Source organism: Scyliorhinus canicula, chromosome 12, assembly GCF_902713615.1.
Source record: "Scyliorhinus canicula chromosome 12, sScyCan1.1, whole genome shotgun sequence".
Classification (NCBI taxonomy): Eukaryota; Metazoa; Chordata; class Chondrichthyes; order Carcharhiniformes; family Scyliorhinidae; genus Scyliorhinus; species Scyliorhinus canicula.
Genome location: NC_052157.1, coordinates 79,051,416 through 79,195,594, shown reverse-complemented (window position 1 = coordinate 79,195,594; position 144,179 = coordinate 79,051,416). Strand labels below are relative to the sequence as shown.

Below are 144,179 nucleotides of genomic sequence, written 5' to 3'. Positions count from 1 at the left end.
GTCTGTGCGGAGTCTGCACATCCTCCCCGTATGTGCGTGGGTTTCCTCCGGGTACTTCGGTTTCCTCCCACAGTCCAAAGATGTGCAGGTTAGGTGGATTGGCCATGATAAATTGCCCTTTGTGTCCAAAATTGCCCTTCGTGTTGGGTGGGGTTACTGGGATATGGTGATAGGGTGGAGGTGCTGCCCTTGAGTAGGGTGCTCTTTCCAAGAGCCGGTGAAGAGTCGATGGGCAGAATTGCCTCCTTCTGCACTGTAAATTCTATGATCTACATCATTTTGCCATCATTTTCTGGAATGACACCTTACGTTCCATCTCTACAGTCTGCATGGTATCCACCTCCATCTCCACATTTTCGATCCTCCCATCCTTGCCATTCTTCCTTTTTGGCCGTCATCTCTAGCCACCATCGCCCTTACCTTGTGCGTGGCGTCCCAGCATGCTCTGCTCCTGGCCAGGCGTGAGAAGCAAGCTGATTTCATTCACCAACCAATTAGCACGTCTAGTTACCCAATGCTCTATATCCGCCAATTAATACTATTTCTATTTCAAACTGGTCCCTCAATATACGGATCCGATTGGGCATGGTGGCGCAGTAGTTCGCGTTGCTGCCTAATAGCGCCGAGCTCCCAGGTTTGATGCCGGATCTGGGTCACTGCCCGTGTGAAGTTTCCTCAATTTCCCCGTGTTTGTGTGGGTTTCGCCCCTACAACCGAATAATGTTCAGGGTAGCTGGATTGGCTTCTACAAGTTCTCCCGAATTGGAAAAAATGAATTGCTACGCTAAATGTATTTAAAAAAAATATGTGGATCCGACTACCCGATGCGTGATTTCTCTATCATTGGGTGGTAAATATAATAATGTACTCACCCATATGGGAGTCATGATTTATGATTTATATACATAATTTATATGTATTACTGATGTCTTACTCACGTTACCCCTTTCACCGTGCCTGCTTGGGAAGATGGATTGGCCACGCCACATTGCCAATTGTTGGAAAGAAAATTAATATTCCAAGGTAAAATAAATACACCTGGCAGAGGAATCTCCAAAAGCACCTGTAATGACGCTCAGATGGGGAGAATTTGCAAGAGCCGGTCCCAAGAGAGCCACATCCCGCCATCTTGAATAAATCAGCAGGTCGGGAGGCACACAGGGACACGAACATGCCGAACTGAAAATATAATTTTCGTTTCTCCACTTGATAGGACCTTGATTTTTTTGCCCCTTGGTGCACTCTTTTCCCTCCTTTACTATCTCTGAGGAATTATTGGAATGGAAGATGGATCAATTACCAAGGCCTGATAATCTTCATCCCAGAGTACTGAATAAAGTGGTGTGAGAACTAATTGTAATTTTCCAAAATTATTTATCCTCTGGAATGGTTAATAGAAATTGGAGGGTAGTTAAGACAACGCTGCTCTTCAACAATGGAGGTGGAGGGAAAATAGCGAACGATAGTGCAGGAGACACTAGGAGACACATCCGGAGTGAGACTCATACAGAGTGGGAGATTTAAACTTGGTAATTTGGTGCAGTGAGGTAATTCGGTGCAGAGTGTGTGGAGGTGCTTTTTAACCCTGGTAAGTAGTTTCTCTTTTTCTTTTCATTGTCTAATTTATTTATTTTTATTTTGAAATTCTAGTTGTTTAAGTTTACCAAAGGTTTAAGACATGGCAGGAGATCCCAGACCCGTGTCATGCTCCTCGTATGCGATGTGGGAGCTAAGGGACACGTCCACTGTCCCTGGCTCCTTCACGTGCAAGAAGTGTGTTCAGTTGCAGCTCTTGTTAGACCGCTTGACGGCTCTGGAGCTGCGGATGGACTCACTTTGCAGCATCCGCGATGCTGAGGAGGTCGTGGATAGCACGTTTAGCGAGTTGGTCACACCGCAGGTGAAGGTTACTGAGGGAGATAGAAAATGGGTGACCAAAAGAAAGAGCAAGAGTAGGAAGGCAGTGCAGGTGTCCCCTGCGGTCATCTCCCTGCAAAACAGATATACCGCTTTGGATACTGTTGAGGGAGATGGCTCACCAGGGGAAGGCAGCAGCAGCCAGGTTCATGGCACCATGGCTGGCTCTGCTGCACAGCAGGGAAGGAAGAAAAATGGCAGGGCTATAGTGATAGGGGACTCGATCGTAAGGGGAATAGACAGGCGGTTCTGTGGACGCAATCGAGACTCCAGGATGGTATGTTGCCTCCCTGGTGCAAGGGTCAAGGATGTCTCGGAGCGGCTGCAGGACATTCTGGGGGGGGGGGGGGGTGAACAGCCAGCTGTCGTGGTGCACATAGGCACCAACGATATAGGTAAAACACGGGATGAGGTCCTACAAGCGGAATTCAGGGAGTTAGGAGTTAAACTAAAAAGTAGGACCTCAAAGGTAGTAATCTCAGGATTGCTACCAGTGCCACGAGCTAGTCAGAGTAGGAATGTCAGGATAGATAGGATGAATGCGTGGCTCGAGAGATGGTGCAAGAGGGAGGGATTCAAATTCCTGGGGCATTGGGACGTGTTCTGGGGGAGGTGGGACCAGTACAAACCGGACGGTCTGCACTTGGGCAGGACTCGAACCGATGTCCTAGAGCTGTTTTCTAGAGCTGTTGGGGAGGGTTGAAACTAATGTGGCAGGGGGATGGGAACCAATGCTGGAAGTTGGAAGGTAGTAAAACAGGGACAGAAACAAAAGGAAGTAAGGGGAAAAGTGCAAGGCAGAGAAGACATAGTCAGAAATCCATAAGGGCGACAGTACAAGGTACAGTGACTGAGGGGAGCACAGTGAATAAGCCCAGTAATAACAAAAGGAATAAAACTGGAGATGTTAAGATTCAAAACAGAGGTACAAAAAACCAACATAAGTGTACTTTACCCGAATGCTCGTAGTATTCGGAATAAAGTAAATGAGTTGGTGGCACAAATCATCGTAAATGACTATGATTTAGTGGCCATTACTGAAACATGGTTAAAGGATGGTCACGACTGGGAGTTAAATATCCGAGGGTATCAAACTATTCGGAAGGACACAGTGGATGGTAAGGGAGGTGGTGTTGCTCTGTTATTTAAGGATGACATCCGGGCAATAGTAAGGGATGACATCGGTGCTATGGAGGATAAGGTTGAATCCATTTGGGTGGAAATCAGGAATAGTAAGGCGAAAAAGTCACTGATAGGAGTAGTCTGTCGGCCACCAAATAGTAACGAGATGGTGGGGCAGGCAATAAACAAAGAAATAACTGATGCATGTAGAAATGGTACAGCAGTTATCATGGGGGATTTTAATCTACATTTCGATTGGTTTAACCAGGTCGGTCAAGGCAACCGTGAGGAGGAGTTTATAGAATGTATCCGCGATAGTTTCCTAGAACAGTATGTAACAGAACCTACGAGGGAACAAGGGGCCCTAGATCTTGTCCTGTGTAATGAGACAGGATTGATTCACGATCTCATAGTTAGGGATCCTCTCGGAAGGAGCGATCACAATATGGTGGAATTTAAAATACAGATGGAGGGTGAGAAAGTAAAATCAAATACTAGTGTTTTGTGTTTAAACAAAGGAGATTACAAGGGGATGAGAGAAGAACTAGCTAAGGTAGACTGGGAGCTAAGACTTTATGGAGGAACAGTTGAGGAACAGTGGAGAACCTTCCAAGCGATTTTTCACAGTGCTCAGCAAAGGTTTATACCAACAAAAAGGAAGGACGGAAGAAAGAGGGAAAATCGACCGTGGATATCTAAGGAAATAAGGGAGAGTATCAAATTGAAGGAAAAAGCATATAAAGTGGCAAAGATTGCTGTGAGATTAGAGGACTGGGAAATCTTTAGGGGGCAACAGAAAGCTACTAAAAAAGCTATAAAGAAGAGTAAGATAGAGTATGAGAGTAAACTTGCTCAGACTATAAAAACAAACAGTAAAAGTTTTTACAAATATATAAGACAAAAAATAGTGGCTAAGGTAAATATTGGTCCTTTAGAGGATGAGAAGGGAGTTTTAATAATGGGAAATGAGGAAATGGCTGAGGAACTGAACAGGTTTTTTGGGTCGGTCTTCACAGTGGAAGACACAAATAACATGCCAGCGACTGATAGAAATGAGGCTATGACAGGTGAGGACCTTGAGAGGATTGTTATCACTAAGGAGGGAGTGATGGGCAAGCTAATGGGTCTAAAGGTAGACAAGTCTCCTGGTCCTGATGGAATGCATCCCAGAGTGCTAAAAGAGATGGCTAGGGAAATTGCAGATGCACTAGTGATAATTTACCGAAATTCACTAGACTCTGGGGTGGTCCCGGTGGATTGGAAATTAGCAAACGTGAAGCCACTGTTTAAAAAAGGAGGTAGGCAGAAAGCAGGAAATTATAGGCCAGTGAGTTTAACTTGGGTAATAGGGAAGATGCTGGAATCTATCATCAAGGAAGAAATTGCGAGGCATCTGGATAGAAATTGTCCCATTGGGCAGACGCAGCATGGGTTCGTTAAAGGCAGGTCATGCCTAACTAATGTAGTGGAATATTTTGAGGACATTACCAGTGCAGTAAATAACGGGGAGACGATGGATGTGGTATATCTGGATTTCCAGAAAGCCTTTGACAAGGTGCCACACAAAAGGTTGCTGCAAAAGATAAAGATGCATGGCATTAAGGGTAAAGTAGTAGCATGGATAGAGGATTGGTTAATTAATAGAAAGCAAAGAGTTGGGATAAATGGGTGTTTCTCCGGTTGGCAATCAGTAGCTAGTGTTGTCCCTCAGGGATCCGTGTTGGGCCCACAATTGTTCACAATTTACATTGATGATTTGGAGTTGGGGACCAAGGGCAATGTGTCCAAGTTTGCAGATGACACTAAGATGAGTGGTAAAGCGAAAAGTGCAGAGGATACTGGAAGTCTGCAGAGGGATTTGAATAGGTTAAGTGAATGGGCTCGGGTCTGGCAGATGGAATACAATGTTGACAAATGTGAGGTTATCCATTTTGGTAGGAATAACAGCAAACGGGATTATTATTTAAACGATAAAATATTAAAGAATGCCGCTGTTCAGAGAGACTTGGGTGTGCTAGTGCATGAGTCACAGAAGGTTGGTTTACAAGTGCAACAGGTGATTAAGAAGGCAAATGGAATGTTGTCCTTCATTGCTAGAGGGATGGAGTTTAACACTAGGAGGTTATGTTGCAATTGTATAAGGTGTTAGTGCGGCCACACCTGGAGTATTGTGTTCAGTTTTGGTCTCCTTACTTGAGCAAGGACGTACTGGCGCTGGAGGGTGTGCAGAGGAGATTCACTAGGTTAATTCCAGAGCTGAAGGGGTTGGATTATGAGGATAGGTTGAGTAGACTGGGACTGTACTCGTTGGAATTTAGAAGGATGAGGGGGGATCTTATAGAAACATTTAAAATTATGAAGGGAATAGATAGGATAGATGCGGGCAGGTTGTTTCCACTGGCGGGTGACAGCAGAACTAGGGGGCATAGCCTCAAAATAAGGGGAAGTAGATTTAGGACTGAGTTTAGGAGGAACTTCTTCACCCAAAGGGTTGTGAATCTATGGAATTCCTTGCCCAGTGAAGCAGTTGAGGCTCCTTCATTACATGTTTTTAAGGTAAAGTTAGATAGTTTTTTGAAGAATAAAGGGATTAAGGGTTATGGTATTCGGGCCGGAAAGTGGAGCTCAGTCCACAAAAGATGAGCCATGATCTAATTGAATGGCGGAGCAGGCTCTAGGGTCCAGATGGCCTACTCCTGCTCCCAGTTCTTATGTTCTTATGTTCTTATGTAAGCCTGATGTCGGCAGTAGCAAAGTTCCTCGATCCATTATGAAGCATTTTAGGAGCAGCACGGTGGCGCTGTGAATAGCACTGCTGTGTCAAGGTACTGAGGTACCAGGTTCCATCGCGGCTCTGGCACCCTGTCCACGTCGAGTTTGCACATTCTCCCCGTGCTTGCGTGGGTTTTGCCCCCACAACCCAAATACGTGCGGGCCAGGAGGATTTACCACGTTAACTTGCCCCTGATTTGGAAAAAATGAAATCGGAATCGGCATTCCTGTCTGAGTTTGCCCATGTGTCGGACATGCGAGAAAAGGATATTACAATAAAATGTTTTCTTAATTTGAATCAGATGGCTTATTGAACGAAAAATAATTAGACCATAAGACCATAAGACATAGGAGCGGAAGTAAGGCCATTCGGCCCATCGAGTCCACTCCACCATTCAATCATGGTTGATTTCAACTCCATTTACCCGCTCTCTCCCCATAGCCCTTAATTCCTCGAGAAATCAAGAATTTATCAATTTCTGTCTTAAAGACACTCAACGTCCCGGCCTCCACCGCCATCTGTGGCAATGAATTCCACAGACCTACCACTCTCTGGCTGAAGAAATTTCTCCTCATCTCTGTTCTAAAGTGACTCCTTTTTATTCTAAGGCTGTGCCCCCGCGTCCTAGTCTCCCCTGCTAATGGAAACAACTTCCCTACGTCCATCCTATCCAAGCCATTCATTATCTTGTAAGTTTCTATTAGATCTCCCCTCAACCTCCTAAACTCCAGTGAATATAATTCCACGATCCTCAGACGTTCATCGTATGTTGGGCCTACCTTTCCTGGGATGATCCGTGTGAATCTCCGCTGGATCCGCTCCAGTGCCAGTATGTCCATCCTGAGGTGTGGGGCCCAAAATTGCTCACAGTATTCTAAATGGGGCCTAACTAGTGCTTTATAAAGCCTCAGAAGTACATCCCTGCTTTTATATTCCAAGCCTCTTGAGATAAATGACAACATTACATTTGCTTTCTTAATTACGGACTCCACCTGCAAGTTTACCTTTAGAGAATCCTGGACTAGGACTCCCAAGTCCCTTTGCACTTTAGCATTATGAATTTTGTCACCGTTTAGAAAATAGTCCATGCCTCTATTCTTTTTCCCAAAGTGCAAGACCTCGCACTTGCCCACGTTGAATTTCATCAGCCACTTCTTGGACCATTCTCCTAAACTGTCTAAATCTTTCTGCAGCCTCCCCACCTCCTCAATACTACCTGCCCCTCCACCTATCTTTGTATCATAGGCAAACTTGGCCAGAATACCCCCAGTCCCGTCATCTAGATCGTTAATATATAAAGAGAACAGCTGTGGCCCCAACACTGAACCCTGCGGGACACCACTTGTCACCGGTTGCCATTCCGAAAAAGAACCTTTTATCCCAACTCTCTGTCTGACAGCCAATCGTCAATCCATGTTAGTACCTTGCCTCGAATACCATGGGCCCTTATTTTACTCAGCAGTCTCCCGTGAGGCACCTTGTCAAAGGCCTTTTGGAAGTCAAGATAGATAACATCCATTGGCTCTCCTTGGTCTAACCTATTTGTTATCTCTTCAAACAACTCTAACAGGTTTGTCAGGCACGACCTCCCCTTACTAAATCCATGCTGACTTGTCCTAATCCGACCCTGCACTTCCGAGAATTTAGAAATCTCATCCGTAACGATGGATTCTAGAATTTTGCCAACAACCGAGGTTAGGCTAATTGGCCTATAATTGTCCATCTTTTTTCGTGTTCCCTTCTTGAACAGGGGGGTTACAACAGCGATTTTCCAATCCTCTGGGACTTTCCCTGATTCCAGTGACTTTTGAAAGATCATAACTAACGCCTCCACTATTTCTTCAGCTATCTCCTTTAGAACTCTAGGATGTAGCCCATCTGGGCCCGGAGATTTATCAATTTTCAGACCTTTTAGTTTCTCTAGCACTTTCTCCTTTGTGATGGCAACCATATTCAACTCTGCCCCCTGACTTTCCTGAATTGTTGGGATATTACTCATGTCTTCTACTGTGAAGACTGACGCAAAGTACTTATTAAGTTCCTCAGCTATTTCCTTGTCTCCCATCACTAGATTACCAGCGTCATTTTGGAGCGGCCCAATGTCTACTTTTGCCTCCCGTTTGTTTTTAATGTATTTAAAGAAACTTTTACTATCATTCCCAATGTTACTGGCTAGCCTAACTTCATATTTGATACTCTCCTTCCTTATTTCTCTCTTTGTTATCCTCTGTTTGTTTTTGTAGCCTTCCCAATCTTCTGACTTCCCACTACTCTTTGCCACATTATAGGCTCTCTCTTTTGCCTTTATGCATTCCCTGACTTCCTTTGTCAGCCATGGCTGCCTAATCCTCCCTCTGATAACATTTCTTTTCTTTGGGATGAACCTCTGCACTGTGTCCTCAATTACTCCCAGAAACTCCTGCCATTGCTGTTCTACTGTCTTTTCCACTAGCCTCTGCTTCCAGTCGATTTTCGTCAGTTCCTCCCTCATGCGCCTGTAATTACCTTTATTTAACTGTAAAACCTTTACATCTAATTCTACCTTCCTTCTTTCAAATTGCAGACTGAATTCTACCATATTAAGATCACTGCTTCCTAAGTGTTCCCTTACTTTAAGATCTTTTATCAATTCTGGCTCATTACATAACACTAAGTCCAGAATAGCCTGTTCCCTCGTGGGCTCCATCACAAGCTGTTCCAAACAGCCACCCTGTAAACATTCAATAAATTCCCTTTCTTTGGGTCCACTGGCAACATTATTTACCCAGTCCACCTGCATATTGAAGTCCCCCATGACAACTGTGACCTTGCCTTTCTGACATCCCCTTTCTATTTCGTGGTGCATTGTGTGCCCCTGGTCCTGACTGTACATAACTCCCATTATGGTTTTTTTGCCTTTGTGGTTCCTCAACTCTACCCTCACAGACTCCACATCGTCTGACCCTATGTCGTTTAGTGCTATTGATTTAATTTAATTTCTAATTAACAAGGCAACCCCGCCCCCTCTACCCACCTCTCTGTCTTTTCGATAGGTTGTAAATCCCTGGATGTTTAACTGCCAGTCCTGAACCCCCTGCAACCACGTCTCTGTGATGCCTACCACATCATACCTGCCAGTCACAATCTGGGCCAGAAGCTCATCTACCTTGTTCCGTTCACTGCGGGCATTTAAATATAGCACCTTTAATTCCCTATTGACTGTCCCTTTTTGTTTTCTTAGAGTGGTGGACCTTGGTTTACTGAGCCTTTCCATACACTGTGTCATATTTTGTGAGATGGGGACTATCGTAACTTCTCCTGAGCTCTGTCTTTTCGTGATTTTGTGTAATCCTAAGCAGCTACGCTTCCCACTGATTCCTTCACCTCTTGGTTCCCTGACTTTCCCTCCCCCCCCCCCCCATCTCTAGTTTAAAGTCCTATTGACCACCCTATTTACTCTTTTCGCCAGAGCACTGGTCCCAGCTCGGTTCAGGTGGAGACCATCCCAACGGTATAGGTCCCCCCTGTCCCAAAACTGATGCCAGTGTCCCATGAAAAGGAACCCCTCTTTCCCACACCACTCTTTCAGCCACGTGTTAACTTCCCTTATTCTTGCCTCCCTATGCCAATTTGCACGTGGCTCGGGCACTAATCCGGAGATTATGACCCTTGAGGACCTGTTTTTAATTTGAATCCTAGCTCTTTATAATCTCTAAACAGGTCCTCTTTCCTAGACTTGCTTATGTTGTTGGTACCGACATGGACCACAACAACTGGATCCTCCCCCTCCCTCTCCAATATCCTTTCAAGCCGGTCAGAGATGTCCCGCACCCTAGCACCGGGCAGGCAACATACCATGCGGGTCCCTCTATCCTGCTCACAAAGGATACTATCTATCCCTCTGATAATAGAATCCCCTACAACTACAACTTGTCTATTTACTTCCTCCCCTTGAATGGCCTGCTGAACCATGGTGCCTTGGTTAGCTGACTCATCCTTCCTGCAGCCCTGTTCGCCATCCATACAGGGAGCAAGTGCCTCGTACCTGTTGGACAGGGTCAAGGGCTGAGGCTCCTGAGTTCCTGACTGCTGGTTCCCTTTACCTGCCTGACTTGCAGTCACACCCTGCTGTCCCTGGCCTCTGGCAGGATTTAAACTATTTACTCTGACAGGTGTGACTGCCTCCTGAAACAAAGTGTCTTGGTAAGCCTCCCCCTCCCGGATGTGCCTCAGTGTGTGAAGCTCAGACTCCAGCTCATCAACTCTGAGCCGGAGTTCTTCGAGCAGCCAACACTTACTGCAGATGTGGTCGCTGCAGCTCGCAATGGGATCTGCCAGCTCCCACATCAAGCAGCTTAAGCACATCACCTGACCAGCCATCTCTAATTAATTAATTTGTTTAATTTAAGTTTACGAGTTTTAAATTTGGGGCAGATTGGTTATCAACCAATCAGATCACAGCTTCCCTCTGACGTCACTTTTGAAAAAAAAAGTGGAAAACAGGAAGTTACCGTTCGGTCTGTATACTCACCCAGAGACTGCTCATCCTCCTCTGAACGGCTCCCGAAACTAGGCCTCGATCCCCGCGTTAAAGTGAGTTTTTATACTCACCCAGAGACTGCTCCTCCTCCTCTGAACGGCTCCCGAAACTAGGCCTCGATCCCCGGGTTAAAGTGAGTTTTTATACTCACCCAGAGACTGCTCCTCCTCCTCTGAACGGCTCCCGAAACTAGGCCTCGATCCCCGTGTTAATGTGAGTTTTTATACTCACCCAGAGACTGCTCCTGCTCCTCTGGACGGCTCCCGAAACTAGGCTGTGCTGTACTGTTCTATGTTTATGTCTCGGCTAATTGACGATATTCAGGAGGGCACTGCGATCAATGGTTTGGCAAAGTTGATCGCTGTTGCCTCCGAGTCGAGAAAATGCGAGATCCAGTTGCTATTTAATAGCTAAGAAAGGTAAATTCACGGACTGCATTTCAGCCCACATTGGACCACGTAAATGCCAGGGCACGAGAGTCAACTCGCCAACCATTGGGATGTAAGCTTGTTCTTCCTCAATATGAAAACCTCTGGCGGCGAACTGGAGACCTGTTCTATGAATACATTTCGCTGTGTCAAGCGAGGAAATTCTGCCTCACACAGCTTCGGTGCAGAGAGGGAAACTGTTGTCATGGGCTCGTACCATGATAGAGCCGAGTACTCAATTAGAGAATTTGTTAATTTAATTAAGATTTAACCAGTAGCCCTGTTCTAATTTAGATTCATGGCCATAGGATTATACAGCACAGGAAAAGCCATTCAACCCATCGCCTCTGCGCCGATCGAAAAAGGACCGATCTCTTCTAATCCCATTTCAGTCTCATGTCCATTCCCTCGCATGCCTTTGAATCCCAATTGCACATCTAAATAATTCTAAATGTAGGCTTTTAAAATTAATTTATAGAACACAGTTATTCTTTTCCAATTAATGGGCAACTTAGTGTGGCTATTCATCAATCCTCCACGTTGCTTTTGCTTGTTGGGATGTGACCCACACATCAAGCGGATAACATGAAAACTCGATGCGGAGAGTGATATGGGACCGGAACAAAACACGGATCAACCGCGCCTTGGGCACCAGTACTATGAGCTGTGCCATACACTTCTTAAATGATATCAGCATAAGGCCATAAGACATAAGAGCAGAATTTGGCCACTCGGCGCAGCAAGCCTGCTCCACCATTCAATCATTGCTGATATTTTTCTCATCCCCATTCAACTACTTCTCCCCGTGACTCCAGATTCCCATACTAATCAAGACCCTATGTTTCTGCATCTGAAAGACACTCCATCGTTTACTGCACCAAAATGTTCCACAGATTCACAGCCATCTGGTTGAAGAAATTCATCCTAATCTCTGAGGCTGTGCTCTCTGGTTCTAGTTTTTCCGAGTCCTAGAAACACCCTCTTCACGTCCACTTTATCTAGACCTCGCAGTATCCTGTTAGTCTTAATAAGATCCCCCTCATCTTTCTAAACTCCAACGCGTACAGACCTAGAGTCCTTAACCATTCATCAGACAACACACTCCATATTACAGAAATCATTCTTATGGACCTCCTCTCGACCATTCCAATGCCAGCACATCCTTCCGTAGACATGCGCCCAAAACTGCCCACAATACTCCTAATGGGGTCTGACTAGAGCTTTATACAGCCTCAAAAAGACATGCCTGCTCTTGTACTCTAGCCCTTTCGAATTTCTTTACCATTTCTTCATGCAGCGTGTTCGAAACCGACGCCAATCTCTGTATGATAACGTTTTATTCTCACATACTTCTAACCGTCTTGCCCATTACCTTAGAACTATGCTCCCGGTTACTTATCCATCCACTAAGGGAAAACGTGTCTTTCTGCCAGCTTTATCTGTGCCTATCATAATTTTCTACATCTCACTCTTACCCCCCATAATATTCTGTGATCCGAGGAACAATATCCAAGTCTATCCAATCTCTCTTCAAATCTAACACACTCCAGCCAACACAACATACTGGTGCATCTTCTCTACACCCTTTTCATTGCTATCACAACCATCAATAATGTGGGTTCTAGAACGACACATGATACTCTCGCTTCAGCTCAGCCACCGTCTGTTACAGTTCCACCACAACTTTTCTTCAGTTAATTTAATAATAGTAAGTGTACCAAATATCGGCTTAACCAAGCAATCCACCTGCTCTGCTCCTAAAGTGGCCGGTACCAATGCATACCATGGTCGCACTGATCCTTCATGGTTCCCAGGGTCCCAGCGTTTATTCCGTGTCCACATGCCTTGTTTTTCATTCCCAAATGTGTCAGATCATATTTATCATGATATAATTCCATGTGCCACTGGTAATCCCACCTGGCCGTGTGTATATTCTTGTTATCGAAGGCTATTCTTCTTTCTATTTGCCGGCCCATCCATTTTCCGATCATCAGCAAACTAACTGATCAACCCTCCTCCATTCACATCGTAATTGTTGACAGAAACCACAACCAGCAAAGATCCAATATTTTTCCCTGGGACAATCCATTGGACATACGTTTACAATCAGAAACCCAACCGTCGACTGTCAGAATCTGCCTCCTGCCCCACAGACAATAATGGAAACAATTCTCCAAATTTCCTTGGATCCTGTCGGCCATCAGTCTCCCGTGTTGGATTGGAATTGTTTATTGTCACGTTTAAAGAGGCACATTGAAATATATTTTTCTCCCTGCAGCTTAACAAATCATTAAGTACATGGGAATACATAATTTGGCATCACATTGTTTACAATGTAACTATATAAGCACCTGCATCGGATGAAGCATACAGTGTGCAGTGTTAATGATGTCAGTCTATAATAGGACCATTTCGGAGTCTGGTTACCGCGGGGAAGAAGCTGTTTTTAAGTCTGCTCGTGCGTGTTCTCAAACTTCTGTATCTCCTGCCCCACCCGATGGAAAAAGTTGGGAAAGTGAGTAAGCTGGTGGGTGGGGTCCACGATTTCCCCAGGTAGCGGGAGGTGAAAATTGATTAATTTCCTGTGTTTCCGGTTCCTGTGATGGACTGGGCTTGTCTAAAGCATTGCTGAAGTCCAAGTAGGTTACGAAAAAAAATTCATTTCCCTGATCCAAACATCTCGACACCACTTTGATATATTGAATAAATTCGGTCAGTCATTAGTCTCCATGAGCAAAACAATCACAACACCTTCCTCTGCAAATGCAGATTAATTCTGTCTCAAAGAATTGCTTCCAAAAGTTTTCGAATCACTGTGGTTAGACTGAATTACCTGCAGCCTCCTGGTTTATGTCTTCATGCCTTCTTTTTATAATGGGACCACATTGGCTATCCCCCAGTCCTCCGATATTTCTACTGTGGGGGACAAAGATTTGGATGTCATTGCCTGCTCTTCTGCGATTCCCTCGCTTTCCTCGCCAACAGTCTGAGTTACATTTCCAAAGCTTCCACATCCTTCCTAAAATGAGCTAACCAGAACTGCACACAGTAATCTAAATGTGGCCTTCCCAAGGTTTTGTACAGCTGCATCATCACCTCACGGCTATTTTAAGCCGCTCAGTCAGACAACTGAGAACGCACTCTATATCTATGTTAATGTCTTTAATTTTACTAGATTCCAAATCCCTGATATATTTATCCACGCCATCTCTCTCACAAGTGAACATATTCACCATGTATTCATACCTAATAATGCCTGCATCCCCCGCCTCCAGCAACACATTACCACGGTATTTAATGGGCGCCTCTGTTTTCCTCGTCTTGCTTTTACCTTTAACGTACTTGTAAAACAACTTTGTAATGTCCTTTATTTTACCTGCCAGTATCATTCCATGACTCCATTCTGATTTCCTAATTTTATTAACTTCTCTGTTAATAAACAGAGAAGTTAATAAAATTAGGAATCAGAATGGAGTCATGAAATGATACTGGCAGGTAAAATAAAGGACATTACAAAGTTGTTTTACAAGTACGTTAAAGGTAAAAGCAAGACGAGGAAAACAGAGGCGCCCATTAAATACCGTTTAATATAGATTTATACACCTCCAGGGCTTGTGTGGTTTTGAGCTCCCGATATGTTCATTAAATGTTCATCGGCAGAGGGATTGCATTTAAGAGCCGTGAGATGATGATGCAGCTGTACAAAACCTTGGAAAGACCACATTTGGATTACTGTGTGCAGTTCTGGTCAACTCATTTCAGGAAGGATGTGGAAGCTTTGGAAAAGGTGCACAGGAGATTTACTAGGATATTGCTTGGAATGGAGAGTAGGTCTTCCGAGGAAAGGTTGAGGCTGCTAGGCATTTTCTCATTAGAACGGAAAAGGATGAGGGGCGACTAGATAGAGATTTATAAGATGATCTGGGGAATAGATAGAGTCGACAGTCAGATACTTTCCCCCCCGGGTGAAACAAACCATTGCAAGGGAATATAAATTTAAGGTGAATGGTGGGAGATATAAGGGGGTGTCAGAGGTAGGCTCTTTACCCAGAGAATAGTGGGGCCATGAAATGCACTGCCAGTGGAAAGGTTGAGTCGGAAACATTAAGGACCTTCAAGCGGCTATTGGATAGGTACATGGATTATGGTAGGATAACGGAGTGTAGATTAATTTGTTCTTAAGGGCAGCACGGTAACATTGTGGATAGCACACTTGCTACACAGCTCCGGGGTCCCAGGTTCGATTTCGGCTTGGGTCCCTGGCTGTGTGGAGTCTGCACATCCTCCCCGTGTGTGCGTGGGTTTCCTCCGGCTGCTCCGGGTTCCATCCACAGTCCAAAGATGTGCAGGTTGGGTGAATTGCCCATGATAAATTGCCCTTCGTGTCCAAAATTATATGATAATCTATGATTAATCGAGGACAAAAGTGCGGCACAACACCGTGGGCCGAAGGACCTGTTCTGTATTATTCTCTGTTGTCTGTTCAATGTCCTAGAAACTTGTCTTTCCCTCCCGATCCAATGCTGTTTCTCGCTCGGCATTCTGTGTTCACTGGATTTGTTGTTCCAATGGATTTTATTGTTGGGTAAATTGTCCCCATTATTGAATGCATCCCTCTGTTCAGTCACAGATTTACCTAAAATCATAGAATTTACACTGCAGAAGGAGGCCATTCAGCCCATCAAGTCTGCACCGGCTCTTGGAAAGAGCACCCTAACCAAGGTCAACACCTCCACCCTATCCCCATATCCCAGTAACCCCACCCAACACTAAGGGCAATTTTGGACACTAAGGGCAATTTATCATTACCAATCCACCTAACCTGCACATATTTGGACTGTGGGAGGAAACCGGAGCACCCGGAGTAAACCCACGCACACACGGGGAGGATGTGCAGACTCCGCACAGACAGTTACCCAAGCCGGAATCGAACCTGGGACCCTGGAGCTGTAAAGCGATTGTGCTATCCACAATGCTACCGTGCTGCCCTAAGGTTGTCTACTCCCAGTCTCCTCTGGCCAAATCTTATCTGTTCTTATTAAAATTGGCCGTCCCAGGGTGGCACGGCGTCGCAATATTTAGACTGCTTGCCGACGGTGGTTTGGTCCAGTATTCGATCCTCTCCCCGGGCCACCCACAGACGTACAGAAGAGGTGATTTGACCACATTGTAATGCCACTTAATTGGGGAAAGAAGTCCGCCTCACCCCCCCCCCCCCACCCCCCACCCGCCCTGTTCAGAACTTTGATCTTAGGGTCACCTTTGTCCATTTCCAATACAAGCTTGAATCAAACGGAATTATGGTTATTGTCAGAACGATGCCCACCCCGCCCCCCCTCACCCCAGCCCCACTGATACTTAAATCACTTGCGCATCTTTGCTTTTGAAGATTATGTCCAGGACAGCGCCCCATCTTGTAGATCCTTCTACGGATTATCTCAAACAGTTCTCCTGGATGCATTTTAAGAACTCTGCTCCCGATAAACGTTTCACAATATGGCTACCTTAGTTGGCTCATGATTTTTGAGATGAAAACAATATTTCTGGCGCAGCGGACTGCGAAGAAAGTTGCTAGTATTGCAACAGAATATTGATGAATTGGGCCAGTGGGCCTTTGAATGGCAGGTGGAGTTCATTTTTGATAAATGTGAGGCAATGCATTTTCTACATCGAATCGGGCTGGGCTTACTTAGGTAATGTACGTATGTTGTGGAGATTTATAGAACCAAGACATATAAGAATACAAGTTCATAGCTCCTCGAAAGTGGAGTCACATGTGGACAATGTGCTGAAAGAAGGCATTCAGCATGATTGGTTTTATTTGTCAGAATATTTAATACTGGTGCTGAGACGTCTTGTTGCACTTACAGAAGACATTCGCAAGGCCACAGTTGGAGTGTTGTGTGCAGTGCTGGTCGCCATATTACAGAAAGGATATTGTTATACGTTGAAAAGTGCAGAAAATATCTATTAGGATTCTACCGGAACTAGCTGGTTTGAGTTATACAGACGACGTTTTACCCTGGCACGTAGGAGGATTAGGCAGTGGCGGATCTACTACGAAACTAATGAAGCTTCAGCTTCAGGGCCCACAATCCCGCAGGGGACCCAGAAGCGACTTTAGTCTACATTGCTTAAAATTTTGGGTCGACTGTATGAGAAGGGGTTTTAAATAAATAATAATATAAATAATATAGTGTAATTCAACACATAATGATAGTTTTAAAAATTAAAAGGTTATTAAAGTATCATGCAGGCTTGTCGTAAACGAAATAAACGTTCGAATTAAGAATGTTTCATTCTAAATATATTTAATATAAAATAATTATAAATAATTAAAAACACTTTTAACATTTATGATAGAAATACAGACACTAGATGACGTGTCGTAACAGAGGGCAGCAGATCAGAGCTATTGATCAGCTGTTCTGGGGAAATTTGCATACGTGCAGTGCGGTCAGCCTAAAATGAAGGTGGTTTGTGGAGGGGCTATTGTCAAGTGACAGTTAAACCCGAAACACTTCGTCAGTGTTTCCCACCCTTCCTCCTCCTCTAACCAAAAAAAAACACCACACGGTTGTTGGGAACCGGGAGCAGCGGCTTGTCGTGAAGGTGAGTGAGTGCCTTTAAATTTGCTTATCTTTCAGCGGGAGCAGGGTTTGAGGGAATATCAGGTAAGCTCTTCCTTTCTTTTTCTTGTTTTATTTTTTAAATCTAGAGGTGATGTCAGGGAAGGCAGTACAATGCTCCTCCTGCAGAATGTTTGAGGTGAGGGACGCCGTCAGTGTCCCTGCTGATTTCATCTGTGCGAAGTGCACCCAACTCAAGCTCCTCAAAAACCGTGTTAGGGACCTGGAGCTTGAGCTGGATGAACATCGGATCATTCGGGAAGCAGAGGGGGTCATAGATAGGAGCTTCAGGGAAGTAGTTACACCAAAGACTGGAGATAGATGGGTAACTGTAAGAGGGACTGGGAAGAAGCAGTCAGTGCAGGGACCCCCTGCGGTCGTTCCCCTGAGTAACAAGTATACCATTTTGGATACTTGTGGGGGGGGGGGGGACTTACCAGGGGTAAGCCAAGGGGTACGGGCCTCTGGCACGGAGTCTGTCCCTGTTGCTCAGAAGGGAAGGGGGGAAAGGAGTAGAACATTAGTAACTGGGGACTCAATAGTCAGGGGCACAGATAGGAGATTTTGTGGGAGCAAGAGAGACTCACGTTTGGTATGTTGCCTCCCAGGTGCAAGGGTACGTGATGTCTCGGATTGTGGTTTCCGGGTCCTTAAGGGGGAGGGGGAGCAGCCCCAAGTCGTAGTCCACATTGGCACTAACGACATAGGTAGGAAAGGGGACAAGGATGTCAGGCTGGCCTTTAGGGAGCTAGGATGGAAGCTCAGAGCGAGAACAAACAGAGTTGTTATCTCTGGGTTGTTGCCCGTGCCACGTGATAGTGAGACGAGGAATAGGGAGAGAGAGCAATTAAACACGTGGCTACAGGGATGGTGCAGGCGGGAGGGATTCAGATTTCTGGATAACTGGGGGTCTTTCTGGGGAAGGTGGAACCTCTATAGACAGGACGGTCTACATTTGAACCTGAGGGGCACCAATATCCGGGGGGGGGGGAGATTTGTTAGTGCTCTTTTGATTGGTTTAAACTAATTCAGCAGGGGCATGGGAACCTGGATTGTAGTTTTGGGGTACGGGAGATTGAGAGTGTAGAGGTCAGGAGCACAGATTTGACTTCTCAGGATGGTGCCAGTGTTCAGGTAGGTGGTTTGAAGTGTGTCTACTTCAATGCCAGGAGTATACGAAATAAGGTAGGGGAACTGGCAGCATGGGTTGGTACCTGGGACTTCGATGTTGTGGCCATTTCAGAGACATGGATAGAGCAGGGACAGGAATGGTTGTTGCAGGTTCCGGGGTTTAGGTGTTTTAGTAAGCTCAGAGAAGGGGGCAAAAGAGGGGGAGGTGTGGCGCTGCTCGTCAAGGACAGTATTACGGTGGCGGAAAGGATGCTAGATGGGGACTCTTCTTCCGAGGTAGTATGGGCTGAGGTTAGAAACAGGAAAGGAGAGGTCACCCTGTTGGGAGTTTTCTATAGGCCACCTAATAGTTCTAGGGATGTAGAGGAAAGGATGGCGAAGATGATTCTGGAAAAGAGCGAAAGTAACAGGGTAGTTGTTATGGGAGACTTTAACTTTCCAAATATTGACTGGAAAAGATATAGTTCGAGTACATTAGATGGGTCGTTCTTTGTACAATGTGTGCAGGAGGGTTTCCTGACACAATATGTTGACAGGCCAACAAGAGGCAAGGCCACATTGGATTTGGTTTTGGGTAATGAACCAGGCCACGTGTTAGATCTGGAGGTAGGTGAGCACTTTGGAAACAGTGACCACAATTCGGTGACATTTACGTTAGTGATGGAAAGGGATAAGTATACCCCGCAGGGCAAGAATTATACCTGGGGGAAGGGCAATTATGATGTCATTAGACATGACTTAGGATGTGTAGGTTGGAGAAGTAGGCTGCAAGGGTTGGGCACACTGGATATGTGGAGCTTGTTCAGGGAACAGCTATTGCGTGTTCTTGATAAGTACGTACCAGTCAGGCAGGGAGAAACGGGAAGCGCGAGGGAACCGTGGTTTACCAAAGAAGTGGAATCTCTTGTTAAGAGGAAGAAGGAGGCCTATGTGAAGATGAGGCGTGAAGTTTCAGTTGGGGCGCTTGATAGTTACAAGGAAGCGAGGAAGGATCTAAAGAGAAAGCTAAGACGAGCAAGGAGAGGACATGAGAAGTATTTGGCAGGTAGGATCAAGGAAAACCCAAAAGTTTTCTATAGGTATGTCAGGAATAAAAGAATGACTAGGGTAAGAGTAGGGCCAGTCAAGGACAGTGGTGGGAAGTTGTGTGTGGAGGCTGAGGAGATAAGCGAGATACTAAATGAATACTTTTCGTCAGTATTCACTCAGGAAAAAGATAATGTTGTGGAGGAGAATGCTGAGACACAGGCTATTAGAATAGATGGCATGGAGGTGCATAGGGAAGAAGTGTTGGCAATTCTGGACATGGTGAAAATAGATAAGTCCCCGGGGCCTGATGGGATTTATCTTAGGATTCTGTGGGAAGCCAGGGAAGAGATTGCTGAGCCTTTGGCTTTGATTTTTATGTCATCATTGGCTACAGGAATAGTGCCAGAGGACTGGAGGATAGCAAATGTGGTCCCTTTGTTCAAGAAGGGGAGTAGAGATAACCCCGGTAACTGTAGGCCGGTGAGCCTCACGTCTGTTGTGGGTAAAGTCTTGGAGAGGATTATAAGAGATACGATTGATAATCATCTAGATAGGAATAACGTGATTAGGGATAGTCAGCATGGTTTTGTGAAGGGTAGGTCACGCCTCACAAACCTTATTGAGTTATTTGAGAAGGTGACTGAACAGGTAGACGAGGTGAGAGCAGTTAATGTGGTGTATATGGATTTCAGTAAAGCGTTTGATAAGGTTCCCCACCGTCGTCTATTGCAGAAAACACGGAGGCTGGGGATTGAGGGTGATTTAGAGATGTGGATCAGAAATTGGCTAGTTGAAAGAAGACAGAGGGTGGTGGTTAATGGCAAATGTTCAGAATGGAGTTCAGTTACGAGTGGCGTACCACAAGGATATGTTCTGGGGCCATTGCTGTTTGTCATTTTTATAAATGACCTAGAGGAGGGCACAGAAGGTTGGGTGAGTAAATTTGCAGACGACACTAAAGTCGGTGGAGTTGTAGACAGTGTGGAAGGATGTTGCAGGTTACAGAGGGACATATATAAGCTGCAAAGCTGGGCTGAGAGGTGGCAAATGGAGTTTAATGTAGAGAAGTGTGTGGTGATGCACTTTGGAAAGAATAACAGGAATGCGGAATATTTGGCTAATGGTAAAATTCTTGGCAGTGTGGATGAGCAGAGGGATCTCGGTGTCCATGTACATAGATCCCTGAAAGTTGCCACCCAGGTTGATAGGGTTGTGAAGAAGGCCTATCGTGTGTTGGCCTTTATTGGTAGAGGGATTGAGTTCCGGAGCCATGAGGTCATGTTGCAGCTGTTCAAAACTCTGGTACGGCCGCATTTGGAGTATTGTGTACAGTTCTGGTCGCCTCATTTTGGAAGGACGTGGAAGCTTTGGAACGGGTGCAGAGGAGATTTACCAGGATGTTGCCTGGTATGGAGGGAAAATCTTATGAGGAAAGGCTGATGGACTTGAGGTTGTTTTCGTTAGAGAGAAGAAGCTTAAGAGGTGACTTAATAGAGGCATACAAAATGATCAGAGGGTTAGATAGGGTGGACAGTGAGAGCCTTCTCCCGCGGATGGAGGTGGCTAGCACGAGGGGACATAGCCTTAAATTGAGGGGTAATAGAAATAGGACAGATGTCAGAGGTAGGTTTTTTACGCAAAGAGTGGTGAGGCCGTGGAATGCCCTACCTGCAACAGTAGTGAACTCGCTAACATTGAGGGCATTTGAAAGTTTATTGGATAAGCATATGGATAATAATGGCATAGTGTATGTTAGGTGGTCTTTAGTTTTTGACTTCCCATGTCGGTACAACATCGTGGGCCGAAGGGCCTGTACTGCGCTGTATCGTTCTATGTTCTATGTTCTATAAAGGAGGAGCCGATAAAAAGGCAATCACAATGTAAACGTGAATTTTAAACGTAATAGCACTCGGGATAGCGATTTAGACAAGATTTCTTTTTCAATAAGGTTTTCATCAGGATACAATATTTTCATTACACCTCCTCAAAAATAAATGTTGTATTTAGAAAAGTAAGATACGTAATACTGGTGAAAAAGGGCGGCAACCACTCTTTAAAAACATTTACAGGCAGACTATGTGCCATGTACAGCCCATTAACTTAACCTTGTTGGAGAAAAGGCAATGCCTACTGTACCTGAAGTTGTTGACTATTTTGGCATTTTGCCAGAACTGTATGTTTTCTTTTCTGGATCTCCATGAAGATGGGGGATTTTAAACACACAGGGCAATCTACATTTTTCTCTAAAGAGCTTAAGTTTAACTCGGTGGACTGCACACAATGAAGCAGTCCGGGCAAGTAAGTTTGGATATATGGGTATCAGACAAACTCTCAATAATGTTTTTGAAGACTCAGAAGCGAAGCCTGAATGTAAATGAGATACGAAGAATTTATACCACAAGTTGGTAAAGCTGGAATGTGGTATTTTACCAGTTTGGGAAGAAGTGCTGGAGCGTTTCAACAAAACAAGTAAGAAACTCCAAACCCCTGGTTTTGATGAATTTGTAGTTTATCTTCTGCTACCATCTTTACTTACATTTGTTCAAGAACTCAGAGAAAATTCAGCCGATAGGATTGCTCACTATGAATCAGAAGCAAAATGTTTGTGTGAAGATATCGCCTAATGTTAGTCTGATGCTTCCAAACGCATTGTTACAAGGACATTTTAAGACGGAACAAGTGGTATTGGTTCTTCGCGAGGACCTGATAAATTTAGGATTGAAGTTCTATATCAACTCTCTGACTGCTGGATAATCCAGTTACGCAAGAGACCCAGATGTGCAGATTGCGAAAAGGTTGAAGTTCCTCTCAGAATTGGTGAACAATTCTGAAATTGATGAGGACAGTACGAAATTTATAATATTGTATTATAAACGTGATATTGACCACACATTACAAAACGAGTGTTATCAGTTTGAAGAATATTTACTCGTTAGGAAAACCAAGAACGCAGAAGAAAACACGCCATCTGAAATGCAATGCGCAGAGGTTCTTCAGCTTATTTGTGAGCAACACCTAATTGAGCTGTTCCCCAATATTACTACTTCGCTTAAGCTGTACTTGGCAATGCCTATCACAAGCTGAGAAGCAAAAAGGAGTTTTTCAAAGCTGTACTTTATAAAGAACAAATGTCGGTCTACCATGACTGAAGAGCGCTTAAATTATTTATGCATATAGTCGCTAGAAAATTACATTGCATGGAAGCACTCATATGACAAAACTGCACGTGAATATGTTGCTGGAAAAAACAAAAAACGAAGTATTTTGTAAAATGTGCTTCATGTAGTATGTATTCGCATAGGTGTCTAAACTAAAAGGTTATACTTACTATGTTTTTTTCTATGTTTTATTTCATCATTCTATGAAGCATCAGGCATGTATACAACATTTCCCTAATTTTCACCCCCCCCCCCCCCAATAACTAGAAAACTATAAGACATAGGAAATGTTTCTTCACACCAGTGACTTTGACGTGGGAGATAACCCAGTACAGCAATTTTAATCAAAATCTCAGAAAATAGTGGTTAATGTTTCTCAAATATGTGTGGTGATCTGTCGTGGAACAATCCCATTGAAGAAGATAACAGTGGTTATCCAGACCCCGTTGCTGGTTGCGAAGGAGCCCCCATAACAGTTCAAGCTTCAGGGCCCCAAAATGTAGGTCCACCACTGGGCTTAGGGATGAATTGGAGACATACAAATTAATAAGATAGATATTCAACACCTTTTCCCAAAGCTATGCGTTGTCTAAAACTAGACTGCGTAGGTTAAGCATCATAGTGGAGAGACACAAAAGGGTTCAGAGGGTAACGAGTTTGACACAGAAAATGGTGTGTCTGGAACGAGATAACAGTTGCAGTCGTCGAGGCGGGTACAATTTATTTCTTTTAAAAATCATTTGTATGGATAAAATGGGTACAGAGGGAAATGGGCCAATTGTAGACAGTTGGGACTAGCTTAGTAATAAAAACCAGGTGGCATGGGCAACTTGGGTCGAAGGGCCTCATTTCATTTTGTAAACCTCAATGACTCGATGACTCGAATATTGGGGAAGTACAAATCCCCGACTTTCACCAATCTATTAATTTTCTGCTCCAATTCACGTAGCATCCATCTTTTATTTTCTCTTGGAATGTTAGGGGGGCTGTAGAACACACCCTACAATGTAATTGCTCCTTTTGGTTTTTAAGTTCGTCCCTCATTGCTTCAAAGTACAAAGAACAAAGGGATGTCCAGCACAGAAACAGGTCATATGGCCCTCAAAGCCTGCGCCGACTGTGCTTCCCGTCGAAACTAAAGTCTTCTGCACTTCCGGTGTCCGTATCCGTCTATTCCCATCCTATTCATGTGTGGCAAAATTCCCATAACGTCAGTCACGTCCCTGCTTCCATCACCTTCCGCGGCAGCGAGTTACAGGCACCCACTACCCTCTGTAGAGAAAACGTGCCTCGCACATCTCCTCTGAACCTTACCACTCGCAACTTAAACCTATGTCATGTGGTAATTGATGCCTATTCCCTGGAAAAAGTATCTTACTATGCACACAGTCTATGCCGCTCATAATTGTATTGACCTCTATCAGGTCCCCCTCGACCTCTGTCGTTCCAGTGAGAACAAACCGAGTTTATTCAACCTCTCCTCATTGCTAATTCCCTCCATACGAGGAATTATGCTGGTAAATATCTTCTGCACACTCTCTAAAGCCTCCACATCCTTCTGTTAGTATTAGGGCCACAATTGAACGCTGTGCTCCAAGTATGGCCGAACTAAGGTTTTAAGCAGCTGCAACATGACTTGCCACGTTTTATAATCAATGCCCCGGCCAATGAACGCAAGCATGCCAAATGCCTTCTTGACTATCTTCTCCACCTGTGTTGCTCCTTTCTGTGACCTGTGGACGTGCACACCTCGATCTATCTGACTTTCAATACTCTTGAGGGTTCTGCCATCCACTGTGTCAGTTGAAGAGCCTTCCGAGATATCGTCTATCCTTACTGTTGTAATTTATTACCTAATCAAAATTGCAACACTACTCTTTCCTACATCGCCTCAAGATCGGACATTCTGGAATATTTGAAACACTCACCCCAACCCTGGTTTTTCAATTACGTCCAGTGAGATGACGACTTAAATCAAAGAGATGCCCATCAATTTCCCCAAACGAATTACAGATCAGTTGGTGAAAACTGTCTGGAGCACGTTAAGAATTAGACGAAGTGGTTTAGATGCTTTAATACATTAAACATAATTCAGAAAACAAACCTGCAGGAGATGTGAAGAATGCAAAATTCCACTTCTTGACCTTCAAGTTCCTGTCTCTCGCTACATCGAATTTACGGATGAATCGAATTTCAATCGCTGATTGCTTCGGCTGTTGGAGGAACAGGAAGCCCAAATGAGTCCAGGGTCAGTATCATCCGCGGTGGCGTACTCTTCTCTTATTCCTTTCTTTTTTGCACACATGATCAGCAATAATGCTCCTGACAGAATATTCTCTTTATGCAATCTGGTGATTCTGTGGTCATAACAGATGCACAAATATCGGCTAAAACAGAATGCATTTCAAAAAGGGAAGAAACATTTGTGAAGCGAAATATGTAAAAAAATATCAACTAACAGACATTTCCAAGTATTCCCAACTCGGGCCACATCAGAGTTTAACGTGGGTGTGGTCAACCTCTAATCGATTCATGTGTGGAACTTTTGAACAAATCTATTTACTTCGTTTGGTTTCCTTTCGGTGAAGACGATGTGAAAAAATCATGATGTTGATTTGAATATTGCACTCAATCTTTTCTCTTCAAAGGAATAAGTTGGCATTACAGTGCCACTGATCTTTTTTTTGCCTGGTGTAAACGTCTAATCTTGATCGTCAGATTTCGATAGATTGTTGCACGATGTTTGTTCTGATTGGTCAGCGATACCTGCAATCACCTGCGAGGCAGTTTACTACTTCGAAGGAATAATTTGGCGGGGCCTTTGTCTTGATTCAGTCGTTAACTAGTGCTGACCGACATTCAGCAAAGTCCTATATTACCGATGCACACAATGGATATTTACATCAGATTTATAAATTTGTGGAACATTATTGAAATGTTTGACCAAAAAGGCCGTATCTCTAGAACGCGGAGAAAAAGTATTGTTTTCGATATATTAGCTTTCATCATTACTGAACATATTTAAGCCACCAGTGTGACAGGGAAAACATACGCAAGTTAAAATCATGAAAAATAACGCACATGAAAGCATGGAAAGATTGAGTTATCAAAGAGCTAAAAGGTTGCCTGAGTTTTTCCAAAGAGGTCTGTAAACTGCTTTTGTGACTGCGTAAAAGATTTCAGAGCACGCTTTGGAGTGTTGAGGAATTATCTGGTCCACCAGCCCCGAGTCTCTCGGCAGTGCTACCTTGCTGGCGTGGGATTATGTATTCCACCTTCTAGTCAATGGAGTTTCCCACTAAAACCAACGGCGCCTCCGGGGAACGAACTGGCGAGAGTCCGCTGTCAGAGGGAATGAGCATCCTGATGACTGGATAATTCTGGCCAGTTTAGCGTCTACATTTGAGCTTTCAGAACGTGCGTCTGAATTTTTCAGTGTTCAGGATTCATCCATAAACAGCTTCTTGCAGAATTCTGGTCCTTTGAACAAGAACATTTGTGCTTTAAATGGAGGGAGGGAAACATTCTACAACTTCATTCCGACAACGCGACATACCTTTCTCGCTTCAGAAAGCTGGGTTAAAACTCTCCTGTGGGAGAGGTTTCAGCCCATCTCAGCGCCAATTTATTGATGGAGTTTTACCTTTTTCCAATTAAGTGGTAATGTGGCACGACCAATCCAACTGCACTGCACATCTTTGGGTTGTGCGGCTCAGACCCTCGCGCACACTGGGGAATCTACAAACTTCACACGAACAATGGTCCGGACTAGAATCAAACCAAGGGCCCAGTCACCGTGAGGTAGCAGTGCTAACCGATGCTTCACCGTACCGCCCAATGTCAGCATTAAGTTTTGTCGGACATTGCTACCTTGAAGCACTTTTGAATGTTCTCTTCGTTTGAGAGGCTTGTAGCTTAGAAATATCGGAGAGACGAATCAACTGTGTATATGTGCTTAAGTTCACATTTAATATTTGTTGAAATGTGGACTTTGGTTATGTTATTTTGTCACTTTTTCAGGGATACGAAATTGCGTCAGGATAGCTTTCGGTGCTCTGGCACTCATCATTCTCCTCAGCAGCATTCTGGCGTTAAGAGTTGTGGGATGAGGACAGCACGGTGGCGCAGTGGATTAGTCCTGCTGTCTGGAAGCGCGAAGGTCCAGGTTCGGTCCCGGCTCTGGGTTGCTGGCCGTGTGAAGTTTGAACATTCTCCCCGTGGTTCCGTAGGTTTCGTCCCCACAGTCAAACATGTGCAGGGTTGGTGGAATAGCCACGTTAAATTGTCCCTTAATTGGAAAAAAAAGAAGTGGCTGAAGTGGCTACTGTAAATTAGTATTAGAAAAAACAGTTGTGTGGGATGTAAGAATCCGAATATTTTAAACTTTCTTGGTCTTCAGTTTTAATGTATATTTTGTATATTCGTATTATTGTTAAACTTCTTAGGATATTATACTTCTTATGTGATTCGTATATAGCCCAAATTATTAAATCGAATGTATTTCAAAACTGTTAATGATATACTGTTTCTCACAATACATCTATTAAAATTTCCTTCTAAAACGTGATTAAATAAGCCCAAAACAGAACTTGTCCGGTGCAAACGGAAAGCACACCTTTACACATTGCCTTTTACAAACACAGAAAGTGAACAGTGTCGGTCCATGATGTATTTATGTGGACAACGCTTGGACAGTCAGAATCAAACTGCCCCTTTTGAACTAAAGAATATTGTGCAGCAAGGTGGCTGCTCAACTGGAAACATAATAATAACACTAATAATAGTCATTATTCGTGTCACAATTTGGCTTTCGTTCACACTGCAATGGAGCTAAATAACAAAATACACTCGTCGCCAAACTCCAGAATCGGTTTGGGTAAATCAAGGGGAAAATAAGAATGCCCATTCTCCGAATAAGCACGTTCTTCGGAGCTGTGGGAGGAAAGCGGGACCCCGGGACGAAAGCCACGCAGACACGTGGGGAACGTGCTTTCTTCATGACATATCTCTATGATTTGAATTTAGCTGGCCACAGAATGTACGTTCCACTTCCGTGCTGTGTAAATCGTGTTTTGCTTCTAAACGTGGTGTTATGTGTGTGACTATGATTGATTTGCTGGTAACCTCAAATCTGCATCTCATATTCTCCAAATCTCCTAAATCCACTTGCAACGTGGAATTTACAGATCTCTGCCTGGCTTAACAGTAAGATCGTTGCATAGAGTTCGATCATCAGAGCTTTTAAAAAGTCGCTTCTTCTCCGTTATAATGAACGACAGCTTCTGAACTAATTTGTCATGTCTAGCTTTCTCTACCGACTCCAACATCGGTGTCCAACCCATCCACTGAAGTACCTTAATCAACCAATCCTGTCACCTCTTGCAGAATTTCGATCAAATTCATGAGGCAGGATCTTCCTTTCACAAATCCGTGCTGACTATCCCTCATAGGTCAATGACTTTACATGTGACAGTTAGTTCTGCCTGTCATGATTAATTCTATTAATTTGCCCACGGCTATCGTAAAACCATCTGACCTGTAATTGATTCACATTTCCTTTAATCCCTTATGAAAGAATGGCCCCATATTTGCATTTCTGCAGCCTTCCGGTAACATTCCTGTGTCCACTAAGTATTGGAAAATAAACATCAGAGCATGCGCGATCTCTTCCCTGACAACCTTGGCTCGCTTTAGAAACAATTCATCTTACGTTTTGCAATTTATCAACCTTCAAGGATTTGAATCCTTCATGTATTTCCTTCCACTTCATGATTATATGTTCCAGTGCAACACAGCGTTCCTCCAGGACTCGTACATCTCCATCGTCCAGTTCTTTGCAACTACGGAGACAAAGTATGCATTGAAAAGCCGACCCAAAACCTCCACATATGCACAAACGACCCCCTCTTGGTCTCTGACAGGTCCTGCGGGTTTCGTAACTGACATTTTACAAATCTGCAGATGCCGACTTTCTACTGGGGCGGGCACACTGAGGCAATCTTATCACACCAGTGTAAAGTCCAACAGGTTTGTTTCGAATCAGTCGCTTTCGGAGCTCCTTCCTCGGGTGAATGAAGAGGTGGGTTCAACACCACATGTATCGAAAAAGCAAGATGATGCATTGGATACGAGTCTTTCCAGGTAATTCAGTCTTTACCGACCCAGACCAATTCAGTGACGGAAAGATAATCATTGTTTAAAGAGGTGTGAGTTGTCTCAACCAAGGAGAGCTGTTACGATTTCGCAAGCCCAGGCCAGATGGTGGTCCTTGAATGTAATTGACATGAATCCCAGGTCGTGCTTGAGGCCGTACTCATGCGTGTGGAAACTTGGCTGCCAGTTTCTGCTCAGCGATTCTGGGTTTCGTCCGTCCTGAAGGCCGCCTTGGAGAACTCATACCCTAAGATTAGAAGGCTTAATTCCATTGATTGCTGAACTGTTGCTCTACTGGAAGGGAACACTCCTGCCTGGTGATTGTCTCTCGATGCCCCTCCATCCCTTTTCGCGGAGTCGGCATTGTCTGACCAATGTTTCACGCCTCAGAACATCGTTTCCTGCAGCCAAGTCGCACAAGTGTTTACCTGCTGGGAGGACATGAGAGGACTTGCAAAGGTTGCAATGGCAGATGTGTGGTGTGTGGTCGCTGTTCTGCAGAAGGCTGGGTAGCTTTCTGCACTAAATTGGCTGTTTGAGATAGCGCGGTTGTTTGAAGGCAAGTAGTTGGGGTTATGGCCTTGGCAAGATGTTCGTCTTCATCGTTGACGTGCTGAAGGCTGCGAAGAAGCCGTTATAGTTTCTCTATTGTGGGGAGGTACTGGACAACGAAGCGTACACGGTCCGACTTGAGACAATTCGCAGTTACTTAACATGTGGTTATCTGTCTGTCTCGTTACACCGTCTGGACGTGCAAATACTTAATTACCTGCAAAGACTCGCATTCAATGTATCGTACTGCATCATTGAATTTGTCTATATATGTGTTTCTGGCACCGAGCTCTTCATTCACCTGAGGAAGGAGCTGTGCTCCGATAGCTAATGATTCAATATAAACATGTTCGACTTTAACATGGTGTTGTGACACTTCTTACTGAACCTTTTACAATTATTGTATTCGTAAAATAACTTTGGATTTTCTATATTTGGCATTTTTTCTTTCCCTTCCTCTGATTTCCTTATTTCCTATTATACTTCGTCTTTGCGAATTATATCCTCTGCGGTCACCTGCGGTGTTTAATTCTTTATGCCTCTCGTGCACTTTCTTTTTTCTCTCTTCGAACGTATTTACACCCATCTCTAAACAAGGTGGCAAGTACATTTTCTCGACGTGTTCAGTGAAATCCTTACTGAATCGTTTCAGGTGTTTGTTTTGTACCGGTTGTCAGGAGACATATTTACATGATGCGTTGCTTCCACAATGATCATCTACAAACCTATGGCGTTATTTGAAACTTCCAGAACTATTTCAGTGCGCCTGTTCATCCTGCTCACTTGTCGTGAATAATGCAAAATTTCTAGCTACAATCTAGTGATCATGAATTAGTTTTTCTGAAATAATGGATGACGTCTCTGGAAATACTCGTTTTCCAGAAAAAACCACTTCTGATAACGCACTATAAAAAAGTCATGTCACTGATTTTTGTAGTAATAATTCTTTATCTTTGACTTTAGTGACGGTGTTACTTTTTAAATTTTGTTTTACTGTATTTTATGAACAACATCTATGAAAACAGGACCCAACACATAAACACCCAGGGAACCATATCTCCCAACAATCAACTATACAGTCTCCAAAAAGAGGGTGTTAATTTGGATGAATTTTGGAACCGGGTTTGGCCCACTGCAAATGGATACAAATCCGAAAATTTCCAGGCTCCATTCGAAATGGTAAAATTGTGGAAATTACCCTAATTTCGAGATGCATTTATTTCGCACTGTTGGATTTCTCAATGTCTGTGTGCAGATATAGAGACGTGTACGAAATGATATAAATTGCAAGATATCCAGGTTACAATTCATCCTGTGGCGACGTGAAACGAAATGGAATGAAAATCGTTTATTGTCACAAGTAGTCTTCAAATGGAGTTACTGTGAAAAGGAACTCCTTACTGTGAAAAGGAATGTGAATCGGAACATTCCGGCTCCTGTTCGAGGAGGCAGGTACCGAAATTGAACTGGCGCTGCTGGCCTGCCTTCGGCTGTTTTAAAAGCCAGCTATTTAGCCCAGTGCTGTACCAGCCTCGACCAAACCTTTACATCTGCACCAGGTTAAAACTCAATTCATGGTAACAAAACCTCGAAGACACCACAATTATCACTTTTTAAATGATGAATGCAGAAATTAAGTGAATCACCAAGGAACATCAGAACAACGACTTCGCAAATATTGGTTCCAGGAATATCACCGTCAATGGGACGAAGGCGGGTACAATCTGGTGAACGTAGGAATGCCACATTCAAAATAACGAAATTTTGGAATGCATCTATGATCTCAGAAAATGGTGACATTCAGGCTGCGACTGCAGATTTCTATTTTCAACTGTATCAAATAATATAAGCCACAAAAGTGCGTTCCCATTGCAATAACACTTAGAAATGTTTTAGTGTGGAAATGGCAAGCAATTTTATTTGTTCACACAAATAGTTGGACTGTACTTTCACAGATCATAGTGGGCCTCATAAATTATCACATTCCTGTGCCGAAACATTTTCCTTATCTATTGAGAATTCTTTGTAGTAATGAAAGGCAAGATTATGCTTCATATCACCAACTCTTGCCTTTCCTTCCTGCATGGATTTTCGCTCAACATCCCTGAATAGACGCCGTAGTGTAGCAATTCGGGCATTTTCAGTGTAACTTCATTGCAGTGGTAATGTCAGCTTGCTTGTGACGCGAATGAAGATGATGATTATCAACTGGCGTATACATCACACTTTCTGTCATTATTATCCTGGTGCTGATGCCCGGAATAAATAATGTTCCACTTGGTGAGATCCCTAATTTTAAAAAGGAGACGACAAAGATCTATATACTATACACTCAGCGAGAGCCACCCCATATCTAACGGCCTTTACCCATTCATCCGACGCCCCAGTAAATGGTGCCGCTGGCGCCGATTAGTACTCCTTTTGAAAAATGTGAAGGTAGCAAAAGGGCTTCAGTGGAGAGCCGAGGAGGTGATTATCAATCTTTGCTCATAGGCAAGGAAACCGAGGGTGCTGGTATTTCCAGCCTAGTGTTCGGTAGGGGGTAAGGGAAAGCGGGAATCGGCTTGGAGACGAGGATCCACCGCAGGGATGGGATGCCATGGGCTGGTGGATGGGTGTCGTGGCAACCAGAATGCAATTTCCCGTGGCACCTCCATGCGAACAACTGAATCATATATATGCACTCATGGGGCAACTTTTCTCCCTGCCTGTCAGCCCAACGACAACCCATAACCCCAACGGTCTGCCGAGGCCTCAGGCCGCGCGGCTGAAGGCTATCGCTAACAGGAAATTGCACACAGTGCCTAAGTGAGCACTTTGCACATCCCAAGTCGATTCCAGTGGGGGCGGGCCTGCATCCCAAACAGAACGTTACGCCTGGACAGTGTGCTTGAACACTGAGGGAGGCAACACGACACACGCAGCAGCCAACTTCAGAAGATCCAGGGAATGAGACACAGCTCAGGGGCCATGATAACGGCCGGAGAGGAGGTGGGTGCCTTGACGGGGACATGTCTGAATAGATGGATGAAGGAGGCGAAGATCGGTCCACATTGCGGAGGAAGTTGACAGAGGTGAAACATTGAAGACGAACGGTTGCACATTGTTTGAAAGTAGTTCATCACAGCTTCAATGTCTTGGGTTCAATATTGGACTCGGGTAACTGTCAGAACATAAAACATAGGACATTACATCGCAGAACAGGCCCTTCGCCCCTCGATTTGGCGCCGACCCGTGAAATCAATCTAAAGCCCATCTACACGACACCCTTATCATCCATATGTTTATCCAATGACCATTTAAATGCCATTAATTTTGGCGAGTCCACTACTGTTGCAGGCAGCGCATTCCACGCCCTTACGACTCTCTGAGTAAAGAACCTACCTCTGACATCTGTCCTATATCTATCTCCCCTCAATATAAAGCTATGTCCCCTCGTGCTGGACATCACCATACGAGGAAAAAGGCTCTCACTGCCCACCCCATCTAATCCTCTGATCACGTTGTATGCCTCAATTAAGTAACCTCTTAACGTTCTTCTCTCTAACGAAAACAGCCTTAAGTCCCTCAGCCTTTCCTCGTACGTTCCTCCCTTCATATCAGGCAACATCCTGGTAAGTCTCATCTGCACACTTTCCAATGCTTCCACATCCTTCCTATAATGCGGCTACCAGAACTGCACGCAATCCTCCAAATGAAAATGAAATGAAAATAAAATGAAAAATGAAAAATGAAAATCGCTTATTGTCACGAGTAGGCTTCAATGAGTTACTGTGAAAGCCCCTAGGTGCCACATTCCGGCGCCTGTCCGGGGAGGCTGGTACGGGAAATGTGACCACACCAGAGTTTTGTACAACTGCAACATGACCTCAGGGCTCCGAAAACTCAATTCCTCTCCCAATATAATGCTCACACACCGTACGCCGTTCTTAACAACATATCTCAACCTGGGTGGCAAATTTCAGGGGTCTATGCACATGGACAGCGAGATCTCTCCTGCTCAGCCACACTAACAAGAATCTTACCATTCTCCCGTTATTCCTTCCAAAATGAATCACCTCACGCTTTTCTGCATTAAACTCCATTTACCACTGCCAGCCCAGCCCTGCAGCTTATCTCTGCCCCTCTATAACTTTTAACATCCTTCTGCACTGTCCAGAACTCCACCGAATTTACTGTTCAAACTTACTCTTCCATTCTTCTACGCCCTCCTCCAGGTGATTTATAAAATGACATACACAGTGGCCCCAAAACAGAATCCTTGTGGCACACCACTAGTAACTGGTCCTCCAGTCTGAACATTTCCCATCAACAACAACCATTTGTTTTCATGCAGCTAGCCAATTTCTGATCCAAACTGCTAATCACCCTGAATCCCATGCCTACGTATTTCCTGAAATAGCCTACCGTGGGGAACGTTATCAAACGCGAAACTGAAATCCATATACACCACATCAACTTCTTTACCCATCATCCATCGGTTTGGGTCACCTTCTCAAAGAACTCAATGAGGTTTGTGAGGCCCGGCTTACCTTTCACAAAACCATGTTGACGAACTCTAATCACATTATTCATTTCCAGATAATTATACATCCTATCTCTTATAAACCTTTCCAATTCTTTGCCCACAACAGAAGTAAGGCTCACTGGTCTATAGTTATTGTCTCTACTCCCCTTCCTGAACAAGGGGACAACATTTGCTATTCTCCTGTCTTCTGGCACTATTCCTGGAGACAAAGCTGACTTAAAGTTAAAAGCCAAAGACTCAGCAATCTCCTCCCTAGCTTCCCAGAGAATACAAGGAAAAATCCCCTTCCGGCGCAGGGGACTTATCTATTTTAACACTTTCTAGAATCGCTAACACCTCCTCCTTATGAACCTTAAGCCCTACCAGTCTAGTAGCCTGGATCTCAGTATCCTCCTAGACAACATTGTCTTTTTCCAGTGTGAATACTGCCGAAAAATATTCATTTAGCACTTCTATCTCCTCGGACTCCATGGACAACTTCCCATGACTGTCCTTCACTGGCCCTACTTTACCCTCGTCATTCTTTTATTCCTGACATATCTACAGAATGTTTCGGGTTATCCTTGATCCAGTCTGCCAAAGACGTGTCATGTCCTTCCTCGCTCTTCTTAGCTCTCTCTTTAGATCCTCCTCGTTCACCGGTGTAGCTCTCGAGCGTCATAACTGAACCTTCACGTCTCATTTTTACATAAGCTTCCTGCTTCCGCTTGTCAAGTGTTTCAACTGCTTGAGAGAACTACGGTTCCCTCGCTCGACCACTACATCCCTGCCTGTCAGGTACATACTTATCAAGGACACGAAGCAACTGTTCCTTGAACATGCTCCACGTTTCCATTGTGCCCCTTCCCTGCAGATTTCCTCTTCATCCGATGTATCCTAAGTCTTGCCTCATCGCATCATAATTGCCGTTCCCCCAGATATAACTCTTGTCCTGCGGTATATACCTATCAATTTCCATGACTAAAGTAAACGTAATCGAATTGTGGTCACTATCACTAAAGTGCTGATCTACCTCCAAATCTGACACCAGTCCTGGTTTATTACCCGGTCCCAAATCCAATACGGCCTCGCCTCTAGTTCGCCTAGCTACCGGCTGCATCAGGAAACCCTCCTGCACAGATTGGACAAAAACGGACCTATCTAAAGTACTCAAACTATAGTGTTTCAAGTCTATATTTGCAAAGTTAAAGTTCCCATAATAACTACCCTGTTACGTTCGCTCCTATCCAGAATCATCTTTGCAATCCTTTTGCCTGTCTACTATCTCTGGAACTTTACGGAGTCCTGCACAAAATCCCTAACGGTTGACCTCTCCTTTCCTGTTTCTACCTCAGCCCATACTACCTGAATAGACGAGTCCTCATCAAACGTCCTTTCTGCCACCGTAATGCTGTTCCTTGACGAACAATGCCACCCCTCCACCTTTCTAACAACTTTCCCGAGCTCACTGAAATATTTTAAACCCCGGCATCTGCAACAACCATTCCTGTCCCTGCTCTATCCATGTCTCCAAAATGGCCATAAATTCGAAGTCCTAGTACCAACCCATGCCGCAAGTTGACCAATCTTAATCCGGATGCACATCGAATTGACTCTTGACCTCTTGACTCAATCCCTCTCACCGTCCTGTGTACTGGAGCTACAATTCAGGTCCCCAATCCCCTGCTGAACTAGTTTCAATCCTCCGAAGAGCATTAGAAAATTTCCCGCCCAGGTATTCGTACCCCTCTGGCCCAGGTGTAGACCATCCCGTTTGTAGAGGTCCCACCTACCCCAGCATGAGCCCCAATTATCCAGGAATCTGAAACCCTCACACCTGCACCATCCCTGTAGCCACGCGTTCAACTGCTCTCTCTCCCTATTCCTCGTCTGGCTAGCACGTGGCACAGGTAAAAAGCCAGAGATAATAACTCTGTTTGTCCTAGAACTAGGTTTCCACCCTAGCTCCCTGAATTTCTGCCTTCCATCCCCATCACATTTCCTACCTATTTTTTGGTACCGATGAGGACCACGACTTGGGGCTGCTCCCCCTCCACCTTCAGCATCCCGAAAATACAATCCGAGACATCGCGGACCCTGGCACCTGGAAGGCAAGACACCAACCGCGAGTCTCTCTCATTCCCACAGTATATCCTATCTATCCCGCTAACTATGGATCTCCAATGTCTAATGCTCTACTCCTCTCCCCCTTCCATTTTGAGCAACAGTGACAGACTCTGTGCCAGAGACCTGTACCCCATGGCTTACCCTTGGTACGCCCCCCCCCCCCCAACAGTATCCAAAGCGATATATTTGCTACTAAGGGGAACGACCACAGGGGATCCTATACTGACTGCTTCCTCCCATCCCTCTCACCTTCACCCATCTACCTCTAATCTTCGGAGTAACTATCTTCCAGAGAATTCTATCTATGACCACCTCTGCCTCCCGAATGAATCGAAGTTCATCCAGCTCCAGCTCTAGTTCCATAACACGGTTTCTGAGGAGCTGAAGATGGGTGCAGTTCCCACAGATGAAATCAGCAGGGACACGTTCGGCGTCCATCACATCAAACATTATGAAGGAGGAACATAGAACATAGAACACAGAACGATACAGCGCAGTACAGGCCCTTCGGCCCTCAATATTGCACCGACATGGAAAAAACTAAAGGCCATTTAACCTACACTATGCCCTGATCATCCATATGCTTATCCAATAAACTTTTAAATGCCCTCAATGTTGGCGAGTTCACTACTGTTGCAGGTAGGGCATTCCACGGCCTCACCATTCTTTGCGTAAAAAACCCACCTCTGACCTCTGTCCTATATCTATTACCCCTCAATTTAAGGCTATGTCCCCTCGTGCTAGCCACCTCCATCCGCGGGAGAAGGCTCTCGCTGTCCACCCTATCTTACCCTCTGATCATTTTGTATGCCTCTATTAGGTCACCTCTTAACCTTCTTCTCTCTAACGAAAACAACCTCACGTCCATCAGCCTTTCCTCATAAGATTTTCCCTCCATACCGGGCAACATCCTGGTAAAACACCTCTGCACCCGTTCTAAAGCTTCCACGTTTTTCCTATAATGAGGCGACCAGAACTGTACGCAATACTCCAAATGCGGCCGTACCAGAGTTTTGAACAGCTGCAACATGACCTCATGGCTCCGGAACTCAATCCCTCTACCAATAAAGGCCAACACACCATAGGCCTTCTTCACAACCCTATCAACCTGGGTGGCAAATTTCAGGGATCTATGTACATGGACACCGAGATCCCTCTGCTCATCCACACTACCAAGAATTTTACCATTAACCAAATATTCCTTATTCCTGTTTTTCTTTCCAAAGTGAATCACCTCACAGTTCTCCACATTAAACTCCATTTGCCACCTCTCAGCCCAGCTCTGCAGCTTATCTATGTCCCTCTGTAACCTGCAACATCCTTCCGCACTGTCTACAACTCCACCGACTTTAGTGTCGTCTGCAAATTTACTTACCCATCATTCTAGGTCATTTATAAAAATGACAAACAGCAACGGCCCCAGAACAGATCCTTGTGGTACGCCACTCGTAACTGAACTCCATTCTGAACATTTTCCATCGACCACCACTCTCTGTCTTCTTTCAACTAGCCAATTTCTGATCAATATCTCTAAATCACCCTCAATCCCCAGCCTCAGTATTTTCTGCAATAGCCGACGGTGGGGAACCTTATCAAACGCCTTACTGAAATCCATATACACCACATCAACTGCTTTATCCTCGTCCACCTGTTCAGTCACCTTCTCAAAGTCCTCGATAAGGTTTGTGAGGCATGACCTACCCTTCACAAATCCATGCTGACTATCCCTAATCATATTTTTTCCTATCTAGATGATTATAAATCGTATCTTTTATAATCCTCTCCAAGACTTTACCCACCACAGATGTTAGGCTCACCGGCCTATAGTTACGGGGGTTATCTCTACTCCCCTTCTTGAACAAAGGTACCACATTTGCTATCCTCCAGTCCGCTGGCACTATTCCTGTAGCCAATGATGACCTAAAAATCAAAGCCAAAGCTCAGCAATCTCTTCCCTGGCTTCCCAGAGAATCCTAGGATAAATCCCATCAGGCCCCGGGGACTTATCTATTTGCACTGCCTTCTCTGCCTTCCCCACGAGATAAAACAAGAAAATGAAAGGAAGAGCTTACCTGATATTCCCTCAACCCCTTAGGTTAGAGGATGGGGAACGGTGGGGAAAATTACAAGTTTAGTGTCTCGGGGTTAGCAACCATCCACCTTATATACAGGTACAAACAAATCTGGAGGCCGTTTATCCTGCAAGCTAAGGGTTTTGATGGTAAACTTACCTTAGCAACAGGCCCCTGGACACACCTCCCGCTGAAACCCTGGAGGCCGCATCTTCTGTAAGGTAAGGCTTTTAATGGTAAACTTACCTTCCTGACAGGCCCCTGGACACTGCTCCCGCCGAAAATCTGGAGGCCGCCTCTCCTGTAAGGTAAGTTTTTAAAGAGGTAAACTTACCTTCCCATCAGGCCCCTGGACACTGCTCCATCCAAAAATCTGGAATCAGTGCGGAGTTTGCATGTTCTCCTCGTGTCTGAGTTGGATTGTAGGTAGAATGGCATGCTAATTTGTCCATTCGTGTCAAAAAGGATCGGTGGGTTAATGGATTACGGGATAAGGTGGAGGTATAGGCGTATTACGGTGCTCGTTGCATAGCCAATTCAGACGCGATGGGACGAATGGCCACCTTCCACACTGTAATTTCTATGATTCTGCGATTGTATGACAATATTTGATGCCGGATTTCTTCTTGAGCTGATTCCACAAAAGATAAGCCATCATCTAATTAAATGGCGCAGCAGGGTCCTAGGGTCAAATGGCCTACTCCTGCTCCCAGTTCTGATGTTCTTATGTGGCATAGCAATGGCAATTCCATAATCAATCGCAATTTTTTTGTACTTCGACCCGACCCTTTTTTCCTCACAACCTTCTTTACCCGATATAAGTTTAAATTCCCAAACTCCTTCAGCAGCACGTTTGCATATTGGGGATTTTGGGGTAGCACATTAGTTTCCATTATCTGGTCTTTAGGGCTGATAAAGACTCAAGCAAAAGTACGAAGACATTTTTTTTGGCCTGGAATGCTTAATGATGTAGTTGAATTTGCTTTAGATAGAACATAGAAAATACAACACAGAACAGGCCCTTCGGCCCACGATGATGTGCCGAACTTTTAGCCTAGATTAAGAACAAATTAATCTACACCCCATCATCCTACCGTAATCCATGTACCTATCCAATAGCCGCTTGAAGGTCCCTAATGTTTTCGACTCAACTACTTCCACAGGCAGGGCATTCCATGCCCCCACTACTCTCTGGGTAAAGAACCTACCCCTGACATTCCCTCTATATCTTCCACCATTTATCTTAAATTTATGTCCCCTTCTAATGGTGTGTTCCATCCGGGGAGAAAGTCTCTGACTGTCTACTCTATCTATTCCCCTGATCATCTTATAAACCTCTATCAAGTCGCCCCTCATCTTTCTCCGTTCTAATGAGAAAAGGCCTAGCACCCTCAACATTTCCTTGTATGACCTACTCTCCATTCCAGGCGACATCCTGGTAAATCTCCTTTGCACCTTTTCCAAAGCTTCCACATCCTTCCTACAAGGGGGCAGGTTTAGCTCACTCGGCTAAATCGCTGGCTTTTAAAGCAGACCAAGTAGGCCAGCAGCACGGTTCGATTCCCGTACCAGCCGCTCCGGACAGGCGCCGGAATGTGGCGACTAGGGGCTTTTCACAGTAACTTCGTTGAAGCCTAATCGTGACAATAGGCGATTTTCATTTAATTTTCAAATGAGGTGACCAGAACTGCACACAGTACTCCAAATGTGGCCTTACCAAGGTTTTGTTCAGCTGCATCATCACCTCACGGCTCTTAAATTCAATCCCCCTGCGAATGTAACAGCCCGTAACAGCCTCCCCGAACAGGTGCGGAATGTGGCGACTAGGGGCTTTTCACAGTAACTTCATTGAAGCCTACAATAAGCGATTTTCATTTTTTCATTTTCATGAACGCTTGCACCATAGGCCTTCTTCACAGCTCTATCCACTTGAGTGGCAACTTTCAAAGATCTATGAACATAGACCCCAAGATCTCTCTGCTCCTCCACATTGCCAATAACCCTACCGTTAACCCTGTATTCCGCATTCATATTTGTCCTTCCAAAATGGACATCACCACTTTTCAGGGTTAAACTCCATCTGCCACTTCTCAGCCCAGATCTGCAGCATACCTGAAAATGAAAATGAAAAATGAAACCTGTCTCTTTGCAGCCGACAACAGCCATCACTATCCACAACTCCCCCAATCTTCGTATAGAACATAGAACGATACAGCGCAGTACAGGCCCTTCGGCCCACGATGTTGCACCGACATGGGAAGTCAAAAACTAAAGGCCATCTAACCTACACTATGCCATTATCATCCATATGCTTATCCAATAAACTTTTAAATGCCCTCAATGTTGGCGAGGTCACTACTGTTGCAGGTATGGCATTCCACGGCCTCACCACTCTTTGCGTAAAAAACCTACCTCTGACGTCTGTCCTATATCTATTACCCCTCAATTTAAGGCTCTGTCCCCTCGTGCTAGCCACCTCCATCCGCGGCAGAAGGCTCTCACTGTCCACCCTATCTAACCCTCTGATAATTTTGTATGCCTCTATTAAGTCAGCTCTTAACCTTCTTCTCTCTAACGAGAACAACCTCAAGTCCATCACCCTGTCCTCATAAGATTTTCCCTCCATATCAGGCAACATCCTGGTAAATCTCCTCTGCACCCGTTCCAAAGCTTCCACGTCCTTCCTATAATGATGCGACCAGAACTGTACGCAATAATCCAAATGCGGCCGTACCAGAGTTTTGTACAGCTGCAACATGACCTCATGGCTCCGGAACTCAATCCCTCTACCAATAAAGGCCAACACACCATAGGCCTTCTTCACAACCCTATCAACCTGGGTGGCAACTTTCAGGGATCTATGTGCATGGACACCGAGATCCCTCTGCTTATCCACACTGCCAATAATTTTGACATGAGCCAAATATTCCGCATTCCTGTTTTTCTTTTCAAAGTGAATCACCTCACACTTCTCTACATTAAAGTCCATTTGCCACCTCTCAGCCCAGCTCTGCAGCTTATCTATGTCCCTCTGTAACCTGCAACATCATTCCACACTGTCTACAACTCCACCGACTTTAGTGTCGTCTGCAAATTTACTCACTCAACCTTCTGTGCCCTCCTCTAGGTCATTTATAAAAATGACAAACAGCAACGGCCCCAGAACAGATCCTTGTGGTATGCCACTCGTAACTGAACTCCATTCTGAACATTTGCCATCAACCACCACCCTCTGTCTTCTTTCAAGGTTTGTGAGGCATGACCTACCCTTCACAAAACCATGCTGACTATCCCTAATCATATTATTCCTATCTAGATTATTATAAATTGTATCTTTTATAATTCTCTCCAAGGCTTTACCCACAACAGACGTGAGGCTCATCGGCCTATAGTTACCGGGGTTATCTCTACTCCCATTCTTGAACAAAGGGACCACATTTGCTACCCTCCAATCCTCTGGCACTATTCCTGTAGCCAATGAAGACATAAAACTCAAAGCCAAAGGCTCAGCAATCTCTTCCCTGGCTTCCCAGAGAATCCTAGGATAAATCCCATCAGGCCCTGGGGACTAATCTATTTTCACCTTGTCCAGAATTGCCAACACTTCTTCCCTATGCACCTCAATGCCATCTATTCTAATAGCCTGGTTCTCTGCATTCTCCTCCACAACATTATCTTTTTCCTGAGTGAATACTGACGAAAAGTATTCATTTAGAATCTCGCTTATCTCCTCAGCCTCCACACACAGCTTCCCACCACTGTCCGTGACTGGCCCTACTCTTACCCTAGTCATTCTTTTATTCCTGACATACCTATAGAAAGCTTTTGGATTTTCCTTGATCCTACCTGCCAAAGACTTCTCATGTCCCCTCCTTGCTCGTCTTAGCTCTCTCTTTAGATCCTTCCTCGCTTCCTTGTAACTATCAAGCGCCCCAACTGAAACCTCACGCCTCATCTTCACATAGGCCTCCTTCTTCCACTTAACATGTCACACATGTCAGGAAATTGACAAGGCACTAGCGGTAACAAAGCTACTGCCACACACAACCCCAAATTCGGTGTACGATGACATTCGAGAAAAAATTTACCGTTCCGTTTTACCTACAGAACAAAATCCACAAAACGGACTATCCCGGCAGGCCCACGGTGTCAGCATGCTGCTGCCCCGCCGAAATGATTTCCTCTTATCTTGACTCCATCCTCGCTCACATGGGTGCGCTCACCCCCCACGTACCTCCGGGATTCCTCTGATGCCCTGTGTCATATTGACAGCTTCATGTTCGTGGGCCATAATTGAATCCTATTCAACATGCATGTGCAAACTCTTAACACCTTCATCCCACACCAGGATTGCCTGAGAGCTCTTTGATTCTTTGTCAATTTCCATCCATCACCACTTCCTCCGCCTGACAGACCTTGTTCTATATTTCACCAACTTCTCCTCTATCTCATCCTATATTCTCCTAATCAAAGGTGTTGCAATGGGTAGCCACATGGGTTCGAGCTATGCTTGCCTTGTTATGGGCTATGTGGGCAATTCATATTCCACGCCTACCCGGGTCCCATGCCATAACTCCTATACCGGTGCATTGATGACTATTTTGGCGCCATTTCATGCTCTCGTCATGACCTTGAAATATATATCAACTTCGATTCCAGTTTCCACTCCCCCATCCCTTTCAACTTCTCCATCCGATCCACTTCCATTCCTTTCCTTTATCATTCTGTCACCCATTCCGGCAACAGACTGCCTTCTGAAATGAATTGAAGTGAAAAGCGCTTATTGTCACAAGTAGGCTTCAATGAATTTTCTGTGAAAAGTCACTAGTCGCTACATTGCGGCACCTGTTCGGGGAGGCGGGTTCGGGAATTGAACCGTGCTACTGGCCTGCCTTGCTCTGCTTTCAAAACCAGCGTTTTAACCCTGTGATAAACCAGCCCCAAACCTACGGACTCGCACGGCTATCTGGACTACAGCTCTTTGCACCCTACGCCCTGAAAGGACTCCATCTCTTTCTCTTCGCTCCTTCAGCTCAATTGCATTTGTTCCGATGATGTCAGTTTCCAAAATGATCTTCCTGAATCGTGATTTCCCAGCTCGAGTTGCTGACGGCGCCCTCAACAGTGTGCGGTCCATCTCTTGCACCACTACGGTAGCTCCCTTACCTCACTCCCAGAACAAAGATTGAGTCCCCTTGGCTTTCATACTTCACCCAACAACAACGCATAATCCTGCGCCATTTTCGCCAACTCCAGCCTGATTCCACCACCAATCACATCTTCCTTTCAGTCCCTCTATCAGCATTCCGCAGAGACCGTTCCCTCCGAGACAATCTCGTCCACTTCTCCACTATACCCATCACCACTCCCATCACCCGCGGAACATTCTCCTGCAATCGCAAAAGGTGTAACACCTCTCATGCTTACACCCACGCCAAAACACTGATTTCAGGTTAAGCAGCATTTCAATTGCACCTCTTTCAATCTGGTCTATTGCATTCGTTGCTGTCAATGTGATCTCCTCCAAATCTGAGAGAACAAACGCAGACTGGGTGATAGCATTTCTGAGCACCTCCAGTATGTGGACATTCAGGATCCTGACCGTCCCGTTCCTTACCATTTTAACACAAGAGCCTCCTCCTATTCCTACGTATCTGTCCTTGGCCAGATGCAATGGTCCAGTCAAGCTCAACGCAAACTGGAGACAAAACATATCATCGCCGGTAAGGAACGCTGCAACCTTCCGGTTTCAAGATCGAATTCAACAACTTCACATGATTAGCTCTCACCCAACGCGACCCATTTTATTTAATTTAACTGCATTTTATCAGTTCTTTCTTTCCTGTCCTCCTTTATATATATATTTAACACCCCCTCTTATCCACCTGTCCTTACCTTTTCTGTCCGTTGCTTCTCCCTTCACCCCCCACCCCCAGCCCTCACAGCTGCATTTGTCACAGTTTTCCCTCTGGTGTTAGATGTTCTGCTGTTTGGCCCATAACATGTTTTGTTCTCTCTGGGAACTGCCATGAACACTCTTTCCCGGCGGTATCTGTCGGTATTAGCACCCCGTGTCCATGGGTTTTTGTGTGTCTGACTGACTTTCATTCTCACTCCACAGTATAAATATGTCCCACTTTCTCTGTCTTAAGCTTTGACAAAGGACATCAGGACTCGGAAGCTTCGATCTTTTCTCTCACTACGGATGCTTCCAGACCTGCTAAGGTTTTTCAGCATTTTCTCTTTGGAATTAAAAGCAAGATTCACTGGGCCTAATCAGATTGAAAGGAAAGTGAACAAGATGAATGATTTGATAAGAACGCGGCACAGAAGGAGGTACCACAGATTGTTAAAGCCAAATATGCTAAAATTTACTTTTGAAACGTAGGGTCGAAAGAGAAAATGTTAAGCATCGTGACTCCTGGAGAAGGGTACCTGGTAATGGTAATCCAACCATTTCAAATATTAATTTACTGGTTGTGGGCTTCACTGGTTAGGTTAACCATTATAGCCCATCCCTATTTGAACTTCAGAGCATGCTTGTGAGTTGCCTTCTTGAACCCTGAGGTTTAGTACACCCACAGTGCTGTAATGGAGGAAGTTCCAGGTGTCCCAGCGACAGTGAAACAGTGGCGAGAGTGTTCCAAGTCAGCGTGTTGAGGTACCTCGATTGACAGTTGTAGACTTTGGGTTTCCCAGGTATCTGTAGCTCTTGTTATTCTAGTTGTCGTGGTCGTGGGTTAGAATGTGTTCGAAGAACCTTTAGTGAGTTACAGGAGTGCATCTTGTCGATTATACACACGAATGCCACTGTTCGTTTGTGGGGGAGGGTTTGAATGTTTGTAGAAGACGGAGCGAATACATTTCTTGCATTGTCCTGGATAGTGTCGAGCTTCGTGAGTTTTGTTGAAGTGCACTCATCCAGGCAAGTGGAGACTATCTCATCACACTCCGGACTTGTGCTTGATAAATGGAGGCCGGAGGGAGGGGGGTTGGTGGTTGGTGCGTTCCGCAGGTGAGTTACAATACGTAGGATTCTGAAATCCAAATTCCACATTACTCTAATAAAATTGAACAATGATGAACCATTCAAAGTTTAGTGGATATTATCGTGTTATTTTCCTGATGAAAAGCAAAATAACCTAAAGAATCATTGCAGGCATATAGGGCTGCGTGGGGTGGTGTGTTTTTGTGTGTGGGGGGTGGGTGGGCGACATGCAAGGGGCGACGGGAAAAAAATAATAATTATGCACGATGTGGCTGTCGGAAACAATGGTCTGATTAAACAATAGCCATGCATCCTCAATCAGCGATTAACAGCACAGGTACTGATCGAGTTGGTTGATGCACTTGAACGATAAATGGAACTCCTTGACAGAATCAATGGAGAAAATAAAGTGAATAAGCATCAAGCATGGAACCGCATCCAGCAGGAGGCAGCATGTTGGTAATATGGAAGAGGAAGTAAAACTGTAAAGGCCGATTCGGAAGAAAGCTGAGATCCATTATCAGATTGCCCACGAGCTCCATCATATCAGCAAGCGTCTGAATAGGTTTGAGAGGAGCAAAAACACGGAAAACAAGGAACTGACCTACTCTCTATCGTGTGCGGACAATTCGCCGAAAGACAATTAGCCGACAGACAGTTGGCCGACAGACAATTGACAGACAGGACAATTGGCCGACACTTATTAAAAATAAAAGAATAAAAGGGATAGGCGAAATAGAAATACAAATACAACAAATTATTTATTAAATATTATTTATTAACGATTATTTAAAAAATTACTCATTTATATAAAAAAAGACAGGAACAGTCTATTAAAAACTCTTACATACAATTATGTGCACATGCACGTAAAAATTGCAACCCATCTTCAGCATTGTAGTTGAGTACAAGTTTTTGGAGTCTTTTCTTGAGGCGAATGTATTTTTTGTTTTCCTTTGCCACATCAGCCCCTGATAATGCCTGTTCTATTATAATTTCAGTGCTTGACTGTTCAATCCTAAGGTTCTGAATTAATTTGGATAAATTAGGGTGATGGACATTGACTCTTCTACTGAAGGCGTGGTGCCACCGTCCTAGCGAGTTGTTAGTTTTGGGAGATCACTGAGAACTCTGGAGTGACAGGACCATAAATAAATGTAAAATATTGGGCGTCGACGTCTACCGCGTTGCATGATTCCTACCCATGTACACTCGAAATAAGACAAGAACTGCTCCAAAATTTCATCTGTTTGTGCATCTAAAGAATGAAGAAATTGTTCAAACAAAACAGCAAATCATCAGGTGGTACGAAAGCTTTCGCTTGCAGCTGTTTTATAATGAAAGCATTTTCTCGGTCGCTGTACCACGTTTGTAAACCTGTAGTCTGTATCTTGCGCCATAAACACTGGCCACAGTGAAAAAAACAACCATACACAGCAGATAATATAGCAGATATTAATGAAATAATCTGCAGAAATAGAGAAGCTGTTGGATCAGTCAATTTCCTCTCATGACGGGAACAAAGGAAGCAATGATGCTGCGATCTGGTCAGCAGAGAGATATGAAAAACGCAAGCATTCTCAACATTTAATAGAGAGCATTGTCCACAGTGGAATTCGGAATTTGGAGGTTGAAGAGCTGGTAATAGCGGAGCAGAATTGTCAGCCACTTTAGAACAGGGAATTACTGAGGTTTGACACTGTCCGAATGCAAAGTCTGTTAACATTTATCATAGATATCCTCAACAGAAAGAAAACGAGGCGGTAAAGAAAACCAATGATAGTTGTGAAGAACAGATGATGAAGGCTGCAAGAACCATCACCAATCTGCCGAGTTCAACTCTGACTGCGACAATGCAACCCAGGTCTGGTGTGGGCGTATTCTCTGACCCCGTGGTAGCAGTTTTTGCCGCACTTTTTCTTGTTCAAATTTACAGTACCCAATTAATTTTGTTCCAATTGAGAGGCAATTTACCGTGACCAAGCCACCTACCCTGCACATCTTTGGGTATTGGGGGTGAAAGCCATGCAAACACGGGGGAAGTGTACAAACTCCACACGGACAGTGACCCAGGGCCGGGATTCGAAAACGGACCTCAGGGACGTAGACAACAATTTCACCCTTTGCCACAATCGTCTTCACCATTTGTTTGCCTGCTGCATATTTAATCTCATTTCAACACCCAAGCTCCCAATAGTTTCCTCACGTGACACCTCCGTTTTGAGAGAGAAAATTAACATCAATGAGCACAGTGAAAACTCTGCTTGTAATGCCAAACAGGTGCATGCAACTGAATTATTGACAAAGATCTGTTGTGTACAATTATAGAGCCGATCAAACTGACCAATGTCATGTTTGTTAGCATCAGAAGTACTTCGACAGAACTCATCAACAGTCCAAAAGAAAATTTGATTGCTGATGTTCTACTCCGAATGTAATATGGTAATATATTGGAATGGACTTCATTCATCTGATGTCTACTTGTCATAAAAAAAGTTATATCGCATTGCTCCGTCTTTTTCCATAAAGGGAGTGGCCAAGATAACAATAATGGGTCCAAGTGAGCAATCCTTTGAGAACGATTGTTTGTGGAGCGTTTGCAGGGCTTTGGGTGAGAAAAATACAATCCTGTTTTGTACAGGTATATGATATGCTAAGAAACCGTGAAATGTTAAGAAAGGCGCTAGAAGAGGCCTTTTTCGAAAAGGAATCTGAAAGATCTTCCTGAACACAAGAAAAAATGTTTCCCAATTGCAAGTATTGACTTTCCATTCCTGTGTCAGCGGAGTGAGAGCTGCACGTTATTGTAAAGTGTCCTCCAAACTGCAGTGTTTGCGAGTATGGAAGAAGCTAAGAAGGCGCATTAGACAGTTGTTGTAGTCAATACTTTATATGGAATACGCCGAAAACTGTGTGCATCAGTAACGATCGACTTTGATGTTTGCATATGTGCATATTTTGCTGTATACGTGAGGCGTGTTCGATGGACAGACTTGTGCAATCGGTTCAATTCCAAGTCCGGGGTCTACTTTGTTATAAGGACCATAAGACATAGGAGCGGAAGTAAGGCCATTCGGCCCATCGAGTCCACTCCACCATTCAATCATGGTTGATTTCAACTCTATTTACCCGCTCTCTCCCCATAGCCCTTAATTCCTCGAGAAATCAAGAATTTATCAATTTCTGTCTTAAAGACACTCAACGTCCCGGCCTCCACCGCCCTCTGTGGCAATGAATTCCACAGACCTACCACTCTCTGGCTGAAGAAATTTCTCCTCAGCTCTGTTCTAAAGTGACTCCCTTTTATTCTAAGGCTGTGCCCCCGCGTCCTAGTCTCCCCTGCTAATGGAAACAACTTCCCTACGTCCATCTTATCCAAGCCATTCATTATCTTGTAAGTTTCTATTAGATCTCCCCTCAACCTCCTAAACGCCAGTGAATATAATTCCACGATCCTCAGACGTTCATCGTATGTTAGGCCTACCATTCCTGGGATCATCCGTGTGAATCTCCGCTGGACCCGCTCCAGTGCCAGTATGTCCATCCTGAGGTGTGGGGCCCAAAATTGCTCACAGTATTCTAAATGGGGCCTAACTAGTGCTTTATAAAGCCTCAGAAGTACATCCCTGCTTTTATATTCCAAGCCTCTTGAGATAAATGACAACATTATATTTGCTTTCTTAATTACGGACTCAACCTGCAAGTTTACCTTTAGAGAATCCTGGACTAGGACTCTCAAGTCCCTTTGCACTTTAGGATTATGAATTTTGTCACCGTTTAGAAAATAGTCCATGCCTCTATTCTTTTTCCCAAAGTGCAAGACCTCGCACTTGCCCACGTTGAATTTCATCAGCCACTTCTTGGACCATTCTCCTAAACTGTCTAAATCTTTCTGCAGCCTCCCCACCTCCTCAATACTACCTGCCCCTCCACCTATCTTTGTATCATAGGCAAACTTGGCCAGAATACCCCCAGTCCCGTCATCCAAATCGTTAATATATAAAGAGAACAGCTGTGGCCCCAACACTGAACCCTGCGGGACACCACTTGTCACCGGTTGCCATTCCGAAAAAGACCCTTTTATCCCAACTCTCTGTCTGACAGCCAATCGTCAATCCATGTTAGTACCTTGCCTCGAATACCATGGGCCCTTATTTTACTCAGCAGTCTCCCGTGAGGCACCTTGTCAAAGGCCTTTTGGAAGTCAAGATAGATAACATCCATTGGCTCTCCTTGGTCTAACCTATTTGTTATCTCTTCAAAGAACTCTAACAGGTTTGTCAGGCACGACCTCCCCTTTCTAAATCCATGCTGACTTGTCCGAATCCGACCCTGCACTTCCAAGAATTTAGAAATCTCATCCTTAACGATGGATTCTAGAATTTTGCCAACAACCGAGGTTAGGCTAATTGGCCTATAATTTTCCATCTTTTTTCGTGTTCCCTTCTTGAACAGAGGGGTTACAACAGCGATTTTCCAATCCTCTGGGACTTTCCCTGATTCCAGTGACTTTTGAAAGATCATAACTAACGCCTCCACTATTTCTTCAGCTATCTCCTTTAGAACTCTAGGATGTAGCCCATCTGGGCCCGGAGATTTATCAATTTTCAGACCTTTTAGTTTCTCTAGCACTTTCTCCTTTGTGATGGCAACCATATTCAACTCTGCCCCCTGACTTTCCTGAATTGTTGGGATATTACTCATGTCTTCTACTGTGAAGACTGGCGCAAAGTACTTATTAAGTTCCTCAGCTATTTCCTTGTCTCCCATCACTAGATTTCCTGCGTCATTTTGGAGCGGCCCAATGTCTACTTTTGCCTCCCGTTTGTTTTTAATGTATTTAAAGAAACTTTTACTATCATTCCTAATGTTACTGGCTAGCCTACCTTCATATTTGATCCTCTCCTTCCTTATTTCTCTCTTTGTTATCCTCTGTTTGTTTTTGTAACCTTCCCAATCTTCTGACTTCCCACTACTCTTTGCCACATTATAGGCTCTCTCTTTTGCCTTTATGCATTCCCTGACTTCCTTTGTCAGCCATGGCTGCCTAATCCTCCCTCTGATAACATTTCTTTTCTTTGGGATGAACCTCTGCACTGTGTCCTCAATTACTCCCAGAAACTCCTGCCATTGCTGTTCTACTGACTTTCCCACTAACCTCTGCTTCCAGTCGATTTTCGTCAGTTCCTCCCTCATGCGCCTGTAATTACCTTTATTTAACTGTAAAACCTTTACATCTGATTCTACCTTCCTTCTTTCAAATTGCAGACTGAATTCTACCATATTATGATCACTGCTTCCTAAGTGTTCCCTTACTTTAAGATCTTTTATCAATTCTGGCTCATTACATAACACTAAGTCCAGAATAGCCTGTTCCCTCGTGGGTTCCATCACAAGCTGTTCCAAAAAGCCATCCTGTAAACATTCAATGAATTCCCTTTCTTTGGGTCCACTGGCAACATTATTTACCCAGTCCACCTGCATATTGAAGTTCCCCATGATCACTGTGACCTTGCCTTTCTGACATGCCCTTTCTATTTCGCGGTGCATTTTGTGCCCCTGGTCCTGACCACTGTCAGGGGGCCTGTACATAACTCCCATTATGGTTTTTTTGCCTTTGTGATTCCTCAACTCTACCCACACAGACTCCACATCGTCAGACCCTATGTCGTTTAGTGCTATTGATTTAATTTCTTTTCTAATTAACAAGGCAACCCCGCCCCCTCTACCCACCTCTCTGTCTTTTCGATAGGTTGTAAATCCCTGGATGTTTAACTGCCAGTCCTGAACCCCCTGCAACCACGTCTCCGTGATGCCTACCACATCATACCTGCCAGTCACAATCTGGGCCACAAGCTCATCTACCTTGTTCCGTACAATGCGGGCATTTAAATATAGCACCTTTAGTTCCCTATTGACTGTCCCTTTTTGTTTTCTTGGTGTGGTGGTCCTTGGTTTACTGAGCCTTTCCATACACTGTGTCATATTTTGTGAGATGGGGACTATCGTAACCTCTCCTGAGCTCTGTCTTTTCGTGATTGTTTTGGAATTCTAAGCAGCTACGCTTCCCACTGATTCCTTCACCTCTTGGTTCCCTGACTTTCCCTTCCCCCCAATCTCTAGTTTAAAGTCCTATTGACCACCCTATTTACTCTTTTCGCCAGAAAACTGGTCCCAGCTCGGTTCAGGTGGAGACCATCCCAACGGTATAGGTCCCCCCTGTCCCAAAACTGATGCCAGTGTCCCATGAAAAGGAACCCCTCTTTCCCACACCACTCTTTCAGCCACGTGTTAACTTCCCTTATTCTTGCCTCCCTATGCCAATTTGCACGTGGCTCGGGCAGTAATCCGGAGATTATGACCCTTGAGGACCTGTTTTTTAATTTGAATCCTAGCTCTTTATAATCTCTAAACGGGTCCTCTTTCCTAGACTTGCCTATGTTGTTGGTACCGACATGGACCACAACAACTGGATCCTCCCCCTCCCTCTCCAATATCCTTTCAAGCCGGTCAGAGATGTCCCGCACCCTAGCACCGGGCAGGCAACATACCATGCGGGACCCTCTATCCTGCTCACAAAGGATACTATCTATCCCTCTGATAATAGAATCCACTACAACTACAACTTGCCTATTTACTTCCTCCCCTTGAATGGCCTGCTGAACCATGGTGCCTTGGTCAGCTGACTCATCCTTCCTGCAGCCCTGTTCGCCATCCACACACGGAGCAAGTGCCTCGTACCTGTTGGACAGGGTCAAGGGCTGAGGCTCCTGAGTTCCTGACTGCTGGTTCCCTTTACCTGCCTGACCTGCAGTCACACCCTGCTGTCCCTGGCCACTGGCAGGATTTAAACTATTTACTCTGACAGGTGTGACTGCCTCCTGAAACAAAGTGTCCAGGTAAGCCTCCCCCTCCCGGATGTGCCTCAGTGTGTGAAGCTCAGACTCCAGCTGATCAACTCTGAGCCGGAGTTCTTCGAGCAGCCAACACTTACTGCAGATGTGGTCGCTGCAGCTCGCAATTGGATCTGCCAGCTCCCACATCAAGCAGCTTAAGCACATCACCTGACCAGCCATCTCTAATTAATTAATTTGTTTAATTTAAGTTTACGAGTTTTAAATTTGGGGCAGATTGTTTATCAACCAATTTGTTGCTGCTGAAAAGCGTATTTCATCCGAAGGCGAGATGCAGCTAGCGAAATCGGTGGAGTGACGGATAAGAACATAGAACATAATATAAGAACATAAGAACTAGGAGCAGGAGTAGGCCATCTGGCCCCTCGAGCCTGCTCCGCCATTCAATTAGATCATGGCTGATCTTTTGTGGACTCAGCTCCACTTTCCAGACCGAACACCATAAACCTTAATCCCTTTATTCTTCAAAACACTATCTATCTTTACCTTAAAAACATGTAATGAAGGAGCCTCAACTGCTTCACTGGGCAAGCAATTCCATAGATTCACAACCCTTTGGGTGAAGAAGTTCCTCCTAAACTCAGTCCTAAATCTACTTCCCTTTATTTTGAGGCTATGTCCCCTAGTTCTGCTGTCACCCGCAAGTGGAAACAACCTGCCCGCATCTATCCTATCTATTCCCTTCATAATTTTAAATGTTTCTATAAGATCCCCCCTCATCCTTCTAAATTCCAACGAGTACAGTCCCAGTCTACTCAACCTCTCCTCATAATGCAACCCCTTCAGCTCTGGGATTAACCTAGTGAATCTCCTCTGCACACCCTCCAGCGCCAGTACTTCCTTTATCAAGTAAGGAGACCAAAACTGAACACAATATTCCAGGTGTGGCCGCACTAACACCTTATACAATTGCAACATAACCTCCCTAGTCTTAAACTCCATCCCTCTAGCAATGAAGGACAAAATTCCATTTGCCTTCTTAATCTCCTGTTGCACTTGTAAACCAACCTTCTGTGACTCATGCACACCCAAGTCTCTCTGAACAGCGGCATGCTTTAATATTTTATCGTTTAAATAATAATCCCGTTTGCTGTTATTCCTACCAAAATGGATAACCTCACATTTGTCAACATTGTATTCCATCTGCCAGACTCTAGCCCATTCACTTAACCTATCCAAATCCGTCTGCAGACTTCCAGTATCCTCTGCACTTTTCGCTTTACCACTCATCTTGGTGTCATCTGCAAACTTGGACACATTGCCCTTTGTCCCCAACTCCAAATTATCTATGTAAATTGGGAACAGTTATGGGCCCAACACGGATCCCTGAGGGACACCACTAGCTACTGATTGCCAACCAGAGAAATACCCATTTATCCCAACTCTTTGCTTTCTATTAATTAACCAATCCTCTATCCATGCTACTACTTTACCCTTAATGCCATGCATCTTTATCTTATGCAGCAACCTTTTGTGAGGCACCTTGTCAAAGGCTTTCTGGAAATCCAGATATACCACATCCATCGGCTTCCCGTAATCTACTGCACTGGTAATGTCCTCAAAAAATTCCACTAAATTAGTTAGGCATGACCTGCACTTTACGAAACCATGCTGCGTCTGCCCAATGGGACAATTCCTATCCAGATGCCTCGCAATTTCTTCCTTGATGATAGATTCCAGCACCTTCCCTACTACCGAAGTTAAGCTCACTGGCCAATAATTTCCTGCTTTCTGCCTACCTCCTTTTTTAAACAGTGGCGTCACGTTTGCTAATTTCCAATCCACCGGGACCACCACAGAGTCTAGTGAATTTCGGTAAATTATCACTAGTGCATCTGCAATTTCCTTAGCCATCTCTTTTAGCACTCTGGGATGCATTCCATCAGGGCCAGGAGACTTGTCTACCTTTAGCCTCATTAGCTTGCCCATCACTCCCTCCTTAGTGATAACTATCCTCTCAAGGTCCTCACCTGTCATAGCCTCATTTCTATCAGTCGCTGGCATGTTATTTGTGTCTTCCACTGTGAAGACCGACCCAAAAAACCTGTTCAGTTCCTCAGCCATTTCCTCATTTCACATTATTAAAACTCCCTTCTCATCCTCTAAAGGACCAATATTTACCTTAGCCACTCTTTTTTGTCTTATATATTTGTAAAAACTTTTACTGTCTGTTTTTATATTCTGAGCAAGTTTACTCTCATACTCTATCTTACTCTTCTTTGTGGCTTTTTTAGTAGCTTTCTGTTGCCCCCTAAATATTTCACAGTCCTCTAATCTCCTAGCAATCTTTGCCGCTTTATATGCTTTTTCCTTCAATTTGATACTCTCCCTTATTTCTTTAGATATCCATGGTCGATTTTCCCTCTTTCTTCTGTCCTTCCTTCTTGTTGGTATAAACCTTTGCTTTGCACTGTGAAAAATCGCTTGGACGGTTCTCCACTGTTCCTCAACTGTTCCACCATAAAGTTTTTGCTCCCAGTCTACCTTAGCTAGTTCTTATCTCATCCCCTTGTAATCTCCTTTGTTTAAACACAAAACACTAGTATTTGATTTTACTTTCTCACCCTCCATCTGTATTTTAAATTCCACTATATTGTGATCGCTCCTTCCGAGAGGATCCCTAACTATGAGATCATGAATCAATCCTGTCTCATTACACAGGACAAGATCTAGGGCCGCTTGTTCCCTCGTAGGTTCCATTACATACAGTTCTAGGAAACTATCGCGTATACATTCTATAAACTCCTCCTCAAGTTTGCCTTGACCGACCTGGTTAAACCAATCGACATGTAGATTAAAATCCCCCATGATAACTGCTGTACAATTTCTACATGCATCCGTTATTTCTTTGTTTATTGCCTGCCCCACCATAACGTTACTATTTGGTGGCCGATAGACTACTCCTATAAGTGACTTTTTCGCCTTACTATTCCTGATTTCCACCCAAATGGCTTCAACCTTGTCCTCCATAGCACCGATGTCATCCCTTACTATTGCCCGGATGTCATCCTTAAATAACAGAGCAACACCACCTCCCTTACCATCCACTCTGTCCTTCCGACTAGTTTGATACCCTCGGATATTTAACTCCCAGTCGTGACCATCCTTTAACCATGTTTCAGTAATGGCCACTAAATCATAGTCATTTACGATGATTTGTGCCATCAACTCATTTACTTTATTCCGAATACTACGAGCATTCAGGTAAAGTACACTTATGTTGGTTTTTTTACCTTTGTTTTGAATCTTAACATCTCCAGTCTTATTGCTTTTGTTATTACTGGGCTTATTCACCCCTCCCCAACAGCTCTAGAAAACAGCTCTAGGACATCGGTTCGAGTCCTGCCCAAGTGCAGACCCTCCGGTTTGTACTGGTCCCACCTCTCCCAGAACCGGTCGCAATGCCCCAGGAATTTGAATCCCTCCCTCTTGCACCATCTCTCGAGCCACGCATTCATCCTATCTATCCTGACATTCCTAATCTGACTGGCTCGTGGCACTGGTAGCAATCCTGAGATTACTACCTTTGAGGTCCTAATTTTTAGTTTAACACCTAACTCCGTGAATTCCGCTTGTAGGGCCTCATCCCGTTTTTTTTTACCTATATCGTCGGTGCCTATGTGCACCACGACAGCTGGCTGTTCACCCCCCCCCCCCCCAGAATGTCCTGCAGCCGCTCCGAGACATCCATGACTCTTGCACCATGGAGGCAACACACCATACTGGAGTCTCGATTGCGTCGACAGAACCGCCTGTCTATTCCCCTTACGATCGAGTCCCCTATCACTATAGCCCTGCCATTTTCCTTCCTGCCCTGCTGTGCAGCAGAGCCAGCCACGGTGCCATGACCCTGGCTGCTGCTGCCTTCCCCTGGTGAGCCATCTCCCTCAACAGTATCCAAAGCGGTATATCTGTTTTGCAGGGAGATGACCGCAGGGGACACCTGCACTGCCTTCCTGCTCTTGCTCTTTCTTTTGGTCACCCATTTTCTATCTCCCTCAGTAACCTTCACCTGCGGTGTGCCCAACTCGCTAAACGTGCTATCCACGACCTCCTCAGCATCGCGGATGCTCCAAAGTGAGTCCATCCGTAGCTCAAGAGTCGTCAAGCGGTCAAACAAGAGCTGCAACTGAACACACTTCTTGCACGTGAAGGAGGCAGGGACAGTGGACGTGTCCCTGAGCTCACACATCGCACACGAGGAGCATGCCACGGGTCTGGGATCTCCTGCCATGTCTTAAACCCTTGGTAAACTTAAACAACTAGAATTTCAAAATAAAAATAAATAAATTAGACAATGAAAAGAAAAAGAGAGAATTATTACCAGTCACTAAAAGGGTTAAAAAGCACCTCCTCACACTGCAGCGAATTACCTCACTGCACCAAATTACCAAGTTTCAATCCCACACACTGGATGAGTCTCATTCCGGATGAGTCTCCTGGAAATGTGCTCGCTTACTGTGTGCGCTGCCTGTCGTCTTTTATACAGACCTCAGCTAACCGAGAACTCAAAAAAATACCTTAACTTCAATGAGAAGAATACAATGTGCCCCTAAACAGGCCTCAGGTGATTGACATATAACTGCCTCTCAGCAATTAGGGTGGGGGCAGCTTCAACCAATCAGGCACTAAGCTCCACACTGCACGTTTAACTGAAAAACAGCAGAATTAGATTTTCCACTTACCTTTGCTGATTTACCTCACTGCACCAAATTACCAAGTTTCAATACCCCACTCTGGATAAGTCTCACTCCGGATGAGTCTCCTGTAAAAGTGCTCGCTTACTGTGTGCGCTGTCTGTCTGTCTTTTATACAGACCTCAGCTAACCGATAACTCAAAAAATACCTTAACTTCAAAGAGAAGAATACAATGTGCCCCTAAACAGGCCTCAGGTGATTGACATATAACTGCCTCTCAGCAATTAGGGTTGGGGCAGCTTCAACCAATCAGATTCTAAGCTCCACACTGCACTTTTAACTGAAAAACAGCAGATTTAGATTTTCCACCGATCTTTGCTGATTTACCTCACTGCACCAAATTACCAAGTTTCAATCCCCCACTCTGGATGAGTCTCACTCCGGATGAGTCTCCTGGAAAAGTGCTCGCATAGAACAGTACAGCACAGAACAGGCTCTTCGGCCCTCGATGTTGTGCCGATCAATGATCACCCTACTCAAACCCACGTATCCACCCTACACCCGTAACCCAACAACCCCCCCCTAACCTTATTTTTTAGGACACTACGGACAATTTAGCATGGCGAATCCACCTAACCCGCACATCTTTGGACTGTGGGAGGAAACCGGAGCACCTAGAGGAAACCCACGCACACACGGGGAGGACGTTCAGACTCCGCACAGACAGTGACCCAGCCGGGAACCGAACCTGGGACCCTGGAGCTATGAAGCATTTATGCTAACCACCATGCTACCGTGCTGCCCTGATAAGGGTGGGAATGTGGTGCAGAAGGGGGCAGTGGTAAACGGGGTCTTTAGGGACTTCTACGAGTAACTGTACCGGTCGGAGCCACCGATGTGGGTGGGGGGGATGGAGAGCTTCATGAACAGGCTATGTTTTCCAAAAGTTCAAGTGGAGCTGGTGGAGGGGCTGGGGGCGCCGATAGAGTTGGAGGAGATAGTCAGGGGGATTGGTCAAATACAGGCAGGTAAGGCGCCAGGGACGGATGGTTTCCCGGTGAAATTTTATAAAATGTATGCGGATCTGGTGGGCCCCCTGTTGGTGCTAGCCTTCAATGAGGCATGGGAGGGGGGGGGGGGCTTTGCTCCCGACGATGTCGCGGAAGCTGATCTCTCTGATCCTGAAGCGGGATAAGGACCCCTTGCAGTGTGGCTCATACACGCCTATATCGCTCCACAATGATGACGCTAAGTTGCTGGCGATGATCCTGGCCACCAGGATAGAGGACTGTGTGCCAGAGGTGATACACGAGGATGAGACAGGATTTGTCAAGGGACGGCAGTTCAACACAAATGTGCGGAGATTGCTAAATGTTATTATTATGCCGGCGGTGGAGGGGGACGCGGACATAGTGGTGGCACTGGATGCAGAGAAGGCATTTGATAGAGATGAGTGGGGGTACCTGTGGGAGGTGCTGGAGCGGTTCGGATTCGGGGAGGGGTTCATCAAATGGGTGAGGTTGCTCTACGAGGCCCCGATGGCGAGTGTAGTTACCAATGGAAGTTGATCGGAGTACTTCAGGCTCTGCCGTGGGACCAAGCAGGGGTGCCCCCAGTCCCCCTTGCTCTTTGCATTGGCGATAGAACCTTTTGCTTTGGCGCTGAGGGAGTCGGGGAGGTGGAGGGGCCAGGTACGGGGTGGGGAACAACATAGGGTATCGCTGTATGTGGATGACCTGCTGTTGTATGTGGCGGACCCAGAAGGGGGAATGCCGGGGGTGATGGAGCTTTTGGCGGAGTTTGCGAGCTTCTCGGGCTATAAGTTAAATCTGGCAAGAGTGAGGTAATTGTAGTACAGCGGGTGATCAGGAGGAGGGAATTGGGAGGCTCCAGTTTAAGAGGGCAGTGAAGAGTTTCAGATACCCGGGGGTGCAGGTGGCCAGGAGTTGGGGGACTCTACATAAGCTTAATTTTACCAGGCTTGTGGAGCAGATGGAGGAGGAATTCAAAAGGTGGGACACGGTGCCTCTATCGCTGGCGGGTAGAGTGCAGTCCGTCAAAATGACGGTTCTCCCGAGGTCATTGTTCCTTTTTCAGTGTTTTCCCATCTTTATCCCTAGGGCCTTATTTAGGAGGGTGACTAGCAGCATCATGAGCTTTGTTTGGGCGCATGGGACCCCGAGGGTGAAGTGGGTCTTCTTGGAGCGGGGTACAGATGGTCGGGGGCTGGCGTTACCCAATCTCTCGGGGTAATATTGGGCGGCCAATGTGTCGATGGTGCGCAAGTGGGTGATGGAGGGGGAGGGGGCAGCATGGAAACGGTTGGAGATGGCGTCCTGTGGAGACACAAGCCTGGGTGCCCTGGCAACGGCGCCATTGCCGCTCCCTTCTACGAGGTATACCACGAGTCCGGTGATGACGGCTACCCTCAGGATTTGGGGGCAGTGGAGACGACATAGGGGGGAAGTGGGGGGCTGGATATGAGGCTCCGCTGGGGGGGGGGACCATCGGTTCGTCCCGGGGAACATTGATGGGGGGTTCCAGGGTTGGCACAGAGCGGGCATCAGACAGCTGAGGGACCTGTTCATTGAGGGGAGATTTGCGAGCCTGGGGGAGTTGGAGGAGAAATTTGGGCTCCATTCGGGGAACATGTTCAGGTATCTGCAGGTAAAGGCGTTTGCTAGACGGCAGGTGGAGGGATTCCCTTTGCTTCCCGCGAGGGGGGAGAGGGACAAGGTGCTTTCGGGAGTCTGGGTCGGGGATGGGAAGATATCTGATAAACACAAGGTAATGCAGGAGGTGGAGGAGGCGTTATTAGAGGAGCTAAAGTCTAAGTGGGAGGGAGAACTGGGGGAGCGGATCGAAGATAGGACAGGGCTGATGCCCTGGAGAGGGTTAACTCTTCCTCCTCATGTGCGTGACTTACCTCATCCAATTTAAGGTGCAGCACCGGGCCCACATGTCCGGGTTTAGGATGAGTAGGTTCTTTGGGGGCGAAGACAGGTGTGTCAGGTGTTCGGGGAGTCCAGCGAACCATGCCCTTATGTTCTGGGCATGCCCGGTACTGGAGGAGTTCTGGAAGTGGGTGGCGAGGACGGTGTCGAGGGTGGTAGGATCCAGGGTCAAGCCAGGCTGGGGACTCGCGATTTTTGGGGATGTGGTGGAGCCGGTAGTGCAGGAGGCGAAAGAGGCCGGTGTTCTGGCCTTTGCATCCCTAGTAGCCCGGCGGAAGATCTTGATTGAGTGGAAGGATGCCAGACCCCCAAGCGTGGAGATCTGGATCAATGACATGGCGGGATTTATTAAGCTGGAGAAGGTCACATTTGCCATGAGAGGATCGGTACAAGTGTTCTTTAGCCGGTGGCAAACTTTCCTCGACTTTCTGGCTCAGCGATAGGGTACTGTGTCAGCAGCAGCAGCAACCCGCGGGGGAGGGGAAAATGTAAGTTTTTTTGTTGTTTACTGGGTTTGGGGGGGGGGGGTGGTGGGGTGGTGGTGGGCGAGATACATGCGCTGCTACGGTCTTGGGGGTCTTACAGTTATTATGGTGTTTTATTGTTGCTTTTGATTGTTTGTTGTTATATTTTCCGTAAAAAAGTTCAATAAAAATTATTTTTTTTAAAAAGTAGTAAGGTATTTTTAAATTGAAACAATAAACCACATGTCAACATAAGTATATGAACCCAAATATCAAATTTCTTACCTTTGTTTTCAAGAAGTTCTTCTACCTCTTCAATATAAACAGAAAGTCATCACGCTTTGTGCATTCACCTCAACATGCCTCTCTGGGATTTTATTTTCGGGAAATCAAGATAATTGATTCCAATGCGTTGCAGTCTCGCTGAATGACAGGTTGAAATACAATTCCATTTTGTTTCATGCAATTGACCATCAGCTGGAACATATAGGACGCTGTTGACTGATGGTTGCGTGGTGTGCTGTAACGCCGCAGATGCCATCAGTGCAACGTGCCCTCCATGACAATAGTTATTCTTTCCCTCATTTGTGGTTGGCTGATTCCATGGCAAAAAATTAAGTGAGGCGAGATACTTGTTTTTGTTTACTCACTCTCGCGTACACGCTGATCTTTCAGATCTGTGAATGTAATTTTGTTTTCAGATAAAAACAACCTGAAAAGCAAAGGTTATCGTATATTTTACACTAAAAGCTTTGTTTCCAAGCCGCCGGTTTTGAAAATGTTTTGATCTAATTTAACTTAATCATGATTAAATATCTGTTATATACAGAAACGGTTTTCAGTCATGCGCATTAACATTGGTGAGGTTAATACTAGGTATAAAATTGAACATTTTCCACTCAATATCTGCAGTCTATTACTACTCATTTCCAACAGATACATCGATGATGTCCACGAAGACGATCCGGCTGATCAGCACCTTATCATCACACCCGTTCGAAGAATTGTTACATCCCTGACAATCGAAATATGTATTGGAATTCAGAAATGTTCGTACTTTTCATGTTCAATTGTTTTTGGCGCAGCTATTTCCAGATATTTTTCAGAAGATGATAAAAAAGAGGAATATCGTCGTCCAATCGAGGCGGTAGAAGTGGATTCTCCAAAGAAGTAAACTCGGTCACCTCGACTGTATTGTGCGAAGCCGAAGAATTTATGTTAAAGAGCGGTTAAGTAATGAATCTCTCCAGCAACAAACGTTGGAAGGTCATCATCCAATAGAAGCGACAGACGGGGAATTTGGGAGAAGTCATCTTAGTCACCTCGACTGTTCTGTCGCGAGCCGATGAACTCCTCCAGTGACGAACAGGAGGTAGATCAATATCCAATCATGGACGCGGATTCTGGGAGAAGTTAACTCAGTCACCTCGACTGTATTGTGGGGAGCCAACGAACTGGGGTGAATGAGTGGTTAAGCCCAAAACATGGAGAAGTTAAATCAATCATTTCGACTGTGCAGGGGGTACCAGAAGAACATCTCCATTGACAATCAGAAGGAAGATAATCATCCAATCGAGGCGACAGAAGAGGATTCTGCCTGAATTCAACACATTCACGTTGACTGTACTGTGGATGGTCGAAAAACCAATCCAATGACAAACAGGATGAAGAGCAGATTCCAATAGATGCAGCAGAAGAGGCTTCTTGGAAAATCTAACTGAAGCCCCTCGATTTTTCCGTGGGTAGCCGAATAAACACTCCAGTGACAAGCAGAAAGAAGATCATCGTCAAATAGAGGCGGCAGAATAGCATTCTGGCAGAAGCCAACTCAGTCACCTCAACGGTACTGTGGGCAGCCATAAAAACACTCCAGTGACAATCAGAAATAATAGCATAATGTAATACAGGCGGTAGAAGATAATTCAGCGGGAAATCAACTCAGTCACCGCGACTTTACTGTGGGTGATCGAGAAAAACTGGCAGTGACAAACATGACACAGTTCATAGTCCATCAGCGGCGGAAAAAGAGGAGTCTGGGAAAAAGAACCTCAATCATCCCAACGGTATTTTGTGTACCGAAGGTGCCATCCAGTGACAATCAGGGGGACGGTTATGGTCCAATGGAGGCGACAGAAGTGGATTCTGGGAAACGTCAGCACAGTCACCTCGACTGTCCTCTGGGGAGCCAAAGAAGCACTCCAGTCACAATGAGAAGGAAGAGCATCCTCAAATAAAGGTGGTAGAAGAGAACTCTTGGAGAAGTAAAAAGAGTCACCTCACCTGTGGGGTACCGAATCACTGGTGCCGAAGAACGGTTAAGCCCGATACAGGGAAATGTAAATTAAGTCACCTCGACTTAGTGTTTGGCCGAAGAACCCCTTCAGTGACAAAAAGGAGGATGTTCACGGTTTAATGGATATAACAGTCGTGGATTCTGCAGAACTTCTCCAGTCACAAATAAGAGGAAGATGAGGCGGCAGAAGAGGATCCTTGGAGACGTCAACTTAGTGACCTCGACTCGACGATGTGGAGTCGAATAAACGCTCCAGTGACAACTGGAGAAAAGATCACCATCCAATAGAGGCAGCAGCAGCAGATTCTGGAATAAATATACTGAGTTACCTCGACTAGTCTGTGGGTAGCCGAATACACCGACCAGTGACACACAGGATGATAATGATCGTCAAATAGAGGCAGCATCAGAGGATTCTGGGAGAAGTAAAATGAGTTACCTGTACTGTGGATAGGCGCCGAATCACCGCAGTGACAAACATGAGGAAGGTCGTCGTCCAATTGAGATGGTGGAAGAGGTGTCTGGGAAGACTAAAGTCAGTGATCTCGACTGTACTGAAGGGAGCCGAAGAATTGGTGTCTAAGAGCGGCTGAGCACGAAACACGGAGAAGTAAACTCAGTGACCTCGTCTCAAGTGTTGTTGGCGATAGATCCTCTCCAGTGACAAACAGGAGGTAGATTTTCGTCCAATAGCGGCGGCAGACGCAGATTAGCGGTGATGTCTTCGACTGAACAAACAGGAGGAAAAATCATCGCCCAATAGAGGTGGCAAAGAAGGATTCTGTGAGAAGTCAACTCCGAATACTCGACTTTATTGTGGGAAGTCGACGAACGCCTCCAGTGACAAAAAGGTGGAAGATGATCGTAAATAGAAACAGCAGACTAGGATTCTGGGAGGTGACAACTCACTCACTTCGACTGTACTGTAGGTCTCCGAAGAACCCCTTCAGTGACATACAGGAGGATGTTCACCGTCCAATGGATATATCAGTAGTTGATTCTGCGAGAAAACAACGCAGTCAACTCGACTGCACTGTGTTTCGCCGAAGAACGTCTAAAGTGACAAACAAGAGGAAGACGATCAACGAAGGGAGGCGGCAAAAGAGGATTGTAGAAGAGGTCCAGGCAGTCACGTCGACTGTACTGTGGATAGCCGAAGAACTCATCCAGTGACAAGTAGGAGAAACGCGATCGTCCAATTGAGGCGATAAAAGACAGGTTACAGGTTAAATCAATTACCTTGACTGTATGGTGGGTAGCCAGTGAACCACTCCACTGACAATCAGAAGGAAGAAGATCGCCCAATAAAGCTGGCGAAAGAGATTTCTGGGCGATGTGAACTCAGTCACGTCGGATGACTTTGGGGAGCTGAAGAGCCGCTTCGGTGACAATAGGGAGGAAGATCATCTTCAGATAGAAGCAGCAGAAGGGAATTCTGGGAGAAGTCAACTCAGTCACATCGCCTGTACTGTGGATGTACCCGTCCAGTACAAACAGGAGGAAGAACATCGTATAATAGAAGCAGCTGAAGTGGATTTTTTGAAAGGGTAAGCCAGTCTGCTCGACTGTACTGTACCAAGCCGAATGGCCTCTCCAGAGGCAATCAGGAGGACGATCATCATTCAATGCTGCTGCAGACGAGGATTCCGGGAGAAGTAAACACATTCACCTCGACTGTACTGTGGGTAGATAACCTCTTCAGTGAACGGAGCAGATATCATCGTCCTGTTGAGGCGGAAAAATATAATTCTTTGAGAAAAAATCTCAGTCACGTCGACATTATTGTGGGTAGCCGGCGAGCGACTCCAGTGACAAACAGAAGAAAATGATCGTAAATAGAAGCAGCAGTAGAGGAGTCTGCGAGATATCAACGCCGTCACCTCGACTGTACTGTGGGCAGCCGAAGAAAGTCAACAGTGACAAACAGGAGGAAGATGATCGATAAAGATAGGTGGCAAGAGGGAATTCCGGAGAGGTCAACGCAATCACGTCGACTGTACGGTGGATAGCCAAAGAACCCTTCCAGGTGTTCGAGTTGAAGTGGCAGACGAGGATTCTGGAAGACATCAACACAGTTCACCTCGACTGCACTGTGAGGAGACGAAGAACCCCTCCAGTGACAAAGAGGAATATTATCGTCCAAAAGAGGCAGCAGAAGTAGATTCTGGGTGGAGTTAACTCAGTCACGTAGATTCTGGGAGGAGTCAACTCAGTCACGTCGGCTTCACTGTGGGTAACCGAAGAACATTCCAGTATCAAACAAGAGGAAGATGATCATCCAATAGAGGCTGCAGGAGAGGATTCTGAAAAGTCAGCTAAGTCCCCTCGACTGCACTGTGGGGAGCGCAGACGTGGAGGGCCTGCTCGTTTGAGTTTCAGGACTCATCTGTTGAAGGAACTGCGCTGGTCATGCTTGTAATTCCAGACAAACCTGCTGGACATTAGCCTATCGTTTTAAGACGTCGTACTGTGCCTACTCCATTGCAAAGCCGACTTATCCACAATCTGCCGAAAGGACTTTACATTCCATTGTTTTACGATTCTGTGTGTTTTTAACAGAATGACATTACTGCTGTATCTCTTCCATTGGACAAAGATGCCTACCTGAGTGCAATGTGAAGGCTTTAATAACAAGAAGGCAGGTAGTTGAATGAAAAGTTGCAAATAGAATATTAGCGAATTTATAACTTCCTTACCTTTATCGATCAGATCTTTTTTCAGTTTTGAAAGTTCTGCAGTCGATAACAATGGTTGTGAATATCTTGTTATTATTGTTCATATTATTCGAACATTTAAAATAGTGAGTTCCCAATAACACATGGAGAAAAACAAGCCTTCAATCTAAGACAGGCTGTGACCGTGTAAACAATTTGCAATCGCTGGCGGGTAGAGTTCATTCCGTCAAAATGACGGTGCTCCCGAGGTTCTTCTTCCTCTTTCAGTGTTTGCCGTTCTTTATCCCTAGGACCTTTTTTAGGAGAGTGAGTAGCAGCATCATGAGCTTTGTTTAGGCGCATGGGACCCCGACGTTGAAGAGGGTCTTCATGGAGTGGGGAGAGATGGCGGGGAGAGATGCCCCCCTGAGAGTGGGGCTAGCGTTACCCAATCTCTCGGGCAATTATTGGGCCGCCAATGTGTCGATGGTGCGCAAGTGGGTGATGGAGGGGGACGGGGCAGCATGGAAACGGATGGAGAGTGCGTCCTGTGGAGATACAAGCCTGGGGGCCCTGGTAACGGCGCCATGGCCGCTCCCTCCTACGAGGTATACCACGAGCCCGGTGGTGGAGGCTACCCTCAAGATTTTTGGGCAGTGGAGGTGACATAGGGGGGAAGTTGTGGGCTCGATGGAGGCTCCGTTAAGGGGGAACAATCGGTTCATCCCGGGGGGATGGATGGGGGGTTCCAGGGTTGGCACAGAGCGGCCATCAGACAGCTGAGGGACCTGCTCATTGATGGGAGGTTTGCGAGCCTGGGGGAGTTGGAGGAGAAATTTGTGCTCCCCGGGGAACATGTTCAGGTATCTGCAGGTGATGGCGTTTGCTAGGCGGCAGGTGGAGGGATTCCCTTCGCTTCCCGCGAGGGGGGTGAGTGACAGGGTTCTTTCTTTCTGACCAGAGCCTTATGCAGCCTCAGAAGTACATCCCTGGATCCCTGGTCTTGTATTGTATCACTCTTAACATGAACGCTAACATTGCAATTGCCTTCTTAACTGCCGATTGAAACTACACATGAACCTTAAGAGAATCATAAACAAGGACTCTCAAGCCCCATTGCGTTTCTGATTCCCTATGCATTTCCCATGTAGAAAATAGTCTAGTCCTAGATTCCTCCTTCGAAAGTGCATAGTTTGCAGGCCAGGTTCGATTTGTTGACCACCAGGAAGGCGGAGACACAGTGGAGGAGGGTGCAAGGCGCGGTATATGAGTATGGGGAGAAGGCGAGCAGTGTTCTCTCGGGGGTCTGGGTCCGGGAGGGGAAAGTATCTGATATCTACAAGGTAATGCAGAAGGTGGAGGAGGCATCAGTAGAGGAGCTGAAAGCTAAGTGGGAGGGGGAACTGGCGAAACAGATCGAAGACGGGACATGGGCTGATGCCCTGGAGAGGGTTAACTCTTCCTCCTCGTGTACGCGGCTTAGCTTCATCCAATTCAAGGTGCTGCACCGGGCCCACATGTCCGGGTCCAGGATGAGTAAGTTCTTTGGGGGTGAAGACAGGTGTATGAGGTGTTCGCGGAGTCCAGCGAACCATGCCCATATGTTCTGGGCATGCCAGGCACTGGAGGAGTTCTGGAAGGGGTGGCGAGGACGGTGTCGAGAGTGGTAGGATCCAGGGTCAAGCCAGGCTGGGGACTCGCGATTTTTGTTGTTCGGGTGGAGCCGGAAGTGCAGGAGGCGAAAGAAGCCTGTATGCTGGCCTTTGCGTCCCTAGTAGCCCGGCGGAGGGTCTTGCTACAGTGGAAGGATGCGAGACCCCCAAGCGTGGAGTACGGATTAATGACATCGCGGGTTTTATTAAGTTAGAGAAGGTCAAATTCGCCCTGAGAGGATCGGTACAAGGGTTCTTTCGGCGGTGGAAACCTTTCCTCGACTTTCTGGCTGAACGATAGGGTACTGGGTCAGCAGCAGCAGCAACCCAAGGGGGAGGGGGCGAAAGTGGGGGGGGGGGACGTTGACTATGTTTTCTTATTTAATTTTAATATATTTGTAAGTTTTCTTGTTGTTTACTAGGTTTGGGAGGGGTGGGGAGGGGGTGTGATACATGCGTTCATACGTTCTTGGGGGTGTTACAAGTATTATGGTGTTATATTGTTGCGTGTTATTGTTTATTGTTATATTTTCTGTAAAGAAATTCCAATAAAAATTATTTTTTAAAAAAGAAAGTGCATAACCTCACTTTTCCACATTGTATTACATTTGCTACTTCTTTGCCCACTCTCCTAGCTTGTCCATTTCCTTGTGCAACCCCCTTGCTTCCTTATACTACGTTCCCCTCTACAGGTCTTTTTATCATCTGAAAAATTAGCAACAGTGCCTTTAGTTCTTCCAGATCATTTATGTATATTGTGAAATGTTGTGGCCTCAGCACAGACGGCTGAGGCACACCACTCGTCACCGGCTGCCATCATGAAAAATGACTCCTTTATCCCCACGTTCTTCCTTTTGCCAGTCAGCCAATCCTCTATCCATGCTAGGATGTTACCCTTACACCATGGGCTTTTAACTTATTTGCCAGTTTCCGATGCGGAAACTTGTCAAAGGCCTTCCGGAATCTAAATAAATCACGTATCCCGGTTCTCCTTTGTGTAACCAGCTTGTTACTTCCTCAAAGACTGTAACAAATTTGTCAGACACGGCCTCCCTTTGACAAATCCGTGCTTACTCAGTCCTGTTTTACCATGCACTTCCGAGTACCTCCGATATCATCTTTCACAACAGATTCTAAAATATTACCAATGACCGACACGGGCTCACCGGACCATAATTTCCCGTCTTCTTCCCCCCTCCAGCCTTAAACAAGGGTTCTACATTAGCCACCCTCCAGTCTGCTGGGACCCTTCCTGCCTCCAGTGATTCCTGAAAGACAATCACCAATTCCTCTACAATTTCCTCATCTATCTCATTTAAGACCAAATGGTGTAGTCCAGCAGCCCAGGTGACTTATCCACCTTAAGACCTTTCGGTTTCCTCTGAACCTTCTCCTTAGTAATGGCCGCTGCACGCACCTCTTCCCCCGGTTCTCCTGGTGCTCTGGTATTCCACCGTGAAGACTGATGCAAAATAACTATTTAGTTATTCTGCCATTTCATTGGTTCCTACTATTACTTCTTCAGCCACATTTTGCAGCAGTCCAATGTCCAGTTTTGCGTCTTGCTGACCTCTTACATATTGGAAAATACTCTCCCTCTCTTCCTTTATATCACTAACTAGCTTGAACTCATACTTTAAATTCTAGTAATTGAACCCTCTACCCTGGGAAAAAGCCTCTGACTATCCACTTTGTCTATGCCCCTCATAATTTTGTAGAACTCTATCAGGTCGCCGCTCAACTTCCGTCGTGCCATTGAGAACAAACCGAGATTATTCAACCGCTCCTTATAGCTAATGCCCTCCGTACCAGTCAACATCCTGTTAAACCTCTTCTGCACCCTCTCTGAAGTCTCCAAATACTTCTGGTAGTGTGGCGACCAGAATTGAACGCTGTACTCCAAGTGTGGCCTAACTAATGTTCGAAACCGGTGTAACATGATTTCTCAATTCTTATACTCAATGGCCCGGCCAATGAAGGCAAGCATGCCATATACCTTCTTGACTACCTGGTCCACCTGTGTTGCCCCTTTCAGTGACCTGTGGACCTGTGCACCTAGAATTATCTGACTGTCAATACACTTGAGTGTTCTACCATTCACTGTATAATATCTACCTGCATTCGACCTTCCAAAATGCATTCCCTGACATTCGTCCGGATTAGCCTCCATCTGCCGTCACTCCGCCAAAGTCTCCAAATGATCTAAATCTTGCTGTATCCTCTGATATTCCTCATCGCTATCCATAATTCCACCAACCTTTGTGTCGTATGTAAAACGTACTAATCAGACCAGTTACATTTTCCTTCAAATCATTTATATATACTCCGAACAGCAAAGGTCCCTTCACTGATCCATGCGCAACACCACTAGGCACAGCCCTCCAATCAAAAAAGCACCATTCCATTGCTAGTCATTGCATTCTAAGACATGGCCAGTTCTGGATCCTTCTTGCCAGATGACCCCTGATCATATGTGACTTTACCTCTTGTGCCAGTCTGCCATGAGGGACCTTGTCAAAGTCCTTACTGACGTCCATATAGACTACATCCACTAACATAACTGCATCGATCATCTTTGGAACCTCTTGAAAAACTCTTCAAGTTAGTGATTCACGACCTTACCGTTCGGAAAACCATGCTGCCTCTCGCTCATACGTCTATTTGCTTCTAAAATGGAATAGATCATGTTTAGAAGAATTCTCTTCAGTAAATTCCCTACCACGGGCGTAAGGCTCACCACCTGTAGTTCCCTGGATTATCCCTGCTACCCTACTTAAACAAAGGAACAACTGTGGCCCTTCGCCAGTCATCCGGGACATTATTTGAAGATAGTGAGGATCCAAAGATGTCTGTTAAGGCCTCAACAATTTCTTCTCTTGACTCCTTCAGTATTTTGGGGTAGATACCATCAGGCCCTGGGGTCTTACCTACCTTAATATTTTTCAAGCCGCCCATCACCTCGTCTTTTCTCGATTGTGGTCTGTGGGTTAGGAAGTTCAGCATCCAGACACAGAGGGAGGAACCGAGTCCCGGGCCACCGAGTTTGGAGATGTGTTTCGCAGGAATAACATTGCTGAAGGGTGAGCTTTACTTAATAAATCGGCGTCTGGCATAGGTGTCGTTGTTATCAAGGTGTTCCACTGTTGCGTGCAGTGCCAGGTAGATGGCATCTGCTGTGGACCTTTTGCAGCGGTAGGAGAACTCTAGTGAAGCCAGGCAATCCTGGACGCTGGAGTTGTTTCGTGCCATTACTATGTTTTCGAAGCACTTCATACTATGTATGTCAGAGCCACAAAACTATCGTTATTGCGACATGCTGCTTGGCTTTTCCTTGGTACAGGATTGATGATCGTCTTCTTGAAACAGATAGAGACATAAGATGTCTGAGAATACCTCCGCCAGCTGATCCGCGCAAGACCTGAGCGCCCCTTCGGTTACCCCATCCGAGACAGTCGATTTCCGTTGTCTGATCTTCGAGAAGGTTGCTCTGACGTCTGAAATGGTGACCATGGATACAAGTTCATCCGAAGCTTCCAGGGTGGAGGTCTTGCTGAACTCTTGCTCAAAGCGGGGCAGAATGCGTTGAGATCATCAGGAAGGGGCCGTTGGAGTCGATGATTTTACATGCCGCCATGTTGTATACCGTTATGCCTTACAGACTTTTCCACTGTCGGCGGGGGTCCTTGTGGCTAGCCTGGGACTCGTCGTTGTTCCGATACTGTCTTTTAGCATCCCTGAATAATTTCGATATATAATATTTCTGCTTTCGTGTACATGTCACGGTTGCCGGACTTCAGCAAGCAGTGTCTATACCTGTTCATCCCGTGTTTCCAGTTGGGAAACCTCCCGCGGATTTGCTTCATTTGCAGGCAGTCTTCCACACACTTACTAGTGAAGTCAGATGCTGTAATGGCGTAGTCGTTCAGGACGGTCGCAGAGTTTTTAAATACTGAAGAGTGCATTGACACTAAGCAGTCCCGTAGGGGGTCATCCGATTCATCAGACCAATGTGGCAAACTTTCTTCTCCCGGAAAAGGAGCACCGTCTTGTTATCAGAATTGCCAAAGTGTGGGCGGGCGGTAGAGCGGTACGCATGTTTGATATTTGTGTAGCAGTAGTCCAGGATGTTTGGACCTCTGGTGTAACAGGTAACGTGTTGGTGGTAACTTGGTAGTACACTCTTTAGCTTGGCCTGACTGAACACGGTGGACAAGGCCTCGGGATAGTCCGTTTCAAGGCTATTTGTGATGGTGTATATATTGTATCTGGATCATACAAGCATATGTTTGGCTTCGTGAGCCTATAGTACCGACAACACTATTACAATTATTGGTGGAATATTGTCAGAGAGCAAATCGTCAACGTCAAACAAATGTCATCAGATTTTTGTTTTGTTCAGGTAGCCATTTTCTAACACTTTTGTACTGCAGAAGTAACGTGTTAATATGCTGACAAAGGCTGAATACTGGCGGTAATTTCTGCTGAGGTTCTCCGTTCGCGTGAACACTACATGGCGAAGTTCATAAATGAAACAACCAGCAATGGGACTAACTCGAAAACTAAAATCAGAATGTTTCGGATGCACGACTCAGAATGAAAAGGTAACATGCTGGGGAATTTCAACAGGTTTCGAGTCACCTGCAAAGTGAGAGTGATTGAACGTTTCTAATGCGTATGTTTATTCTTCAGCATACATGTAACAATGTTGCTTCACATTGTTGCAACACCTTGGCTGTTGGGAAATGAAGCTGCCTACCCATGTATGTGTACATGCGCAAATTACGGAAAAGTTAGGAGAGACAGAAACAGTGAGAAGAGGAACAGTAGGATGTCGGTCAGACCTTGCAACCTGAACATTTTTGCACCATTACCACAGTTAATCCTCTATCTGAGCACCGTTCTCTCTTACCCTCCCGAAGCCGCTTGACACCTTTGGTGACAGAGCATATATCAGTTTCCCTCTTAAGTAGATGCACTGGGTTCGCCTTCACAACCTCCTGTGGTTGCGAATTTCAGTTTCACCACCGTGTCTGTGAAGATATGTCTCCTCATTCAGTCATAAATGGTCTACGCCGCACGTGAAACCGTGATTCAATGTATAAAGCATCCGCCCTACTCCCGCCACCCACAGCGCACCAGAGAATCAGAGGAAAAATCATAACCGCATCCAGCCTGCTTATCGCTGTCATTACTGTACATATTTCAATTTGGTCACCACTCATTATTGTAAACAGTTTTGCATACAGGCCCATTCAATCCAAACCTGTCTTCATAGGCAAACGAACTGTCACATAAATTTACCTGGTTTTCTTTTGGTGCACTCTTTCAATCGCAACTGCATCGTTTCTGAGATACATGTTGAAAGCAGAGCACACCAAAATTAAGGAAGTATTCCTGAGTAAGACTTTTTTGTTCTTGTAAATTCGAGGATTCTTAACATTTACAGTAGATAAGGAGGCGATTCGGCCCATTGAGCCTCCACCGAACCTTGGAAAGAACACCCATCTTAAGCCGACGTCTCCAGCCTATCCCCGTAACCCAGTCAACCGACGAAAGCATTTGGACACTGATCGGTAATTTATCACAGCCAATGCACCTGACCTTCTATGGACTCTGGGAGGAAACTGAAGAACCCCTATGGAACCCACTTAGATACGGGGAAAAGTGCCAACTCCACACAGACAGGTCTTCGAGGCTGGGATTGAACTCGGAACCTGGTGCTGTGAAGCAACAGCGCTGAACAATGTGCCACCTTGTCGCCCTATTCAGGTATCCAGCTTCACTTCAAATACGCCCTGAGCATTTCGTCGAATGTATTCCGTTTTCCACATTTCAGACAATACTGAACTGCTTCATTAATTAATCAAGCTTTTCTTTGTTTGCAATCAGAAATTATACAGTTGCTATCAAGGGCCGACATTTGTCTTCACGGATAATTTATTTCTTTTGAACTACCGACAAAAGCTTTTAAAGCCCTATTTTATGTTAATCTCATGTTCATTCCCAGACCACTGTTTTGCTTTATAATCAATCTCTTCATCCTTATTCTGCTCAACTCATAATTGCTCCCAGTCCTCAGTCGTATGCATTTTATGCCAAATATACATGACTCCTCATAGAATCTGAGACATTTTCAGAAACTCGTTGATAATATTCAGTGTCTGCGACACGACAACATTGCCAAGAGATCCATCAAACCGTGGTATATTTTGCGTGGCAAAGGCATGACAAAAGGAGATTTAAAAATATGCGTTCCGTTCATTGGAGTCAGTTTAGAAAAATGTGCAGTGGCTGCAAAGAGAAGTTGTTTATTGTGCAATTTTGTGTTGACCTTTGAAGATGTTACGCAACAGTGAAAGTTGGTATTCCTCGTTATCAGTACTTCTGAGTCCATAGCTATTTGTGAACGCATTGATACATATCAAATAAGCAGCAACATTGTATGTGTTGCACATGTAACTCATTTTTGAACATTGTGTTAAATATAAGCTGCTTTTTCCATATCTTTGCAAATAATTTGATCATTTTTAGCCACACACGCAACATTTCCATACAGTTATCCAAAGACGGAGTTCCGCATTGGGTCAGAAATGCGGTTCCACGATTAGGACTTCATTGTTTATATTGTGATGATCTTGATTGAGGCCACGGGGTTGGGTATTTTGCTCTCTAGTCGATCACTGAGAAGTGCAAAAATTAGCAGCTGTGATTAGTCAACTTAGCGCTTACCGGTACAAAATGTGTATCAGTCGATGCCAAGGAGTAACATTCTGACAGCAGTTATTCACACTGGAATAATTGTTCTCGGGCCATTGATGTGACATTATTGCGTCAAAAGGAGAGTGTCGAATGTTCAAATAGAGTGTACTTTATTCGAATCACTGGCACCGAGGTAAGTGATTAATTGTTATTATTCAACGATTTCTGCAAATTATGTCAGTTGGCGATTTAAAATAAGATTTTTTTTTAATCTTCTGCATTGAGTACGTGATGACGTTTATGTTAAACATATACTTTTATTATTTGCCCATTTTACATCTCTGCTCACAATATTCATGGAGATAGCGCTTTGCAGATTAGTAAAGCCTGCTGAAGATCTCAAATCTCTTGTATTATTCAACGTCGATGACTGATTGTTCAGTGTTGGACTTTTTCAACAGGCATATCGATTGGAACATACAGCCAAGGTTGGAACATTAAAATCAAAGCCTGAGAACCTCTGGTGTTGTAAGAATTGAAGCAGCCCATGTGACCGGTGCAGCCAATACGTTATGACTGCGGCAATTAGTCACACACATTGAAGTTCAGGCATCCTGAGAAACAATCTGACATATTAAAAGTTGACATGGGGCTATGTTGCACTAACAAAGTTCCGAATTCAATGGAGAACTCGGTGAATAAAAGTGGCGCTGTGGGACTGTGGTGATGCCTCTTAAGTGGATGGCATACCTGCGGGAGGGTATAACTGGAGACGTGTGTGTGTTTGGGTAGTGGTTGGGGGTGGGGCGGTGCTGGGAGGTGTGTGGCTTAAGTATGTGTGCGTGTGGCGGGTGTTCAAACTTTCAATTTTGAAGAATTACTTTAGAAGTTAAACAGAAAATGAAATGGTGTGCATAGAAACGATGCCCTCTTGTCCATCGGACTCAACCATCTGTCCTCCTGATTGCAATACATCAAGCGTGGCTTACACATTCAATCATTCTCGTCGGTTTTTTGAGGCAGCAGAAGTCTACGCTTTAACATTTTGGTTGTGAAATTGACTTTCGCTCATATTCTAAATAATTATCCACCACAACAAGGAACCACAGCAGGAACATGCGGAGAAGAGACAAATAGTTAATTGTGCGTAACAGCCATTGATCCCCATATTGCATGGTGAGCAAGATTTAACCAAAGTAGGGCGCTTGTTTATCTCTAGAAGGACACCAATGATGTTTCAAAGGACGAAGCACATCGCCAGTGGAACTTTAATTCAAGAAAAATCGAGAAAAGCTGTGCTTGACGAGACAATGCTATACAGGCACCAACGGTATAAGTAAAAAAAAGGGATGAGGTCATCCAATCAGAATTTAGGGATTTAGGAGATAAGTTAAAAAGTAGGGCCTCAAAGGTAGTAATCTCAGGATTGCTACCAGTGCCACGGGACAGCCAGAATAGAAATGAAAGAATAGTCAGAATGGATACGCGGCTTGAGAAATGGTGCAGGAGGGAGGGGTTCAGATTTCTGGAACATTAGGAGCGGTTCTGGGGGTGGTGGGACAATTACAAACGGGATGGTCTACACCTGGGCAGAACTGGAACCAATGTCCTAGGGGGTGCTTTTGCTAACACTGTTGGCGAGGTTTTAAATTTATGTGGCAGGGGATGGGAACCAGATCAGGAAGTTAGAGGTCAGTAAAGAGGCAGCAACTAAAGCCAGTAAGGTACTAGATAATAAACTCGATGTAACTAAGGGGAAGAGTAGACATGGAGGAGATGATGAACGCAAAGGAACAGGTGGTCTGAGGTGAATTTGTTTCAATGCGAGAAGTGTAGCAGGTAAGGCAGGTGAATTTAGGGCTTGGATTAATACCTGGGAATATGATGTTATTGGTATTACTGAGACTTGGTTCAGGGAAGGGCAGGACTGGCAACTGAATATCCCAGGGTATAGATGCTTCAGGTGGAATAGAGAGGGAGGTAGAAGGGGTGGAGGAGTTGCATTACTAGTCAAAGATGATATCACAGATGTGATTAAGGAGGACACAATGGAGGATTTGAGCACTGAGGCAATATGGGTGGAGCTAAGAAATATGAACTGTGCAGTAACATTGTTGGGACTTTACTACAGTCCTCCCATAAGCGAGAATGACGTAGAGGTACAAATATGCAGACAGATTATCGAAAAATGTAGGAGCAATAGGGTGATTGCGATGGGATATTTTATCTTCCCCGACATTGAATGGGATTTGTGTAGTGTTGGAGGCGTAGATGGAGCACAGTTTGTAAGGAGCATCCAGGAGAGTTTGTTTTAGAGCAGTATGTAAATAGTCCAACTTGGGAAGGGGCCATATTGGACCTGGTATTGGGGAATGATCCCGGCCAGGTGGTAGAAGTTTCAGTCGGAGATTACTTTGGGAATAGCGATCACAATTCCGTAAGTTTTAGAATACTCATGGACAAGGACGAGAGTGGTCCTGAAGGAAGAGTGCTAAATAGGGGAAAACCGGAGTATAACAAAATTCGGCAGGAGCTAGGGAATGTGAATTGGGAACAGTTGTTTAAGGTTAAATCCACATTTGAAATGTGGGAGTCTTTTAAGGAAAGGTTGATTGGAGTGCAGGACAGACATGTCCCTGTGAAAATGAGGGATAGAAATGGCAAGATTAGTGAACCATGGATGACGGTGGAATTGTGAGACTAGCTCAGAGGAAAAAGGAAGCATACATAAATCGAGACAACTCAAAACTGATAAAGCTTTGGAGGAATATCGGTAAAGTAGGACGAATCTCAAACGAGCAATAAAGAGAACTAAAAGGGGTCATGAAATATATTTGGCTAACAGGGTTAAGGAAAATCCCAAAGCCTTTTATTCGTATGCAAGGAGTAATCGGGTAACTAGAGAAAGGATTGGCCCACTCAAAGACACAAAAGGGAATTTATGCGTGGAGTCAGAGGAAATGGGTGAGATTCATAATGAGTTCTTTGCATAGGTATTCACCAAGTAGAGGGACAGGACCGAGGTTGATGCGAGCGATGGATGTTTAAATACTCTAGGTCAAGTTGTCATACGGAAGGGGGACGTTTTAGGTATTCAAAAATAAATTAAGGTGGACAAGTCCCCAGGTCCGTGTGGGATCTACCCCTGGTTACTGAGGGAAGCGAGGGTCGAAATAGATGGGGCCTTAACAACTATCTTTGCAGCACGCTTGAGCACATGTGGGGTCCCGCAGGACTGGAGAATTGCTAATGTTGTCCATTTGTTTTAGAACGGTAGCAGCGATACTCCAGGGAATTATAGACGTGTGAGCTTGACGTCAGTGGTAGGCAAACTGTTGGAGAAATACTGAGGGATAGAATCTATTCACATCTGGAAGAAAATAGACTTATCGGTGACAGGCAGCATGGTTTTGTGCAGGGAAGGTCATGTCTTACAAACCTAATAGAATTATTTCAGGAAGTGACAAAGTTAATTGATGAGGGAAGGGCTGTAGATGTCGTATACATGGACTTTAGTAAGGCGTTTGATAAGGTTTTCCATGGTAAATTGATAGAAAAAGTGAAGTCGTATGGGGTTGAGAGTATACAACCTAGATGGATAAATAACTGGCTGAGCAAAAGGAAACAGAGAGTAATGGTGGAAGGTGGTGTCTCAAAATGGAGAAGGGTGACTAGTGGTGTTCCACAGGGATCCGTGCTCGGACCACTGTTGTTTGTGATGTACATAAATGACCCGGAGGAAGGGATAGGTGGTCTGATTAGCAAGTTTGCAGATTATACTAAGATTGGTGGAGTTGGTGGAAGTGGTCTGTCGGAAAATACAGCAAAATATAGATAGATTTGAGAGTTGGGCAGAGAAATGGCAGATGGAGTTCAATCCAGGCAAATGCGAGGTGATGCATTTTAGAAGATCAAATTCAAGAGCGGACTATATGGTCAATGGAAGAGTCCAGGGGAAAATTGATGTCCAGCGAGATCTGGGGGTTCAGGTCCATTGTACCCTGACGGGGGCAACGAAGGTTGATTGAGTGGTCAAGAAAGCATACAGCATGCTTGCCTTCATTGGACTGGGTATTGAGTACAAGAGTCGGCATGTCATGTTACAGTTGTATAGGACTTTGGTTAAGCCACATTTGGAATACTGCGTGCAGTTCTGGTCGCCACATTAACAGAAGGATGTGGATGCTTTCGAGAGGGTTCAGAGGAGGTTCACCAGGACGTTGCGTGGTATGGAGGGTTGCTAGCTATGAAGAAAGGATGAGTAGATTAGGATTGTTTTCGTTGGCAAGACGGAGGTTGAGGGTGGTCCTGATTGAGGTCCACAAAATTATGAGAGGTATGGACAGGGTGGATAGCAACACGCTTTTTCTAAGATAGAGGGTGTCAATTACAAAGGGTCACGATATCAAAGTGAGAAGGGGAACGTTTAAGGGAGATGTGCGTGGAAAGTTTTTTACGCAGAGGGTGGTGGGTGCCTGGAACGCTTTGCCAGCGGAGGTGGTAGGGGCGGGCAAAATAGCATCATTTAAGATGACTCTTGACAGATATGTGAACGGGTGGGGAACAGAGGGATGTAGACCTTGGAAAATAGGAGACAGGTTTAGATAAAGGATCTGGATCGGCGCAGGCTGGGAGAGCCGAAGGGCCTTTTTCAGTGCTGTACTTTTCTTTGTTCTTTGTTTTGTCAATGGAGAACAGCGCGTCAAGTTGCTGCCGAATCGGCTGTTCGCCAGGCTTAGGGTCGAAATAAGAAAGATTAACATATGATTAACATAACAGATTAACATAACCTAGGGGCAGCAGGGTAGCATGGTGGTTAGCATAAATGCTTCACAGCTCCAGGGTCCCAGGTTCGATTCCCGGCTGGGTCACTGTCTGTGTGGAGTCTGCACGTCCTCCCCCTGTGTGCGTGGGTTTCCTCCGGGTGCTCCGGTTTCCTCCCACAGTCCAAAGATGTGCGGGTTAGGTGGATTGGCCATGCTAAATTGCCCGTAGTGGCCTAATAAAAGTAAGGTTAAGGGGGGGTTGTTGGGTTACAGGTATAGGGTGGATACGTGGGTTTGAGTAGGGTGATCATGGCTCGGCACAACATTGAGGGCCGAAGGGCCTGTTCTGTGCTGTACTGTTCTATGACAACGCAGCGAAGCAGCTGGGTGATTACTTGATGATTATCCAATAATACTATTTATTCATCTTCAATAGAATTAGATTAACAGTATTTGAAAGATTTTATGAGATGTTACATTGTAAGCAATAATAATAATAAATAGGAGGTGTTGGGTGCATTTCGTGAACACATATGTACGTTTAATAAATAAGTTCGTATGCAGCTCCGTGTTGCGACTGAATAATATGTTAATTAGTGGAATTCTGTGTCATCCAGGTAAAAAACTGCTTGTGGTGGCGTCGACATATTCGGTTGTCATTGAGTTGGCTAGAAGGGCGGAGGGTGCCTCGAACGTGGATGTTGAGAACACTCCATTCCTTTCACTTATTCAGAAGGACAGAGGCGCTTGTAGTTTACATCTCTAGATGCGGATGTTGCAAATCAGAAGTGATAACTTATATATCCAGCATTTTAAAGCAAGCAGTTGAAGCAATATGATATATTTCCAAGTTCACGGAATTAACAGTGCAGAAGGAGGCCATTCGGCCACAGAGTCCGCCCCTTAGAAACAACACCATACCGAACGCCACATCCCCACCCTCATTTACAATACTAAGGACAATTTAGCATGGCCAATCCACTCGACTGCACAACTTTGGACAACGGGAGGAAACCGGATGACCACGAGAAAACCCACGCAGACACGGGAGAAAGTGCGCACTCCGTACCACAGTGGCCGAGCCATGAATCGAATTCAGTGGTCTTTGTGGGCATCGCCATGCTTGTAGACATTCTGCGGCTGGCAGCATTACTCAGGCTTTCCAAGGAGCCTGGCTGGTATCACGATTCGATACATTTTTTTGGACTGGAGGGGAAAATAAAGTGGGAGGGATGTGAACTATTTGTCTCCGTTCGCTTCTTGAAAACTGTATTGAACTGTTTTCAGAAAAAACTGTTCTCCTAAGCCATCGTCAGCAGCTACCGGCTGTTTTTACAAAATAAAAAAAACCCAAAATCTAATAAATTCTAACCTGACCAGAAATAAAATTGTTATTAAGAATTATTGGGAATACGGTAACTAGATTAATGGTTAGTTCAAAGTATGCTATGGGAATAATGAGTTAAATTCACTGACGCAGTGCCAGCAGCGTGGCGGAGGTAGCGGGCTTCACGTTGTCCAAAGTTTTGGCTAATCATGGAACTAGGCAGGAAACAGGTTATATTCAAATAAGCACTGGAATGGTGAAGAAGAACCTTTTCACTAAAGATGAAGGAACCAAAGCGAAACAACAAGGCTGGAGAGCCGTCAAGTAAAATGGCAGAACACACCGAGAGTAGGTCCAGAATAGTTTGAAATAACTTCTTGAAGAGTACAAGACAGATACATCACTACATTGTGGGGAAAAAACAACAGAAAATTGTCTTTTCGTGGGTTCGTTCACTCACTCCCCCAAAGCGGACAAATCATTTGCACACGTGGAAGTATATAGAAATAAACTAATATGCGCACAGAAATATGATCGCAAGGTGGCGAAGGTCGGGCCCTGAATATTTCCGCGTAGTAGCTATTCGTAAAATACAGGAACCTATGAAAAGTTGCTCGTGCAGTCAGATAATTTAATAATAGCATGAGTATATTTATGATAGCTTATCAGAGCAGGCTAGTGAAATGGGAAGAGTTAATTTCCGTAGATTTAAGAAATGTAAAAAAAAATGCGGCATGCATTTGACCAGATTTGCGCCCCTGAAAGTTTGTGCACCTTAGTACAGAATATGCAGTAATGTTCATTTGCACAGTGTAGGATTATTAGTAACGTCACAATTATTTGCGACTGTAATGTACATGCATATTGGGAATTGACCTGGAAAATTATTTTAGTTGAGTGTTAGTTTTGGATGTCATTACAGAAACAAATCTGGACCGTATTTCTGACAGTGATATCTGGTCGTGGACAAAACGACACAATTAATGCATGGTCGCGCCGGAAAGGAAAGAACAAGAAGCATATGATCTTAGGATTTGATTTCAGTTCGTTGGGGTGGGCGGATGTCTGTCTGAAACCAGGGTTGTTTCGGAACATACAGTTAAAGCAAATGAAGAAAAATTACCTCGCAACCATTGAGTTCAAGTGCACACTTCTCTGAAGGTGGCTCGGCAAAATTAAACAGCTATTAAGAAGGCTTAGCAGATCTTGGTTTATAAAGAGAGTCATTGGAGTTTGCACATTCTCCCTGTTTTTGCGTGGGTTTCGCCCCCACAACCCAAAGATGAGCAAGCTAGGTGGATTGGCCACGCTAAATTGCCCCTTAATTGGAAAAAAATGAATTGGGTACACTAAATTCATTGTTTTAAAAAATGAGAGTCATAAAAGCAAGGATATGATGCTGCAAATCTACACGTCATTGGCCGGACCACATTTGGAGTATTGTGTTCAATTCTGGTCACCTTAGTTACGGAAGGCTGTTCGAGCTCTGGAGAGGGCGCAGAGGAGATCTGCAGAGGAGACGCAGAGTGGTATGATTGCAGAATGAGGACTTTCAGTAAAAGAAAATATTGTAGAAAATGCAGTAAACATTGTTTTCGTTCACCTTAGACCAGAGACAATAAATAAGTGACCTTATTGAGATGTTCAAAACGATGAGCATATTTGACAGAATAAAGATATGTATTCTGTTTCTCCTAGCTGTAAGTGACTTGTAGTCGCAATATCTCTCAAGAGCTTGGAGTGAGATGAGGAAAAACGTCTTTACACAGAGGGTTGCTGTGGTTTCGAATGTGCTGCCTGTGAGATGAGTGGATGTGGATTACATAGGAAGTTTGAAATTAGTGTTGGACAGATATTTGAAGACGATAAATTTAGAGGGCTACAGAGAAAGGGCTGGAGAATGGGATTAGCTGGGTTGCTCTTCTGCGTGCCATTACGAGCACGATGAGTCATGTCGCCTCATTATGTTCTGTAGAGAACAAAGATAGCTGTGCCCGCGCAACTGAACTGGTAAGCCACATAAACAGATAGATTAGGAAAAATCAGTGGTTGACTTTTAAGGAGACATTCAATAACTGTAAGCAAAAGTGTATCCCTGCTGGAAGGATAGACATTTTAAAAAGCATACAGCATCGGTGGTTGAGGAAAAACAATCATAATTGTTCAAAAGTGAAAGACGTCTGAGAATGATGCCATGTCATTGAACGATCTGCCAGAATTCGACAACCAGACATTAATTACTGACATTATAAATATACTGAAAATATATCTGAATTTAATTCTGTTTTCTGACTAGAGAGTTCTCCGTCTCATAATTAGATAATTTCACCCGTCTTCCCGATTCTCTCTCTGTATGCCCAATTCCTTTGTTCTTCCACGTGATCTTCATACTTTCATTGAAAACTGCCTTTGCGATCTCGGCAACCTCAGTTTCTGTGTTATGATCCCACGAAAATTATTATCTTCTTTTTCAAATTCCAGCTCTGACCTGGCTATCAGACCAGCCGACAAGGCGCAGCTGTCTAAAGGGCTGATATTTACCTCTCATGCTCTGAGCGCCAAATTACAGACGTGTCTCCAACCTACCCTGGATCAACAACCCAGGAATGTAACACCAATACATCGAACTTTTCTCCATAGCTTCTAACGTCATACTCACCGAACCCCGCACAACACACTTCGATCTGCTTCACGATATCGAAATTCAGGATTCCCCACGTCCATCCACCGTCTCAGCATTTTTTACCGCCAAACTGAAATAATTTCTTCCTGTCAAGAAGCCATTCCCTCCACCCTTTTATCACAGGGTCCAAACAACATTACTCGATTTCTCTGGTGCTCTGCGCCACATCAACAATACCCAGTTTTCCGGCCCGAAGGGCGGCACTTTACTATGGACGACCAATCCCTCACCACGATGGCCTGAGGGCTCACGCATGTTGTTCGTGCAGAAGCCTGTGCAGTCCCCACGACCAGCCTACCCTACCGATGTAAATGTATTCTGTTACTAACAACTTTAACTTTTGTCACTTCCTAAAAATAAAATGTGTGTTTATTTGTCCTGCCATGTATGTGTACTAGTTGCTGTAATATGCCTATTTGTAGATTATGTGGGCTATCATTGTACGAATCATACCCAGGCATTATTCGACTAGTCTCTCTCCTTTATATCGAATACTATATTGGTGCCGCCTCATGCTTTTGTCTGGACAAGGTAAAATCTATCGATTTGATTTTAATTTCTACTGCTCTCCCGCCGTCACATCTCCGACAAATCCCTTCCCTTCTCATTATTGTCTGATCACAGGGCAGCACGGTGGCATAGTGGTTAGCACACGGCGCTGAGGTCCCAGGTTCGATCCCGGCACTGGGTCACTGTCAGTGTGGAGTTTGCACATTCTCCCCGTGTCTGCGTGGGTTTCGCCCACGCAACCCGAAAACGTGCAAGCTCGGTGGATTGGCCACGCTAAATTGCCCCTTAATTGGAAAAATGATTGGGTACACTAAATTTATTTTTTAAAAATGTTTTTGTCTGATCACTGATATTCATCAAGAAGCCGCCAGCGCCCACAGCTATAGTGGCAATCCATCTTCATTCGCTGCTCCCTATAATGGCTGCATCTTGCTCTCCAAGTACCTGCGACTCAGAGCACCAGTTCCAATGATGTCACCTTAGAAAACAGTGCTTCAGTCTTTTCTGGTTCAAATAAAGTTACTACGGATGATGGAATATAAAACCGAAAGTGAAAATCCTGGAAAATCTCAGCAGGTCTGGCAGCATCTGTAGAGACAGGAAATAGTTAACGTTTCTAGAACCAGATGACGCTTTATCAAAGCAAAACGATTTATGAAGTGGGAGATATTTATACTACAGGGTATAGGAATGAAAAATGAGTTATAGTCACTAAAACCAAGGGAGAAAGCATTCTCATGGCAGTCCCCAGGAAGAGTAAAAGTAGTGAAAGGCTAAACAGCAGACAAACTTTCAGATGTTTATGTTGGGGGGGGGAGGGGGAGATAGGTAATATGAGAAAAATGTGGTAAGGGGTTTGCAAAGACGAGAAACGGTAAGGAATTGGGAGTATAAGATAGGAAAAGAGTGGGACGGGGAGGGAAATTGGCATTCAGAAAGGCAAGAAAAAAATGAAAGGTATCAGACAGATAAAAGGAACTGGAATGAAAAAGTGATCGGGGCGGAGCAGAGCTAATCATGTGAAGTTGTTGAATTCACTGTTCAGGCCGGAAGGCTGCATCGTGCCGAACCCAAATATGAGACGCCCTTCCTCCAGTTTGCATTGTGCTTCACTGGAACATTGCCGCACGCCAAGAACAGACATGTGGTCATACGAGCAGGGTCTTGTGTTAAAATGGCAAGCAACGGGCGTCCAGGGTTCAGAATACGCACAGAGGGAAGGTGCTTAGCAAAAAGAGCATCCAGTCTACGTTTGGTCTCTCCATACGGAGGATGGTGGCATGAATTATATGAACCAAAATGACGTTGTTCTTGTTCTGGGTCGGAGGGGATGGGAGAGTGGAGCGGCGCGGGAGATGGACCGCTTGCTGTAGAGGGCCCTGTAAACAAATGTAGGTTGGACATGATGGTTGAGAAATAATGGACACTCATGTGAAGCACCACTTTGGAAAGTGGCATCACCGGAACAAATGCGATTGAGGCGAAGGGGCTTTGAGAAAGGCATGGAGTCCTTGCAGAATGTAGGGTTCGATGAGTTATAACCAAGAAAGCTCAGGGAGTCAGTGGACATGTAATGGATTGTGGAAGATAGTCTTATCGCACCCTGCACCCTGTGAGACGCTCTCACTTTCTCTCATCTTGTTTGAAAATGAAAGGAGATGAAAATAGTTTATTGTCACGAGTAGGCTCCAATTAAGTTACTGTGAAAAGCCCCTAGTTGCCACATTCCGGTGCCTGACGGGCAGACTGGTACGGAAATCGAACTGTGCTGCTGGCCTGCTTGGTCTGTTTTAAAAGCCAGCGATGTAGCGCAGTAAGCTAAATCAGCCCCATGCTCGCAATTGTTCCGATGATGCCACTTTCGAAAGTGATGCTTCGAACATGTGTTCCTTCTTCCTCACCGTCATCACCCATCTCGAGTTGTTGACAGGGCACTAAACAGCATGCGGTCCATATACCGTGGCAATACACACTCCCCTTTCTCTCCCTCCCAGGACAGGAGAGGGTCCCTCTCGTTCTCACTTCTTATGCAATGCATAATCCTCCCACATTTTCGCAAAATTCAGGAAGATCCCATCACGAAACACATCTTCCCTTCACTCCCTCTGTCAGCATTCCACAGAGACCGCTCCCTCTGGGATTATCTAATCGACTCATCCACCATATCCAACACCTCTCCCACCAACCATGGAACATTCCCGTGCAATCGCAAAAGGTCTAACACCTCAACATCATCCATGCTTAATATTCCAGCCCAAACCATTCTTTGCAGGTTAAGCATAATTCTACTTGCATCTCTTAGAAATTGGTCTCTTGCATTCGCTGCTGCAGACACGGTCTCCTCTGCCTTGGAGATACAAAAGGTAGAGTGGATGATAGCTTTGCTGAGCACACTCGGTCTGTGCGCACTCAGAACCGTGACCTTCCCGTTGCTAACCATCTTAATACATGACCATTCTCCCATGTCCAATCTTTGCCCTTGCCCAGCTGCAAAATTCCAGTGATGCTCAACGCAAACTGGAGGTACAGCATCTCATCTTCCAGTTAGGCACGCTACAGCCTTCCGGTGTCATCATTGAAGAAAACAACTTCAGATTATTAGCACTACCCCATCCTGAACACTTTAGTTGCATTCCATTTCATTTTTACTGCCTTTTTCCTTTTCTTTCTTTCTTGTCTTCCTTTATATATATTTCTGCCAGCACGCTTTCCCCCTTACCTATGCCATCCCCTTGCCTTTTCTCCCCATTACTTCCCCATCCCTCCCTTTTATCATTTTACCTATCTCCCACACACGTCTACCCTTTCCACAAATCTAGAACTGTCACAGTTTACCCTCTGATTTTAATTTCTCTGGTGTTTGGCCTTCCGCACCTTTTATTATCTATGGAGGCTGTCATTATCACTCTGTTCCGTTGGTTTCTATAATTCCCTCAACTTACTGTATGAATATCTCTCAAATTCCATGCTTTTAACTTTGTCAAAGGGACATCCGGACTCTAAATGTTAGCTATTTTGTCTCTTTCCAGATGCTGCCATGCTTGCTTAGTTTTGCGGCATTTTTACATTTGGTTTAAGTCCTTTCTGACGTATTTTTGGACTGAGTATCCCCCGCCATCCGGACGCACATCATTCCGCCGCATGCCCCCATCCCACGTCACTGTCGTTCATAGGTCACTCGACAGTCTTCCACCCATCTGCGGGAGGTGAGCCCTTTGAACGGCCCACCAGTCACATATCTCAGAACCATGACTTTGCATCTCGTGTTCTGGTTTTTCACCCTACTGCGAGCGGAATGTCAGAACCGTGGTTCCGCCGTAACAACTATGTCCTAAACGATGCAACCACTAAAGATTTCAACGCACACCCCTCCAGCAACCTTTAACAGCCGCAAGGAGCTGTCAAGGACCGTCTGCAGCGCAAGGAGAGGGGCTTCCGTAGCGGCGGAGAACAGGGAAGGGAAGGAAAAGGACGTGCACCCAACCCCCCCCCCCCCCCCCCACAACAAACCGGTCATCGGACGATCCTCGGCGGCAGCAGGAGAGGTGCGGAGGCAGGAGAGGTGCGGAGGCAGGAGAGGCTCAAGCGGTGAAGGCAGGAGAGGCCCAGCGGCGGCAGGTCCACCCCGCCCCCCAGGCCAGGAGCGGAGCGGAGCGGCGACTACACAGCCCCCCCCCGGAGTGGAGCGGCGACTACACCCTCCCACCAAGCCCGGACACTCCAGGCCCGGAGTGGAGCGGCGACTACCCCCTCCCACCAAGCCCGGAGCGGAGCGGCGACTACACCCACCCACCCCCTCAAGGCCCGGAGCGGAGTCTCCACACCCCCCCCCCCAAACCGGCAGCGACCACCACGTGGCAAGAACAAAGGACTGGACAAAATCCTCTCTCTCTCTCTCTCCTGCGTGAGAGAGGAAGGGGGAAAGTGGGGAAAAAAAAAGAAGAGGACTTTTATTTTAAAAAGAAAACTGTTAAAGAGAAAGGGGGAGGGATATATATATTATTTTCTCTCTTTCTACACCCACTCCCATCAAAGTAAGCCCACCTGAGAGGAGTTGCATAAAAGGGGGGGGGGGAAATAGTTAACAAACAAACAAATAAATAAAATAAAAATGGGGCGCGGACAAAAGGGGGAAATGAAAAACAAGGGGAGAAGAAAAGATGACAGGGAAGGGGGAGAAAAAAGCGCCAGAAGGGAGCCAAGGGAAAGGGGGCACCATCAGCAGACGGGACAAAGGGCAAACCAGCTCAGGCGGGCGGATTAGCACACAAAGCGGTGGGACGGATGTATCACCGCATCAAAAAGAGCCGGACAGACAGGTACCCTCTCCCCCGGGGATAGAGGGGGGATGGAATAGGAAGGAAGCCTTTACTGGGGTGGTGAGGGAGCAGCTGCAGGCAATCAAGGCAGAGGTGAAAGCAGACGCAGAGGCTGCAGCACAGGCAGCAGTGGCCAGGGCCATGTCAGGGGTGCAGCAGGCTCTGACCAGATTGGAGGAGAAAGTGGATGCACAAGGGAAGAAACTGGAAGCTCAAGGGGGGAAACTGGAAGCCCATGAGGCAACCATTAAGGAGCTGGAGAGGTGCGGAGGCAGGAGAGGCTCAAGCGGTGAAGGCAGCGACAGACATGAGCGACCGGGTCACGGCCCTGGAGAGGGAAGTGGCGAGACTGGGCGCAACACAGGGGAGCCTGAAGGGCAGGGTAGAATACCAGGAAAACAGCTCGAGATGGCAAAATGTTAGGATAGTGGGCCTGCCAGAGGGGACCGAGGGTAAAAACCCCAAAGCATACGTGGCTGCAATGCTGGGCAACTTAGTGGGGAGGAAAGCTTTCCCCAACCCACCGGATTTGGACAGAGCACATCGGTCGCTGCACCTGAAGCCCAAGGCAGGGGAACAACCAAGAGCAGTCGTAGCCAAACTGCGCCAGTACCGGGATAGGGAGAAAATCCTGCGCTGGGCCATGGAAAATAGAGCCTGCAAATGGGAAGGGCACACCATCCGAATTTATGAAGATCTTGGAGTGTATATATCTAAGAAACGGGCTGAGTTTAACAGAGCGAAAGCAGCTCTCTACAGGAGCAAAGTGCGTTTTGGTATGCTGTACCCAGCGAAACTCTGGGTCACATACCAAAACAAGGAACATTTCTGTACAGCCCCTGCTGAGGCGAATAGGTTCGTCGAGGATCACGGGCTGGAAGAACAGCAGGGGAGGTAGGGACGAGGGGCCCCTGGCAAGGAGCAACGGCATGCCAACGGGTAGGATGGGGGAAGAGCGGGAAGAAAACCGGAGAGGCCAGGTAGAGGAGAAGCGAGACAACAGCCTCCGAGAGGGGAGCCACCGTACTAGCAGGAAAGCTAGCACCGGGGGCACGCAACAAAGCAGGGCCGCAGCGCACCCCCAACAGGGGGGAAGGCGCCAGGCAGGGGAGGGGGCAGATCACCCACCAAAGTCGGGAGAGCAAAGGGGGACCGGAATAGGGTATAGAGGGGCAAAGGAGGGGTATACAGGGGAGGATGGTAGAGGGAGAGACCAGGGGGGGCACAGAGAGAAGGAGAGACCAGGGAGGGGAAAGGTAGGGACAAAGTGACAAAAGAGGCCAGAAAAGGAACAGGGCTACAAAGTACCACAACCAAGGGCTCGGAACAAGGAACCGCTGCAAGCACCCACCCAGTACGGTCTGTGGGCAAAGGGCCCCCCTAGAGTGCAGGGGACTACCCGCGTGGCGGACACACAGTGGACTGCCATGGCGGGTGCCCCCAGGACAAGGGGAAACCCCGGAGCGCAGAGACACGACCGCATGGGGAGAGCAGTGGTAGCGGCCATCCTGGACGGCCCCCTAACAAAGGGAAACCCCGGAGGGCAGGGGCTCGTCCACCAGACAAACATGGTTAATCCCACAGGAACGAGGGGGCATAAGCTTCCCACCAGGATAATCACCTGGAACGAAAGGGGACTTAACGGCCCAGTGAAGAGATCTAGAGTCCTCACCCACCTCAGAAACATTAGGGCCGACATAGCCTTCCTCCAAGAGACGCATCTGAGGGAGCAGGACCAACTGTGGGTAAGAAAGGGCTGGGTGGGACAAACCTACCATTCCTGCTATGGGACAAGGGCCAGGGGGGTGGCGATACTGATCGGCAAGAGGACAATGTGTAGGGCGACAAAGACGGTTACAGACCCAGGGGCACGGTATGTCATGGTCAGCTGGGCCCTGGAGGGGGCGCCAGTAGTCCTAGTCAACGTGTACGCGCCCAACTGGGACGACACAAGCTTCATCAAAAAGACCATGGCAGAAATTTCGGACATAGCAACGCATCAACTAATCATGGGGGGGACTTCAACTGTGTACAGGACCCAAAGACGGACAGATCAAACCTCAAAACGGGGAAAACCTCAAACATGGCAAGGGAACTCGGTCACTTTATGGAGCAGATGGCAGCTGTGGACCCCTGGAGGTTTGCCCACCAAGGGGAGAAATAATTCTCCTTCTTCTCCCCAGTACACAACGTGTTCACCAGAATTGACTTCTTTGTGGTGGGGAAAACGGTGCTTCCAGGGATAGACAAAGTGGAATACTCCACAATTGTGATATCAGACCATGCCCCACACTACATGGACGTGCGGCTGGAGACGGGAAGGGCCCAGCGCCCCACATGGAGGTTGGCCGGTGCCTTCCTAGCTGACAAGGCCTTCAGCGAAAGGATAGCATGGGCCATAGCGGAGTACACGGAGAACAACCAAAACGGGAAGGTATCATCCTCCATGTTCTGGGAAGCGCTTAAGGCCGTACAAAGAGGGGAAATCATTGCCTTCAAAGCGCAAAGAGATAGGGAGGAAAGGGTGGCTGTGCAGAAGCTGGTCGACTCCATACTGGAGGTAGACCGTAAATACTCCGAGGCCCTGACCGTAGAGCTCCTGGCGGAGAGAAAAGAAATACAAAGGAACTTTGGCCTGCTCTCCACCAGGGAAGCAGTGCACCAGGCGCGCGTGACCCTGTACGAACATGGAGACAAAGCCAGCCGCCTGTTGGCACACCAGCTGAGAAAGCAGGCAGCCACCAGAGAAATTGCGCAATTCAGGGTTACCAGAGGCATGTTGGAAACAGAACCAGAGAGGATTAACAAAACCTTCAAGGCCTTCTACCAAGAGCTGTACACCTCAGAGCCCCCAACGGCGAAGGCTGGGATGAACCGGTTCCTTGATGGACTGGACATACCAGTCGTGGGAGAGGGCAGGAAACGGGACCTGGAAGCACCACTAGCACTGGGAGAGATCATGGACAGCATCAGCTCCATGCAGACGGGGAAGGCGCCGGGACCGGACGGATTCCCGGCGGACTTCTACAAAAAGTTTGCGACAGCGCTGGCCCCGCACCTGCGGTAGATATTCACAGACTCGCTAGCTAGGGGCACACTGCCGCCCACGTTAGCACAGGCCTCAATCTCGCTAATACCTAAGAAAGACAACGGAATGTGGGTCATACAGACCCAAATCTCTGCTGAACGCAGACGCCAAAATACCGGCCAAAGTCCTAGCCAAAAGGCTAGAAGACTGTGTACCTGAGGTGGTCACAGAGGACCAGACGGGCTTTGTCAAAGGTAGAAAGCTCACCTAGAACATCAGGCACCTGCTGAACGTGATAATGACCCCCTCCGGGGAGAGAACACAAGAGGTGATCGTCTCCCTGGACGCAGAAAAGGCCTTCGACAGAGTCGAATGGAAATACCTCATAGAGGTACTGGAGCGGTTCGGGCTTGGAACAGGGTTCACCGCTTGGGTAAAGCTCCTATACAACGCTCCCATGGCGAGTGTACGGACCGACAATACCAACTCCAAATACTTCCAGCTGCACAGGGGCACCAGACAAGGATGCCCACTGTCCCCGCTGCTGTTCGCACTAGCAATCGAACCGCTAGCAATCGCGCTCAGGGCAGCAAAAAATTGGAGGGGAATCCGAAGGGGAGACAGAGAGCACAGAGGCTCACTCTATGCAGATGATCTGCTCCTCTACATCTCGGACCCACAAAGCAGCATGGACGGAATCATCGCGCTCCTGAAAGAGTTTGGAGACTTCTCGGGCTACAAACGCAACATGAGCAAAAGCGAGATCTTCCCAGTACACCAGCAAGGTGGGGGGGGGGGGCAGCACTAAAGGGGCTGCCGTTCAAACAAGCCCGATATAAATTCCGCTACCTGCGGATCCAAATAGCCCATGACTGGAAAGGGATACACAAATGGAACCTCACCAGCCAGGCGGAGGAAGTAAAAAAGGACCTGCAAAGATGGAACACACTCCCACTCTCCCTCGCGGGGAGAGTCCAGACGATTAAAATGAACGTACTGCCCAGGTTCCTCTTCCTGTTTAGATCCATTCCGATCTACATCCCAAGGCCTTCTTCAAAGTGCTGGACAAACTTATCATGGCGTTCGTATGTGGGGGGGGGGGGGGGTACAAATGCTAGGATCCCAAAGAAGGTCCTACAAAAAAACAAAATCCAGGGGGGGGCTAGCTCTCCCGAATCTACAATTGTACCACCCGGCGGCAACAGCCGAGGGAGAAAGGGGATGGATCCAGGAGCCAGAAGCCGTGTGGGTGCGTGCGGAGGAGGCCTCCTGCATGGGGACCTCCCTCAGGGCCCTCGCCACAGCAGCACTCCCATCCCCACTCAAAAAACACTCCAGCAGCCCAGTGGTGACAGCCCCCTCCAATTCTGGAACCAACTGTGGCAGCAATTTGGCCTGACCAAAATGTCGGACAAGGCTCCCATCTGGAACAACTATAGGTTCACACCAGCACTGACTGACGCCACCTTCAAAAGGTGGAGACAGGACGGGGGGACACTGACAATCATGGACCTATACACGGACGACAGGATCGCAAGACTGGACGAACTGACAGAGAAATTTCGGCCAGCTGGGGGGAACGAGCTGCGGTACCTCCAGCTCAAAAACTTCCTACGAAAGGAGACAAGGATGTACCCACAACCGCCACGACAGACACTACTGGAAGACCTACTGGACGCAAGTATCCTAGAGAAAGGGAACTGTAGCGACTTGTATGACCGATTGGTAGAAAGGGACGACACCGTACTGGACGCAACAAGAAGGAAATGGGAGGACGACCTGGGGATGGATATAGGGTGGGGACTCTGGAGCGAAGCACTACATAGGGTCAACTCCACCTCCACGTGCGCAAGGCTCAGCCTGACGCAACTAAAAGTGGTACATAGAGCCCACTTAACAAGAAACCGTTTGAGCAGGTTCTTCCCGGAGGTGGAGGACAGATGAGAACGGTGCCAAAGAGGCCCGACCAACCACGCCCACATGTCCTGGTCCTGCCCCAGACTGGTGGAGTACTGGACAGCCTTCTTCGAGGCTATGTCCAAAGTGGTGGGGGTGAGGGTGGAGCCATGCCCGATAGTGGCTGTCTTCGGTGTTTCAGACCAGCCAGATCTATTCCTGGGGAAGAGGGCGGACGCCCTTGCCTTTGCCTCCCTGATCGCCCGGCATAGAATCCTTTTTGGCTGGCGGTTAGCAGCACCACCCAGAGCTGCAGACTGGCTGTCAGACCTCTCGGAATCTCTCCAAATGGAGAAAATCAAATTCGCCATCCGAGGGTCGGACGATGGCTTCCACAGAACGTGGGAGCCATTCATGCAATTGTTCCGGCATCTGTTTGTGGCCAACATACAAGAGGAAGAATAGTCGGGTGGCCAAGTATCAGGGGAAAATGGATGGGAATCGGGGGAAGGTAGCGGGGGGGGGGGGGGGGGGCGCTACCGGTTCGTTATGGGGGTTTGATGGCTAGCTAAGGCCCAAAACCAAACTGTAAATAAGTGCCAATAAACATGCGCCTCGGCCATATTGGGGAATGTAAAATATGTATGCCGGCTAAAGGGGGGAGGCCACAGTTAGTATTACGAAGATGCTTACCTGTAAATATATATTGTCATTTTTGCGTGTCTTTTTAAATTTATTTTTGATTTGTTTGTTTATATATTTATTTTTTCTCTTCTCTCTCTCTAACAATTTGTGATTTGTTCAATATAAAACATGAAAACTGAATAAAAAACATTTATTAAAAAAAAGGACGGTCTGCAAAGCCATGCTGCCCTGGACTCCATCAAATATAGCCATCCCAATGTACTTTCTCACGCCTTTTCCCGGATGCTGCAACAACAACTCCATTTCCTCCTGCTCCTGTCTGTGCACCAGCCCACGCACTACGTTTCGATGATTTAACAGTTCACTTGCACTGCCTTCAAATTAATTTATTACACACGCCAGCCCCAATTCCCTAAAATCGAATACAATACAAAAACAGGATGCCTGTGTTGCAAAATGCATTCCGTCTTTCGGGATCCATGGTTTCAAACTGAATTTTAGATTAGCGCCTTGCAACTATGCCTACACGTCCATCCTAGACCTGCAGCACTGCTCCAATTAAATGTTGTGCAAAAAATTGATTTAGTTTTTTTTAATAGATAATGAATACGGAAATACAGAATTTAGCAAATGTCCGACGCTGGCTGATATGTTGGTTCATATTTCTGATACGGATGTTGTGACACCGGTCGTATTTAAGATTCGATGAAACGTTCACATTCTTCCGACTGTAATGGTTGCTGAAATACAGATTTTTTATGGATAATTTTTTTTCGCCCTGCATGTATTTCAGACATAATTCCAGTAACCACAATGCAAAAGTGCATCACTGTGAAATAATCGATATTTGTGATTCGCTGAAACAGCACTGTTTTCGGTGTTGTTTCTTCGTTGTTCGTAAATACAAATCCAACAGCAATGCCGATTCGGCAGGCACACGGATATAACAGTGCAATATTATCGTACCCCTTGCCAGTTAGCAGTTGATACTGTTACTGCATAATGGAAATTTCTGTTGAATGTGCTAACTACATTTTAGTTGGAAATATAATGACGAAATCACATTAATTATTCCTAGTTATTACAGCTGTCATGTTGGCCATTGATGTTGCAAGCATGTCCAATCGAGAAATCACTGCAAATCCAGGTCCGGACGGAAAGCATGGCGGAGGAGCACGGCCTGTTGGTTCTTTGTACGGTCAGAGCACGGTTGCACCCTACTTGGACTTACTTTATCAAAGGGTGTTAATCTGGAATTGTAAATTTGATTGCTGATCTTCAAATCATTTCCGCTGTCATATTTCCCCTGAAAGGGGATATTTTCTGACTGGCATACCTGCTAAGGAACAGACTAGAGAAACTGCAATTGATAACGAATGTCGAAATGGGCAATGTGGTTATCTCATAGTTTGACCAGAATTGTTTATAATTCCCGAGACTTGTCGGATGAGCACTCATGCAGTAAATGAAATCTATTCTATAAAACGGCGGCATGTGCTTTGTAGTTTCTGGCCAGTACGTTTGGACGTTTGAGGTGTTTTGATTTTGTAAGATTGACTTATGCACTGCCACATTTGATCTATATGAATTTACTCGCAAGGGAAACCTTACTATATTTAAGGTGGAAAGCTGTTGAGGAATTGAACAAACGAATGTGATATAAAATAGTTCGTTAAAATATTAGTTACAAGAATTTTATGTGAGCCAGTCTGATAGTAGAGAGTCCACAAAGTAAGGGCAACTGGATTCAGAAAGTATGGCAAGGAAGGGGGAGGGGTGCCTCGTGGAGGATGGGGAAAAGGGTGCTGGGTTGCAAGAGGCCCAGGGTTGAGGAATGCGAAGTGAGCCAATCAGGATATATGGCCAGGTCAGGAGGTGTGTACACCTAGGATGCCCTATGGGAATCTTGTATGTGAACATTGATGCCATTTGAATGAGATTTGCAGATATTTCTTTGTCTCCGATTTCACTCGGTTCTGGAGCTTCAGAAGACCGCCTGTGTGTTCTGAACCTCTGTGGGGCGAGTCAGCCTTGCAAGTTGGTTAAAAATAAATAACGCTATGCCTACAAATCGATGTCGAATTTTATTGAGTCCGGATGATGGGTGAAGAACTCAATATTGTCATTTGGTGCCGAAAACCCGGGGTTTCTGCAGACGGTCACCGGCCAGCTGCGAAATCAGAATTAGTCTGATGTTGGATAAGGAAAGTGGAAATTGACCCACAATGTGAGTAGCTGGAAAATTACCATATTGATTTTCCCCTTTTCTCATGGTCTGATTGGTCTGGTCACTCGCGTTTGGTACGGAAATATCGTCTCGACGAAATCAAAGGTCAGTCTGTGGATTAGAAAATTTAAAAGTTCAGTCGATGTAGGTACGACTGAGGGTTGAAAAAGACTGATGGGATATCATATATTGATAGTTCAGTTAGGGGTTGATTACGGAATTGATGGGACGTCGGAAGGGCGGTTCAATTCCACGTGTGTTTTGGAAACTATAGTTGATAAAGCTAAAATTGTACACTTGGACTGTAGTGGCGAACAACGCAGTCTTGAGGACTAGTTCTAGATTATGGGGAATTGCTTGGATAACACGAGTGATACAAACAGTTCATTGCAAATATTATGTGATATTTATCCAGATAAAGCGAGAGATTTTAGAAAAATGTCAGCAACGTTAAGGAAGAAATGAGGTGACGAATGGCCACTAGGGGGCCCAAAAGATCTGGAGATTATTTAAAAAGTTCAGGGTAAAATCTGGAAGAAACACCAAAGTATACTGGCCAAAGAGTTGATTGGATTATGGAGACAATATTGTCAAGAGGAGAGGGATAAGATCATGTTATCATGTTGGCAAGAAAATGCCGTTAACATTGGGATTCCAATTAGTGAGGGGGGGGGGGACCAGACAGCTCTGGCGATCTTGAAATAGGAGTTTTCTTTCAAAAACGTGCAAGTAAAGAGAGGGAAACACCTAGCGGGGCAGACAAGAGTAAAAAAAAAATGTGCTACGTAGTTCAATGTCTGTCCTTGCATTAACAGAGGCAGATGATGACCGAGAGAATTGGACCATGTCGGGTAGAGTCCCGACTACACCAGTAGCATTGTCTGCACTAATACCAGAACCACAAGAGTATCATAATTTATATCCAGTCACTGCTTCCCAGATGCAAATCATGCCAGCCTCTCCAGTCCCTTCAGTTGATAGTTTGGGTCCTATTTCTGCACCTTCTCCGTCTGTAAGACATGGGGAGCTCTGTTCCAGAAGCTCATTTAGCTCTGGGACCCGATCTTGGACAATGAGAGAGGGGACTGATCCTATCCAGAAACAAGTACGCATACCACGTAGATCCCTTAAGGCCGATATGGTAGGACAGAAAAGTATGAGAACAAAGAAAGAGGACTGGAATGGTTCTGAGTGGCCGGAGCTCCCCCTATCGGAGGGGAAGGACGTCGAAGTCTTTGAAGAGTCAGAGGAATCCGCTAAAGCTGAGACAGTTGCCGATTAGGAAAATACCCAACCCTGATGCTGCAACAGCAGAAGCCAAGCCCACGATAGACGTTTATTTTCCATGTAGACCCAATGAGATGATTGCTATTCTGGCTGCAATCTCCTGCTTTCGTGGACGATCTGAGAACTACCATCTCAGTTTATCAAGCTTATTCTAGGGACCTCTGTGCCCTAGTCCAGCAGGTTTTAACACCCAGCAGAGTACCGCTGTCACCTCATCCACTTGAATTATGCTAGCCACGCCGCACTTCAGCACGCCCATGCCTTGGACGATGATAGACGGGCACAAATCCTGACTGCGTTGAATGCCACATTTCAAAAGCCCATCAACATATCTGCTGTCTTAGACCTCAAACCTATAAAGAATGAGGAGCCAGAGGAATTTCTGGAACGCTTTAATGAAATCTACCGTGGGCTGTCACGCGTTTTGCTGCACCAAAATGTTCAGAATTCCCCTCAATGTTGTGCTATGTAAATGCATTGCCTACCACCTTCCGTGGCTAATGCAGTGAATTGTAATAACATGAATTGGACAGAAAACGACCCTCCCCATATGGCCCGGGCAGTCATATTTTATTGGAAGGAGGTTGTAGGCCAGGAAGGAGGCTCAGTTACAAACATTAAGACTGAGTATGTAATGAAAAAGGATGATCTGAGACCCCAACCAGCTGCAGATACAGTGGCTTACCATCTGGAACCCCAATATTGTGACCTTGGGTGGGTGGATCAACACGGCGGAGGATATCAAAACCACTCAAATGGAGCCTCAGCCCCTCTTTATGGCCCACCGTATGCACCCACAGCTTTACAACTGCCGCCCCCTCTGAGGGGCCATTGGTCTACTGGGAAGAGAGGACGGGGCAGATATAGAGGGAACAATGCATGTTTAATTGTGGGCCGTACAGATCACTGGCATCAGGAATCCCCCTTTAAAATACGAGCAGCAGAAGGAAACTACCCGAACCAAAGGAGTGGGTACCCACCAAGGGGAGGGCAGACGAGGTACACCGAAATCTCCCAGGCAAACCGTTTCCCAACACAAGGTTGACGAGCTAATTATTCATACGGACTCTCCAATTGGACAGGGGACCCATTATCTCTCTGCGGATAGGAGATCAAAATTACCCATTTGTAATCGACACTGGAGCAGCCATGTCTTCGGTGCAATCAGAACTTCAACGACCACTATCCGACCACACCCAGCATTTGTCGGGTTTCCAAGGATAGGTGTGTGAGTATCCTATAAATGAACCTGTGACAGTCACTTATGAGAATAAGTCTACAGATCATCAGTATGTGGTGACTACTGGATTGGACTGTAACTTGTTGGCCCGAAAATTACTGTGTATATTCCAGCTAGAGCTACAGTGCGGAGACGAAGGGGTAACGGTTCAATCAATGAGGATGAGACAACAGTGCTATATTTCTATTACACCCCAGTGGTGGACGTTAGACATTGAACATTCACTGCACCACGTTACCCTGGCCAATGACAGAACCGGACAGAACCGAGAGTTGGAGGACAAATACCGGCCGTTAATTGGGACCGAATCGCCAGTCACGTTTACAGCCACAGTCACGGGAAAATAAGGTACAGCCGATTTTCTTACAATACCACCACATTTATGGCCACATTCAGCTTCTGTAGGCCTTCATATTACACGTCACGTCCTCGACCAATACCATGCCAAGGATCTGGGGCCTATGGCAAGGAGGGCAGTGGATCATTCAGATCGAACAGAGTGTGCACTTCAAGTCATGCCAGGCGGCACTTCCATAAAATATTTTGAGGTCCCTGAAACGATTAACACTCGACTTCGGCATCACCTGGGACGTGACGTTTTGGAATATGTCAACCCATAGGTCTGGGCAGAATACCCATCACAAGTGGACCTGCAGGACGCTTTATTTGTCCTTCCACTCGCATCTGAAATCCAATATTTGTTTGCCTTCACTTACAATCGACAGCAGTATACCTGGACTCGACCGCCTCAGGGGTTCTTAAACTCACCTACGCTCTTTTCCAGATGTCTACAGACCCAACAGCAGGCCTTCATATTGGAGCGTGGTTCTACTCGAGTGCTGTATGTAGATGACCTATTGGTAGCGAGTCCCGACGAGCCCAGTAACAGGGAAGATGTGATCCAATTATTGAACCACCTATCCTCGTTGGGTTACGTTGATTCACTACCAAAGGTCCTGGCGGCTCAGACAAAGGTCAAGTTCTTAGGGGTTTTACTGACGGCCACATACGGAAGTCTCAAACCCAGTAGAATTGAACCCACTTGCCAGTACCCCGCCCCAACCACAGCCAAGGGGGTCCGTCATTGGCTGGGTATGGTGAATTATTGTATGCAGTGGATACCAAACATCGCTGCCTGTACAAAGCTGCTGACGCATTACACTAGAGAAGGGTGTAATTTTACTCTAACCACCGAGGCACTCGAAGGCTTCCGTTGCCTGAGGCAGGCCTTGCTACAAGCACCGGCCCTCGGTAGGCCGCTGTCCGACCGACCGTCCCAGATATACTGTACTGTTCTGAAAGGGTGTTCAACAGCGGTACTCACCCAGCAACATGAGAATAAGGACCGACCCGTGTCACATTACTCTTCCAAACTTGATCTAGTGTCGTTGGGCCACCCTCTTTGCGCCCAGATCCTGGCAGCGATATACAGTAGTTTGCAGGCTGCTGCCAATATAACTGTCCAACAGGACATTACGGTGCATAGCTCCCACTCGGTCATCGCACTACTGGGGCAACTGCAGACTCAGCATCTTACCGCAGCTCGTCAGAATAGGTATGAAATATACCTTTTAAACAATCCACGTCTGAAATGTAAATATTGTACCACTATCAATCCAGCCTGTTTTCTTAGCGGTCCTCCTGACCATGAAGAGGCAACTGGCCACGACTGTCTAGCCTTGTTTCAGGAAGCTACCACAATAAGGGAGGATCGGACCGACATTCTGTTAGATCAACCTGACATGATTATGTATGTTGATGACAATGCATTAATAAGCCCCACTGGCCGGAACTGGCCGGTTACGCCATCGTGGATCAGGATGGCCTGACCCGAGAAGCGGCCGCTTTTCAGACCCCTTATTCAGCCCAACAAGCCGAACGTTTTGCCCTTACCCATGCATGTATACTTGGGGCCTTCGGGGTAGTCCATGACTTCGGATAACTCTGGAAGAATCGGGGATTCCTTACCTCGGTGGGCACGGCGATATCCCGCCGGGGTTTAGTTAATGACCTGTTGCATGCCCTCCTTTTGCCCGCGCATATTTCCGTCATTAAATGTACTGCCCATACGAATGGTAAGACCCCAGTTCACGTTGGTAATGAACGAGCAGATTGTGCAGCGCGGACAGCCGCGCAAACTCAGCAAGTGATGGTGCCTAAAATGTTAAGTCAGACTAAACGTTCAGCAATAAATAGGTCTGCCTCTGACAAGCCGATGCCCACCATGCATGACGTCATAGCGTTACAGGAGGACGCTCCTGAGAGTGATAAACAAATGTGGAAACGTTTGCACATATGATTCTGTTTCTTCTTTATGGACCACGCCAGCACATCAGACTTGTATGTCTGATGTACTTGCTTTATGGGTCATCGAATGTGTACACTTTGCATCTCATTGTGGGGCTCGGGGGACTAGTGATTTGTTACTGGACACTTGGCGGCACCCTAACACGCAGGGCTGGCCCAGAGTATCAGTAATCGGTGTTTGATTTGGCGGCAGTATAACACCGGCAGAGGTATCCTTTGTGGTATGGGGAAAACCCCGTTGCCCAGTGGTCCCATTGAGACACTTCAAACGGATTAAATTGAGTTGGAAAGGTGGCAATGTCATAAATATGTTTTGGTCATTGTGGATGTGTTCAGCAGATGGGTTGAGGTGTATGCGACTACCGATAATAAAGCTGCTACTGTGCGTAAAGTTCTGATGCGGGAAATCATTTCCCGGTACGGCATAACAGCTGAGTTAAGTTCTGATAACGGGCCTCATTTTATTGGACAGATTAACACGGAGTTCTGCTCCTAGTTCGGCATACGCTGGCAGTTACACTGTGCATACAGACCGCAAGCGGCCGGGTTGTTTGAGAGACACAATCGCACCCTAAAAACTAAATTGGCTAAATTAAGAGCAGACACGGGACTGACATGGCTGACGTTGCTCCCCGTTGCCCTCTTCCAGCCCTCTAACAACTGCGGGACCGGCCCGGCTCTCTCCTGCCGACATCCTTTATGGCAGGCCCCTTAGAACTCCCTGGAACCTGCATTTTCCCAGACTAGTTCAATGTCACCATATGACTGCAGAAATCATTACCTATGTTCTAGCCCTCAGTAAGGTCCTCAAGAAGCTCCAGGGCCAGGTCCGCGCTGCTCACCCGTCACCGTCCACATTACATAGCTCACTGTCAATGCCGCCTGGTAGTTATGTCATGGTCAAAAATTGGACTCGGAAAGGGTCAGAGTCACGATGGGAGGGGCCCTTACAAGTTCTCCTTACCACCCACACTGCAGTTAAAGTGGAGGGGCGGCGTGATTGTGTCCACCTCCACCACTGTAAAAAGATCGGTCACTAATCTGCCTCCCTTCCCCAGCGCTGTTTAACAGGTGTGGAGCATGATGGGGTGGCTACGCACCGCCTGTGTAATCTTCGGCCGAGCTTCACTTGGAGTGACATCGGCGGCGGAAATGGAAAAGGGAAATATGATCTACATCTGAAACCCCAACCAAACTACAAGGACATTTCACTTATGCAGAGGGGTCGTTCTTCGCTGCCCCCATATAGGAGGACATGGTATCGTCTCATGGAAGGTCATCAGGTTAACGGACAAAGCAGGAAACATTTGCACCGGTCCCGGCGATGGGAAGGGAACATTGCATGGACATTGCCTTGTTTTTGGAGTGCATGTAAATTTGATTTTGAATGTGTTAAAATTGGTGCCATAAAGGTAAAGTCAGACAGTGCGGAGACGGTAGGATGAGGTTGTGAGAGAGACAGGGGGACGAGAGAGAGGACGGAGCCTGTGAGAAGGGGAGTACAACTAGGCTATCAGGAGATATACTTAATTCATTTAGGACGTACAATGAGGGAAACCTGGGCAGTATGAATCTCTTCTACCAGATCTACCACCGTTTATATGGCCAGGGTCTGGTTGTCTGCTACCAGAACCCCGCATCGGTGTCTAGGTTATTTTCTGTTTCACCGCTTTGTGGCACTCCACAAACTGTTGTTCATTGTCAGCGTTCCGAGCCACCGCCCGAGCAATCACTCTTCCTTACGATCCGGGTTCAGCATCACCGGCTATTTTCCTTCCCCTTCCTGGGGATAATTCCCTCTGACAGTATGATAAGCTTCAAAGGTGAAGAGCGTATATACCTAGCCACTTCACTCCCAATAGAGACTCCTGTCGTACGATAATTGTTTCAGTAGTGAGGGATACCGCTGTTTACTCTTAAAGGTGGAATCGAATATAACATGTCTGTTTCCCACTTGTGCAGACAGGAGGCGTTACGTCACTCAGGCCTCCTGCCAATGCGTCTGTTACAACATCACCTGCGTTCCATTGAACGTCGGTCTACAGCTCCTTTGTTGCTGGGCGAATGTCTCTGATATCACTGTTGGGACTAGAGCTTTCCTCGTTGCTAGGAGGCCCGAATGAGCGTTCCAAAGCTGGATAAACTGGGCTACTGAGGGATCCCTGCTCAACCAATATACTGATTGTGACGCCAGCCTGTCCACGGAGCAAGGATACTACTTTTTTTTAATGACACAGCGACCAATGTGTTGTCACCCCCATTACCCCGCCAAATTGCTATCGGGATTTTATTCCCTACCGCAGTCCCCTGCCCCTCTGCCTGGATATTGCACAAACAGGTGGCACGCTGGGCAGTCTCAGACGAATTCTGCGAGAACTGGAAAAAACCTTGGGTTCCAGCACCCAACAGGGGCCACTCAGCCAGATGGAGAATTCTGAGCGTCTTAACATTGGGAGGTGTGGGGGGTTCCTTGGCGGTCAGCGATAGGAATTATTTTATTTGTGGCCTTACCATCCTGGGAAACGAATCCTTCTGAGCCCTCGGGGCAATAACCAAGGAATTGTCTCAGCTGCTGTTGTTTGCCATGCAGAGCCAGTATGCTCTTGAACTGTAAGAGTGGGTAATGCGCCATGGTGCTGGGCAAGTGTATCATAGGATTTCAAGACTTAACCGCTAACATCACTAATGTATGGATCGCTTTCGGGATCACCTGGACGGTATGCAGGAATCTGGCTCTTGGATTAACTGCGGATTCGTAGGTTGGAAGGACTGGTTGATAAATATGGCCATGTATTTAGCAGTGGCACTCGGTTGCATCTTTGTGGGCCTGGCCATCCTTAAATGCGTGATGGGTAAAATGCAGGGTTCACTGGAACAGATAGACGCCCCTAGAATCTTGAATGTTAGGATCCACGAGGGTGAAGCGGATGACGGTGTGCTGCAACAAGAATTCGAAATGCAGCGGCGAATCTTCTTAGATGAGGGGCCGTAGCTACGGATTGGATTGATAGGTTATCATGAAATGATAAAAGGAAGGAATGAGGAATTTAACAAACGATTGTGATATAAAGGAGTTAAAATATTAGTTACAATAATGTAAATGTGAGCCAGTCTGATAGTAGTGAGTTCACAAACAAAGGACAAAGGGATTCAGAAAGCATGGCAAGGAAGGTGGAGGGCTGCCTCGTGGAGGATGGGGGAACGGATGCTGGGTAACAAGAGGCCAAGGTTTGGGGAATGCGAACTGAGGCAATCAGGATATATGGCCAGGTCAGGTGGTGTATAGGATGACCTATGGAAATCTTGTATGTGAAACTTGATGCCATTTGAATGATATTTGCAGAGATTGGGGCAGCAGGGTAGCATGGTGGTTAGCATAAATGCTTCACAGCTCCAGGGTCCCAGGTTCGATTCCCGGCTGGGTCACTGTCTGTGTGGAGTCTGCACGTCCTCCCCCTGTGTGCGTGGGTTTCCTCCGGGTGCTCCGGTTTCCTCCCACAGTCTAAAGATGTGCGGGTTAGGTGGATTGGCCATTCTAAATTGCCCGTAGTGTCCTAATAAAAGTAAGGTTAAGGGGGGGGGTTTTGGGTTACGGGTATAGGGTGTATACGTGGGTTTGAGTAGGGTGATCATGGCTCGGCACAGCATTGAGGGCCGAAGGGCCTGTTCTGTGCTGTACTGTTCTAGATGTATTTGTCTCCGATTTCACTCGGCCCGGAGCTTCAGAAGACCGCCTGTGTGTTCTGAACCTCTGTGGAGCGAATCAGCCTTGCAAGTTGGTTGAAAATAAATTATACTTTACCTACAATTCCATCTCGAGTTTTATTGAGGCCGACCTGATGGGTAAAAAACACAATATTGTCACTGTATGGCGATAAGTCGTAGAACGTTTCAACAGTGATGGGTTTTGCTTGTCCGTCTGCGCTTTTCAGGGTGGCTTGGGATATCTTTAATAGGAAAAGCCACAGACAAAAAGCGGGAAAAGAAAATCCAGCCGTCAATAAATGGTGCTCCGCTCAAAAACACGCAGCTGGGACGATAGAAGCCAGTCAGGTTATTCAGAATGTTGTTCCTTGAACACAACGTTTTCTTGAAATTCTATGCTGCCAAGGTAACTTGTTGTTGACCAGAGAATTTTAAATGGGGACAAATACGGCTTCGGTAAATGATAAATAGTTGACTGCCCACAGTTAAGCAGCAGTCCATTCGATTTCATCCGCATTCAAAAAGTCTCAGTAAGAATACCTCACCTCGTCGCACTCCACTACAGTTTCATCAAATGTTTCCATTTTACTTTGACAATTATTTTGTTATCTTCAGTAAGCTCGTCCCAATTTTCCTCCATCACTTTTTCAGTATCTGGATGAGAGATAATGTAAAACGTTGCTTAATGATTGATGAAATGAGGACGAGTTTTTAACCAGTCCGTCACATTTTGTGATAAGCTCTGGAAGATTACGGGCTCCTTATGGAGCAACTCAACTTAATTTATTTTGTAGCGTGGCAGGCATTGATGAAATAAGTGAAGATTAATTGATCCGGTGAGTGCAGTGAAGAATCTCTGGGATTGATGCAACTTTTGAAAATATATAGGCCTAGCACATTTGACCATGGCAGAAACGACTAAACTTCAGCAGTGTAAACCACATTGTCCCGTCGTCGGTGTGTCTCAACCAGCATATGCATTACACGTTGATTTTCAGTGAATTGAACTCACGTGCTGCCTTGATATAACGGGCAAGACATGGTTGGAATTCTGCATTTTTATTTATAATATGACCAGAGATATTTTAGAAAGAAACACGAGTGTACCTTGATAAGGAGGCTCCTCTTTAGTACGTATGCCTTCATGTTCGATTGCACCCTGGATCATCCATTAATGATATCGGTTAATTTGTCTAATAATTCCGCTGTGGATAAAGAAAATGACAAAGTAGTGTGTGGCGTAATCGATAATTGCATATTTTACCCTAGGTTTAGAAATGTAAGACATGTCTGCTTTTATTTAGAGATTAATTTGCGTGCCATTTTCTGGCACGTCTGCACCACTGAGTGTACAGATATATCTTTAGTGATCCGTCACAAACAATGCATGGTAAAGAAACAATATAAAACCTGTAGAGGGAAGGCAATAATTAGAATGTATTAACAATAGTCTATTTGGATAATTATCTATATTCCCTCAATGAAGTGTACAACAGGATAGTAAATCAATTACATAAGGATGTCACCTAAAATCTGACGTGGGAGCTTCTTTAGCAGTAAGAATAAGAATAAAATAATGCATTCGACGTAAACCATTTTCAGCGACGTCAAGCTGTTCCATTTTGTAAGACACACTCTGCAACTGCCAGCATAAACATTAAGAGACATGTCTTTATATCACCATCTAAAGACACCGCTGTCAGAACTGGAACCAAGTGGGAAGATTAGCGTGATTTCGGAGGGATCCGTAGACAGATGAAATGCAGAGTAAATCACACTTGTTTCATGGAAAATGTAAATCAGACATGGCCAAATGTAAACAATATTCTTTCCTGTGTCGCTACACTCTGTGACGCATCTGCAAACTCTGTTTCAATGCTACCTGATTATTTACCATGGTCGACTTCGGCCCGTTGTTTTATCACTGGAGCTGTGCTCTCCCAATCGTTTGATCAAGAAACCATCATTTTCTACCCGATTATTTGTCCAAGAGAGAAGAGTCCATAATAAAGTGAAAGGAAATATTTTGGTGTCCCGCGACAGTGGTCCAGAGACAGACGTAGATACGACCAGTCAGAGAGAAAGAGCGACACAGAATGTTTTCAAGTATGTGTGTGCACCATGTAATTGATAATATCGAAAGATGACATTTGAGACAAGGGTGTCTGGCAATATCTGATCTGGGAGAAAAATGAGAGAATGTAGGGAACGATCCCACGAATGTTTAATTGCAGCTGCAAAGAGCAGAATAATTAAGTGCAGATTCCTTCTCCCAAACATGATTTTTGTATGAAGCTGCAAACAACAGTTCACACCTTCATTGAAATTATCTATCTCAGTCAGCATCTGGAAAAGCATGGATGAGGGTTTCAGTTGAGTTAAGTGATCAATGTATCATTTCAAGTTATAAACAAGTGGATTTTTATCATACAGCTAAAAGCAATGTTTCACACTTGCATCGAAATTAAGCACCTTGAAAGGGAAGGGTGAGGTTCAATTGAATTTGGTGAAAATTCTAGGTGTGAAGCTCTGCAGAAATCAGGCAAATTAAAGGAAATTGAAGACTATAAGTCGAAGACAAACATAATTTAAAGCCAAAAGCAAAGTCAAAATTATGAGCTGTGTGAACAATTGGAAAATAAAACGATGGAAAATACAGGAACCACGATTCCCACCCCTATTAAAACCAAAGCATTTTTCAATATCACAAATGTACTTTGAACATCACAAAGAAACAATGTAATCAGAGAGCTGAGAGGTGAGGGCATGTCAAAATGAATACTTAGTTGTATTATAATCTTTAGAACAAATATACTTTTTACAATCAAAGTGAAATAAAGGTGACTTTACAATAAAGTCATAAAAACATATTAACTGTTAGAAAGAGAATATAATTCCAGAGACCAGAGCAGGACCTACCAGTACTAGAGGGGAGAGAGAGAGAGAAGCAGGGAAGGAAAAAGATAAGTAAGCAGAGTCAGCTCTCAGTCAGTTAGGTCATGGGAAAGATAAGACATAGCAGCCGAGCTAAAACAACTAATACATATAAGGAAGACTAGAATTTAAAGGCGAGACAGAGTCAGCTCAGAGATAACCAGCAAAGTCAGCTCTCACAGCTTGGTACATGGGAAAGATAAGACATGGCAGCCGAGCTAAACCAGCTAATATATCTAAGGAAGACTATAATTTGAAGAAGAGGCCGAGTCAGCTCAGAGTTAGCTCAGAGATAGCCAGCAGAGTCAGCTCTCACAGCTCGGTACATGGGAAAAATAGGACATTGCAACCGAGCGCACCCCCGAATACATCCAAAGAAGACCAGATTTTAAAATGAAGTTTGATTGTCAATTTGGGCGTGAAGGTCCATTCAACCAAACAGAATGACCCAGAAGCAAGATATTTTTACCTTTCTGTAAATAAAGTGATTGCAGCTTTTACAAGAAAAATAGTAATAAAATATCTTGATTTAACCTGAAACAATGGTTCTTCCAGAATCTACTTTACTTACTTAGCATTGCGGGACCCAGGATCGATGCTGCTCAGTGGTAAGTAGATGATATCTTCGGTGAAGGTATGGGTTATACCGGGGGATAACTTGAAAATATAGTTTGCCCTGAATAGCACCCACTGAAGCCTGCATCGGAGTCAGGGAGTGAGAATCCCTGATCACCATTTACGATATCGACCCTTTTTGTTATAGGAGGACATTTAAGAATAGTGCTGAGTTTTCAACAACAACCCAGATCCAGGTAGAACGCATAAATATCTCCAACAATAAGTACTAACAAGCTGCTGGGGAACTGCATTTCACGAACACATTTGTATGCTCCAAATGAGACATCATATTTAGTTGAACGTCTCATCTTCGGGTGTCACAGTGAGACAGAGGAATCGAGACCGAACATCTGGCGAGAGTTCTGAATCCCGCCGGAAGATGTTGTGAGAATATTATACAAGAAGCACTCCACTATTTCGAGTGATTTCCTCTTCAGTGAAATAGTGAGTTAAAGATCGACTTAGTGTATATGAGAATTTGTTGCAAAGTATTATTTCAGTGCACAGAGTCAAATAGGTAAATATAAAAGTTCAAAGCAAGAAAAGGCAATTAAATATCGTATTGACATATGGGAAATAACGAGTTTTACAAAGGTAAGGAGACAGTTGCTAGCTTCACTTTCGCTTTGTAACTTCTTGTCTTCAGTATGTGATGTTGAACTGCTAAACGAAAAGACTGTAGTTATTTCGTCATGATCTGGTATGTATGGTTTTTCCTATTCCTCACATTAAAATAGGTCTGCAGCTCTTCGATAATTGTTTGTCAATGTTTAGTTGCCATCACATATAAATAAAAAGTAAAACATGTCATTGAAAAATATAAGAACACGATGTGCTATGAGGCACTAATTGTCGTAGTACAGACGATGCAAACGGCTGCAGCTTATGGGAACTTGTGGTTGATTAGTTAATCCAGGCGGAAATGGTCTATATCAGGGGTGGGCAAAATTTTCCGTGCAAGGGCCACATTCATAGTATATTAAGTAAAATAATTACTTCACCCGGTTATGATTCTGGGCGCCTCATATAGAACATAGAACAGTACAGCACAGAACAGGCCCTTCGGCCCTCGACGTTGTGCCGAGCAATGATCACCCTACTCAAGTCAACGTATCCACCCTATACCAGTAAGTAACCCAATAGCCCCCCCCCCCAATTAACCTTAAAAAATTTTTTTTTTTTTTTTTTGAATCTTTTTTTTTTAATGACTTGGTGGGCCGCAGAAATACCTTTGGCGGGCCGTAGTTTGCCCACCCCTGGTCTAGATGGAGTGTTTAAAATGCCTGAATACTCCGGTTGTTGGGAATTTTGTTTTTTCCGGCTGGTAGCACAACCTCATTCACCGGTTTTCGTCGAGTGACTAATGTCTTAAATGGAAAATCCCATTGAAAAACTATGAGAAGGTCGAATCCTGCCGGCAGCAAACGATGCGCTTCCGAAACACGTGTGGAAGGTGACTGGAGAGCCCAGTCCGTGATCTCAAAGTGAGCATATGTGCAGACAAATTCGATGTAACAAGAATTCCAGACACATAGTTGCGTATTGACAAGCATTGGGAAGTGATTTGTGATGGCTAAAGGGAATCCATCGAACAAATGTCGTGTGATTGCAATTCCCATTAATTATGACATTTTGATAGTATATGGAGTACATAAAACATACAGTGAAGAAGAAGGCCATTCGGCACACCGAGTCTGCATCGGCCCTTGAAAAGAGCACCCGACCTCAGCCCGTATCCCCACCCCTTCCCCGCAACCCAGTAACCCCACCAAACGTCTTTGGACACTAAGGGAAATATAACATAGCCCATCCACCTAAACCTGCATATCTTGGGACTGTGGGAGGAAACTGGAGCACGCGCTGGAAACCCACGCATACAGGGGAAGAAAGTGCACACTCCACACACATACTGTACCAAGCCGGGAATAGAACCTGTGATCCTGGTGCTGTGAAGCAAGTGTCCTAACGATTCTGCTACCATTTCCAGTATCTATTGTTTGCAACAGAAAACAATGACTTAATATCAGCAATCGCGGATGTGTGTTTGGGAGGGATCAGAAATGCTGAGGGTCAGAATTTCCTTGGGTGAGTCGTGTACAAGATCGGTCATTGTAAACAAATGGTGGGGTGCAGCTAAGTGATATAAATAATTGACGATTTTCAGAGAGATACAGCTTTGGACAAGATGGATTTCAATTTATGTATAGATCTGAAACGTCAGATGATCAAACTTCGTCCTTCTGAATGAGTCAGTGAAAGCTTTCGGATTGTTTTGTTGAACAGCATGTTCCGGAGAAAAGCAGAGAACAAACCTGCTACATATGTCTTCCGCAACAAAACTGAGGTAATTCAAGATTCTACATCGAAGAAGCCCACAGAAATCAAAAGCCATAATGTAATTGATAGGACATTTGTTTGAGGAAGAGGTAACCAACTGGGAAACTCCATGTTTTAGGTAAATGGAAAGTAATTAAGATGACATCAAATTTGAGCACCCTCAGTGGAAAAATTATGTTATGATGTTGGTCAGTTGTGATGCTATGGAAAGCGTTAAATATAGGTTACCTAAAGATTGAATAGAATAAGTACAGACCAATAGTAAGTAAAAGCCCGATGGCAGTAGTGACATTGAGGCATAACGAGAAATGTTAAAGAGACATTAAACTTAAAGATCAAACCTACAATTTGATTATACATAGTGATACATTTGAATATTGTGCAGAGTACAAGAAACAGCAAAGCTTGGCTAAAATACTAACACAGAGTAAAATTAGCGAATAAGAGAAAAAAGAGTGAGATCTATATATTGATTATAAAACGTATTGAAACATAATAATTAAAGATTGGATCGTGTCCTAATTGGTCATTGAATTCAAGTCGCTGGCAGGTAAATTGATCAGCCATTTTCATCAGTTTCTATTATAGGTGATGAGAAGTACATTCCAGGATGAGACTAACGCCAGGACATAGAAGGGAGTAAATGAAAAAGGAAAATTACTGATTCGATACATGTGACATATACACATTGCCAGATGAATGCACTGACAATGGTATGAGTCCAATTTCCCAGGTGCTTATAAGATGTGTATAGTGATGTTATCTGTGCATCGCTCTTAAAATTCTGAAACACGCTAGATTTAGGTGAGATACCATTGTTTTGAACTAAGCGAATGTAATTTCAGTACGCAACAAGAAAGTGGGACAATAAGTATGAAACTTAAGAAAAATGGGATTCAGATCCGTTCCAGAAAAATGTTAGAATCTACAGACCTGTTTTGTTCTCGACTTGCTGAATGTGTTTCGCTGTGCCTGCACCACTAAGTCATCTATCAGTCGTACCCAATGCTATCGAAAATTTATACCAGTTCCCTGATTCTAATGCGAATACAAAATGTGTTACGTCAGCATGAGTCAGACATGCACATGTTTTATTACTATTTTGAAATACATAGGGCTGGATTCGCCGTATCCCGACGCCCAAATCGCGATCGCCGTTCGGTAGGAGTACCCCTGCAAGTCTGAACCCTCCAAACATTAGCCGCACGTCATTTTATGTCACTACCTGGTCAACGGCTAGTCCACCCACGATGCTGGCCCCCGACCGGGCTGCCTGGGGTCCCACGTGTGTCGCCTGACGGCTGCCTGCATTGGCCGGCAACGCCAGACTCGGCCAGAACCCGTGCCGCTGGCATGGGATCGGCTTCTGCAAGGGCTGGGAAGACTGGTGGGGTGGCCAGTGGGTTAACAGGGTGTTGGTAACGGGGTCGCGGTTGGCGGGTTGAGTTCGCGCACGTGCGAAGCCATGTTGTCGAGCCCGGTCGGTGCAGGCCGTCAGTCTGCGCAAACGGGACCCGGTCAATCTGAGGCCGTTTTCAGCGCAACCCTCGGGCATTTTACTCGGTGCCACTTACTGGCACCAGATTTGTTGAGTGATTTGCGCCGAAGGTGTCCACACATAGACTCAAAAACTGAGAATCCGCCCACAGTCTTCGCCTCCGAAAATCGAACTTTTTTTCCAATGCTTGTCCCATGGTGCACCGTTTCTGTAGCACGGACTCAGGTAATGCGGGTACAATATGTTCACGTTACAGATCACATTGAGAATTTACCCTGAGCCAAATTGCATGGAGCGTAATCCTCGCAGTGGAAGCTAAAATCGAAATATCCAGTTCTTACATCAGGAAAGTGCTTATGATGAAATGTAGGCAAGCTTAATATCTCATATTCATTATCAGACGTGCTATCTGTCACTGCTCAAAAAAAATTATCGTGCTGAGTCTCGGACAGAGTCAGTGTTTCATTTTTCTGCTGCAATGCACTTTGTGCATCTGTGGGTTTGATGGCAACGCCTCTCGAGCGTCCAGCTTACAACAGAGCTTTGCAGAAAGGGAAATGACTTGCATAATTCAGGCCGGCCTTTTAGGAGATCGAGGCAATTTAAACACTGGACATATTGACAGCGTAAACCTCATGGCGCCGAGGTCCCAGGTTTGATACTGGCTCTGGGTCACTGTCTGTGTAGAGTTTCTACATAGTTTGAGTTTTAGTGAGTTTAGCCCGCACAACCAAAATATGTTCAGGGTACGTGGATTGGCCACGCTAAATTATCCCTTAACTGGAAACGAAATTTATTTAAAAAAATATATTGACTGCGTAAAATAATCCATGTTGGGAAAAAATTGTAACAACTACTTCTGAATTGAAACAAAGACTTAAATGTGATGTATAACATTCTTGGTGGGATGCTCCGTCTCCCCAGACGACTGATGAAGTTTCGCATTTTGGTCAGCCCAGACCCCCAAACCTTGCTCGGCGTCGTAGAGTTCACGGCGCATCAGCGAATCCCGATAGGGAGAATCCACACCATCGACTTACACAAGGATCAAACTGATATTTGACGTTTCCAATGCTGTTCATGTCAAAACAGCAGTTATAAGGGGGTTTAAATTAAATACGAAAACGGGAACAGTACATAATTCCACTTCCTTCATACACAGACATGGACACATAATTGCGACAGTCATTAATTGTTCTGCTTCTGCAAATGATGGAGGGAAATAACTTTCTGAAGTACTCCAAAATGACAAAATATTTGTTGCTTCCCTCAGTCGCCCAATAATCCATCACAAAATCTCAAATCCTAAATTGAAGGACTTGATTCATCCGAAAGCAAGTCATTAAGCTCCAGCCAGGCGTACAGTTCGGTTTTGTGGGGCTCAATATTGCCGGAAGAGGAAAGCAATTATTTAAAAATTGATAATAGTAATTCGAAGATCAGAAATTGAGTAAGTCCAGCAATGGCAAGATGATCCAAAAACAATATTGAAGAGTAATGCTGAAACTTGAAATACGCCGTTGGTATTTTAGCAATTTCGACAACCGACAGTGACTGCTAATTTGTGCATAATTCGGTGCAAGGAAATTAAACGCAATTCAGTTTTCACAACTTTAGTGTTTGCTGACAGAATATTGGAACGCCAGACCATACGTGCACAATAACCGTTGTTTTTCTAAATTTGCTAATGCGAGTCAAATGTTTTATTGAGCCAGACCGAGCGCAAGCAGGAATATAAATTCTCATGGAAACCTGCCCTATCAATTTTGAATGATTTTCATGAAAGTAAAATGTAGGCAAGCCTGCTGAGCACGTTGGACGATTAATCCCATCACAGCGCCCACAAAACGCTGATTTATTAACAGGTGCTACCTTTTGGCATCACACCGCAATTGGAATACCAATTGAACAACAAGTGAAAAAGGAGCACGTTAATTACCTCGTACAAATAAGACGAATGAAGCATATCATCAATGGAAACCATCAAATTATGCGCATAACTAAACCATCTAAGATTGTGTCGAGCTGAGACTCAGAACTCTGAACTTTACAGCATGCAATTCCATCGTGGATCTATCAGAATTCTGCCCCTCATGTTGTTTATGTTTCCAAAAATGCACTGCTCTGAGAAATCGTATGAGCTGCAGGATAAGAACGCACATGTGAAGGTGAGTCCCCATCATGCACTGAGATTCAGGCACCCATGGAAATTGCAATGGATGCTTCAATCAATCAGTGTAAGATCATCAAAAATTGAGAGAAGTTCCATCACTGGGACACATGGCAGTCACTTTCCGATGCATTACCTAACTTGATAACTGCAGATGAATTACATTATGGACTTCACTGACACAGTGATTACATGCATGACTGCGTCGAGATTGGCCATTTTAGGGGAACGATGACGCAAAATTGAAAGAACACTTTTGGAATGGTGTTTCTTACACAGGAAGCAAAACAGCAGAAACTGAAATACAGAGACTCGATTGAGCGGCGACGTGATCAGTTGAATGCAAATCGGCGTTAAACTGCATTGCTTTTCAGAAGACATGTAGAATTAGTATTCTGCAGTCAAGGGGAAATATATTTCGCCAATCGTTAGTCATGTGAATTCCCAGGAGTGCAAAATGTGCTAATGAAAGCGCACGAAATAATCGCCCCCCGCGCGCCAAACACCCCCAACCGCAATCCCAAACCGGCTCCCGCAGTAACCTATTGTGCCGATGGAAAAGGAGTAACGTTTTGCTGAGAATTCAACTCAGCCCCTTTCACACACGCGGAGAGGTAAAGTCATGAAAACTAATACATAAAAGTACAGTAAATAAGCAAATAACTTACGTCAACAATGATTTATAAATGTATCAAGGGTGGCCGGTGACCGACGGGTCGGTAACTAGTTACGAACATTGCGACACTGACGGCAGGATGCGATTGACGATTTTAATTTGCAGAAACGGATACAACCGTTATAATTATTTCTTATGTTCAGCAAATTGGCCATTGACAGAAGTTTATGTCAGCAGTTCAATCACATTGGGACCGACAGCTGATTGATAGCCACTGCGACTTACAAAAATGTTTAAGTTATTTCGAATAGTTCCGCTGAAAGTGTGCGTTGCAGGATGGATGGACTGATTGGCTGTGGCAGCTTTTTTCAAGCAGGATGCGAGAGAGTCAAGGACAGTGGATTGAGAGGGGTTGACAGTATTAGATGTAGCATGGAGTGACAGGCAAGACGACTCGGTCGTCTGTCCAGTGACATGGTTGTGGACATTCTAACAAGCCTGCAGTGACATTGGCAGTGGAGTAGGAGGACACAGTTTTCTTGCTGCACGTCTGCGTGTCCCAGCATACGATTCGGTAAAGTTGTGAATTTGTCACCAAACGCAAACATATTCCCAGACAAATGATGTGCAAAGTCTTGCCACTCTCCTGAATTCCAGTTACATTCAATATGTCAGCCTACTTGATAGATTGACATTTTTATTTACTTTTGTTTTCAAGGGGTTCTTTTAGTAGAGGAATGAATCATGACTGTTTTCCGATCTGTAATTCACTTCTTTTGCATGAAGCAAAATGGTTGTTTTTGATATTGGAAGACTGTTCTTGGTGATTTGTTGAATTTATTTAGAATTTTACCTGTTAGCCACCGGTATATCTGTGACCAGTGTGCCATTTTCTCACTGTCTGTCGGATAGCTTATATTTCTATATTCACTTTGTACATGGTTCCGACTGCACACAAAATAAGAATACAAAATAATTTAATAGGTTTGACCGTAATAGATAGATAGATAGATAGAGAAATATAGCACAGAACTGGCCCTTCGGCCCACGATGTTGTGTCGAACTTTTGTTCTAGGTTAATCATAGAATTTTGGAAACTAAGGGCAATTTATCATGGCCAATCCACCCAACCTGCACATCTTTGGACTGTGGGAGGAAACCGGAGTACTCGGAGGAAACCCACGCACACACGGGGAGGATGTGCAGACTCCAGACAAACAGTGAACCAAGTCGAAATCGATTTTGGGACCCTGGAGCTGTCAAGCAATTGTGCTATCCACAATGCTACCGTGCTGCCCTTAATAAAAAATTAATCTACACTCCATTATTCTACCCTAATCCATGTACCTATCCAATAGCCGCTTGAAGGTCCCTAACGTTTCCGGCTCTATTACTTCCACAGGCAGTGCATTCCATGGCCCCATTACTCTCTGGGTAAAGAACCTACCTCTGACATCCCCCCGATATCTTCCACCATTTACCTTGAATTTATGTTCCCTTGTAATGGTTTGTTCCACCCGGGGAAAAAGTCTCTGACTGTCTATTCTATCTTTTCCCCTCTTATAAACCTCTATCAAGTCGCCCCTCATCCTTCTCCGTTCTAATGAGAAAAGGCCTAGCACCCTGGACCTTTCCTCGTAAGACCTACTCTCCATTCCAGGCAATATCCTGGTAAATCTCCTTTGCACCTTTTGCAAAGCTTCCACATCCTTCCTAAAATGAGGTGACCAGAACTGCACACAGTACTCCAAATGTGGCCTGACCAAGGTTTTGTACAACTGCATCATCACCTCACGGCTCTTAAATTCAATCCCTCTGCTAATGAACGCTAGCACACCATAGGCCTTCTTCACAGCCCTATCCACTTGAGTGGCAACTTTCAAAGATCTATGAACATAGACCCCAAGATCTCTCTGGTCCACTACATTACCAAGAACCCTACCGTTAACCCTGTATTCCGCATTCATATTTGTCCTTCCAAAATGGACAAACTCACAGTTGACAGGGTTAAACTCCATCTGCCACTTCTCAGCCCAGCTCTGCATCCTATCTATGTTTCTTTGACGCCGACAACAGCCCTCCTCACTATCCACATCTCCACCAATCTTCGTATCATCTGTAAATTTACTGACTCACCCTTCAACTCCCTCATCCAAGTCGTTAATGAAAATCACAAACAGCAGAGGACACATAACTGATCCCTGCGGTACGCCACTGGTAACTGGGCTCCAGGCTGAATATTTGCCAACCACCACCACTCTCTGTCTTCTATCGGTTCGCCAGTTCGTTATCCAACTGGCCAAATTTCCCTCTATCCCATGCCTCCTTAATTTCTGCATAAACCTACCATGGGGAACCTTATCAAATGCCTTACTAAAATCCATGTACACTACATCCACTGCTTTATCTTCATCCACATGCTTGGTGACCTCCTGAAATAAGTCAATAAAACTTGTAAGGCAAGACCTACCCCTCACAAATCCTTGCTGACTATCCCTAATCAAACTGTCTTTCCAGATGCTCAGAAATCCTATCCCTCAGTACCCTTTCCATTACTTTGAACAGGGGCACAACATTCGCCACTCTCCAATCCTCTGGTACCACCCCTGTCGACAGCGAGGACGAAAAGATCATTGCCAACGGCTCTGCAATTTCATTTCTTGCCTCCCATAGAATCCTTGGATATATCCCGTCATGCCTGGGGGACTTGTCTATCCTCAAGCTTTTCAAAACGCCCAACACATCTTCGTTCCTAACAAGTATCTCCTCGAGCTTACCAGTCTGTTTCCCACTGTCCTCTCCAATAATATGGCCCCTCTCGTTTGTAAATACTGAAGAAATATACTTGTTCAAGACCTCTCCTATCTCTTCAGACTCAATACACAATCTCCCGCTGCTGTCCTTGATCGGACCTACCCTCGCGCTAGTCAATCCCATAAGTCTCACATATGTGTAAAAGGCCTTGGGGTTCTCCTTTATCCTACCCGCCAAATATTTTTCATGCACTCTCTTAGTTTTCCTAATCCCTTTCTTCAGTTCCCTCCTGGCTATCTTGTATCCCTCTAGCGCCCTGTCTGAACCTTGTTTCCTCAGCCTTACATAAGTCTCCTTCAACCTCTCAACAAGACATTCAACCTCTCTTGTCAACCATGGTTCCCTCACTCGACCATCTCTTCCCTGCCTGACAGGGACATACATATCAAAAACACGGAGCAGCTGTTCCTTGAACAAGTTCCATATTTCACTTGTGTCATTCCCTGACAGCCTATGTTCCCAACTTATGCACATCAATTCTTGTCTAACAGCATTTTATTTACCCTTCTCCCAATTGTAAACCTTGCTCTGTTGCACGCACCTATCCCTCTCCATTACTAAAGTGAAAGTCACAGAATTGTGGTCACTACCTCCAAAATGCTCCCCCACTAACAAATCTATCAACTGCCCTGGTTCATTACCAAGTACCAAATCCAATATGGCCTCCCCTCTGGTCGGACAATCTACATACTGTGTTAGAAAAGCTTCCTGGAAACACTGCACAAACACTACCTCATCCAAACTATTTGATCTAAAGAGTTTCCATTCAATGTTTGGGAAGTTGAAGTCACCCATGACTACTACCTTGTGACATCTGCACCTTTCCAAAATTTGTTTCCCAATCTGTTCCTCCACATCTCTGCTACTATTGGGGGGCCTATAGAAAACTCCCAACAAGGTGACTGCTCCTTTCCTATTTCTGACTTCAACCCATGTTACCTCAGTAGGCACATCCCCCTCGAACTGCGTTTCTGCAGCTGTAATACTATCTCTAATTAAGAATGCCACCACCCCATCGTACATAATCTTGTTGAAACATCTATAACCAGGACCTCCAACAACCATTTCTGCCCCTCTTCTATCCAAATTTCCGTGACGGCCACCACATCGTAGTCCCAAGTACCGATCTATGCCTCAAGTTCACCCACCTTATTCTTGCATTGAAGTATACACACTTCAAACCATCTCCTTGCCTGCAAGTACTCTCTTTTGTCAGTGTTACCATCCCCACTGCATCAGTACGTGCTTTGGCGTCCTGAATATCCGCTGAGTAATGGCAATATGTTGAAAAGCATGGAAGCATGATTTACATGCACTGAAAATGGTGCAGCTGTGAAACCAAAGGAATAGGTACACATTAACAATCATTCTGCACATTGATTCGAACATCAATATAGCAGTTCACTGCATTGTGCTCAACACATGCTGTAAGATGTGTTTTTTATTTCATGTGGCACACATTTTAGGATTCAATAAAGGAATAATTGGCTTTCTTTTTCTTCAGTAACTTGATCCTCGGATGACTTTTGCTAAGAAACGTGCAGCCTTACATGCGAGCCCATTTTATGAATGATTTACTCCTCGTCGGAAAGTGCTAAATGTTTCGCATTTGCTTGTGGCATAATGAATGAAATGAAAATGAAAATCGCTTATTGTCACCAGTAGGCTTCAATGAATTTACTGTGAAAATCCCCTAGTCGCCACATTCAGGCGCCTGTCCGGGGAGGCTGGTACCTGCTTGGTCTGCTTTAAAAGTCAGCGATTTAGCCTGGTGAGCCAAACCAGACTTTGGTCTGGATACTTTGGTGCCAAAATACAGAAAACCGTCAACAGTTTCAGGTAAAGCCATATCGACGTTTTTAATCCAAGCATTTAGAGAGGACTAGAGTTCCCCTATCCTGCAGATAGAGCTTCTGGTTCTCAAGTCGTTCACGTTTCAAAAGGGCATTTCTTGCGCGAGTTCACAAAGTTCACGGTCTGGGAAATGATTCATCTCCGAACCGTGATTACCAGAAAAAAATAGATTTAGTAGATAGATACATTAACATGAATAATAATGTCTACACATGAGTCATTGCCTTCTTATCTGAGGTTTTGCCCATGTAAGGTGCATGCGTTATCTTGTAGCATGATGTCCTCAGTGGGCCCTGCGCCTCAGATAATTTGTGCGGATATCCTCACCATTCCACACACCAATTTCAAAGCGGCACTAAATTCAGTTTATTTTTCAAATGCTTCTCATGTATACTTTTTAATTTAGCACGTGATAGTTTATCGTTTACCTTTACACCAGGGTTAGTTTTTACCTCAAGCTGTCACATGTTTTTTTGGATTATCGACTGAATATCCATGTCGACCTGGGCATAAACAATGTATCTCCCTGCTCTTCTGCTTGTTAGTTTGGGAAGTGTATTTATTTCCATTGAACCTTCTCAATATGGTTTCTGTTCATTGGACATCCAGTGACTTCCTTTAAACATCAGCCAATGAGAATTTCTTCAAATTTATTTTGGTTACTTTTGCAAATATGTAACTTCCGTACAACTTGTTTTATCTTCGTTAAACATTACTTGACCTACTGGCTCCTTTGGGATATTTTTAATTCCTCCGTCCTCTCCATAGCTGCAGCAATTACTTTGCCTTCCTGTTTTTATAATTTAATTGACCATCTTGACTCACTGATCAGAACGCAATGCTTATAGCCTAATCACTGCTAATCAGTCGGCCCACACATTGCGTCAGTAACCTCTGCAATCACGGTGTCAGTGAGCATCCAATCAGTTAGTAAAACGCTAATAAGAAAATATTCAGGCTTTTGCCCGTGGGCTCCCTTTGGGCGATTCTGTTATGGACTGATCCGATTGCTGTCACACCCCTTTCCAATATATTGTTTTCTTTCATATTGTTCGTGGTATCTGAACTATCATTCCGCATAGTAGAAGATCTGCGCTATCCTATAGGAGGGCCTGTTAGTTGTATTGCCATAAGCCATGAAAACATTTTTTAAAAAATTCTCTAATATAATTGTTCGGAGCTAAATTTGACTGATATTTTTGCTTCGCAGCACAGGCTTACAAATGTTCGTGGCTGCCGTCATTAATTGCACTATTGCGCCTCCTTTGTTTTGCCAACAGAATTTCAATATGCCACCGTACACTGTGAGACTGTGTGCTTTGTAAACAAACGTGCCGTGCATTTTTGGTTGAACATACTGGTTCGGTTTATGAAAATTTGACTTCTTGACATCTTTTCAATCCCTGCACTATATTTGCCAACACTATTTTCCGTATTCCACTCCGCCTGTCGTTCACGTCTGTGAACGGTGCAACACATTTAGATCAGGACTGGCGTTCCATGTCATTGTCTTCTTCAATGATAGTTTCTTCACTTATGTCAATCTTTGCCGCAGCACGTGAGTTATCCGGTCGGTGGGATTCTCTACTCGGGCCGGTAGTGTCCAACTCGTGGGTTTCCTGCTGGCATGGGCTTGCTTCAATTGAAAATGATGTGGAGACGCCGGCGTTGATCGTTGAGCACACGAAGAAGTCTCACACCACCATGTTAAAGTCCAAAAGGCTTTTTTCAAATCACTAGCATTCGGAGTACTGCTCCTTCTTGGGGACAATGGAGAGATAGGTTCCCGAAACAAACATGTGGACAACGCCAAGGATGCAAGACGATAATTTGAATGTAGCATTTGCAGGTAATTAAGACTTTACAGGTCCAGAGAACGGGGTAATCCCACGTTAAAGAGTTGCGAATTGTCTCAAGCAAGGATAGTTGGTAGGATTTCGCAAGCCCTGGCCAGATGGTGGCGGGGGAGGGGGGGGGGGTACATGTAATGTGACATGAATCCAAGGTCCTGGTTAAGGCCATACGTATGTGTGAGGAACTTTGCTATATGTTTCTGCTCGGCGATTTAACGTTGTTGCGAATGCTGAAGATTGGCTTGGAGAACGCTGACCCGAAAATCTGAGGGTGAATGCCCTTGACTGCTGAAGTGTTCCCCGGCTGGAAGGAAGCATTCCTGCCTCGCGATTACCGTGCGATTTCCGTTCACTGTCGCAGCGTCTGCATGGTGTCGCCAATGTACCACGCTTCGGGACATCCTGTCCGACAGCATATGAGGTAGACAACATTGGCCGAATCGCACAAACATGTACCACGTACATGGTGTGTGGTGTTCTCAGAGGGCAGTAGAGTGGAGCTAATGATTGGCTGTTCCGGGTAAATTTGCAAACGTGCAGTGCGGTCAGCATAATTTGAAGGTGTACCTTTGCAAGAGACCCGAGGTGTTCAAGTGAAGGCAGGCATCCAGCAGAGGGCAGTAAAGTGGAGTTACTGATTGGCTGTTCCGGGGTAATTTGCATATTTGCAGTGCGGTCAGCGTAATTTGAAGCTGATTTGTGGAGGGGCTGTTGTCAGGTGACAGTTCAACACGAAACATTTCCTCAGTCTTTCCCCCACTACCCCTTCCTCTAACCAAAAAAAACTGCGGTTGATGGCAAGCAGGAGCGGCCTCCGGAGTTTCGGAGGGAGCAGGGGCCTGTTGTGATGGTGAGTGAGTGCCTTTAAATTTGCTTACCTTTCAGCGGGAGCAGCCTCCGGATTTTCAGCCGGAGCAGGGACCTGTCGGTAAGGTGAGTACCTGTATACATGTCGGGTGGTTGCTAAACCCGACGCACTACACTTGCAATGTCCCGCACCCTTTCACCTGCTCTAACCAAAGGGGTTGAGGGAATAACATATAAGCTCTTCCTTTCTTTTTCTTGTGTATTGTCTAGAGGGAAAGGCACCCGAAGGCAGTACAATGCTCCTCCTGCAGAATGTTTGAGGTGAGGGACGCCGTCAGTGTCCCTGCTGATTTCATCTGTGGGAAGTGCATCCGACTCCAGCTCCTCAAAAAGCGTGTTAGGGAACTGAAGCTGGAGGTGGATGCACTTTGGATCATTCGGGAGGCAGAGGTGGCCATAGAAAGAAGCTTCAGGGAGGTAATGACGCCAAAGAATAATGATAGATGGGTGACGGTGAGAGGGGCGGGGGGGGGGGGGGTGAAGTAGACAGTACAGGGATCCACTGTGGCCGTTCCCTTTGTAACAGGTATACCGCTTTGGGTACTGTTGGGGGGAGGGGACTGACCAGAGGACAGCCATGGGGTAGTGGTCTCTGGCACAGTGTCTGTCCCTGTTGCTCAGGAGGGAAGGGGGAAGAGGAGAAGAAGATTAGTCATTGGAGACTCCATAGTTAGGAGGCTAGATAGGAGATTCTGTGGGAACGAGAGAGAGACGCGGATGGTGTGTTGCCTCCCAGGTGCCAGGACTGCAATGTCTCGTATCGTGTTTTCGGGATCCTTAATGGAGAGGGGGAGCAGGCCCAAGTCGTGGTCCACATAGGTACCAACGACATAGGTAGGGAAATGGATAGGGGTGTAAGGAAGGATTTCAGGGAGCTAGGGTGGAAACTTAGATCATGGACAAACAGAGTTATTATCTCTGGGTTGTTACCCGTGCCACGTGCTAGCGAGTCAAGGAATATGGAGAGAGAGCAGTTGAATAGCGATGGGGCAGGAGGGAGGGTTTCAGATTCCTGGACAATTGGGGCTCATTCTAGTGTAGGTGGGACCTCTACAAACGGGATTGTCTACACCTGGACCAGATGGGTACTAATATCCTGAGGGGGGGGGGGGGGAGGGGGGGTTTGCTAATGCTCTCCGGGAGGGTTGAACCTTGTTCAGCAGGGGATTGGGAACCTGAATTGTAGCTCCATTACAGAAGAAGCTGAGAGTAGTGAGGTCATGAGTAAGGATTCAAAGTTGCAGGAGTGTACCGGCAGGAAGGAAGGTGGTTTAAAGTGTGTCTACTTCAATGCCAGGAACATCCAGAATAAGGTGGGTGAGCATGCCGCATGGGTTACTACCTGGTACTTCGATGTTATGGCCATTTCGGAGACATGGATAGAGCAGGGCGAGGAATGGTTGTTGCAGGTGCCGTGGTTTAGATATTTAAGTAAGCTCAGGGAAGGTGGTAAGAGAGGGGGAGGGGTGGCATTGTTCGTCAAGGACAGTATTACGGTGGCTGAGAGGACATTTGATGAGGACTCGAATACTGAGGTATGGGCTGAGTTGAGAAACAGGAAAGGAGAGGTCACCCTGTTAGGGCTTTTCTACAGGCTTCCGAAAAGTTCCAGAGATGTAGAGGAAAGGATTACAAAGATGATTCTGGATAGGAGCGAAAGTAATAGGGTAGTTGTTATTGGGGACTTGAACTTTCCAAATATTGACTGGAAACACTATAGTTCTAGTCCTTTAGATGGGTCCCTTTATGTCAAATGTGTGCAGGAGGGGTTCCTGATGCAGGTTGTAGACAGGCCGGAGAGAGGCGAGGCCGTATTTGATTTGGTACTGGGTAATGGACCAGGACAGGTGTTAGATTGGGAGGTAGGTGAGCACTTTGGTGATAGTGACCGCAATTCGATTACGTTTACTTTAGCGATGGAAAACGATAGGTATACACCGCAGGGCAAGAGTTATAGCTTTGGGAAGGGCAATTATGATGCGATGAGGCAAGACTTAGGATGCGTCAGCTGGAGAGTAAAACTGCAGGGGTTGGGCACAATGGATATGTGGAGCATGTTCAAGGAACAGCTACTGCGTGTCCATGATAAGTATGTACCTGGTAGGCAGGGAGGAAGTTGTGAACCGAGGGAACCATCGGTTACTAAAGCAGTTGAAACACTTGCCAAGAGGAAGAAGGAGGCGTATGTAAAGATGAGACGTGATGGTTCAGTTAGGGCGCTTGAGTGTTACAAGTTAGCTCGGAAGGCTCTAAAGAGAGAGATAAGAAGAGCCAGGAGAGGACATGAGAAGTATTTGGCAGATAGGATCAAGGATAACCCTAAAGCTTTCTATAGAGATGTCAGGAATAAAAGAATATCTAAGGTAATAGTAGGGCCAGTCAGGGACAGTAGTGGGAATTAGTGCGTGGAGTCCGAGGAGATAGGAGAGGTGCTAAATGACAATTTTTCGTCTGTATTCACACAGGAAAAAGACAACGTTGTCGAGGAGAATCCTGTGATACAGGCTACTAGACTAGACGGGCTTCGGGTTCAAAACAAGGAGGTGTTAACGACTCTGGAAAGTGTGAAAATAGGAAAGGACCCTGTGCCGGATCGGATTTATCCTAGCATTCTCTGGGAAGCGAGGGAGGAGATTGCTGAGCCTTTGGCTTTGATATTTAAGTCGTCTTTGTCTACAGGAATAGTGCCAGAAAACTGGAGGATAGCAAATGTTGTCCCCTTCTTGAAGAAGGGGAGTAGAGATAACCCCGCTAACTATAGACCAGTGAGCCTTACTTCTGTTTTGGGAAAAGTCTTGGAAAGGTTTATAAGAGATAGGATGTGTAATGATTTGGAAAGGAATAATTTGATTAGAGATAGTCAACATGGTTTTGTGCCTCACAAACCTCATTGAGTTTTTCGAGAAGGTGACCAAACAGGTGGGTGAGGGTAAAGCAGTTGAAGTGGTGTATACGGATTTCAGTAAAGCGTTTGATAGGTTTGCCCACGGTAGGCTATTACAGAAAATACAGAGGCATGGGACTCAGGGTGATTTAGCAGTTTGGATCAGACATTGGCTAGCTCATAAGAGACAAAGTGTGTTGGTTGATGGGAAATGTTCTGACTGGCATCCAGTTACTTGTGGTGTACCAAAATGGTCTGTTTTGGGGCCGCTGCTGTTTGTCATTTTTATAAATGACCTGCAGGAGGGCGTAGAAGGATGGGTGAGTAAATTTGCAGATGACACTAAAGTCGCTGGAGTTGTGGACTGTGCAGAAGGATGTTACAAGTTACAGAGGGACATAGATAAGCGGCAGAGCCGGGCTGACAGGTGGCAAATGGAGTTTTGTGCAGAAAAGCCTGAGGTGATTCATTTTGGAAGGAATAACAGGAAGACAAAATACTGGGCTAATTGTAAGATTATTGGTAGTGTAGAAGAGCAGAGATATCTCGGTGTCCATGTCCGTAGATCCCTGAAAGTTTCCACCCAGGTTGTGAGGGTTATTAAGATTGCGTACGGCGTGTTAGCTTTTATTGATAGAGGAATTGAGCTTCGGAGCAATGAGGGCATGTTGCAGTTGTACAAAACTCTGGTGAGGCTGCATATGGAGTATTGCGTGCAGTTCTGGTCGCCACATTACAGGAAGGAGGTGGAAGCATTGAAAATGGTACAGGGGAGATTTACCAGGATGTTGCCTGATATGGAGGGACGATCTTTTACGGAAAGGCTGAAGGACTTGAGGCTGTTTTCGTTAGAGAGAAGGAGGTCAAGAGGTGACTTAATTGAGGCATACACGATGATCAGAGGATTAGTTAGGGTGGATATTGAGAGCTTTTTGCCTAGGATGGTGATGTCCAGCACGCGGTGACAGGGGCCTCACGGTAGCATGGTGGTTAGCATCAATGCTTCACAGCTCCAGGGTCCCAGGTTCGATTCCCGGCTGGATCACTGTCTGTGTGGAGTCTGCACGTCCTCCCCGTGTGTGCGTGGGTTTCCTCCGGGTGCTCCGGTTTCCTCCCACAGTCCAAAAGATGTGCGGGTTAGGTGGATTGGCCATGCTAAATTGCCCGTAGTATAAGGTTAATGGGGGGATTGTTGGGTTACGGGTATACGGGTTACGTGGGTTTAGGTAGGGTGATCATTGCTCGGCACAACATCGAGGGCCGAAGGGCCTGTTCTGTGCTGTACTGTTCTAAAAAAAATAGCTTTAAATTGAGAGGAGATAGATATAGGACAGATGTCAGAGGTAGGTTCTTTACTCAGAGAGTAGTAAGGGCGTGGAATGCCCTGCCTGCAACAGTAGTAGTCTCACCAAAACTCAATGCATTCAAATGGTCATTGGATAGGCATATGGATGATAAGGGAATAGTGTAGAGGGACTTTAGAGGGGTTCCCAGGGTGGCGCGACATCAAGGACCGAAGGGCCTGTACTGCGCTGTTAGTTTTTATGTTCTGTGTTCTATGTAATGGTGGTACTGATGTCAATGATCTGGCACGTCTTGCAGAGATTGCCATGGCAGGGTTGTGTGGTGACGTGGTTGCTGTTCTGGCGGCTGGGTAGGTTCCAGCAAACAATGGTTTGTTTAATCTTGCGCGGATGTTTGAAGGCAAGTAGTGGGGATGTGGGGTGACTTTGGAAAGATGTTCATCTTCATGGATGATGTGCTGAAGGCTGCGAAGAAGATGTCGTAGATTATCCGCTCCCGGGAAGACATGGACGACGAAGGGTCCTCTGTCGGTTGTGTCCCGTGTTTGTCTTCTCAGGAGATCGCTGTGGTGTTTTGCTGTGACGCGGTGGAACTGTCGATCGATGAGTCGAGCGCCATATCCCATTCGTACAAGGGAGTCTTTCAGTGTCTGTAGATGTCTGTTGCGCTCCTCCTTGTCTGAGCAGATCTTGAGTATACAGAGGGCTTGGCCAGAGTGGACGGCTTTTTAAATGTGTTTAGGGGGATATCTGGAGAAGTGGAGCATCGTGAGGTCATCCGTGGCTTTGCTGTATAGCAAAGTGCTGAGGTAACCATCCTTGATGGAGATGAGTGTGTTCAAAATTGCAAGCGATTTCCGAGAGTAGTCCATGGTGAGTCTGCTAGTGGGATGGAACTTATTGATGTTATCTTGAAGTCGTTTCAGTGATTCCTCGCCGTGGGTCCAAAGAAAAAATATGTCATCGATATATCTGGTCGGTTGAATGTCCTGAGTGGTGAGGCGGCCTTATTCAAAGTTGTGCATTAAGATGTTTGCATATTGAAGTACGAATTTGGTCCCCATGGCTCATCCGTGTGTTTGAATGAAGAACATGTTGTCGTAGGTGAAGACGTCGTTATCCAGAATGAAGCAGATGAGTTGCAGAATTTATTCTGGAGATTGGCAGTTGTTGGTGAGGCTGTTGCAGCAATCTATTCGTCATGGAAATGCTGGTGCAGAGTGCCGATGCGTCTATTGTGACGAGAAGGTTCCTGGTTCAACTGGTCCATGGGTGCTGAGATTCTGTAAGAAGCACGTCACGTCGCGACAGAAGCTGTGTTTTCCTTGTGAAACACTGAAAGATGATCTCCTCCGAACGGGAAATGGCACTCGACTGATCGATTGACAGTTTCAATGTGCCACAGTAAACAAATCACACCAACTTCTTCAGAAGACAAACACGGGACACAACAGACCGAGTAATCTTCGTCGCCCATTACTTCCCTGGAGCGGAGAAACTGCAACATCTTCTTTGCAGCCTTCAATGCTTCATCGATGAAGATGAATATCTTGACAATTTCTTCTCCACACCACCACGACTTGCCTTCAAATAATCACGCAACCTCAAACAAACCATTGTTTTCAGCAAACAAACCAGCCGTCCCCTGTTTCAGGGAGATTTGCATGCGTGCAGTGCGGTCAGCGTAATTTGAAGGTGGTTTGTGGAGGGGCTGTTGTCAAGTGACAGTTAAACCCGAAACACTTCCACAGTGTTTCTCTCCCTACCGCCTCCTCTAACCAAAAAAAAAACAACCGTGGTTGTCAGGAAGGTAAGTTTAACTCTTTAAAAACTTACCTTGGGGCAGCACGGTGGCCTAGTGGTTAGCACAACCGCCTCACGGCGCTGAGGTCCCAGGTTCGATCTCGGCTCTGGGTCACTGTCTGTGTGGAGTTTGCACATTCTCCCCGTGTCTGCGTGGGTTTCGCCCCCACAACCCAAAAATGTGCAGAGTAGGTGGATTGGCCACGCTAAATTGCCCATTAATTGGAAAAATAATTGGGTAATCTAAATTTATTAAAAATAAAAAAATTAAAATATTAAAAACTTACCTTGAAGGGTGACAGCACAGCAAAGCAGTGACCTGATTGTCTGGTAAGGAAAGTGCTCCAAATAGCAGTTGCTGGGAGAAATGTAACTCTTCGTGTGTTGGTGAGTATTGTGATTTTTAAGCAAAATTTAATTCTTTTCACTTATTAGTTATTTGCTACTATATTTGTAATCACTTTAGGTAAAGGGTAAAATGGCAGGAGATCCCAGACCTGTGTTATGATCCTCTTGCGCAATCTGAGAGTTGAGGGACGCGGCCGATGCCCTTGACTCCTTCATTTGCGGGAAGTGTGCCCAGCTGTAGTTCCTGTTAGACAGCATGACGGCTCTGGAGCTGCGGATGGACTCACTTTGGAGCATCCGCGATGCTGAGGACGTCGTGGATAGCACGTTTAGTGAGTAGGTCACACCACAGATTAGAATTGGTTACGGAGACTGGAAATGGGTGACCAAAAGGCAGAGAAAGAGCAGGAAGGCAGTGCAGGTGCCCCCTGCGGTCATCTCCGTCCAACACAGGTATTCTGTTTTGGATACTGTTGGGGGAGATGACTCACCAGGGGAAGGCAGTAGTAGCCAGGCTCATAGCACCGTGACTGGCTCGGCAACACAGAAGGGCGGGAAAACGACTGGCAAGGCTATAGTCATAGGGGATTCAATCGTAACACAGGCGTTTCTGTGGTCGAATACTAGACTCCCGAATGGTATGTTGCCTCACGGGTGCTCGTGTCAGGCATGTCTCCGATCGGCTGCAGGACATGCTGAAGGGGGAGGCTGAACAGCCAGTTGTCGTGGTGCATATCGGCACCAACGATATAGAAAAAAATGGATGAGGCCCTACAATCAGAAAATCGGGAGTTAGGAGATACGTTACAAAGTAGGACCTTGAAGGTAGTAATCTCAGTATTGCTACCAGTGCCACGGGGCAGTCAGAGTAGAAATTCAAGAATAGTCAGAATGAATATGTGGCTCGAGAGATGGTGCTGGAGGGAGGGGTTCAGATTTTTGGGACATTGGAACCGGTTCTTGGAGCGTTGGGACCATTACAAACCGGATGGTCTACACCTGGGAAGGACTGGAACCAATACCCTAGGGGATACTTTTGCTAAAACTGTTGGGGAGGTTTTAAACTTATGTGGCAGGGGGATGGGAACCAGATTAGGAAGTTAGAGGTCAGTAAAGAAGTAGCAACCAAAGCCAGTAAGGTACGAGACAATAAACTCAATGTGACTAAGGGGAAGAGTAGACAGGGAAGAGATGATGAACGCAAAGGGAAAGGGGGTCTGAGGTGAATATGTTTCAATGCGAGAAATGTAGCAGGTAAGGCAGGTGAATTTAGGGCTTGGATTAATACCTGGGAATATGATGTTATTGGTATTACTGAGACTTGGTTGAGGGAAGGGCAGGACTGATAACTGAATATCCCAGGTTATAGGTGCTTCAGGAGGGATAGAGAGGGAGGTAGAAGGGGTGGAGGAGTTGCATTGCTCGACAGAGATGGTATCACAGCTGTGATTAAGCAGGGCTCGATGGAGGATTCGAACACTGAGGCAATATGGGTGGAACTGAGAAATAGGAAGGGTGCAGTAACATTGTTGGGACATTACTACAGGCCTCCCAAATGCGAGCATGAAGTAGAGGGACAAATATGCAGACAGATGATAGAAAAATGTAGGGGCAATAGGGTGGTTGTGATGGGAGATTTTAACTTCGCCAACATTGAATGGGATTTGTGTCGTGTTGGAGGCGCAGATGGAGCAGAGTTTGTATGGAGCATTCAGGAGAGTTTTTTTAGAGCAGTATGTAAATAGTCCAACTCGGGAAGGGACCAAACTGGACCTGGTATTGGGGAATGATCTCGGCCAGGTGGTTGATGTTTCAGTTGATGATTACTTTGGGAATAGCGATCACAATTCCTTAAGTTTAAGAATACTCATGGACAAGGTCAAGTGTAGTCCGAAAGGAAGAGTACTAAATTGGGGAAAGGCAGAGTATAACAGAATTCAGCAGGAGCACGGTATGTGGATTGGGAGCAAGAGTTTAAGGGTAAATCCACATTTGAAATGTGGGAGTCTTTTAAGAAAACGTTGATTAGAGTCCAGGACAGACATGTGCCAGTGAAAATGAAAGATAGAAATGGCACGATTAGGGAACCATGGATGACGGGTGAAATTGTGAGACTAGCTAAGATGCAAAAGGAAGCCAACATAGGATCGAGGCGTCTCAAAACTGATGAAGCTTTGAAGGAATATCGGGAACGTAGGACGAATCTCAAACGCGCAATAAAGAGGGCTAAAAGGGGTCATGAAATATCTTTGGCTAACAGGGTTAAGGAAAATCCCAAAGCCTTTTAGTCGTATGTGAGGAGCAAGAGGGTAACTAGAGAAATGATTGGCCCTCTCAAAGACAAAAGAGGGAATTTATGCGTGGACTCAGAGGAAATGGGTGAGATTCTTAACGAGTACTTTGCATCTGTATTCACAAAGGAGAGGGACAAGACGGATGTTGAGGCTAGGGATGGATGTTTAAATACTCTAGGTCAACTTGTCATACGGAAGGGGGAAGTTTTGGGTATTCTAAAAGACATTAAGTTGGACATCCCAGGGCCGGATGGGATCTATCCCAGGTTACTGAGGGAAGCGAGGATCGAAATAGCTGGGGCTTTAACAGATATCTTTGCAGCATCCTTGAGCACGTGTGAGGTCCCAGAGGACTGGAAAATTGCTAATGTTGTCCTTTTGGTTCAGTAGGGTAGCAGAGATAATCCAGGGAATTATAGACCTGTGAGCTTGACGTCAGTGGGAGGCAAACTGTTGGAGAAGATACTGGCGGACAGGATCTATTCACATCTGGAAGAAAATAGACTTATCAGTGATAAGCAGCATGGTTTTGTGCAGGGAATGTAATGTCTTACAAACTAATAGAATTCTTTGAGTAAGTGGCAACGTTAATTGATGAGGGAAAGGCTGTAGATGTCATAAACATGGACTTTAGTAAGACGTTTGATAAGCTTTCCCATGGCAGGTTGATGGAAAAAGTGAAGTCGTATGGGGTTCAGGGTGTACTATCTAGATGGATAAAGAACTGTCTGGGCAACAGGAGACAGAGAGTAGTGGTGGAAGGGAGTGTCACAAAATGGAGAAGGGTGACTAGCGGTGTTCCACAGGGATCCATGCTCGGACCACTGTTGTGATATACAAATGACCTGGAGGAAGGTATAGGTGGTCTGATTACCAAGTTTGCAGATTATACTAAGATTGGTGGATTTGCAGATAGCGAGGAGGACTATCAGAGAATACAACAAAATATAGATAGATCGGAGAGTTGGGCAGAGAAATGGCAGATGGAGTTCAATCCAGGCAAATGCGAGGTAATGCATTTTGGAAGATCAATTTAAAGAGCGGAATATGTGGCCAATGGAAAGGTCTTGGGGGAAATTGATGTACAGAGAGATCTGGGAGGTCTGGTCCATTGTACCTGAAGGAGGCAACGCAGGTGGATAGAGTGGTCAAGACGGCATACATCATGCTTGCCTTCATCGGAAAGGGTACTGAGTGCAAGAGTTGGCAGCTCATGTTTCAGATGTATAGGACTTTGCTTCCGTCACATTTGGAATACTGCGTGCAGTTCTGGTCGCCACATTACCAGAAGGATTTGGATGCTTTGTGGAGGGTGCAGAGGAGGTTCACCAGGATGTTGCCTGGTATGGAGGGTGCTAGCAATGAAGAAAGGTTGAGTAGATTAGGATTGCTTTCATTGGAAAGACGGAGGTTGAGGGGTGGCCTGACTGAGGTCTACATAATTATGAGATGTATGGACAGGGTGGATAGCAACAAGCTTTTCCCAAGAGTGGGGGTGTCAGTTTCAAGGGGTCACGATTTCAAGGTGAGAGGGGGACTGTTTAAGGGAGATGTGCGTGAAAAGTGTATTACGCATAGGGTGGTGGGTGCCTGGAACGCTTTACCAGCGGAGTGGTAGAGGCGGGTACGATAGCATCATTTAAGATGCATCTGTGCAGGTATATGAACGGGCGGGGAACAGAGAGAAGCAGACCTTGGAAAATCGGAGACAGGTTTAGATGAAGGATTCGGATCGGCGCAGGCTGGGAGGGCCGAAGGGCCTGTTCCTGTGTTGTAATGTTCTTTGTTCTTTGTTCACGACAAGACAAAGCCTTGCCATGCCGATCTCTGGATGACGTGCCATATTATCGGCTTGTTACCACAATTACACGTGAGAATACCAACCACCAGTTACAGTGAACATCCTCGTCTGACTCGGCCAAAGTTGTGTTCCTCATACGCTGCAGAAAAGAATGTCCTGAAGCATGGTACATTGGTGAGACCAAGCAGACGCTACGACAATGGATGAACCGCCATCCGGCGACAATCGCCAGGCAGGAATGTTCCCTTCCAATCGCGGAACACTTCGGCCATCAAGGGCACTCTGCCTCTTATCTTCGTGTAAGCGCTCTCTAAGGCAGCTGTGAAGACTCACGAAAACGTTCAATCGCCGAGCAGAAACTTGTAGCCAAGTTCCGCACACGTGAGTGAGGGCGCAACTCGTCCTTGGATTCATGACGCATTACATTAACCAACGGAACGGGGGCAAAACACGGGGCCACGCAAAAGCGGAATCCATCGCCATTTGTTTGACTTCGTTGGATCGCATGCCGCATCCTTCGCCACAAAGTTCAGGAATGATTTGCAAATGTGAAGAACATGCAAGGAACACGGAGGAAAAAGAACCAGGAGTTCACCACCTGTCCTTGGCTTGCGAAATTTTCCCAACTGTCCTGGCTACAGGCAATTCACATCTCTTCGACGTGGGATCACCACTCCCTCTCGATCTGTAAAGACTTAAAGACCTAAATGCAAGTGCTCGCATTTAAATATCGCTTTGTCTGTTTAACTTCGTCTATATACATGTTCCCGGTACCTATATCTTTATACATCTGAGGAAGCAGCAGTTCTTTGAAAGCTAGTGACCTGAAACAGACATATTGGACTTTACCCTTGGGATGTAAAATTTCTAACTGTGCTGAATTCAAAATGGCATTGACAAGCGGCGAGAAGATAGAACGCAACCAGCGAACGGAACGGGGGCGACACACGGGTCTAGGGAAAAGCGGAATGCATCGCCATTTTGTTTGAATTCGTCGGATCGCGTGCCGCATCCTTCGCCACACAGGTCAGGAATGATTTGCAAATGTGAAGAACATGCAGGGAACACTGAGGAAAAAGAACCAGGAGTTCACCAAGCGAGGCAAGTGGAACCGATCCTCTTAAACCATATCACTTTAGAACAGAGGTTTATTGAGTCACAGGGCACTGGTATCACAGACAAATCTTGTTTCGTCAGCCATGCGCGTGTTTTCACTTTCCAGCCGATATGGTCTCAGCCAATGCATTCTGTCCTTAGTATTCAGTGACGTTCCCCCTCGACATCAGATCAATAAGAGGTTTCCGTTTGACATGGGAGACTGAACTTCCGTCCATTTTAAGATCGGAAAGGACATTTCGTCATGTTAATTGTATGTAATGCAAAGGACAGTGAAGCCGCTGCTTCATTCAACAACCAATTGAATTCAGCATCTTCAAGTACTCGACAGTACTTGTTAGCATCAATGCTTCACAGCTCCAGGGTCCCAGGTTCGATTCCCGGCTGGGTCACTGTCTGTGTGGAGTCTGCACGTCCTCCCTGTGTGTGCGTGGGTTTCCTCCGGGTGCTCCGGTTTCCTCCCACAGTCCAAAGATGTGCGGGTTAGGTGGATTGGCCATGCTAAATTGCCCGTAGTGTAAGGTTAATGGGGGATTGTTGGGTTACGGGTATAGGGTGGATACGTGGGTTTAAGTAGGGTGATCATTGCTCGGCACAACATCGAGGGCCGAAGGGCCTGTTCTGTGCTGTACTGTTCTAAATAACACGTCTAAAGTACCTTTAATAGGAAATGATTTTTTTCAAGACCCATTTCCCAGCATCCTGTGGTTCTGCAATCTCCTGTCTCAATTCAATCAACCATCTATTCTATAATGTAAACGCAGTATTGTTTAGCACTGCTGTCACTCAGCTCCAGGGGCCCGGGTTTAATAACGGTCTCGGGTCTGTGTGGAGTTTGCCCTTTCTCCTTTGTCTGCGTGGGATTTGCCAGGTGTTTCAGTTTCCTCGCACAGTCCAAAGATGTGCACGGAAGGTGGATTGGTCATGCTAAATTTCCCCTTCGTGTCCAGAGGGTCGAGTGGGGTTACTGTGTTACGAAGATAGAACATAAGCGTGGGCGTCAATCGGGTGCGCTGTGTGAGGGCCATGCCCACTATACGGGCCGAATGGCCTTCCTTTTCACTGCAAGCTGGATGATTCTAGCTCTTCAATTATCTCTTAAGCCCTTCAGAACGTTTCCGCTAAACACTCTATTGTCTCAAATGTCTTCCAAAATATTTATGTAAGGAAATGGACAGAGCACTTTCTGCCGAACCAGTGTTCCATAACGTTCGCTGGGATTGTTTCACACTGGATTGCAACATCAAAGATCTAGAGCAGTGGAAATCATGGTGAACGAACGGATAATCCGTGGAAAACATCTGTGCTCTCCCTCACACCGCACCGCAAGAACGGCCCAGGAGGTTCCCCGATATAGACTGCCCGTCTGTCGACTTGGAATTGCAAACTTGCACGTTCATCCTGCATTGGAAACCAGATGAAAATGAAACACAAATTCTTTCGTGTCACAAAAAAACAAAATCGAAATGTAGCTCTCCAAAATTAACTAGATCTAGAGAACCATCATGCCCATTGCACCCGATTTGATCCTCCGGTCTCCTGCCACAGTCCAAAATATGAAGGTGATGTCCATATGACATGCTAAATTTCCCCTCAGTGCTGAAGGAATTATGTAGGGGGACACAGTGGGCGCCGGGGCCCCATGTTCGAATCTGGCTCTGGGTCTCGGACTTTTCGCATTCTCCCCGTGTTAGCGTGGGTTCGCCCCTACAATCCAAATATGTGCAGGGTAGGTGAATTAAACATTCTAAAGTGCCTCTTAATTCGAATAAATTAATTGGGTACTCTAAATTTATAAAGCAAAACGTTTACGTAGGGTTGCGGGAATCGAGTGGAGCCCTGGACCTAAATAGGGTAATCTTTCCATAGGCCCATTAAGACTCGATGTGCCCAATTGCTTCCTTCAACACCGCAGGGATTTTATTATTAATAGATTTGATGCTTTCCCCCCATGAAATTGTTCTCAAATGTTTTGAAGATAAATAAAAAATAGAAAGCGCATGGAAAATACGCAACTCTGCTGCCAATTTATCGGTCTCATATAGGTACAGAACGCCGACTTTGCAGAAGGATGCTATCCGATCCTGTGCGTCTGAACGAAACATCAGAATTAGCATCCTACATAAACACAATCCCCCAGTCTATACAAGCAATCCCACCTAATCCTTCGAAACGTCCGAAAATTCGCATGTCCGATCCACCTGAGTTCCGCATTTATGGACTGTGGAGGGAACCAATTTCGCTGGAGGAAACCTTCGGAGACGGAGAGAATGTGGAAGTTCGACACAATCATCCTTGTATGGAATTTATCTCTTGACACAGTAATCATGTCAATAACTTATAAAACACGAGCTTTTTACAAGTGGTGGAATTGAAAGATAACTTGATAGCAGTATTGTGAAAAGTACCATTGTGCCAAATTAAAATCTAAACTGAACAGGAGGGCAAGTTCTAGACAAATATATGTTATCCAATTATTGCAATTTGTATTCCGCATAATGATCTTGAAAGAAAATGTTTCAAGCCATCTATGGCTTCAGTATTATAACCGGAAATGGGGATACAGAAATGAGACGCTGGTCATGAATGTCAAACTAGAACAATCTCCTGAAGAAAGCATTTCAGTGAATCATAAAGTCATAGAACTCTAACAGTCTTCAATGAGACCATTCAGCCTCTTCGAGTGTGCACCTACCATCTGAAAGAGCACACGCTGGAGGCCCACTTCTGCGCCTCAACACCCCACAACCCCACCCCCTAATCTGTACATGTTTAAGCATGTGAGCATGACCATCCACTTACCTTGACGATTTTTGCGCTGTGGGATGAAATTGGAGCTCGGAGGAAACACACGCAGACATAGCGTGTCAGTGAAAGATCCACACAGGCACACACGCATGGACGAAATGGTACCTGGGTCAGTTGGGCTGTGAAGCAGCAGTGCTTGTGTTCCTCCCACCTAGCTGCCCAATTATGAGGATTCGCATGTTACAACAGTCATGCGTGCTTTGCAAACCGTAAGTAAGATTTAATGCTTCGTGCCAAATAGAGGCAAGAAGCAGAAATAACATGCAGGCCGAAAATTGGTAAACATTGCGATATAATTAGGCCAGGAGTCTAGTCGTCAACATTAAGTTGGCGAGTCACGAAAGGATTGAATTCGTAAAGTACAGAAATTTCAGATTTTAGAGAAGGTACTGTGGACAATGGCCAATAATTTTCTGCACGATTCATGAATCTGGGGCGCCCGTGCTCCGCAAATGCTCGACAAAACAACTGATGTGGGAGGATTCAGGCATGCTCTGAAGGCTGGCCAAGTTTAATGTCCAGGCCGCCCCCCCCCCCCCCCCCCGCCCACCGCTTCAAGCTCCGCTCTGTTGAATGAAAAATGCAGCTGCAGCGCTACCTTGGGCCACTTAGCCTGATACTTGGTGAGTTTTAACACGTTTTCGTTTACAAGACATTTTTCAATCTTGCAGAGGCACGAGAAATCGGGAGACTTTATAGGGGAGGTTAAAGTTATATATCATCAGTGCTTCGCGTGCATGCATATGCTTAAAATGGAAATATAATTAAAGGGATCGATATTTTAATCTTTTCTTTATGTTGATTTGTCATAACGATTTTAACTCTATGAAAGTAACTACAGTGGACAGAACTGGAATGGACAGGTGACCACTCGCTAACGTGTATGATTCTTCACCTAAGATACTCTGTGTTACCGCCCATGTATTCTGTGTGTCATTGAAAGACTGAAAAGCGTGACAGTTGAGCCACAGCTCTTATCCATCACTTGCAGGAGTTTCCAAAATGTCGTATTTGTCGCCGGTTACCATTTTCCAGTCCTCCTCTAAGCTTCAGGTGTTTCCGAAGAGTTGTGACCCTTCAATCAGGGTTTTCCACAAAATACGTTTATTTTCAGCGTTTGACAACTATGTTCCATATCACGAGATAAGTCTACAACGTGTCTTTGACGATTTCCTTTTGTATTTCTCTAGTTTGGGATCCTTCCTTGTGCTGGATGCAGAAGATTTTCTTTGCAACCAGCACTGTCAAACATACTGTCATCCAAAGTCAAAAGTTGACATCCTAAGCATATCGGACGCCCAAAGGACTTCAAGGCCTCGATGCTGGTGCTATTTAGTTCTTCATTGACACTGCTGACAGAATGAATGTCCTCCCAGGTGATTCAAAGCTACAGTGAAATGTGATTTTGCAAGTTCTTTTCAGATGAGTTTTTTTGCCAGTCTCCCTTCATCCTTAGAAGCTTCAGTGATTAAATAAAATATGTTAACAACGTTTAATGCTTTAGTTGATACATGTGAGCCACCTGAAAGCTGATGTGAGATATCTGCGTGACAGATATTGCAGCCAATTAATCAACCACCATTAACTGTGTACTGCGAAAGAACACCCAGAAATGATATCAGAGGGGATGTGTGCCAGGACACTGCACTTCAGCTCCTGCTGCATTCCGATGTTGAGGTGGTCAATTAATAATTTGGGAAAATCCTCCCCTCAAGGTTCCCCCCCTACCTCCTAACCCCACCCCACCCCACCTTCCATCCCGTTTACAAATCCAGCACACCGGTGTTTGTAAGTGCGAAACATATTTAATTGCAATAAATTTGTGATAAAATGAGATAGTTTCTTCTTCATTGTTCAGCTGATGAAGCTAAACGTTAAGTTAAATATTAACTGCTTTCAGACAATTATTTTTTTTGGGCGATGTTTAACATTGAACGTTAAATGCTCCCACAAATATCGCCCTGCAATATCAGAACACAACATTTAATTGTGATAGTTATAAATGAATAATATAATTGAAGGAAACAAAGCGGAATCATATTGAACAAAATGTCCAGTAATTAGTACTGCTTTCTCACAACGCCAGTAACCTGTGTTGAATTCAGACCTTGGGTGACTGTGTGGCATTTGTCCATCCTCCTCGGGTCTGCAAGGATTACGGAGAACTGTGAATCAGAATCATACAATTACGACAGCGCAGATGGCGACAATTAAATTTATCAAGTATACACTGACAGTCTGAAAAAGTACCATGCCTGGGTCCACTACCCCGTACTATGACCGGAAGCTACCCTGCACATCCCAGGACACGAAGCTCCAACTTATCAAGATCAATCCCCCTTACCTGCACATCATTGGTCTGTGGGAGGGAACCCACACAGATGTGGGGGGCAACCTACAAATTCGAAAGAGACTGTCATGCAAGTTCGGAATTGAACCAGGGTCCCTGGCTGAGTGAGGGAGCAGTGGTAACCGCTATGCAATCGTGCTATGCCTTTTCCTCCGGGTTCTTCGGTTTCCCTCCAGGATGCAAAGATGTGCAGATTAGGTAGTTTCCCCTTCCTAAATAGTCCGCCGTGTCCAAAGGTTTGGTGGGTATAGCGAATAGTGCATTGACATTAGTGGTATACTCTTTCGGAGTGTCAGCGTAAATTTCCTGTGCCGAATAGATGTCTTCTGGACTGAAGTCTTTGTATAAACTGCAACCGAAAAATAATCAGGCGTTACAAGGATATTGACACCAAAAAGCCCTCCAACGCTTTTAAAATATTATGCCCATAATCAAATTTAAACAGACAATCATTTTGAAGTAAGCCACCCGTTACATTATGCAATGAATACTCATAATGCAAATAGATAAAGAGATTTAAAACGTGTAAACAAACCTTTGTTCACATAAATGATCCACTTCCATCACTGAAGATAAATAAATCATAAAATCAACAAGAAATGTAATGCATGACAAATAGAAAGAGAAAAGAGCTGTTTTAAAATGTCGTCTAATCTTGAAAACACTTGCAACAACGATTCCTCTTGTTTTTGATCTTAATTTTTGCTTTGTAAATTTATGGACGACACGAAGGTGGTGATGGAAAATTTGCGACTGACACGATGGTTGGTGGAATTCGGATAGCGATGAGGACTCTCAGAGGATACAGAAGGATACAGACGTGTTAAGGGCTTTGGAAGATCAATGGCAGATACAGTTTACGCGTACACATGGCGACCAGAATTGAACACGATTCGACAAGTGTGGCCAAATTAAGGTTATAAACAGCTGCAACATGACTTGCCAATTTTGTTACGCAATGTCCCGTCACTGGGTGAACGCCGCCGAGAAACCAGTTTTCGAAGGCCTTATATCAATTGTAAATATACAGTAAATTATAGAATAATTTGTACTACTGGAAGGAAATGGGGCCTCGGTGAAAACATCCCCAAGAAACTGAAACTGGCAACAGAAGTGTGTAAATTAGCTAAAAAGGCAAACAAAATGCTAGCCTTCTTCGGGCAGGGAACTGACTTTTCAAAATGCCAAAGTAATAGACGTTAATAGGCCACACGTGGAACATAGTGTTTACTTTTAGTCAACCAAACTACTAGAATGAAGTGGAGGCTCTGGAGGGGGGGGGGCGTTTCTACAGAAGAGGATTGGCAGGATTGTGCCTGGTATAGAGGGCATTGTGTTTGAGAAGAGAAAGGATAAGCTTGCTATGTTCTCAGTGGATCGTCGGAAGGATGGATTGGTCTGATGGATGTGAACAAAATGATGAGTGGCGAGGTAGAAGCTTATTATCTGTGTGGAATGATCAATTAATAGGTGCCAGAGATTTAACATGGGAAGGGAAATGTTTACAGGAGATGTGAAAGGGACGTTTTATAGACAAAGGTGTGCAGGTGCTTTACACGGGTTGCCGGACGAGGTGGTGGAAGCAAGTACGAGAGTAACGTTTTAGGGCCTTCTTGACAAATACAGGAATGCAACGAGAATGGAGGGATATGGACCCTGGAAGTGTCGAATGTTTCTGGATGGATGGGCAACATGGGCGGCGCAGGCTTGGAGATCCGAAGGACCTTTTCTGATGATGTACCGTTCCAGGGATTTTTATATTTTTCCATTTCTTGCAATTCTAAGACCCAAAACCGGTCTTCCAGGTTGCCGTTCCCAAATGTCTGACAATAAGCGATTTCCATTTAATTTCATTTCAAAAAGTGCTATTCAACTTCTGACTGTCCCAGGTCTGAAATGTACTGCATCTTCTTACTGTTCCAGTCGTGTGAAAGTATGCATAGACATTTTTTACAACGCTTTGGGCTTTGCCACCTTTTACCTTATTCTTTTTTTTCGATTAAACAACTTTAGGAAATGCTCAATTGGTAAAATTCACTGCCTACAAATTCCCGTCTAATTGTTTGCTAAGATCGAACATTCGATTGTGTGACATTTACCCTGACAAAATCTGTTCATTGTAAGGTTAAATTATGAACAATACAAGCTAATTATTTTCTTCAGCTATAATTTTTTATATATTCTTTTAATGTTCACTTCAGCTCATTTAATTTATATCGGCTTCACTTCAGACAAAGTTCCACACACCCCGCCCATGCCCATTTATGTGTCTATCCAGATTGAACGGGAATCTAGAGACGCAACTGGCCCCTTTTAATCCCCCATGTGATCAGTTCATTCGAAGTTTGCTCGAACCCTGGTTACGTAATTTTATAGTTTTTCAGTGACAGTTAATACATCAATATAGATTTGAGCAACGCAGGAACATTGTGCGATTTTCGCTGGACTCTGAATCCAGAGGCGCAGGACAATATTCTGGAGTCCAGGGTTTCAATCTTGCAACGGCGGATGGTAAAATTTGCATTCACTAATCAACTGCAATTAAAATATTCCTGATGACCAAAAAGCTATTGTCGATTATCACACAATATTATCTTTTAAATAGGTAAGGAAATGTGTAGCCCTCGCGTGGCTGGAATTTGTGTATCTTAAGATGCTCAGAAAGGTGTTGAACAACCAGAACGGTGGCGCAGTCCGTTCGCCTTGCTGCCTCACGTCGCGGAGCTCCCAGGATTTCTCCGGGCACTGGTACACGGTCCATGTGGAGTTTCCACATTCTCCCCGTGCTTGCGTGTGGTTCGCCCCCACAACCCAAAGGTGTCTAGGCTAGTTGGATAGGTCACGCTAAATTGTCCCTTAATTGCAAAACAAATAATTGGGTTCTCTAAATAAAAAACGAAAACGTGTTTGACTATGTATCCACTCAGGGATGTGCAATAAATGCTCTCCCAGCGAAGGTAGACATGTGGCACAATGGTTAGCACTGCTGTCTACGCCACTGAGGACCTGGATTCGAATCCATGCCTTGGGTCACTGTGTGCCTGGATTACAGACCCACAACCCAGAGAAATGCAGGTTAGGTGGATTGGCCATGTTATATTGGCCCTTAATTTGGAAAAACATTTTTGGTTTGTCTAATTTAATAAATAGAAAAAAATTATGTCCCAGCCTGCGATACCAATATTCCATCAAGGAATGTTCAATGGTTGACCGTATTTAATTTCGACTGTAGCTTCATTCCGCACTCTAAGTTGAATTGATGCTCGCGTTTGACTCCTTTTCAATTGATCTTGTTATGTTTCTACTTTACCGTTACCAATATTACGTTCATCTGAATTTAGCTATCCCGCTGTTGCCATCCACTTGTTAAGGCAACACATTACTCCCAAAGAGAAATGGCAAATTTGTTTCACAAGAATAATGCTCGTCAGGCCAAGGTGTCCATCATTTACTGGTCCAACGAATTTCGGAATGTTCCCAAATATGCAGAAACCAAAGACACCACCACTTGCAGCAATTCTCCAAATAACTGTTGAAACCCATGTTTCTCTTCATGTGTTGATCATCATGTGCCACTCAGCACAAACCTAGGGATACCACTTTTGAGCTCTTGCATTTTATGTTCCTGACCAACATACCGAAAATCCCCTTTCAGGACCCCATCCAATTTAATAAATATGCATCAGCTGAAATGCTGAACACAATCTGTCGCTGCTTATTCTCCCACAACAGAATAATTAATCGCCAGTCTCACTCGTGTATGATTCAGCATTGCAAAAGAGAGACAGGCCGCCATCATGTTTTACGTCCACTGTTACAAAAATGGCTTCCTGAACAAATGATTGTAAAATTCTGTGTCACTATTTGTCCGCCGACCCGAAGAAACTTTCACACTCAAATTGCATGTGCATTTCACTGGGTGCACGTCGTCGAGAAATCAATGACATTAACAGTATCGAAATTGATTTTTTTTTTGGCAAGCAAGCTACACTCAGTTAGCACAAAAACTACATGCCTGTTTCTCTTATGCAGCTAGGTGGTTACCCATTCACGGATTTACTGTATGCTCATCAACTGCGTTCTGACCAACACCCTGAACTTTCTGTCCAATTGTACCTCTACATCACGATTCACAATTTTGAGTCCAGGGCTCCTTGATTTGTATTACCGGTAGGTCAAGTTTTTGCAGGAAGTCTCAACTTATGCCGTGTTTTCCCCATTTTCTTTCCATATGCACCTCAATGAGCAGAGAATTTGTCACGGTCTCTTCATATATCCTGACAGCGATCAAGAAGTTGACCAAGCTCCAGGAATCAGCAGGTATCACGGAATTTTTTTTATCATCCTCATTTTTATATAAAATCAATCATCGGACACAGTGAGCAAAATAAATTAATATGGCGTCAATAAGCATAAAAGATGTATGAGAATAATTGAGCGTTACATAAATTTCATACGATAAACAGTCGCGAGTTCTCAACAGCGTCGGATAGGAGTGTATTGAAGACATTGGGATAGCGGTAACAATTAAACAAATGCTCAGAAAAAGGTAATGTTTCCGGGTTCCAGATCACTCCATTCCCATCCTATTCAGGTATTTTTCAAGTTGCCCTTAAACGTCACTCTGGTTCCTGCTTGCACCACGTCCTCCGGCAATGAGTTCCAGGCACCCACTTGCATCTGTGAAAAACAAAAACTGCCTCGAAACTCTCCTCTTAACCTTTCCCCTTGCATCTTAAACCTTAAACCTATTCCCCCTAGTTATTGACCTCTCTGCCCTGGGAAAAAGTCTCTGACGACCCACTTGTCTTTGCCCTCAATTTTGTAGACCTCGATGATGTCGTTCCTGAACCTCCCTCGTTCCAGTGAGAACAAACGGAGTGTATTCAACATCACCTTATAACTAATGCCCTCCATAACAGGCAGCATCCAGGTAAAGATCGTCTGCACCCGCTCTAAAGTCTCCACATCCTTTGGGGCAGCACGGTAGCATGGTGGTTAGCATAAATGCTTCACAGCTCCAGGGTCCCAGGTTCGATTCCCGGCTGGGTCACTGTCTGTGCGGAGTCTGCACGTTCTCCCCGTGTGTGCGTGGGTTTCCTCCGGGTGCTCCGGTTTCCTCCCACAGTCCAAAGATGTGCGGGTTAGGTGGATTGGCCATGCTAAATTGCCCGTAGTGTTCTAAAAATGTAAGGTTAAGGGGGGGTTGTTGGGTTACGGGTATAGGGTGGATACGTGGGTTTGAGTAGGGTGATCATTGCTCGGCACAACATCGAGGGCTGAAGGGCCTGTTCTGTGCTGTACTGTTCTATGTTCTATGTCTATGTCTATCCTTCTGGTAGTGTGGCGACCAGAATTGAACACTTTTCGACAAGTGTGGCCAAATTCAGGTTATAAACAGCTGCAACATGACTTGCCAATTTTATTACTCAATGCCACGGCCAATGAAGGCAAGCATGCCGTATGCCTTCTTGACAATCTTCTCAACTTGTGTTGCCTCTTTCAGTTACCTGTGGAGATATACACCTCGATATTTCTCACTGCCAATACTCTTGAGATTTCTAACATTCGCTGTATATACCCAATCTTTATTAGACCTTCCAAAATGAATTACCTCACATTTGGCCGGATTAAACTCCATCTGCCGTCTCTCCGCCTATGTCCCCAAATGATCTAAATCCTGCTGTATCCTCGGACAATCCTCATCGCTGTCTGAAATTCCACCAAACTGTGTGTGGTCGGCAAACGTACTAATCTACCAGTTGCATTTTCTTACAAATCATTTACATATACTCCGAAGAGCGAACGTCCCAGCAATGATCCATGCAGAACACCACTAGTCACAGTCCACCAATCAGAAAAGCACCCTTCCATTGCCATTCTCTGCCTTCTATGACCTGGCCAGTTCTGTATCCATCTTGCCAGCTCAACTCTGATCCCGTGTGATTTCACCTTTTGTACCAGTCTGCCATGAGGCACCTTGTCAATGGCCTTACTAAAGTCCATATAGACAAAATCCACTGCCCTACTTCCAGCAATCATTTTTGACCTCCTCGAAAAACTGTATGAAGTTATTGAGACACGACGTCCCCTTCACAAAACCGTGCTACCTCTCGCTAAGACGTCAATTTGCTTCTAACTGGGAACAGATCCTGTCTCGAAAAATTATCTCCAGTAATGTCCCTACCACTGACCTAAGCCTCATCTGTAGTTCCCTGGATTATCTTTGCTACCCTTCTTCGACAAAGGAAAAACATTGGCTATTATCCAGTCCTCCGGGACATCAGCTGAGAATTATGAGGATCCAAATATTTTTGTCAAGACCTCAGCACTTTCCTCTCTTGTCTCCTTAATATTCTGCGGTAGCTCCCACTAGGCCCTGGGGACTTACCACCTTAATATATTTCCAGACGCCCAACACTGCGGCTTCCTGGATCTCAGTGTGACCCAGGCTATCTACACACCCTTCTTCAGAGTCAACATCCTCCAATACCTTCTCTTTGGTGAATACTGATGCAATGTATTCATTTGGTACCTTGCCCATTTCCTCTGGCTCCACATATACAACCGGCCCCCTGTCCTTCAGTTGGAAAACCC

General features: G+C 45.4%; 1 long non-coding RNA gene across 2 annotated transcripts; it reads left to right on the top strand.

Moving 5' to 3' along the window:
* Positions 1–73,518: 73,518 nt before the first annotated feature.
* Positions 73,519–141,893, top strand: LOC119974925. Of its 2 annotated transcripts, none has more exons than XR_005462607.1 (3): positions 73,519–73,566; positions 73,835–73,861; positions 141,867–141,893. It is a non-coding gene; the product is annotated as an uncharacterized LOC119974925 (long non-coding RNA). The 2 variants fall into 2 exon arrangements; XR_005462606.1 differs by lacking the exon at positions 141,867–141,893 and adding an exon at positions 93,626–93,708 and having other exon boundaries at positions 73,542–73,566.
* Positions 141,894–144,179: the final 2,286 nt, after the last annotated feature.